This window comes from Copadichromis virginalis, linkage group LG3 (genome assembly GCF_057382275.1).
Source record: "Copadichromis virginalis isolate Kocher_CV1m ecotype Utaka linkage group LG3, C_Virginalis_male_GT1.1, whole genome shotgun sequence".
Lineage (NCBI taxonomy): Eukaryota > Metazoa > Chordata > Actinopteri > Cichliformes > Cichlidae > Copadichromis > Copadichromis virginalis.
In genome coordinates this window covers 36,301,966-36,425,509 of record NC_140620.1, presented here as the reverse complement: position 1 = coordinate 36,425,509, position 123,544 = coordinate 36,301,966, and the positions used below count along the sequence as shown (strand labels likewise).

At 38.8% G+C, this 123,544-nt stretch overlaps 11 protein-coding genes, 1 long non-coding RNA gene and 1 pseudogene across 14 annotated transcripts in view; 11 read left to right on the top strand and 2 right to left on the bottom strand.

Moving 5' to 3' along the window:
• The window catches only part of LOC146714420 (GTPase IMAP family member 7-like), a 3,498-nt gene extending 446 nt beyond the window's left edge, over positions 1-3,052 (top strand). Inside the window, exon 2 of the mRNA XM_085450899.1 lies at positions 1,455-3,052. Coding sequence (XP_085307025.1) covers positions 1,455-2,428 — 974 coding nt within the window. The 3' untranslated portion in view covers positions 2,429-3,052. The remainder of the gene's footprint in view (positions 1-1,454) is intronic.
• A 2,909-nt stretch (positions 3,053-5,961) lies between these two features.
• On the top strand, positions 5,962-8,655 carry LOC146714419 (uncharacterized). Its single transcript, XM_085439904.1, has 2 exons — positions 5,962-5,968; positions 7,064-8,655. The coding sequence occupies exons 1-2, from the start codon at positions 5,962-5,964 to the stop codon at positions 8,653-8,655; spliced, it is 1,599 nt and encodes a 532-aa protein (XP_085296030.1).
• Positions 8,656-12,325: 3,670 nt separating this feature from the next.
• Positions 12,326-17,649, top strand: LOC146714418 (tripartite motif-containing protein 16-like). Its single transcript, XM_085450898.1, has 7 exons — positions 12,326-12,606; positions 14,129-14,503; positions 14,582-14,677; positions 15,391-15,624; positions 16,481-16,643; positions 16,716-16,775; positions 16,859-17,649. Exons 1-7 carry the CDS (start codon positions 12,367-12,369, stop codon positions 17,383-17,385), a joined length of 1,695 nt encoding a protein of 564 aa, XP_085307024.1. The 5' UTR covers positions 12,326-12,366; the 3' UTR covers positions 17,386-17,649.
• An 8,584-nt stretch (positions 17,650-26,233) lies between these two features.
• LOC146714417 (protein mono-ADP-ribosyltransferase PARP14-like) lies at positions 26,234-34,204 on the top strand. Its single transcript, XM_085450897.1, has 7 exons — positions 26,234-26,372; positions 27,076-27,209; positions 27,377-28,516; positions 28,605-28,841; positions 28,940-29,161; positions 29,526-29,589; positions 32,983-34,204. The coding sequence occupies exons 3-7, from the start codon at positions 27,500-27,502 to the stop codon at positions 34,035-34,037; spliced, it is 2,595 nt and encodes an 864-aa protein (XP_085307023.1). The 5' UTR covers positions 26,234-26,372; positions 27,076-27,209; positions 27,377-27,499; the 3' UTR covers positions 34,038-34,204.
• Positions 34,205-40,274: 6,070 nt separating this feature from the next.
• On the top strand, positions 40,275-45,280 carry LOC146714416 (tripartite motif-containing protein 16-like). The gene is made up of 8 exons (XM_085450896.1): positions 40,275-40,353; positions 40,652-40,929; positions 42,071-42,445; positions 42,543-42,638; positions 42,916-43,149; positions 43,700-43,862; positions 43,961-44,020; positions 44,118-45,280. The coding sequence occupies exons 2-8, from the start codon at positions 40,690-40,692 to the stop codon at positions 44,642-44,644; spliced, it is 1,695 nt and encodes a 564-aa protein (XP_085307022.1). The 5' UTR covers positions 40,275-40,353; positions 40,652-40,689; the 3' UTR covers positions 44,645-45,280.
• Positions 45,281-46,220: 940 nt separating this feature from the next.
• On the top strand, positions 46,221-53,834 carry LOC146714415 (uncharacterized). Its single transcript, XM_085450895.1, has 8 exons — positions 46,221-46,472; positions 47,277-47,410; positions 47,561-47,607; positions 48,004-48,157; positions 48,246-48,482; positions 48,580-48,804; positions 49,164-49,227; positions 52,152-53,834. The coding sequence occupies exons 1-8, from the start codon at positions 46,295-46,297 to the stop codon at positions 53,222-53,224; spliced, it is 2,112 nt and encodes a 703-aa protein (XP_085307021.1). The 5' UTR covers positions 46,221-46,294; the 3' UTR covers positions 53,225-53,834.
• A 4,255-nt stretch (positions 53,835-58,089) lies between these two features.
• On the top strand, positions 58,090-67,517 carry LOC146714414 (uncharacterized). Its single transcript, XM_085450889.1, has 8 exons — positions 58,090-58,241; positions 58,853-59,034; positions 59,448-59,581; positions 62,105-63,244; positions 63,333-63,569; positions 63,668-63,892; positions 64,173-64,236; positions 64,826-67,517. Exons 2-8 carry the CDS (start codon positions 58,857-58,859, stop codon positions 65,896-65,898), a joined length of 3,051 nt encoding a protein of 1,016 aa, XP_085307015.1. The 5' UTR covers positions 58,090-58,241; positions 58,853-58,856; the 3' UTR covers positions 65,899-67,517.
• A 1,838-nt stretch (positions 67,518-69,355) lies between these two features.
• On the top strand, positions 69,356-74,942 carry LOC146714413 (uncharacterized). The gene is made up of 7 exons (XM_085450890.1): positions 69,356-69,620; positions 70,278-70,408; positions 70,556-71,701; positions 71,774-72,010; positions 72,108-72,332; positions 72,470-72,521; positions 72,791-74,942. Exons 1-7 carry the CDS (start codon positions 69,443-69,445, stop codon positions 73,861-73,863), a joined length of 3,042 nt encoding a protein of 1,013 aa, XP_085307016.1. The 5' UTR covers positions 69,356-69,442; the 3' UTR covers positions 73,864-74,942.
• LOC146714412 (uncharacterized) lies at positions 74,216-80,400 on the bottom strand (annotated as a pseudogene).
• Positions 80,401-85,751: 5,351 nt separating this feature from the next.
• Positions 85,752-92,212, top strand: LOC146714411 (uncharacterized). Of its 2 annotated transcripts, XM_085450891.1 has the most exons (7): positions 85,752-85,997; positions 87,890-88,005; positions 88,210-89,349; positions 89,438-89,674; positions 89,773-89,997; positions 90,252-90,315; positions 90,707-92,212. In XM_085450891.1, the coding sequence occupies exons 1-7, from the start codon at positions 85,862-85,864 to the stop codon at positions 91,777-91,779; spliced, it is 2,991 nt and encodes a 996-aa protein (XP_085307017.1). In that variant the 5' UTR covers positions 85,752-85,861; the 3' UTR covers positions 91,780-92,212. The 2 variants fall into 2 exon arrangements, with proteins under 2 accessions (XP_085307017.1, XP_085307019.1); XM_085450893.1 differs by lacking the exon at positions 87,890-88,005 and having other exon boundaries at positions 85,947-86,036.
• A 64-nt stretch (positions 92,213-92,276) lies between these two features.
• Positions 92,277-100,913, top strand: LOC146714410 (E3 ubiquitin/ISG15 ligase TRIM25-like). The gene is made up of 7 exons (XM_085450894.1): positions 92,277-93,501; positions 93,776-94,135; positions 94,291-94,386; positions 94,854-95,087; positions 95,294-95,441; positions 95,546-95,605; positions 95,703-100,913. Exons 1-7 carry the CDS (start codon positions 93,250-93,252, stop codon positions 96,230-96,232), a joined length of 1,680 nt encoding a protein of 559 aa, XP_085307020.1. The 5' UTR covers positions 92,277-93,249; the 3' UTR covers positions 96,233-100,913.
• Positions 100,914-100,986: 73 nt separating this feature from the next.
• Positions 100,987-115,744, top strand: LOC146714408 (solute carrier family 12 member 3-like). Of its 2 annotated transcripts, none has more exons than XM_085450888.1 (28): positions 100,987-102,145; positions 102,360-102,454; positions 102,770-102,920; positions 103,065-103,181; positions 103,302-103,377; positions 103,859-103,954; positions 105,551-105,690; positions 105,829-105,939; positions 106,077-106,188; positions 106,885-107,015; positions 107,110-107,194; positions 107,376-107,533; positions 108,398-108,505; positions 109,195-109,318; positions 109,411-109,512; positions 109,841-109,999; positions 110,139-110,238; positions 110,497-110,608; positions 110,784-110,918; positions 111,529-111,635; positions 112,126-112,208; positions 112,299-112,367; positions 112,466-112,570; positions 112,969-113,080; positions 113,475-113,561; positions 113,844-113,979; positions 114,075-114,142; positions 115,179-115,744. In XM_085450888.1, the coding sequence occupies exons 2-28, from the start codon at positions 102,378-102,380 to the stop codon at positions 115,315-115,317; spliced, it is 3,000 nt and encodes a 999-aa protein (XP_085307014.1). In that variant the 5' UTR covers positions 100,987-102,145; positions 102,360-102,377; the 3' UTR covers positions 115,318-115,744. The 2 variants fall into 2 exon arrangements, with proteins under 2 accessions (XP_085307014.1, XP_085307013.1); XM_085450887.1 differs by having other exon boundaries at positions 102,360-102,517.
• On the bottom strand, positions 103,262-103,864 carry LOC146714409 (uncharacterized). Its single transcript, XR_014918815.1, has 2 exons — positions 103,540-103,864; positions 103,262-103,444 (listed from the first exon to the last, which is right to left on the bottom strand). It is a non-coding gene; the product is annotated as an uncharacterized LOC146714409 (long non-coding RNA).
• Positions 115,745-123,544: the final 7,800 nt, after the last annotated feature.

Sequence of the window (123,544 nt, the reverse complement as noted above, 5' to 3'; positions counted from 1 at the left end):
ATGGTAACACACATTATGCTTATAATTGTGCTAATTGTGCAGTTATGGTTACAGGTTCTCTCCTCGTTTCTACACTTTATTGTAATTATATATAATCTGATGGTAATAAAATTGTTGTGAATTCTTTTGGTCACACTTAAGCCTGAATCTGACATTGTGGCAGGCCGAAACAGCAGGTATAATTCATCTTCAGAATCAGCAAACTGGTGATTTGGAGTAGCTAATCTGACAATGCTGTGATAGAAAATTTACCAAACCGTCAAGTTTGTTTAATGGACTGAGACATGACCTGGAACCCCTGACCTTAAAGTACTCAAAATAGAAGAGGCAACAAAATTTCTTCCATCTCTTCAGTTTTTGATCTTGGGGTCTTTTCAGCATAGTGTGGCTTCTGTAACAGCAGTTTCACAGCCCGTAAAGTGGAGTTTGAAGCTAATATGGCTGAAGAACGGAGAAAACAAAGGGTGACTTGTGACCCTGATCTGTGTGTTTACATTAAAAAGCTTTAGAAAAATAAATGTCTTGTTATTACACTCAGATTAAATTGTTATCATTTCAGGAACACAGCAAACACAGTTTTCACCGTAACTTATTACTGCTTGTTACTATGGCAATAACTCATTACTGTTTAGTGATGGACGTACACAAATTCAGCTGCATGCACTTTGACCATATGTGACACAGACACTCTGCAAATCAACTGTTAACACCATCAATCGCAAAATACAGACATAATGTTTTGTCAGTCAAGCATTTCCAGTTCAATCCTCGAACTGATGTACTTGTCTGTACTTGAATGTTACTGGATGTGATGTCATACATCTGAGGTTCTCAGTTGTTGAAGCCTGTTGCTATTGTAACAATTTTGTAACACTGTGTACTACATTTAACTTACACACGCATGATCTATGTTCATTAGTTTGTTCTTATTGCACCCTCCTGCTTCAGTATGTTTTACAGTTGCAGTTGACCCCACTCCTCATCAGTAATATTCAGTATTGATCTTGGTCTCTAATTTCAAATCCCATCTTAAAACACATCTCTTTAAACTACCAAACTCTGATCATTATCTGTCTGTCACACAAATTTCCCATTGTCTTATTTTAGATGATGCAAAGTGATTTGAAAAGTGCCTGAAATAAAATGCATTACTATTACTATTGGTTTTTATTATTATTATTATTAGTGGCAGCAGTAGAAGCATTAGTATTACTATTAGTAGTAATTTGATTTACACATACAAAATTAATACATTTCCCATCATCTCATCACTCACTTCAGATGAGCACACATCCTCTAAATATCCATTTAACAGGCAATTTCATAGAAAATACATTTACTTAAGCAAAAACATAAAATAAAACATAACCAGCAAATTCAGCAGCAAACCAACAAGACATTTTGAAATTGACTTCTACATCTCTTCATTTACACAAGTGTTTCTTTTCTTCTAGCACTGACTTCAAAGAGGATTGTTCTACTCGGAAAAACTGGGGCTGGGAAAAGCAGCCTGGCCAACACCATACTGGGAGAGAATGTCTTCAACGTATGCCATTCACCCGTTTCTGAAATTAGTCTGCCCCGTTTAGTAATTAGGTCTGTAAATGGAAATAACATCAGTTTTATTGACACTCGTAGTATTTTTGACACAGGCATGTCTGAGCAATTACTCAGGGATGAGATAGTGAGGTGCATGACAGAGTGCGCTCCCGGACCTCATGCTTTTCTCATCGTCCTCAAAGTGGAGAAATTTACACAGCAGGAGCAAGATGTAATCAAAAGAATATGTCAAGATTTCTCTGAAGATGCTATGAAATACGCTGCCGTTGTCTTCACTCATGGCGACCAGCTCCCAGAGGGAACGAGAATCGAGGAATTCATCAGTCATAACAAAGAGCTCAGCAATCTGGTGGAGAAGTGTGGAGGCAGATGCCATGTTGTTGATAATAAATACTGGAAAGACAACAAAGAAGATGACTACAGGAGCAATCGGTTCCAAGTAGCAGAGATACTCAGGACAATAGACAAAATAATTGAGGCAAACAATGGAAGCTGCTACACCAATGAGATGCTACAGACGATAGAAAGTGAACTACAGAAAGAGGAAGAGCTTATTAAAAAGTCATCAGCAAACATGTCGGTTGAACAGATTGCAATTGAAGCTAAAAAGGGTGTGATGAACAAGCTGCTGATTATATTTGCAGGTACAGCAACAGGCGTATTGGTTGGAGCCTTTCTTGGTGTGGCAAAGATGGTCACATCAACTTTTTTGAATCTGCAGGTGCAGACAGATGCAACAGTATCACTGGCTGCACAGAAAGGGTTAGAGGGAGGTCGGTTAGGATATGCTGCAGCTGAACAATCAGAAAGTGCATCGGAAGCCATTCAGAAAGCTGCTAAAGCTGTCCTGGAACACACTGTTAAATAATTGTTAGGATCATGACAACGACAGAGAGTGGACAGCAAAGAGAGCAGAGAAAGGAGTGTTGTTTTCTTATGACTTGTGTAATTACGTTATCAGTAGAGATAGTGGCAGTAGAGGAACTATTTAGGTATTTAGTCAAGGAAAAGTAGCATTTGCTAAACACTTACACTACTTTGTTCCAGTTAAATATTAGCAAGTACAGGTACTTTTCAAGAATAATTTTCTTTATACAATTGGTTATAGATGCTGATGCATTTTTTTTTACAATCTATCAAAGTACATCAATAAACACAGATGTAAAACAATATATTTGTAAAACATTATATTTGTTGGTATTCACTTCTTAATCATTTCTGTCAGCTGTAAGCAGAATAATAAATTACTATGGATTTGAAAAAATATTTTAAGCAACTTATAAATAAACACACATTTTAAGACCTTCAGGAGTGAACTTGTGTAAATGCTTTGATTTAAACTTGATTATGTCATACTACAATTCAATGAAACAGGTACATATTAAACGGAAATGTATATATCTGAATTTATTTCTTTTCTTTTCTTCCAGCAATAAAAAAAAACTATTGATGAATCTTTGTAGTTTCTTAGGGTGAACAATATTATATCGACCTGGGAGCTGGTTATAATATACCGTGATTTGGTATTTATAGTATTTGCTATGCTTTAGCCTTCAAAATGTATTACATTGTCTCTCCTAAAGATTGGTATGTTTTTTAAATAACTCCTTTTACAAGCTTTTAAGATGTCTCCACTCTGTTTGTTTATGAAAGACAGACGGTCCAACTTTCCATTATTATTATGAGAAACCCCAGTATACTAGAAAGACATGCATATGGTAAGGACACAATTAATACCGGTTTTTCATTATAAAGCCTGTAAACACAAATTTCCTTCTTTCTTTCATTTCTTTCAAATCACAGTCACAGTATCATCTATTAAAAGACGCAGACACCACCCCTTTAATCCTTTCTTCTATCCCAAACCTGTGTGCCCATTATGTAAACACAACCACATTCAGCATGTCAGCACATAAGCCACAGACAAAAAGACAAGTCTTTGACAAAGTAAGTCAGATAAATCAAGTCAAGTCACTTTTATTTAAATAGTAAATATAGTTCTGGGAGGAGTTGTTTTAACAATGTAACCATGTCACTTAATCTTCTCTTTTTTTTCTGAGTACAAGTAGATACACGCACCAGAAATAAGCAGGGTGTGTGGGCTTTGTCTCTGAAATATGGTGAGAAGCGGAGATGTTATTTCTCCATGCTGAAAATAAAACAGTTAACGTGGTGCAAGCATCTAAGAAGGAGACACCCGCGGTTGTTTCGTCCTGGACCCACAGCATACTGATCAGAATATATCTTTCAGCTGGCTCTGTTTCATGGAAGAGCTAGAGGAGGTGGCTGGGGAGAAGCTTGGACTGCTGCCCCCACCACCCAAACCTAGATAAGATGCAGAGTATGTATGTATGGACAGACTGACTGTTTATATTTATACTACAGGGGCAGATCTTGTGTCTAAGTCAGTGACCTCTGTTCCTTATGTGTACTACATAAGTCCACTCCTATGCTGTACTATTTCACTATCATCTCTCTATCACACAAATAACTAATACATACAGCCTGAAATTTCAATTCAACAATATCAGAGAATTATAGATTCTTTTGTTCTTCAAAGTATCTATCATATCTACCAGATATGGTGTCCAACATTAGAGGTATATCATTCCTTTGGCCTCTGTATGATCCTGTTACACAAGATGTCATTTGTAATAGATCCAACGTGATATCGTAGTTTACTTAAGTAGATAAGAGACCAGGCCCCACCTCACATTGACCTTTGTCATATTATCATCACATTTCACTTTTGGCTTATGTGTCCAACGTTCATAAAATCTTAAAGGAATAAAAGAATTTTACATTGAAGACTATACATTCTCGTGATTGTCATACTGTGATCAGACATAGCCTTCTTCTTCAACCCCAATGATTGGGAAAATCATGTAGGAATAAAAAGAAATGTCAGTGTAAATCATGATATGGTCCAGAGTGTCGATTCTGACACACAGAGGCCTACTAGTGGGTCCAAGGACAATTGTAGTACTCTGTCATTACCTTTCCACATGAGCCTCGTGCATCAGGAGTAGTCTTTCAGCCTCTGTTTGCAATGTTGTTTTACCTTATCTGTTCTGTACTCCAGAACTTTATTGTTAGAACAACCAACAATGTCCACACATCTCATTATTACAGTTTTTCTTTCTGTGTAAAGGGCTGTAAGACAAACCTTTAGTTTTATTTTCAGTCTTAGTCAGGCATGCTGTGTAATTAAAGATATGGATTACGGGAATTATTTTAATCAGTGTATCTTTGTTATCATAGTTTATGGGTTTGAATGCTCTGATGTACTTTAGAGGTATGAGTTGGGCACGTAACTTTGATCTCTAAATATGATAAAAGTTGCACCTATAGGGTAGTTTCTGGGCATTTCACTTCTGCTTCACAGAGAATTTGTCTTTTCTGAACCAAATAGTTGCTCATCACCACTTAACTGGCCACGAGTGTGTTTGCAAGTGTACTAGTATCTGTGTTGTATGCTGTCGCCAGGTTGCAGTGAAACAAGATATATAATATAGAATACAAACTTAATAATGGCATTACCAACACCAGGAGATCCTGATGGTGCAGTATAAGAAGATGCAACTAATAAGTTAAAGGTGAAATTAATCTAAATAGATATATACACTACCAGCCAAAGGTTGGACACACTTTCTCATTTAATGGGTTTTTTTCCGCTCCACTTTTTAACCGCACCTCCGAGTAGAGCCCATATTAATGCCACACAGAATTCCAGTACCAGACACATCTCTACATGAACTGTTCTGGGGAGACAGCGCAAATCAGGCCTTTATGGTCAAATAGCAGCTAAGAAACCACAACTAAAGAAAAGTAGCAAGCAGAAGAGATTTGTTTGGGCTAAGAAACACAAGGAATGGACATTAGACCAGTGGAAATCTGTAATCAAAGTAATCAAAGCAGTGGGTGGCTATTCTGAGGAATCTAAAATATAAAACATCTTTTGAGTTTTTGTCTGTTGACACTTTTTTGTTTACTACATAATTACATATTTCATTCATACTTTAGATGCGTTCAGTGAGATCACAATATAAATAATCATGAAAATAAAGAAAAAAACATTAAATGAGAAGGTGTGTCTAAACTGACTGATAGTAGCCATTGGAGCCGGATAGCAGTGGCTGGGATGTGCCAGGTATTTCAGTGAAACTGAGTTTCAATAGTGGGACCATAAGATATCTGTAGGCTAATCTGATTAAACTTTGTCTCTCGTCTCACATTCACAGGTTAATGCAGTTCAGCATCTGTCAGCCAATAAGGAAGTCAATCAGTATAAGTTTGTAAGTAAAGGTAGAGGCAACCAAATGCAAGCACAGATAAGTAAGGGGCATCAAACACTTAAACTTGAGGATCTATCCACCTGTTGCACTTCTATTTCTTGCCAACATGAATGGTAAGTTAAGTTTGTTTCTATTATCATCCATGTACATTTGCAGCTACTTTATTCATCACACAATATCTTTTTTCCAGATACTGCAATACAAATTTTATTTGCATCGTTGTGACTAAAGTTGTGTTAATAATTCAAGAAAATAAAAGCAATTCTATCAACTGTGCTAATTTATTCTATGTTAACGATGTATTCTTTTTTTTGTTGCTTCCAGTTGGCTCACATTATGCAACATTATGCTGTGTCCTAGTCTCAGGTTATTTAATAAATATCCATAATGATGATTCACTCTGGATGGTAAAGTGCAGTATAAGGAAAGCTGGAACTATATTAAATCACTTTTTTATTGTCACATCACATGTGCAGGCACACTGGCACAGCACATGCGAGTGAAATTCTTGTGTGCGAGCCCCACAAGCAACAGAGATGTGCAAACACAACAACACAAACGAGCAAAATACAAGAATGGCCAACCTGAAACTAATAAATATATGTACAATATATAATAGTGTATGCATTTCTGGATGTGTATACTAAATATTTTCCTACGTGTGTGTGTGTGTGTGTGTGTGTGTGTGTGTGTGTGTGTGTGTGTGTGTGTGTGTGTATACACATTTTTACAAATTAAATAGTAAAAAAATAAAATAATAATAATAATAATAATAATAATAATAATAATAAAATATATAAAATATACAGAGTTGAATATGTGCAAAACAAGTGGCATTTATATACAGTGTGGAGTGCATAATGTTGAAGTTATGCATTGTGAAGAGGCTGTGGCAATGTAATCCCAAGATATTATATATGTAGGTAATGTGTAAGACATAATGTCCTACATTTCTAGTTCTAATTTCTATGAACTTTAAATTTTCTCTATAAACTTGACAGAGACATAGATAATATACTTTTACAGCAAGTGAGCAGAGTGTAATATGATTACTGACTGAGACTGTCATGCTTGCATGAAGCATTTTTGTCTCTGAGGAATAGAGTTGAAAAATAACTTGCCGATAACAGTTGCAACATTAGAAATGATGCAATAAACAAAATGGTAAAAACTAAAAAAATACTCTGAAACCTTTTTTTTTTTTGTAGTGCCACCAACACGGAGGATTGTCCTCCTCGGGAAAACGGGAGCTGGAAAAAGCAGTGTTGCAAACACTTTATTTGGAGAATCCACGTTCAAAATGGGCCATTCCCCTGACTCAGAGACTAGCTTTTGCATTTCCAAGTCCAAACTCATTAACAGAAGATCCATAACTTTGGTTGACACGCCCGGCTTCTTTGACACAAGCGGATCAGAAGAGGACATGAAGCCCAACATACTGCAATGTATTGTTGAGTGCGCTCCTGGTCCTCATGCCTTTATCGTTGTTCTTAAAGTGGAGAAATTCACAGATCATGAAAAGTCTGTCATCGAAAACATGTTCCAGTATTTCTCTGAGGAGGTTTTACGATATGCTGTAATTCTTTTCACTCACGGTGACCAACTGCTGGAGGAAATGAAAATTGAAGAGTTCGTCAGTCAGAGCAAATGCCTGGCTGATCTCGTTCAGAAGTGTGGAGGCCGTTGCCACGTTATAGATAATAAATACTGGAATAATGAGGCAAAGAATGAATACAGGAGCAACAAGTTCCAAGTGGAACAGCTTCTCAAAACCATTGATGATGTAGTGATGGAAAACAAAGGTGGATATTATACTAATGACCTACTACAAGCAGTAGAGACAGAAATACAGAAAGAGGCAGAGCGTATTAAACAAACATCACAGACTATGTCTTCAGAAGAAGCCAGGGAAAGAGCTAAAAGTGGAGTCTATAAACAGCACGTGGCTAAATTTGCACGCATCGCAGGTAAAGGTCTACTAATTGCAGCTTTGCTTGGTGGATTGGAGTTTGCTCCACTTGTACCTCTAGCTATAAAAGGAGTCAGTACAATCAAACAAGCAGCAAGGAAGAAGAGAATAGAAACAGTGTCAAAGGAAGAAACAAGTACAGGAGTAACTGCGGTAAAGGCAGGAGGAAAAGCACAAACACAGTCAGTATCTACACCGAATAAAGGAACTCCAACAAAAGAAACAGCAGTGGAAAGGAGCGTTGCTGGAGCAAAAACGGGAGCTGATATTCTCTCAAAACTACTTAAAATTTTTAGGAAGACAAATGAAGAGGAAGTGAGCGCATCAATAACAGACGAAGCAGCGACACTGGAAGAAGAAGCCGAAGATGCAGAAGCAGAAGATGGAACAGAGGAACTAGTCGAAGAAGAAACTGGGACTGCAGAAGTTTTACCAACTATAGAAACAGATGTGCCAGTAGAAGAAGAAGAAACTGAGCAAGTAAAAGTGGAAATGACACAAGAGATGACAACATCAATGACAGGAGAAACACCAGAAGTGGCAGCAGTACTGGCAGAAGGAGAAGGAGCAGCTGCGTTGACAACAGGAGTCGAAGAAGAAACAGTTGGGGCGGTGCTGTCAGCAGCAGAGGAGGCGGCTGAGGAGGTAGCGTTGTCTGCAGTGGGGGAAGCTCTTTCAGTAACAGTAGAGGGCATGGCTGAAGCTTCAATTGAAGGAGTGGAAATGGAAGTAGTAGAAGGAGCTGCTGGAGTAGTTGCGGAGGCAATAGATGGAGTAGTACAAGTGATGGATGTAGCTGTTAAGGTAGCTGAAAGCTGTTGCGTACAGTGAATCAACCTGTACCAACAGAATTTCTGCTTTCAGCGATTCAACTCGACTATTTCTATTAAAATTATTGTAACACTGGCAACAATGGTGTAATCACTTACATCCCTGTAATGGGTGGTATGAGTTATAATATAGATCTAGTTGAGGCTGGCTCTTAATAAAAAAAAAAAAGCAGTTAAGACATTGTTGCTAACATTTTTGGCTTTACTTTTGTGTTTTTAAAATGGATAGTGTTTCAAATACAGAGATTTAATTTCTTCTTTTTTGTTAAATATAAAACTATTGATTGTATTAATTTCATCTATTAAGAAAACATGATCTGGTTAGGCTGGGAAACATTATAGCAGAGTTTTCCTTTAAACCATCTCAAGGATTTTATCTAGTAATGACAGAAATAATTATATTCTTAAAATGAAATTTTAAGATTACATTTTTGATGAAAAAATATAGTTAAAACAAGCAAACGGTTATAAAAGATCTGACTTGAGGGCGGATCAACCCTGGAGTCTTTTCTTGTCTGGGCAACTAATATCACAGGTGCATTAAACTGTGTCTGTCCTGTTTCTCCACACTTTTACCTTCAGTTTTCATCTCCTACAATTTGTCAGATTACAGCTGAATAATTAGATTTAAAAACTTCAAAAATGCATTTAAGCTGGGTAAATGATGACCACAAAAAGTATAAAAATAAATGATATATTTTGAACTTCTATTTCATTAATAATGATGATATAGTTTGTCATTTTTTTATTTCTTTCCTTCCTGTTTTGTTAAGGTAAACATGTTGCTCAGCACTGACACATGTTCATTTTCTTCGCTTAGGTGGATTAAAATTAAAACTCTGTTCTTTATTTCCATGTTGCCATAGTGAATCATGGTTTATTATTGATTTTATTTAGAGGTCAGACATTTGTAGGTCTGTTGATGTAACAAAGATTACTCAGAGAAGGGAAGTTATTAACAAGAAAAGAAGCACAAATAGAGGGGGAAGCTCAAGCAATATAAAGTTGAACCTGGGAGGACTCATTAACTACAAGTTGTAAAAAGATGACTTGGCAACTGTTGTTTCACTAATTTGTGCCTTCTTGTCTCCTCGTCCTGCTGCCTATGAGGGAAAATTTATCTTCAGCGTGTCTTGCTATAGTTTATCACAAGTTGTGAAACTGATATGGAGGACAGAGGAAAGAGGAAGCATGCTAGAGGAGCTATAGTTGTGTATGCTCAGGTGTGTGTTTTATTGAAGTGTTTTGGGGTTGTTTTAACTATAACAGAGCTGTGGCACAAAGCTGGAATGTACCAGTCATGGTGGGAGGACTCAGCAGCCAGACCTTTTTACCTAGAAGTCATTTCATTATTTAAGATCAAACTTTGTACCCTTCACTGTTCCTATAAAACTTTCTTGTCTCTTTGTGCTTTGTTGTGAATTTAACTGAAAATTAAGCTAAATAGTTGTTTAAAAATACATATATTTTAAATGTTGATCAACAACCTGTCATTTCTTATCTAGTGAATTTTTATTTTTATTCATCGCCTTTTGGGAGAAATTATTAGAAGCATCCTGTTTTACTTTAACTTTAGCGTGTGGGCTAAAAGTAATCGGTATGTTACTGCTGCTTAGAGGCTGCAGAACAGATAACCTGTAACTCTGATAAAGGAGCTGTTCTGATAAAGTGACCCAATTAGGGAATATTTTTAAAGTCTCCTATTCCACATCCTCCAACGAAACTCATCACTTTAAGTAACTGAAAATGTTCTCTGATGTGAAGCTCACAGTGAGGCATTTAATGTTGCAGTGTCATTTCCAATAAAACAAGCCCAAAAAAGGAGTGTCTGGTGAATGTTCTGATATCCAAAAAGAAAAATCTTCCACTTGAATGAAAATTTGTTGATGTTTTCAGGCATGGCCCTCAACTTACTAAACCACCCCCCTGCAACTGTGTCTCTGTTCTTAAAGTGGTAAGCACCTATTTTATCTCCTAATCACAAACAGTGCAATATGATTGTCTTGGCCCTGAGTAAACATAACTGAAATGTGCACATTACTACTCCTGAAATTATCAACAACAAATCTCTATGAAATATGAATTAAACATGAGCTAAATATTAAACTCAAAATATACAGTAGGGATTTTGCGCCTACAGCAGCTGGTGACGTGTAGGCGCAAAATCGTGTTGCTCAAACAGAGCCCCGCTAAGATCCATAGAGACGCAAAAGGAGTCTCAATGATTAGAGTCGTAATTACAGTGAGTCACCACTAGATGTCAGCAGATCGCAGGATTTCTTTTCCCCAGACATAATTCTGTTAAACTTTCTGTGCCATGATGACATCCAGTTCAGCAAAAAAGTAACTTTTATACTATTAAAGTTATTTTTCATCTCTTTTATTAAGGCTTTTCTATTCTAAAGTTTATATTAAAACTAGCAGTAGCACTCACTGGCCTATTTATTAGGGACACTGTGACATAGAGATCAAAAAAACTTTAGACATCAAAAATTCAGACGGTTTGATTAAATTACATCTCTGCCTTGTATTACTTGAAGTGCCAGGTAGCTTTGTGGTCACTTTAAAAATCATTCTATCTCTTAAAGTCTGGCCATTAGTGAAAGGCTACTGTGCAAATATTTACATTCATTTTACCTCAATGCCAGTCACATTGTGTCTTTTCTTCATACTGTAGGTATGTGTAGCAGGTGTAGGTATGAGTCTGAAGGTGCAACCACAAATAAAAATTCCTTTGATTTTGATCAATTAATTCTAGGTTTATGCGAACACATCAGTTTGCTGGAAGATGTAAATTACATACTAATCAATGTATATTCATAATTACAATACTGTACTTAAAAAAACTACTGACATCTATCTTTTATCTTTAAATACTAAAAGAATGATGTATTTATTTCTTTATGTGTACATTTATGTATATTCAAATGTACAAGATAAAATCATTTTGGCCAGAGGCTATTAGGTCTTTTTCTTAGGTAGCCACACCCATGTGTGCACACATATCAAAGGTCATAACTTACAGCACTAGAAAACAATCATCATTTGCTTCATGTAATGCTAATGTCTGCAGTATATTGCCTCACTGGGAAATGAGGAAATAACACAAGAATCATATCAGCAATCATATCTGTCCCGCATTTAGCAGGTTAAACTAAAATAAACAATAAAAGACGAATCAAATAGACCAATACGGCAAGGCTGGGTTGGTCGATTTGGTAAAGTAAATCCGTTGGGCATCTTTCTTTGCCTTTAGATAGTAATTCTGATGGCAAAAGAGCCAAACGGGACAGGCAAAAAGAAAACAAAAAACGATCATACCAACAAGAGAAGAAACACCTTAATTACCAGCTTCTCAGCTGTCCCCATCCTGTTCCCATGCATTCGTGTATGTTTTTTTTTTTTTTAACATTTGCATTAACTTTGTAACTTTTTTAAGTTTGATTATGGTTTAAAAAATTAATAAAAAAATTAATAAATAAAATACATAACATTTGCAGGGAACAGTGGTTATTGTTCGCTTTTTATTTTTATATTTGTCATTATTTTAATGTATTAATTTTTTTTAAGTGGCGTTAGCAAGCTTTTATAACAAAACTGTCACATACTAATTGGTTTAAGACTTGCAGAAGTTGAAGCCCCACCCCACATTTCCTTGCGTTTCCCTTCAATTAGTTAAAAACTCCGTTGTGCACCTGTGGATTTCATCCAAATGGCAGAGAAATGGCCGCAGCAGTGTGCCGTCGAGTTGGACCTGTATCAGCTTTACTGCTCGGTATGTATGGACCTACTCAAAGATCCCGTCACCATCCAGTGTGGACACACTTACTGCAGAATCTGCATCGAGGGGTTCTGGGAGCAGGAAAAGGAGAAGGGAACGTACAGCTGTCCTCAGTGTAGGGAGACCTTCAGTCCAAGGCCTGTCCTCGGGAGGAACAACATGCTGGCTGAGGTGATGTATCCACCGTGCTGCTTGGAAAAAAATAATAATAAAAAAAAAAATCCGAGTTAATTAATGTACCTTTTTTTTTTTTTTTTTTTGCTTGTTTTGTTAATTAAATACACATTTACGCCTACCGGTCACGTGGTTAGTGCCGTGTTTGACCCACTCCTTTCTTCAGACCTGCTTTAATTCTTCGTGGCACAGACTCAGCAAGGTGCTGGAAACATTCCTCGGTGTTTTTTGGTTCAACATTTCGTGACAGTATCACACAGTTGCTGCAGATTTGTCGTTTATGTCAGGTTTCAGCTTTGTGCCATGATCTGCAGCTATCTCTCAGATAAGCTCATCTCTTACTAAAGGACACGTGGTGTGTCAAGAAAATATCCCCAACACCATTAAATTATTAATTATTAACAGCAGTCTGTATCACTATCCAACTTGGTTTTAAGTTGGATAGTGATTTTTAAATTGGACAACCAAATCAGAGCAGTGGGGAAGTGCAGTTTTTATCATTTAAGGCGACTGGCAAGAGTAAAATCTTTTCTTTCGAGGCAGCACCTTGAAACCGTGATCCATGCTTTTATTTCTTCCCGCCTGGACTACTGTAACACACTTTATGTGGGGGTCAGTCAGTCATTGCTCTCACGTCTGCAGCTGGTTCAAAATGCTGCTGCACGACTCCTAACAGGAACTTGTAAAAGAGAGCATATAACCCCTGTCCTAGCCTCACTGCACTGGCTGCCTGTGTCTAATTTTAAAATTCTGTTTGTTTTTAAATGCCTTCACAATCTTGCCCTGCCTTACTTCTCTGAGCTTTATCTCCACACACCATGTCGGTCTCTCAGGTCACCTGACCAGCTGTTCCTGTAGGTACCGAGATCCAGGAGGAAGCTCAGAGGGGACGGGGCCTTTTCTATCGTGGGTCCAAAATTATGGAGTACTTTGCCCTGGCACGTTAGAGTATCCTTCACTATCCACTTTTAAATCGCGTCTTAAAACCCACTTTTAATCTTTGGCTTTTAACCTCAGTGAGACTTAGTTTTCCATGGAAATTAAATTAGTTATTTAATTCATTTTTTTTTCTTTTATTTGGCTTTTATTTATATCTTATGTATTTTTATTTTTTGGTTCCTGTGTGTGTGTGTGTCAGTCCCAGAAGATTAGCAATTTCTGAAAGACTGACACCAGCATGTCTGCCACATTGAAATTAGTCTTTTTTTCCATTCTGGTTCTGTCTAATAACGTCCCAGGAGTATAATTTCTTATTTATTTTGGCATGGCATTAGATTTTTTGTAGGCGATTACCACACCCACTGTTGTTACTCCTAAAATATTTTAATACACAACATTATTTTCATAACCAGCTATTCTGTACACAACAACATATTATATTTTTTTTATTATTGCATTTTCTACAGTTTTAAAGAAAATACACAATTGGGATGCTTTTGCTGACTTCATCCTCTTTCCGTTCTAGTTTGATTCTGTTTGTCGTGCAAAACCTTTGACCGCTTTTATTTGATCACTGTAGGTTGTAGAGAAGCTGAAGAGGACAGTAACCCAACAGGCCCGTCCAGCTTCTCCTCTTGCTCCTGCAGGACCAACAGACATTGCCTGTGATTTCTGTTGTGGGACCAAAAGAAACAAAGCCAGCATGTCTTGCCTGACCTGCTTGGCATCGTACTGTCCTGCTCATCTTGAGCCTCACCACAGTTTTCCTGTGCTGAAGCTTCACCAGCTGGTGTCTGCTACAGTGCCACTTAAGGAAAAAATGTGCACAAAGCACAACAAGCTGATGGAGGTTTACTGTAAGACTGATCAAAGATGTATCTGCTATTTGTGCACCATGGACGATCACTGGCGCCACTCAACAGTGTCAGCTGCAGCAGAAAGAGCTGCTGAGCAGGTAAAGATCAATAAAAAAAAAACAAAATGAATCTGGAGTGTTTTAATTTTTCTCTGATCCTGCGGTTTCTTCTTGCAGGGACGGCTTTTTCTGAGTCACTGTGCAGTTAAGCGGAAATCCCAGGAGAGACAAAAAGAGCTGAATGAGCTGGTCCAAGCTGTGAAGGACTTCAAGGTGTGGAAATAAGACTAGAAACCAAATATCTCTACTGACCACAGTGCTGTCTAGTACATGTTGTGCTTTGTGGTAGTGTAAACTCATAAATTACTTGGTTAAATTCCAACTACTGCGTTCAGATTAATACAGCTTTCATAAGAATAACTGCCTCCTTAATGTGCTTTATACCATAACATGAAGACCCTACAATCATACAGAGATGATACATATGAGTTATACAGTTTTGTTTTGTTTTTTTCTATTAAGAGCATTAACAGGCTTTAATCCTGTATCTTCAATGTACCTAATACAAGAGATTCAGTCAGCAAATGGAATTGGCTGACTGTGGCCCATTTCATCTGTGTGCAACAGGCACATAGTTGCATGTACACTTTGAGATATTGTTTACATGGAAACTTTTCACAGTGAGTCAAGATGCAAAGTAAACTGCAGATGAACCACGACAAACACATTTTTAACAATAAACCTAATTGGTCACTTAAAGGAGCCAATGTGGACAACATAAGTAAAAATAAAGCTCTCCAGAAAACACTTGGAGTAAAAATCAGAAATTAAAATCCATCAATGAGACACTAACTATTACATATTTACTAAATGCAGTGGCTACATTTTATTTTCTTTATATTGGTTTATGAATTTTGCCGCAGTTTTCTAAATTCGCCTCCAAAAAGTATTTTTTTCCTAATCTAAACCTTCCTTGTATAAAACAGATTTATTTTCAGACTGCAATGAAGTCCAAAGACAAGCTCTTTGATGAGCTGATCTCCTCCATACAAAAGCAACGTACTTTAATAAAGCAGCTGATTGAGACTCAAGAGAAACTTGCAGTTGTTCGGGCAGAAGCTCTGCAGCTGCAGCTGGAGGAGGAAATCGCCAGGCTGAAGAAAAGAGACGCTGACCTGGAACAGCTTTCTCATACAGAAGATCACATTCATTTCATTCAGGTAGGAAATGTGTCTTTTGTGTTGTAGGCCAACTCATGTTTCTTTCTAAAATTCTGTCACCATTTAGACTCTATATTTAATTCAGTGTTTTATAACCAAAAGGTCACATCTGGAGCTATAAAAGCTCTAATGGTTGTAGAGGAAAACCTGTTTAAACATTACCTCATGAAGACATAAACACTGCACTATCACTATTTTGTTAATTGCTATGTTTTGTAGCGCTCATTTCATGTAAGGCCATCAAAGCTTCCCACCCGAGCAAAGAAAAATCCAGGTGAAAGAAACCTAATGTGAAACATGCAGTTTGAGCACACATTGTAACTTCTTGCTGGGGAGTTTATGAGGATGCATAAATTTGATTTAAAATGTGTTGCTGTGCAGCAAATGTTCATCAATGAATATGAGCATTTACATTGAAAAAATGAGAGGGAGGATATACATTTTGTATATGGTGCACCATCTCTCGCTCTCTGTATGTATGTATATATAAAAACACTGCAGAGAGTAAAATTACTGACAGTCCACCATTGTACAAATGTAGAAATTAATTTCACTGAAACAATGTGGTGCCAAGCATAGAAAAATCTGCACTTTGAAAAATACCCGTGTACATGTGGACGTAGCCTGAGAGCCGATACTGATGGAGCCATATTAGAACAAGTCTTGAAAAACTAGATCTATTGTAGAAATACTTTTTTGAGAAAAGCAGGGAGCTGAAACTTTGCACACATCCTATTGGGATTTTTTTTTCTTCTTTTTCCTTTATAGTTACACATAAAATGTTTTTATTTAAATATGTTATATGTTAAAAAATTAAATTTCAACATCTTTTTTTTTTTTTTCTTTTTTTTCCCAGCTCTTCCAGTCTCTCTCCATCTCATGTGAATCTCCAGACTTGCCAACAGGCGCTGTTGTTCGTCCTAAACATTCAGTGGAAACCGTGACCGAATGTCTGACTCAGCTGAGAGATGACATGAAGAAGCTTCTGGAGACCACATGGCCCAAGATCTCTGCAACAGGTACCTGAGAGAAATATCCATCCACTTGATTCCACTTAATCCAGTATTATTCATTTATTTTGTTCCTATCAGTTTTTGGTATAAAAGTTGTGCTGCCACCTGTGCCAAAGACCAGAGAAGAGTTTTTGTGCTGTAAGTATATCAGTATATCAAAGCAGTAATCACTTACTAAATACTTGAAGGCTGATGATATTCCTGGTTTGCTTGTCCATCAGATCACTGTCCTCTAACAGTGGATCCCAACTCGGTCAACAAATACTTGGACCTTTCACAAGATTCTCAACGAGTGACGAGTGGCTACTATGAGCATTTTCATTTATCTCACTCGGACAGGTTTGGAGGTGTGAAGCAGGTGCTGTGCAAAGAGGGTTTAACAGGGCGGTGCTATTGGGAGGTCAGTTGGAGTGGTGGCGCCTGGTCAGTGGCAGCGTCTTACAAAAACATCAGCCGGACATCATTTGACTCGGAATTTGGGAAGAATGACAAGTCCTGGTGTTTGGAGTGCTCTGCAAAAGGATATACTTTCAGACATAATTTAGTAGCAAAGGCGGTGTCAGGTCCTCGTACCTCTCAGATTGGCGTGTACCTGGATTACAGGTCAGGTACTCTGTCGTTTTACAGCATCTCTGACATCATGACTCTGCTTCACAAAGTGTGCACAGTATTCACTCAGCCTCTCTATCCTGGCCTTGGGCTGAAGGAAGGAAGCGCTGGCTGTTATGCAGAAGTGAAGAAGTTGTGATGCCAACTTTTTCACCTCTACCATGTTGATTAATGTCTTTCAAGACCTAAAATAAGCAGTGAAGAAACCTGTGAGTGACTCGAATGACTCACACTGTTTGGATGTTGAAAGGCGTGACTCTAGGTGCTCTATCCTCACCAGGCAGGTGTAGAGTTGTGGTTCTAGATTAGAACATTGGAGAAATAAAATCACTGCTAAGTAAATGTAAGAGTTTGTTGCTTTAAGTAATATCATTACCCCGGGTTTGTTTTTGTTTTGCTTTTTTTTTTTTTTTTTTTTTTTTTCTTAAAAGTGACTTTGAACGGTCACTTTATAAGCTACATGCACCTAATTGTCTTTGTTCTGTTTTGTCTTTAATGCCTCGGGGAAAAAGTGTTACATTTGTGTTGGTGTATGGTATAAAATATAACTGCTAAAGAAAACATTTGTCTGAGACTTTTTAATGTCAGAATTAAAATATTCACAATAAAGAGCAGTAATTCAGTGTCTCAGATTTTGGCGAAACACACAACCATGTCGGAGCAAGCGGCGGCGCTACCGGCAGCAGCAGCGACACCTGGCCCGGTTATGGCAGTGCCACCAGCGGCTACTTTCACCATCAAGCCACCGGAACTGTTCGACTTCGCAAAGCCCAAGGGATGGGAGAAGTGGATCAGACGTTTCGAGCAAGTAATCTGAACAGTTCCACAGATGCTAACCAAGTGAACACATTAGTTTACTGCATGGGAGACGAGGCTGACGACGTGCTAAGGGGACTTGACCTAACAGACGGGCAGTGCCAGTAGTACGATGCGGTCAGAAACGCATTTGATAGACATTTTGTCCCCAGAAAGAAAGTGATCTATGAAAGAGCAAGGTTTAATAAGCGAGTACAACAGCCAGCAGAAACAGTTGACTCCTTCATAACAGCTCTATATGCTCTCGCTGAAAACTGTGAATATGGTGAACTTCACGATGAACTTTTGAGGGATAGGCTCGTTGTGGGTCTTAAAGATTCATCACTGTCGGAGAGAATGGAGCTCAACAAAGATTTGACCCTAACCAAAGCTATCACAATGACGAGACAATCTGAGGAAATAAAAAGACAGCAAACTGTCCTAATAGGTGAAAGCAGCACGGACAAAACAGCCGTGCATGTCAGAAAATCACAGCCAAATAAATTCAGAAGCAGAGACCAAAAGCAGTTCAAGCCACAAATAACAAAACAAGAGAATAAAACATGTTCTAAATGTGGAAAAGCACAGATGCGCCCAGCCAAAAATGCAGAATGCCACAACTGTGGAAAACGTGGACCCTACGGGAGAGTTTGTAGATCTACAACTGTGCATGAGGTGGCAGGAGAAGACCCGTGGCTTGCTAACATCTGCATGAGAGGCAAAAGCATGACATTTAAATTAAACTCGGGGGCAGATGTCACAGCTATCTCAGAGGAGACATTCAAAGACATTAAGCAGCCAAATGAACATTTGCAAAAAGCTGAAAAGCCACTGTATGGACCAGGAGGTGCAGCACTGATGGTACTTGGGTCTACAAAGGAGGACATTTCCTACAGTGACTGGAGCACTACAGAGACAATCTATGTAGTCAGAAATCTGCGTGTAGCTCTCTTAAGCAGGACAGCTTCTGTGAGACTGAAACTAATTGCCCGAATGGACAATGTTGACCTTGAGACAGTGAAGAAAGCGTACCCGAAACTATGTGATGGGCTCGGGCTTGTTCAAAAACCATACACGATTAAGCTGAAGCCCAACGCTAAACCTTATTCACTGAAAGTGCCAAGGTGTGTTCCACTGCCACTACTGGGCAAAGTCAAAACAGAGCTGGAAAGGATGGAACAGTTGGGAGTAATCAGTCGTGTGGAAGAGCCCACAGACTGGTGTTGCGGCATGGTCGTAGCCCCCAAAAAGGACAAAGAGAAAGTCCATATCTGTGTGGACATGACACCATTAAATGAGTCGGTGTGTCGTGAAAGATATATCCTCCCCTCTGTAGACCAAACACTAGGCATGCTCACAGGTGCGCAGTATTTCTCCAAGCTTGATGCTAACATGGGTTTTTGGCAAATACCGCTGTCCAAAGAATCTGCTCTCCTCACCACACTTATTACGCCATTTGGTAGATACCATTTCAATCGTTTGGCATTTGGTATTTCCAGTGCATCAGAGCATTTCCAAAACATGATGATGACGGAAGTGACAGCCGGCCTCGCGGGAGTCATGTGTAACCCAGAGTAATTTCCTGCACTTATTTCCTGCCATTGAACGCATCACAAATGCATGACTCCAACCACATGACTTTGCTCAGCCAATCGGATGGCATGTAGGTCATAGTAAGCCTGTCCCGGCTTCCTCCCGTCAGATGCGTGGAGGCAAGCCAGGTGACAGAGCTGTTGCAGGTGTGTATTGGCAAACATTTGCTTTTCCCGTTTTAATGCATTTTTTTAACACCAACTAACTTATGCAACTTAGATGCTGATTACTGTGAGCAGGAGCCATAATGTTGTTGTGCACTGAACAGAACGGAATTGGTGAGTTTGAACTTTTAATTGATTGTTTGTATTGCTACCAGCTGACCCTAATCGGCTGCTGCCGGTCCAAACAATTTGATTTTGATTTGACTGATAGTTGTTGAATAACAAATGTTGTGGAGCTACATAGTATGTATGTATGTAGCAGTTGAAATGTTTTCAGTTAAATCCTTATTGGTTAGAAATATTATATTTAACCAATATATTGTTTGTTTATTTATTTATAAATTGTGTACACAGGAACAAGAATAACTTAATGTATTTAGCTTAATTGGCTGACATTTTTGTATTATTCTTGTGATTTCTTATTGGCCTTGTTTATTTAATGCAGGCCAGGTGAACCTTTTTGGGGTATGGAAAAGGATGGCGAGCCAATGAACGGCTAGGAGCAGGACACATTCTGCAATTGACGCTTCCACCGGTTGGGTAGGAAGCTATCAAAGACAACGCTCTGTCCCCATTTTCCAAATACACTGATTTCCGCAATCATACACACCATTCCTTTCATTTATGGACAATATCGCTTGGACATCTCTCATGGACATTCAGATTAAACTCATGGACTTCAGTGTGGATCAGTGGATTTGATATTAACATGTGGTGTTTATGGGGGAACTTTTTTTTGAGAACCTGTGTTGCTTGGTATAAGCCATATAAATCTGTTTAGTTGTCTTTGTGTACCCTCACTGGGTTTTTGATTAATTGGATAGCTGCAGCAGGAGTGATTATTTAAGTTTTTCTTTTCTTATTCTTTTTTGGGGTTTGGTTAAATACATGGTACCTGCAAAACCATTTTTTGTGTTGTGTGTATTTATTAATTACTGCCCATCAGCTCCAGTGGCGTCCCTAAATCTTCTGATTAATAATAACCATAAAATCACACTCAATCCCTAGCCTGTATTACTTCATTAGCGCTACATCAGTGTTACACATGTGCCACATGGACGACATCCTGGTCTGGGGATCCACGAGAGAGGAGCACGACATGAGACTCCACGCTGTCCTCGACCATGCAGAGAAGGTGGGCGTCACCCTGAACATGTCAAAATGTCAGTTTGGCAAAAGAGCAGTGAAATTCTTAGGATTCATTGTGTCATCTGAAGGCATGAGTCCTGACCCTGACAAAACTAGTGCGGTGCAGAATATGACAGAGCCAAGCACCGTGAGTGAGCTTAGGAGCTTCTTAGGAATGGTGAATCAGCTGGGGAAATTCATCCCAAACCTCTCCAAAAAAGACAAACCACTGAGAGACTTGCTTTCAACTAAAAATGTGGTATTGGGGGCACGAGCAACAAAACGCGTTTAGCAGTTTAAAAGAAGAACTGTCATCCGCTCCAGTACTGCAGCTTTACGACCCAAACAAACCCCAAAAGATCTCAGCAGATGCCTCTTCATACGGGTTGGGGGCAGTTTTGCTACAGAAAGACAATGACGTGTGGTCACCAGTTGCGAATGCCTCGCGATCATTGACAGCCACAGAGCAGCGCTATGCTCAGCTGGAAAAAGAAGCGCTGGCGCTCACCTGTGCCTGTGAAAGATTCAGTGACTTTATTCTAGGGCTACACTTTGAGCTTGAGACCGACCATAAGCCACTTGTGAGCCTACTTGGAGGACAAGCCTTGGATTTGCTTCCACCGCGGATACAGAGATTCCGCATGTGCCTAATGAGGTATTCTTACACTATAACGCACATTCCAGGCAAAAGCCTCACCACAGCCAACACGCTGTCACGGTTACCGCTGGCAGACAGCGTGATTCCCAGAGACAATAATCTTATGGAGGACACCGATATTTACGTTGACGCAGTGCTGGAGGGCCTTCCTACTAGCAGCAAATACCTTGCAGATCTCCGTGAGCAGCTACAGTCTGACAGCGTCTGTTCCCAAGTCATGAAGTTCTGTGCAGAGGGCTGGCCTGACAGGAACCAGCTGCAGGGAGTGGTAAAACACTACTGGTCAGAAAGAGCAGTTTTGAGTGTACACGATGGACTACTACTGCAAGGCACAAGGTTGGTCATACCTGCAAACATGCGAAATGCAGTTTTGGACAAAATACACGAGGGTCACCAAGGGGTAGTTAAGTGTCGAGAACGTGCCCGACAAGCAGTGTGGTGGCCAGGCTTAAGTAATCAGATCAGTGAACTTGTCCTTAAGTGCAGGCTGTGCATACAGGAGAGATACAGGAGAGAGTTAATGTGAGGGAACCTCTTATGCCCATACGTTTACCTGAGAGGCCATGGTAGAATTTAGGAGTTGATTTGTTCACACTAAAAGACAAAAACTATCTGTTGGTAGTAATTATTTCTCGAGATTGCTCAACTCAGCCCAACTCGTTCAGCCAATGTGATTGTGCATTTAAAGTCAATATTTGCATGCCATGGAATACCTGAAGCATTGATTACAGATAATGGCCCACAATTTGCCTGTCAAGAAATGAAAGACTTTGCAAAGGACTACTGTTTTGAGCATGTCACCAGTAGTCCCAGGTAGGGCTGGGCCATATTATACCGTTCACGGTAATACCGGTATAATGTTAGGCAACGATAGGAAAATGAAATATCGCGATAGAATATGAGTAAAACGCACATGCGCAGTGCCTTTGTTTTCATACGCACATGGCCGATTGTTGAGTGAAACAGATGAACCAGAATTGGTTTGTAAAAATGGTACAACTTCAGTGATGTGGAACTGGTTTGGTGTTTGTCCGTCAGATACACGACAAAGCACATTTTTTTGCAGAACATGCAAGCGGCCGTCGTTATTGTCGTATTTGTCGGACTAATATGCTCCTAAATCTGGGAGTAATCTGGGTCCTAAACTCCGTATCTTCAGGTCAAACAACACTGCAGCATCACTGAGAGTTAAAAACTCTCTAAATTCTTTCATCTTTAATAAAACGATCAGCGTTGCTGCTTTACCAGGTGTAACTATGAAGTTTAACTTCCAGGCATCCATGAAAACAAAATTTATTACATTTAACAGAGTTAGAAGTTAGCAGGAAGCTAGCGGAAGTTAGCTCGCTAGTTTCGCTAGTTACCTAAGCATGATATAGCACGTTCTGACTGAGAGATTTCTGGAAAAAAATCAAACGTACAGCTCTGCTATCACTTCCAACATAAATGAAGACAGGAAACTAAACAGCAGTGACGTTTGTAGGGTTACTGAAGTTGGGCTAGCTGGTATATAATGATGTGATTGCTAGCGACACAGCTATGTTAGCATAGCATAAACAGTGAAGCTGGAGGACGAATACTAACACTTTTCCACTTATAAAAATTAATGTTAAGGTTCCTGATAGTTAGAGACAAATGCAATCGCATGGCAGGATGTTGTAAACGGACCAAACCTCAGTCAGGAGAACAACTGAGATAATCCATCCACAATACGAGGTTAGTCATTAATATACTGCAACAACATGGGAATAGAGCAGCTGCCAGAGAATTCAACATTAATTGATCAATGGTACAGAAGTGGAGGAAGCAAGAAGAATGAGTTTAATAAAGTTTAATTTATCTGACTGCTTTGTTTCGCTTAATGTGCCTTATAATCCTGTGCACTTTATGGTCCAAAAAATACGTACTGCACACTGCAGTTTAATGTTGCAAAGCTACGGAGCCCCCCAGGGGACATGGGAGAAAAAAAAATTACGGAGGAAAAAAAAAAAATCGAGATCTCGCAAAAAGTATTGCGAGATCTCGCAAAACTCCAACAATGGCGGCAGCTACTTAGTTGTAATATTACTCTTTCTGGGTCACAAAATACACTTTTAAGATATTTTGAGGCGTGAATGTAGTTGTGTAAACGTCAGATACCTGCTCGGTTTACAAGACATCACATATTTGCAAAAGAGCTCTGACGTTTTTGGAGATCTGACACCCACTAGCTCGAAGCTAACGGGAGGTCGAGACCTACTACAGCCGGGAGGAACACCGCTTTCCCGGCACATCGTGCCTCGACCTCCCGGTTGGCTTCGAGCTGGCGGCCACTAGCTCGAAGCTAATGGGCGGTCGAGACCTACTACAGCCGGGAGGAACACCGCTTTCCCGGCACATCGTGCCTCGACCTCCCGGTCGGCTTCGAGCTGGCGGCCTCCGAAGAATGCGGCTAAAACTTTTGCGAGCGCTTGCAATACTTATTGCGAGATCTTGCAATACTTTTGCGAGCGCTCGCAATACTTTTGCGAGATCTCACAAAAGTCCGTCTTAATTTTTTTTTTTTCCTCCCTAATTTTTTTTTTTTTTCCTCCCTAATTTTTTTTTCTCCCATGTCCCCTGGGGGGCTCCGTACAAAGCACCTCTTTTTAACTTCAGTGGATATTATACATGGTTATGCTCAGGATATGTCAGCCCATTTCTACTGGAAATGCCTTTTGGTTAAACTTTCAGCAAGGAATTTGCATTTGCACTGTTAAATTTTTATAAAGCTTTAATGTACATAAAAACCAGCTTCTTGTTTAAGTGAAAATAAATGGAAGGTTGTCTTTTTGCGCTAGTAATGGTGTGGAGTTGTATTTTGTCTCGCATCAATTATATTGTCAGTTATATCGTTATCGCAAATTTTCAAATATATATCGTGATAAACGTTTTTGGCCATATCGCCCTGCTCTAGTCCCAGGTACCCGCAGAGCAACGGCGAGGCGGAGAGGGGTGTCCAGACCATCAAAAATCTCCTCAAGAAAGCCAGCGATCCATACAAGCCATTGCTGGCATACAGAACAACAGCACTGGCGAATGGCTACAGCCCGGCTCAACTTCTCATGGGGCGCAGGCTTCGTACTACTTTACCAATGCTTCCTGAAACCTTAGAGCCATGTTTGCCTGATTTTCAGCAGATTTGTCGTTCTGAGAGAGAGAAAAGGCTGAGACAAACTGAATGTTTTAACAAAAGACATAGAACAAGAGTATTGGATAAATTGTTGCCAGGGCAACCAGTCTGGATCACGGATGCAAAAGCACAAGGCACAGTGACATCAGTCCACCCAACTCCACGATCGTACATCATCAGTGGACCCCAAGGGACAATGGTAAATGGTAAATGGCCTGCATTTGTATAGCGCTTTTCTAGTCCATAGGACCCCAAAGCGCTTTACACTACATTCAGTCATTCACCCATTCACACACACATTCACACACTGGTGATAGCAAGCTACATTGTAGCCACAGCTGCCCTGGGGCGCACTGACAGAGGCAAGGCTGCCGGACACAGGCGCCACCGGGCCCTCAGAAGGAACCGCAGTCATCTTGTGCCGATCCCACAGAGACTCAAACCGAAGCAAAACAGATCCTGTCCACCCCTATAGAGACCGTTTCTGAGCCAAGCGCACCCCATACACCAGGTGTGGTTAGAACCCGGTCTGGTAGGGAAGTGATTAAACCAAAAAGACTTGATCTGTGAAGCTAATTGTTTGGAAAGGGAAAAGTTGTATTTCGAAATGCTAAGTTTTGTTTTTGAGAATAGCATGTTTAAAAGGACAAGAAGGTTTAACTTGTGTTAAGAGTGTAAGAGTTTATGTTTCCTGAAATGCTGGGGTATGTCTGTATTGAAAAAAAATATTACGCAGTTATGTTTTGTTTGAAGAGCAAAAGAATGTACCAGCCTAACTTCAGTAAGGGGGATGTGGTGTAATCTATATTGATGTACATCATACGCCACTAGGTGGCAGTACTTACCCACTCAACGGGAAGTGTGTGGCATGTAAAACAGCACAAGAGTAAGCTGTATTAAAGAAAGATTGTTGTTGCTCCACGTTATCGCTTGAGCGGGAGTTTTATTCAAGAGCTCAACACAACATCTCTCTCTCTCTCTCTCTCTCATACATATATACGTATATACATATTTGTGTGTGTGTGTGTGTAATGTCCATTGTGTTGATTCAAATGTGCTCTGGGACAATCATAGGCATTGGTTGCTACTGAAAACAGGAAATAAAGCTGGTCCACACTATGGGCTGAACCATTTGTTAGTGGTGGAGGGGGGTATTCAATTCAATTCAATTTTATTTATATAGAACCAAATCACAACAAAAGTCGCCTCAAGGCGCTTCAGGGTAACACTATGCAATATATTCAGTTTTGGAATTTATTTTCAGTGCTAACTGTAGCTAGGCTCAAAGTGTTAATGCAATCTCATTTTGATAAACAATGTTATATTACAAACTAGGGTGGCACTAGGGGTGGCAAGAGATCACTTCAGGGTGGCACATGCCACCCTATGCCACCTCTCTAGATCCGCCCCTGCTGAGCTCTTACAAATTGCTGCTTGTGTATAGTTGAGTTATAGCGGGATGATGGGTGATCTTTACCAGCACTCGGTTTTCTTAGAGTGTCACTGTCTTAAAGAAGAACATCTAACAAGATTACAAAAATATTTCAGCATTCGACGCAGATCAGGTGGAGGAGAGTGCGGACCAGTGACGAGAGTGGACAAAAATGTCTACAGTGTGGCTTTCAAAAATAAAAAGGGTAGGTTTATCATACATAGGTGTCAGCTGTTGGGGAAATATATATATATATATATATGTATATATATATGTGTATATATATGTATGTGTATATATATACATATATATGTGTATATATGTGTACATATATATGTATATATATATGTATATATATATATGTATGTATTACATATACATATAGAGGAATTGTGAATTGACAGTTTGTCTCGAAAGTGAAAATTGCTAATGCTACAAAACATTTGGTGGTCAGTTGTTGTCATAATGTCAAGTTCAAGCTATACATTACATTACAGAAGCAGCGTACAATGTACCACCACCACTTTTGAACTTTTGTCTGTGAATAGGCCATTGCATAGATGGGATGACCAGATTACTGCAGTGTAAACAAATACAAATACAGTTTTAATTTCATTTGCTGTTTGAATGTTTAGTAGAAGAGGAAGTAAAGTCAGCTGCACAGACCTTAAAGACCTTAAAGCAGAAGTGGACTTTCCAATCAGCTCAGCAAGCGACTATAATTTATGTAGAGTCAGGAAAATATTGTCTTTCCTGCATTTGGTATGTACTTTTACAATTAAATTTTAGTTTGTTATAGGCATTTATTGGATATCAGGAGAAAGAATAAAAAGAAGGCAAAAATAAACTTAAAAGGAAAATGGGTCACATAAAAAATTCAGTCTGTAACTCGAGATATCTGTTTACAGATCAACAGCGAGTCCTTCAGAGATCAGAGCATGTTTTGGAGCTTGGAGATCATCGTTTGGTGATCACAGTCCGAGAAAGTCTGGAAAGTGACGACACCTCTCATTTCATCACCCCTACTTCCACTCCAGCAGAGGTAAATTTCACAAATAAGTTTAATCAAAGTTTTATGGCTTCATATGGAATTAACATTGTCCATATGATAAAAACATTGACGTAACCTCTTACTTCAGTATTATTATGATGTATCAGCTTTGCTACAGATTGATACCTCCTCTCATTTGCATTTCTTCCCAATCACAGACTCCTGAGAACATTCCCGCCTCGTCTCTTCCACCAAGCGATGAAGAGTATGAACTACACGTTGATAATTATCTCCTTCGTTACCTGAAAGAATGTCCACATGCTCAGCAAGAACTTGAGAACATGCTTGCCTGTTTAGCCTGCTCTGCTGATCTTTACTGTGAGGAGGGGAGAGTTTTAGTCAGGAGGCTCGCTCAACCTGGTGCTGCAGATGAAGTTAGTGATTGGAAAGCTGAGGTAGACGCTCTCTTTGGTGGCTACTTTTGCCATTATGAGGTCAACCCTGACAAAGTTGAAGCTTTGGTTCAGTCCAGCAGCTCTTGTCAGACTGCAGGTGAGGTGAAGGTGTACACAGATGAGTCTGGGATGGCTGTTGTTGTTGGAGAACTGTCTCTGGTTCATGCCAGGTTGTTAGACATTGAGCAACCTTCAAGTTTACGTGACGATATGGCATCTCTGAGTTTAAGAGAGGAAAGCACAACCATTGCTAGCTACAGCCTTTGTGATGGGCTCCAGGTGTTTGTGTGTCAGGGTGACATCACCAAGCAACACGCTGATGCTCTGGTAAATGCAGCCAATCAGGACTTGGAGCACTCTGCAGGTGTTGCTGCTGCACTGAGTCGAGCTGGTGGTCCTGAAATACAGAGAGAGAGTGATGAATTAGTGAAGTGTTTGGGGAAAATTCCCATAGGAGAAACAGTAGTGACCACAGGGGGTAACTTAAAGTGCAAGAAACTGCTTCATGCAGTTGGGCCTGTAGGTGGAAAAGCAAGTGACAGAGATAAGATGTTACTGGAGAAAACTGTGCATTGTGCTTTAAAGTTTTCAGAAATAATGGAGTTTCAGTCCATAGCCATTCCTTGTATCAGCTCAGGTGTGTCTGGGGTTACTCTCACTGTGTGCACTGAGGCAACTGTTGCTGCTGTGAAGGACTTTGGCAGTGTGGGAGGTCGAAGTTTGAGGAAAATCATCCTGATTGATAACAGAGAGGAGGCGGTGAGGGCCATGCAGGAAGCATGTGACAGGCTTCTCCAAGGGATAGATACACCTGATGAAGATACAGCAAGAGGAGCCACTGCCAGAGCTCCTGGAGGCAGAGTCCACATGGAGGTTATTCAGGGATCGATTGAGAGCCAACAGGTGAGAAATGTTGCTGTAATTAAAATAAACAACACCTTGCAATAAAACACATTTTCTAAGCCCACCAAATCTCCTGCTCTTCTCCTAGGTGGATGCTTTGGTGTCTCCTATGGTTGGCCATGATCCTCTCTCTACCCGTGTTGGAAATGCTTTGTTTGAAGTAGCTGGACCACAGCTGACCACAAGGTTTAGAAAGGAAGAGGAAGATGAAACAATGCCTGGTGACTCAGTACTGCTGGAGGGCTTACCTGGACTTCAGTCTAATGCAGTCTTCTTCCTCAATCTTGTTCCCTGGGATGGTGACCCAGACGGAGTTGCAGTCCAGGTGAGATAGTAAAGGAGGGATTTTATTATTCTGTCTGTTTGTGAGGACATTTTTTAATGAAGCCATTTGTCTTAATCCAGTATTCTTATGTGTTATAGGTTCTTCGAATGGGCATCAACACAATCCTATCTTCTTGTGAGAAGAAAGGATTCAGATCTGTCGCTCTTCCCGTCCTCGGTGCTGGGATGGCACTGCAGTTTCCTGTCAGTGAGGTGGTGAGGGCTTTAAAGAAGGAAGTTCATGTATTTGAAGAGGAACGAGTGGGCATCACACCACTCCTGATCCACATTGTCATTCACCACGATGACGAGTCAGATCAGGTAATGACAAAGCACTTTTTTCTTTAAAAATTACCACCAACACTAAAGTCTGATATTGATTTTGTTGTGCTTAGAAAAAATGAAATTGTAAAACACCACAACAGAAATTCATGTGGTACAATGGGATATATATGTGACAGTATTAAAAGTCATCTTGTTTGCCAATATCATTCTTTTCTGACACCAAATTTTGGTGTAGCATTTATTTTTTTCGAACGGCAACTGGGCTTTACAAAACTTAATTTATGCTCCTACTTGCGAACATAATGTGTATCAATAATTCACCAATCACGTTTTGTTTCCTCTGCATCTAATGAATATATAAAGGAACTCTTACTAATGTAATAATTTGTTGCCTTTGCAGACATTTGGCTCAGTCCAAAAAAACAAATTCACTGAAGGTGTTCACCATAAAGACCAAGATCAAGGTTGGTGTAGAAAATATCCACAGATAATAATCCCGACAGTGCTTATATATATATATATATATGTATATATATATATATATATATATATATTAGGGGTGCAACGATAAACAAAATTCACGGTTCGGTTCGGTTCGATACTTTGGTGTCATGGTTCGATATTTTTTCAATACAAAAAAAATGTTCATGCCTTTTTAATTTGTCATTTATTAAAATTATAAATATATATTTTAACTCAAAAGTACAGTTTTTAAATTTAACCCTAACCCTTGTGCGTGTTTTTTATTTTGACAGCGAATGCGCACCTGCAGACCACTTATGTGCAGCCCTGGTTATTTAGCTCGTCATATTGCAGCCACAGAAATTCTTTTGTCCATGAAACCATAAAGCTGCACTTTCTTTTTGCCTTATAGTCTGATTTGTTATAACTTCTCCGTTTTGTGGTAAGCTTTTCTTTGGCTGTCACTTCTTCACCCTGACCTGTCTTATTTGGCTCAGCAGAACTAAAATATATATCCTGCTGCTTTTACACACGCACTCACATAAGCTCAGCGATTCTCTGCGTGATCAACCTCTCACATGTTTAAGCTGCGGGAGATTTCACTTGTCATGTTTGCATAGTAAGCTAACGATTAATAAGACGATGTCAGAGGAATTGGTGCACAAATTATCATCACTCACAGATCAGTGCTGTCGCTCTCTATACACCGTTCGCACGATTGCAAAGTGAAAGCAAAAAAACAAGCGCAAATTCAAACGCGATTTCAATATGTCACATATTGACAGTGGCTCACCGATGCCAATGACATAATTACCCAGCTACATTTCTGAAAGAATGTAAAAGCATTGACATATATTTTTCCTTCCTACAATAGCCCGACGGGCAGGGAAGAGATAGATTTTGGTAGCCCCAGGACGTCGGGCTAGCGATATTGCAAGCCCTGTATCTGATTGAGGAATCACTCATCTTTGGAAAAGGCAAGGCAAGACAAGTTTATTTGTATAGCACAATTCAACAACAAGGTGATTCAAAGTGCTTTACAGAGACATTAGAAACAAGAACAAATAAAAAGCATGATTTAAAATTGATTAAAACAAGCAAATAAACTAACTAACTAATTAACAAACAAACAAACAAACAAACAACAGTATATAAAATCAAAACAGATAAAATCAGAACAGTAGATAAAATCAGTAGTTAAATGTAAGTTTTGAAATTTAAGCTTAAAGTGTGGATTTGGTGCTTTATTCAAATGCAGCTGAGAACAGGTGAGTCTTCAACCTGGATTTAAATAAACTGAGTGTTTCAGCTGATCTGAGGCTTTCTGGGAGTTTGTTCCAGATATAAGGAGCATAAAAGCTGAATGCAGCTTCTCCGTGTCTGGTTCTGACTCTGGGAACTGATAAAAGACCGGATCCAGATGACCTGAGGGATCTGGATGGTTCATACTGGGTCAGGAGGTCATTGATGTATTTTGGTCCTAAACCATTCAGAGCTTTATAGGCCAGCATCAGAACTTTAAAGTCTATCCTCTGACGGACAGGCAGCCAGTGTAAAGACCTCAGAGCTGGACTGATGTGGTCCACTTTTTTGGTCTTAGTGAGGACTCGAGCAGCAGAGTTCTGAATGAGCTGTAGTTGTCTGACTGATTTTTTAGGTAGACCTGTAAAGATGCTGTTACAGTAATCAAGCCTACTAAAGATGAATGCATGGACTAGTTTTTCCAGGTCCTGTTGAGACATCAGATCTTTTATCCTTGATATATTCTTGAGGTGATAGTAAGCTGACTTTGTTATTGTCTTAATGTGTTTTTCTAAGTTTAGGTCTGCATCCATCACTACACCCAAATTTCTCGCCTGGTTTGTGGTTTTTAGATGTATAGATTGAAGTTCTCTGGTGACCTGTAATCGTTTTTCTTTGGCGCCAAAGACTATTACCTCAGTTTTGTTTTTGTTTAGCTGGAGAAAATTGTGGCACAACCAGTCATTGATTTCCTCAATGCATTTACCAAGAGCCTGTACAGGGCCTCGGTCTCCTGGTGACATTGTGATATATATTTGTGTGTCATCTGCATAGCTGTGGTAGTTTATTTTGTTGTTGTTTATAATCTGTGCCAGTGGGAGCATGTAGATGTTAAATAGAAGGGGTCCCAAGATGGAACTTTGGGGAACTCCACATGTGATACTTGTCTGCTCAGATGTGAAGTTACCTATTGATACAAAGTATTTCCTGTTTTCTAAAAGAGAGTTTATTACAGAGAAATGTCTCTTTCCAAAATAAAAGCTATACTATCCGCTTCTTCTGGGCTATATTCTCAGCAGCATAATTAAGGAGAATCATGTGCTAACAGCTGTCTAAATGACTCGGCTAAAGTTAGTAGCATGCTTGTTGTTTTTGTCTTTGCACTAGGATGATGTCGGTGTAAATGTGCAGTCATATTCGTTGTGTTCCCACTAGTGCTTTCAGGTTAATCTCGTTGAAATGACCTTAACGCCACAACACGGCAAATCTCCGTTAACGAGCTACCACCGATCGCCCCGTGCATGGGGCTGGACGGCCAACACGTTAACGAGCTAACTGCGCTAACACACTAGTTCCCACCCATGTAATTGAGCATTGCATGGCACATCCAACATACTGTTTTACTTTAGTCCATGACTCGCTTACCTTCAGGGTCATACGTCACATGAAAACCAAAATAATTCCAAACGCCAGATCTGAATGAGGGTGGGGGAGGTCCATGTTGCAAGGAGAGCTTAACTTCTGTCTTGCTAGCTTGCCCTGCGCTCTTCCTTCTGACTATGCTGTCTGTGTTGAGCGCTCAGTGGATCTGCGCTCGACAGTGCAGCCTAGGCGGAGTAGTCGAACGCAGATTCACTGAGCGCTCAACACAGACAGCATTGTCAGAAGGAAAGTTGATGAAATAAATTACAAATGTTGTATTGTTCGATACATATGCGTACCGAACCGAAAGCACTGTATCGAACGGTTCAATATCGATACGAATATCGTTGCACCCCTAATATATATATATATATATATATATATATATATATATATATATATATATATATTTTTTTTTTTTAAAGGGACTACATTAAAACATGAATAGTAAATTGTGACATCTAATAGAGCATTTGGAAAAAAACATCATCAAAGAGCCAATTTGTAAATGATTGCATTAACCTTACCAATCACTGGCTTGACCTAGCAAATTTCCTTAGTGGACCAGTGTTCTCATCTTATCATTTAATATTGATTCTGTATCTGACTAAAACGGTTCAGTATCTATTGCATCCTGTTTCAAACTTCAAACCATAAGCAAAACACCTTTTTAAGAAGGGAGAAAAAAGTAAGAAACAAATGTACTTAACAGAGTCATTGTTCTCCTCTAGATTCAACAACGATGAGGTTGGTCCTGCTGGGAAAAACTGGATCTGGGAAAAGTCACCTGGGTAACAACATTCTTGGAGAGGAGCTCTTTGCCACTTATGACTCTCCAAACTCTGGAACAATGAAATGCCAAACAGAAACCAAAACAGTCAGTGGAAGAAGCATCACTCTGATTGACACCCCTGGTTTCTTTGACACAGGAAGGTCTGAGGAAGATCTGAAGCCTGAGATAATGAGCTGTATGACAGAGTGTGCTCCTGGGCCTCATGCTTTTCTCCTTGTGCTTCAAGTGGGCAAATTCACAGAGCACGAGCAGGCTGTCGTCACTAAGATACATCAGTCTTTCTCAGATGAAGCTCTAAAATATGCTGTAGTTGTTTTCACTCACGGTGACCAGCTCGACAAAAATATGAAAATTGAAGATTTTGTCAGTCAGAACAAAAATCTGAGTGCTCTGGTGTCAAAGTGTGATGGTCGGTGTCACGTCTTTGATAACGAACACTGGAACAACAACCAGCCAAACAACTACAGGAGCAACCAGTTCCAGCTGGAGGAGTTGCTGAAAACAATAGAAAAAATGGTGGTGGAAAAAAACGGAGGTTACTACACAAATAAAATGCTGCAACATGTGGAGACGGCAATACAGAAACGGGTAGAGCATATTAGACACTCAATGCCAGATAAAACCCCAGAAGAGATCAGAAACCAGGCTAAAACTAGTGTGTTTAAGAGGTTTCTGATCCAAACGACAGGGATTGCAACAGGAGCTTTGCTCGGTGCTTTATTTGGTGTAGTAACATTGTGTGAATTTGCTGTGAAATCTGTGAAGATGAGTGTCACAGAAATGTTAGCATGTGTGTCTGCTGCTGCAACAGTAGGAAAAACAGCACTAGTAGCTGGTGGGACAGTAGGTTTGGCAGCAGCAGTAGCAGGAGGTGTAATGGGAGGCATCACTGGAAATGAAGCCGCTAAGGATGCAGAGTCACCTTTAGAAGCTGTACAGAGAACATATAAGGCTGTCCAAAAAAAAAGAAAAGCTTTTACTGAATTTTTGTAAGATTTTCTTAATAAGCAGATATTTATGTGAACATTTGATTATTTAATTACCTCTTGATAATGTTACATTACATATAATGTTCACATATTTAGGAGGCAGTACATAAATTTGTTTTTATTTGGAGGTTTTTGGGACTATTAAAGGTTTATTCAGCGGTTTCCGTCATTTAGGCGGGTTCATCTGGAGGAAAGATATTTGGAGGGGCTCACAAACAGCAATAGTGCCATCAGTGGAGGACAACGGCTATCTTTCCCTGGCAAAAAGCAATTGTGTTTCAGTTACTGGAAGGATGTAACTTTGCCAGTGCCGGACTGGAACTCTTGTCTTTTTTCACGTTACTCTGACACCCCATCCTTTTTTTAAAGCAACTCATTTGCTACTTTAGGGCCAGAATCTGTTGGTGTTTATTAACTATAACTGGGGTTTTACTTGAGCACTCATGTTGCAGCATAATGCAACCTTCCACAGCTTTAAGGTGAATAAAATGTTTAAATGAAGTGTGGTTTGCCTTTTTTTGTTTACAATCAAGTTTAATTTCTATCACAAATTCGCATGATAGTGCTTTGCAAACTGTGTAAGTTCGAGGAAGTACACACCAGACAGGCTATTTGTTATTTCATGTAAATATAGGTGAGGCCAAGCACACACCTATATTAGTCATAACTTAAGTGTAATAACATCCCACTAGGTGTGGCATGGAAAAAGGTTAGAGCTTTACCCTTAGTATTATTGCTGTGGCTCAAGCAATGGAAGCTTTATAACGTTCACTGTCACAAATGAGATATTCAGAGTTCCATTTTACTAGAAAAGTGTCCCCAGTACTGTTCTGAATTTATCATTAACAGCATGTGCAGTTGTTTGGTCATATGGCCCATATTTCAATTCAATTTTTAGTTTCATTTATATAGTACCAAATCACAGTAACCGTGTCCTCAAAATCCTTTGAAAAGTAAAGATCAGACAATAGCACAGAGAAAACCCCAACTATCAAATGAACCTCTATAACAGTGGTGGGGGAACTAAACCCAGGGTGATATCCTTCAGTATGAGAGAGCTGTGACTGAGCGTTCATGGGGCTCATCTGGATTTCTATCTGCATCTCAAGTTATCTCATGTTACATACAAAACAAAGTCCCGTCTGATAACCCATTTCTACATAAATGTGTAATTGCTGTTTCCAAAGAGAGGAACAGCTGCAAAAATCATCCCAAAACCTTCCATACACTTTCTTACTTAGACTACAAAGTCACATTGTCAAGTTTAAGATGGCCTGAATAATGGCCTCTCTCTCTCTCTCTCTCTCTCTCTCCCTCCCTTAGAGTAATGATAAAACTTATGTTTAATCGTGGCTCTAAGATATGCTTACAATACCTAATTCAAAGCTAATAATTATATCTAATGATGGCCCACTTAAAGCTGACGCTCCAGCACGTGTGTCAAAAACCACACTGCTTCAGAAGCACTGTGTCAAGGTTTGATTTGTTTGGCCAGAGTCATGTGATCAGTGACATTTAGAACGTAGCTGATTCGATGGTTTATAAGGAAGTGGATCATTCGCGGGATTTGTGGAGTGCTTTGATAGTGAGTGACAACAAACTACTGATCATTCTATTGAGCGATACTGAGCCAGCAAGGAAGAGGGGAGGTTCTGTGTGGGAGTATTTTGAGTTGATTTTCCTCAATCGGGTGTGTTTGCCAGCTTTTTATTCTTGTTGTTTGTCTTTGTTTTGATTGTGTTTATTTTATTTTTAATAATATTATTTACAAACATACCTGTCCAGCTGTCCAGTGATTAATTGTATAAGTACCATAATGTGTTGTACATTATTATATGTATATTAATGTGTTTTTCATTTATTGTATTTACCAACATCAAAAAGTCACAAGCAAAGAAAGACCACACCATGGCACATGTTTAAATAAGGGAAGCTTATTGATCAAATTTATCTATTAAGCAAATAGACATAATTATTTCACCCAAAAAACATACATATTCAAAGCAACAAACGTGTAGGCCCAATATCAGACAGAACAGTGAACTCTGTAGAATGGGCAGTCATAATGAAGCACTACACTTTAATTTGTAGATTCAAGCTGTTCTTCATAATTTTGGCCACCAGATGTCACCAGAGAGGAATGTGTTGAAAAGCTAGTATGAAGCGTTTTTAACACAAGCTTCAATGCTTCAGAAAGCTTCATTTGAGCATCTAATAGACTCCAGTTTGTTCATGTAAATCAGGGGTGGGAGACTCCAGGCCCAAAGGGCTGATGTCATGCAGGTTTTAGATGTCACCTTGGGTCAACACACCTGAAACAAATGATCAGTTTTTTACCAGGCATCCAGAGAAATCAAAAACATGTTGAGGAGGTAATTTATCCATTTAAATCAGCTGTGTTGGATCAAGGACACATCTAAAACCTGCAGGACACCGGCCCTTGATGCCTGGAGTTCCCCTACCCCTGATTGAATGAGTCCATTGCCTATCCAAAACCTAGAAACCTTCCCAATAAAGCAACGGGGACAGAGACAACTATAAGTGTTGATATGTGAGTGCTAGGTGAACTTAAGTCTGCTACTGCAAATGAAAACATCATAGTTTACACATACTACAATTGACTAGACAAGCTAACCAATGCAGTCTAGTGAAATGTCCGAACAAGAACACACTCCTGTTTATAAAAAAGATATATATTTTTTTAAGTAATCATTATTACTTAGCAGTGATTGTTCCAGAATAAAACAAATATGGATTTGAATGTATTTCTCTGCCTATGGTAGTGCAGTGCTCCATAGTTGTATATGAACATTTAGAATATTGCTTTGTTGTTCTAAAACTGTCATGTTGTTCTAAAACACAGCCCAGAAGATCACTGGCTGCTCTCTGCCCAGCCTGGAGGTCACTGCAAACTCTCGGTACCTCAGCAGAGCTGGCAATATCATCAAGGACCACTCTCACCCCAGCAACCAACTGTTTGAACTATTACCGTCAGGCCGACGGTACAGGTCACATAAAACCAGGACAAACAGATTCAGGGATAGCTTCTTTCCCAGAGCTATCACCGTAGTAAATAAGCACAAAAACAATTGAACCTATTCCATACCGTCACTGTCATTATATTATGCTGCTATTCATACTGTCATTATATTAATGCTGCTATCCTGTATATATTGTACATACTATTGTTTGAGTACTTACGATTGTTTTTTTTGTACTTTTTATATTTTACATTTATATTTATTATTGAAACTTGCACCAAGGGAGTGGCACTCCAATTTCGTTGTACTCTGTACAATGACAATAAAGGCTATTCTATTCTATTCTATTCTATATGCGAGTTTGCATATTTACTGTGCCACCCTACAATACTGTGATTTCCTACACATACTGTCAGTGCACTGTGTGCATGTGTAGTCATGTCATTACACTGACTCCATTAGTTACAGAAAACCTTGGAAGAACTTCTGCTTCCTAACAAAAGAATGATCAAAATACCTCTGAAATAAGTTTGAGTAGGGAGACCGGGGATAGTTGTAACACTTCCAATTTCTCCAATCAGGGCTAAGTTTCAAATGATGTGACTCATCCTGTGCATGCCCAATTCAGTTCTGCTATCACATGTGAAAAATCAGCACATTTCGTCAAACACAGACAATTTAACATGAAAAAAAGTAATTTGTATGCCAAAAAGTAAGTTTTTCTACTTTATTTCAATTTCTAATAGCATTATCTGCTTTGCAGTTAAACTCATCAAACTTGAATTATGTTATTTGTATGTCTATGGGGATATATTCTGTGTAGGTCTTTAGTGCTAATGTTTTAGCCGTTGGCTGTAATGTTAGCTAGTTCATGGCTATAGGAGTCTGGGTCAGTTGTAACAATAATGCAGATGTTACAACTTACCATACTATTACTTTAACTTATATTAAACAAGTTGGGGCAACGACATCAGCAGAGAGAGGTTCACTGGTCGCTTTTGTATATGCGGTTAATGCCATTGGCAACACAATTCCTCCACTGTTTGTGTTCCCACACATACATTATGCAGACCACTGTGTCAGAGATGGACCAGTAGGAAGTACTGGTAGTGGAAATAAATCAGGATGGGTGCACGAAACAGATTTCCTCATCTTTCTGAAGCACTTTGCAAACCACACCAAGGTAAGCCATGATAAAAAGTAATGGAATTGCGATGCTGGTGAACAACTACATTTTTTCAGCTTCATTGTTATGTTCAAAATTGGTGCAAGAGTTGTAGGTTATAATGCCCACTGAGCCAATGAGGCCAAACTCAAGGAAAACCAACCAAAATGAATGAAATATTCAGTTGCAGAAAATTCCATAATTTGTCTTTTTTGGGGGGTTGGAATATGTTCAAAAGTTAGATTTCTGCATTCTGTCACACACACACACGTAGCTACATAAATGGATGTAAGTGCATTCATGTGTTGAATAAACAAAGATTACATGTTAATGTTTTGTCAGTACCCTTATTTCATTGTGTTACATTTCACCCCAGGATATGTTACAACTAACCCAGACTATGGGGTTAATTATAACATTTCACTCTTCGTGTTTGAGACCATACTATGCAATGGGTAATTGTGCTGCAGAGAAAATAGCTGCACTATTTAATAGCAGAGACATGTAAATACTTTGCATTACATTTTGAATCCACTACCTTAAAAGAGCTCCAATTTACAGACAGAAATGTCAAAAATGTTACAACTATCCCCGGTCTCCCCTACACACCTGCTAGACCTCATATCACTGGAAAGAAATCTATAAACAATAATCAACAAAACTTTGTGAGGAAGCAATTTCACTCTCCTTCTGTCCAGCTGTAGCTTCTCAGCACTCCCCACTTTTTTTGATTGCTTATTCACAATTACATTGGTCATTTCCTTTAAGGTAAAACTCAAGAAATTCCATTTGCGTATGAATTGTGTCCTATAAACACACTTTCTTTGTCTTCCCTATCAGTTATTGAATAGTTGCATCCACCTCTAAAGTAATTACATTTTAATCTGTTTTGCAGAGCAAGCAAACAGCATGTAAGTTGGTAGATTACAGAACTACCTGACATTCAGCCACAATGTAGACAAAGCAGGATAACTTCTAAAAGTCTACAAATTAGATCTTCAGTTAAAGTGACTGCAAGCTACAAAAATGATCCAGAAGATACGAGCCAGCTGCTAAACAAACAGATGAGATCAAGAAAGTTCACCATTGATGCTACATGAGAAACAACATTTCTACTTAAGAAAACTCTTCAACTCTTGATTGAATTTACTGAGATGGCTCATCTCAACAGGCAGCAAAGGACGTGTGATCTACTTGTTGTTCGTCTGAACAGATTTTGTGTCAAGTCATTTTTATTAAATGTTTTGATGTTATGTTAGCTGTTTGACATATACGTGTTATTCCGCAGTTTTATTTTATTTTTTGTAAAAAATGTAGACACTAATCATTAAATGTTACAATTAAACTAAATAACCTTGTTTTTTGTTTGTTTTTGTAAATATAGTAGAAGTTTGAAAGATTTCTGTGAAACAGAGACAATCCCTGCACAATACTTATGATCAGCACGTTTTGGAGAAATCCCTGCACAAACAAGAGAGAAGGTATTGAGACCGTTGCAGACAGCAGGATGTGACTGTGGTGATCAATGTGCTTCAGCAACATTCGTGTTGCTCACAATAAATCAATTTATAAAGTAAAACATACAGAGAAAAGTCTGCGTGTTTGATGACATAACCACACAGATTTCCAGCTGTTTTTAAGGCTCTTTACAATCCACAGCAAAAATAATAATGAGAGAGATGGTGTTTTCTTTCGAGCATGTGTAATAAATAGAAGCGGTAGTATCAAATAAATAATTAAACAATTGCGGAGACCACCCCAAATGTCTCTGGCATGCGTCGAAGCAGCAGGTACCCATTACCTCGTTTAGTCGTAGTCACGTGACCTGGGTATTTAGCCCCGCACTTCGGAGGAGTGTTTTAATAAGATGGCAGTAATGCAACAGTTTTGGATACAAGCTGCCGTTAAACTCGACTGAAGAAGAAGAAGAGCGTTTTAATACGTCTGTATCGACTTTTGTTTTGGTTAGTACGCCCAGCTTTGCGGACCAACTTCTTTGTGGTCCGATGCTGCTGCGCCACCTCCACCCTTGTTACGCATGACACGTAGCACCAATCAGTGTTGAGACCCCGGATTGTTTGCCGCGCTTGGCTCACAGGTGAATTGATTACAGTGTTTCTTAGATAAGGTGCGACTATTTGCGGTTCCTGTCAATGGACTGCGCTTTTGATTTGGTGGGTCTCATATTACAGATAGTGTATTAGTAGAGCATGTACTGAAGAGGCTTAGGGCCACCAGGGGAAAAAAAAATATGTGACTGGTTCTGCAACCCAATTTGTCTCCTTGTTAAATGTTGAGTGTCCGTCCAGTTCACGTGGTCTGTTGCCGAGCCTGGTATTTTTATTTTCTGTACAAGTTTTCGTAATCTGCAGTTTATCGGTGGCATCTGCTAGTTCGTAACTCCCACAGTATATAAATTGTACAGTAATGATGAATCGGAAACGCTAAGATTTTAAACCTCCGCTTTTTCAGAGAAAACGAGAAGTGTTCTTCACGTGGGTTTCATCCAAATGGCAGAGAAGTGGCAGCCGCAGTGTGGCGTCGAGTTAGAGCCGAATCAGTTTTACTGCTCGGTATGTCTGGACCTGCTCAAAGATCCCGTCACCATCCAGTGTGGACACACTTACTGCAGAAGCTGTATCGAGGGATGCTGGGACCAGGAAAAGGAGAAGGGAACGTACAGCTGTCCTCAGTGTAGGGAGGCCTTCAGTCCAAGGCCTGTCCTCGGGAGGAACAACATGCTGGCTGAGGTGATGCATCCACGGTGCTGCTTTTGAAAATAAATAAAAATAAATAAAATGACAATAAAACGTAGCAAGTTAACTAAAGTTCAGATACTCGGAGCTCAGAGAAATACTTAATGAGAAATATTTTTCTTTTTCTAAATTATTCTTTCTGATATTATCGTTATCCAATTTCTAGTTTGTTTTCATTTACAACATTTATAAACAGATTTTCATTAATGGTGTGGTGGTTTGCTTGGTTTGATTCTAGTCTGAGACACATCCCTTTGGGTTGAGTCAGGAAGGGCAGCTGGTATAAGTATAAGTGAGTACAGTGAACTCATTGTTATGTTTAAGAAACCGTTTGAGATGATTTGAGCTTTGAGATGGTGTGTTAGCCTGCTGGAAATAGCCATCAGTAGATGACATGCTGCGGTCATAAAAGGATGGACATGGTAGGCAACAATACTTTGGTAGACTGTGGTGTTTGGACTGGGGGAGGCAAAGTGTGCTAGAGGATATCGCCTCTACAGCATTCTAACACAAACCGGAACTGATGCAAAGCAGGATGGATCCATGCTCTTATATTGTTCATGCCAAAGTTGCAGGAGAAATGTGTTCTTCAGAACCAGCGACAATCTTCTTCAGTAGTCTAATTTTAGTGAGCGTGTGTGAATTCTGTCCTGAGTTGTGTGTTCCTTGCTGTGGAAGTGGCTGTTGCAGATCATCTGCTCAGTTTGAAGTTCAGCAGGTGATCTTGACCATGTCTACATGCCTAAACGCAGCGAGTTGCTGCCATGTGTTTAGTTAATTAGATATTTGTGTTGAAACGAGCAGATGAACAGATGCACCTCATAAAGTGTCCAGTAATCATAATTTTATATTTTCTTTGGCATGTCATTAGATTTTCTTGTGGGTGTTTGCATTGTCTGCTCTTGTTACCCCTAAAATATTTAAATGAATTATATTATCATCATAGCACATGCTTTCTAAATGATAGTCCATCTTCATCCGCTTTGTCCGGGGCCGGGTCGCGGGGGCAGCAGCCTAAGCAAAGACAGCACTATCTAAATGATAGTGCTGTCTTAAAATAAATAACACATTTTTCTATAGTTTCGATTCTGTTTGTCGTGCAAAACCTTTGACCGCTTTTATTTGATCACTGTAGGTTGTAGAGAAGCTGAAGAGGACAGTAACCCAACAGGCCCGTCCAGCTTCTCCTCTTGCTCCTGCAGGACCAACAGACATTGCCTGTGATTTCTGTTGTGGGACCAAAAGAAACAAAGCCAGCATGTCTTGCCTGACCTGCTTGGCATCGTACTGTCCTGCTCATCTTGAGCCTCACCACAGTTTTCCTGTGCTGAAGCTTCACCAGCTGGTGTCTGCTACAGTGCCACTTAAGGAAAAAATATGTGCAAAGCACAACAAGCTGATGGAGGTTTACTGTAAGACTGATCGAAGGTGTATCTGCTATTTGTGCACCTTGGACGATCACAGGCGCCACTCAACAGTGTCAGCTGCAGCAGAAAGAGCTGATAAACAGGTAGAGACAAAAAGCCAATGTAAATCTGGCGAGTGGTTGAATTTGACTCCTGTGACTGAAATATTCACAATGACACATTCGTGGTTGCTTCTTACAGGTAAAACTTGGTGAGATCCAGAGTGCAGTCAAGCGGAGATTCCAGGAGAGACAAGAGGAGCTGAATGAGCTGGTCCAAGCTGTGAAGGACTTTGAGGTGTGGAAATAAGACTGGAAAACATGTTTCTGCTCTGACCACAGCAGTGTCTTTTGTACAGGTTCTGACATCTGGCAGTGAGAGCTGATAAGCATGACGGTCTGTAATTGCAACACGTATTCCTGCATTTTGGTGTATTTAATACACTGGTTACGTTTGTTTGAATTTATTTTATGTTCATATGTTTTTGCCAGGAGCAAAGTGAATCTAGAAAACTTTCTGCTATGTTGTGCATCTATTGTAAATTGAACCTTCTTTATACATTATATATAAACAGATTTGGTGTCAGACTGCTGTGAAGTCCAATGACAGGCTCTTTGACGAGCTGATCTCCTCCATCCAAAAACGACGTGCTTTAATGAAGGAGTTGATTGAAGCTCGGAGGAAAACTGCAATAGCTGAGGCAGAAGATCTGCAGATGCAGCTGAAGGAGGAGATAGCCACGCTGAGGAGAAGAGATGCTGATGTGGAGCAGGTTTCTCACACAGCTGACCATATTCATTTCATTCAGGTAAAAGTTGTGTTCTAGACCAACCAGTCTTTCTTTTTATAATTTTCACCTCGTACACATTTTATTATTTCAATTCAGAATCAATCAAGCATCTATAGCTGCAAGACACAAGTATTAGTAAAATGTGCTAGAGAATATTACACCCATGTTTCCATATTTTGGCTATATTATCTGTGAAACCAGCTGCCTGATTTGGACTTTGGGAATATTGTGTGCCTTTATATACGGAAAGATAAACATGTCAGGTTCCTATCTGCAACATGGCAGTTTCTGCAGGCCTCCAAATCTGTTAATTTGCAGAGCCATAGTGCAGGAGACGCCCCCACCCCAGATTTGAAGCACCTAGATCAAGTAGTTTTCAGTTAAAACTCCCAGAGAACAATGCTAGAAAGACTTCTAAAAACACTCTCACCTTGGCAGCAGGGACATGACACTTCCCATTAGGAAGTGTCATGTCCCTGGAATTGTTTTAATGAATGGAAACAGAATGTTCCATGTAACATGCAGTTAATATGCTTTTTCTGTTCTGACTTGTCATTTTTTCCTCTAGATCTTCAAGTCTCTCTCAATCTCATGTGAATCGCCAGACCTGCCAAGAGGCGCTGTTATTCGTCCTAAACATTCGATGAAAACGGTGACTGACTATGTGTCTGACCTGACAGATGACATGAAAAACCTTCAGCAGACCACATGGCCTGAGATCTCTGCTACAGGTGCGCATATATATGTAAAGGTGCCTGAAGGAAATATTAAATAGTTGAATACAGTTCCTCTGTTTTCTATTTTTATATATATTTCTTTTCCCTGTTAGTGTCTGTTACAGATGTTGTGCTGCCACCTGTGCCAAAGACCAGGGGAGAGTTATTGCGCTGTAAGTAAAACCGTTAAGGCAGATCATTATATAAATGAAGTAATCACTTAATAAATACTAGAAGGCTGATGATATTCCTGGTTTGCTTGTCCATCAGATCACTGTCCTCTAACACTGGATCCCAACTCGGCCAACAAATACTTTGTCATTTCACGGCAATCAAAACGAGTGACGAGTGGCTGCTATGAGCATTTTCATTTATCTCACTTGGACAGGTTTGGAGGTGTGAAGCAGGTGCTGTGCAAAGAGGGTTTAACAGGGCGGTGCTATTGGGAGGTCAGTTGGAGTGGTGGCGCCTGGTCAGTGGCAGCGTCTTACAAAAACATCAGCCGGACATCATTCGACTCAGAATTTGGGAAGAATGACAAGTCCTGGTGTTTGGAGTGCTCTGCAAACGGATATACTTTCAGACATGACTCAGTAGCCAAGGCGGTGTCAGGTCCTCGTACCTCTCAGATTGGAGTGTACCTGGATTACAGGTCAGGTACTCTGTCGTTTTACAGCATCTCTGACACCATGACTCTGCTTCACAAAGTGCGCACAGTATTTACTCAGCCTCTCTATCCTGGCCTTGAGCTGAAGGAAGGAAGCTCTGGCTGTTATGCAGAAGTGAAGAAGTTGTGATGCCAACTTTTTCACCTCTACCATGTTGACTAATGTCTTTCAAGACCTAAAATAAGCAGTGAAGAAACCTGTGAGCACATTGAACTTGACACTTATTTGCTGAATGACTCGCACTGTTTGGCTGTTGAAAGGTGACCCAGGTGCTCCACTGTGACAAAGGACATTGAAATTATAAGGTTTTTTTTCCGCTCTAATTAATCTATGCTTAACAGTTGTTTGTTTTTTTTTTTTTTTTTTTTTTTTAAATTGAGTTTAAATGGACTTTTTCACTTGCATGTACTTCATTGTTTTCTTTCCATTTTACTTCTTTAATTTCTGGGGGGGGGGAATAAAGTTGACAACATACTGCGCACAGGGCTTATTGTACTAATGATGAATGGGTTCAGATGAAGTCAGTTTTGCAGTCAGCTATAGCTACATTGATGCTGTATTGAACTATGACCAAAGTCTAGAAGATGGGAAAGCAGGATAAAGGTTAGTGTGGCTTTTGTGACACTTTTCCAAAGGTACTGCACTCATTTCTCAAAGGTTTGTCAAATTAATGGTCCTGTATTTTTAATTTAACTGTTTTTAGACTGCTTTCATAGGATTCCTTTCCTGTTTATCTGAGGTTGTGCTAAAAATCAATAAATAAAGATTGCCAATATTTAAACTGTTGTGAATGACTTGTTTGTCCATGATCTGTCAAATGTGTCTCTCATTAATGATATCCAGTCTTTTTGAGCGAAAGTATGTTCCTATCACAAGTTAGAAGCTGCAGTTTTGACAAAGTGACTTCATATACTCCCAAGTAAAGTGTCATGTTATATTAAAAATGTCTTCTTCAAAAGAGATCTGGTCTCGAGGCTGTCAGTAAGTGTAAAAAGCAGTTAGATATTTTAAGAGTCCAAAAAGAACTGTATTGGTTACCATGTAGGTGCAAACAGTCATTGCAAGATACTTTCAAAGCAGGTCACTTCTTTTATGCAACGCCTGTTGTTAATCCTCTTGACTAGTCGGTCAAAATAAGCAAAGATATAAGTCATAAAAAAATCACACGTCACTTTTCAGCAATGTATAATCTTCTACTGACAAAGGCAGGAGTACGCCTAGTACATGAGTACAAAGACATGTCCCAAGGCTAGATTTGAATTGAACTCAAAGTCACATGTATTGAAAATAGTTTTTTATAAAGCGAGACCATTATTGTTTTTCAAACATGTTGACATCTGCAGTGTAATCTATTTTGACATGTGCCATGTTATTATGTAAAACCTGCCACGTTTACCTCTGTCCGTGTCTTTTTAGTAGCCTGCTGTTAGTCTAATATTGGTAATGGCTCTTGTGAACAATGAGTATTCCAAAGTGTTCATAAGCAAAATCACTAATTACAGAGGCGGAGGCATTTATTAAAAAAAAAAAAAACAAGACTTGGAAGAGGAAAACTCGTTTTAAGATGTTTACTGTGAGCTTTCTAACGTCTTGTAGACTGAGTTACTAAAAAGGAGTTATCACTGTTGTAAATTCATCATTGGGCGTGCGCTGTTGTTTGGTCATGTGACGCACAAACACGATTGTCGGAGGAAGCCATGCAGGATCAGTCCTTTACTCCGATCCGAGCGTGCTGAGCTCTTACAAATCGCTGCTTATGTTTGGTTCAGTTACAGCGGGATGATGGCTGATCTTTACCAGCACCCGGTTTTCTTTGAGTGCGAGAGTCTTAAAAAAGAACATCTGACGAGATTACAAAATTATTTCCGTAATCGTCGCAAATCAGGCGGAGGAGATTGCGGACAACTGACGAGAGTGGACGCAAACGTCTACAGCGTGGTTTTCCAAAATAAAAAAGGTAAGTTTATCATGCCTTTTAAGATATCTAAATATTCTATATTTATTATTAAAATATATATTTTATATATATAATAAATAGATTTATTTATGCACGAAATATCTTATTTATTATTATTATTATCATTTCTCGGCTAAAATAGCCGTAACAGAAAGGTTTCAGCTGTTTAAGAAATATTACATTTTCACCGTTGAAGTACAGCTGTGGGTGGGAGTAGTGAGAAAGGAAACGTAAACCAAACGTTAGTCTGGAAACCGAAACTTGTTACGCAACGTTACGTTTCGTTTTCGGTGATCAGCAGCTGCCTCAATGCTGAGTTCAGGGAATTTGGGAAACTCTGATTTCCCACCGTCACATTTGAACTCTTTCCTCTGTGAGTGGGCTGTTTAGAGGGAGAGAGCTACTATGAGATGACGATATTATTGCAAATACAGTTTTTTTTTTTATTGTATTTTCTGTTTGAATGTGTTTTAGTAGATAAAGTGAAATGAGTTGCAAAGGCTTTAAAGCAGAAGTCAGCAATATTGTGTTGGACATACTTCATATGTTCTATGTACTGATTTGGTAGCTTGTGAAGCTTGCACACAAGAATTTCACTCACATGTGCTGTACCAGTGCACCAGTAATGTGGTGTGACAACAAATTTGATTTGATTTTGATTTGACCACTGAATTATAGTTTCTACCAAACTGGCAGTGGGTGAAAAGAGGAGGAAAAAAGAACAAAAAAGGGCAAAGAAAACAAAAAGAAAGAGTTAAAGTTATATAATAAATTCAGTCTGTAATTTGAGATATCTGTCAACAGATCAGCAGCGAGTTCTTCAGAGATCAAAGCATGTTTTGGAGATTGAAGATTGTCGTTTGGTGTTCACTGTCCGAGAAAGTCTGCAAAATTCTACCTCCTCTCACTTCATGACCCCCACTTCCAATCCAGCAGAGGTAAATTTCATGTTTTTGTTTATCTAGGTTTTTAATAGTTTTATGCATCCATATGAAATGAACATTGTCCATTTTATTATAATATTAATGTAAGCAGGGGTTTGCTACAAATTGATAGCTGTTCTCATTTGCATGTCTTCCCAATCACAGACTCCTGAGCACATTCCTGCCTCGTCTCTTCTACCAAGCAATGACGGGTATGAACTACATGTTAATAATTATCTTAGTTACCTATATGTCCACATGCTCAGCAAGAACTTGAGAACATGCTTGCCTGTTTAGCCTGCTCTGCTGATCTTTACTGTGAGGAGGGGAGAGTTTTAGTCAGGAGGCGAGCTCAACCTGGTGCTGCAGATGAAGTTAGTGATTGGAAAGTTGAGGTAGGCGCTCTCTTTAGTGGCTACTTTTGCCATTATGAGTTAAACCCTTACAAGGTTGAAGCTTTGGTTCAGTCCAGCAGCTCTCCTCAGACTGTGAGGTGAAAGTGTACACAGATGAGTCTGGGAAGAGTCTGAAGTAACTCTTGCTGCTGTGAAGGACTTTGGTAGTGTTAGAGGTTAAAGTCTGAGCCAAGTCATCCTGTTTGATAACAGAGTGGAGGCGGTGAGGGCCATACAGGAACCATGTGACAGGCTTCTTCAAGGGATAGATGCACCTGATGAAGATACAGCAAGAGGAGCCACTGCCAGAGCTCCTGGAGGCAGAGTCCTCATGGAGGTTATTCAGGGACTAATCGAGAGCCAACAGGTGAAAAATGTTGCTGTAATTAAGATAAATCACAACTCACAATAAAACACATTTTCTAAACCCACCAAATCTCCTGCTCTTCTCCTAGGTGGATGCTTTGGTGTCTCCTATGGTTGGCCATAATCCTCACTCTACCCGTGTTGGAAATGCTTTATTTGCAGTAGCTGGACCACAGCTGACCACAAGGTTTAGAAAGGAAGCAGAAGATGAAACAGACCCTGGTGACTCAGTACTGCTGGAGGGCTTACCTGGACTTCAATGTAATGCAGTCTTCTTCCTCAATCTTGTTCGTTGGGACGGTGACCCAGACGGCGTGCCAGTCCAGGTGAGATAGTAAAGGAGGGATTTTATTATACTGCCTGTTTGTGAGGACACTTTTAATGGAGTCATTTGCCATAATCCAGTATTTTTACCCTCTATAGGTTCTTCGAATGGGCATCAGAAAGATCCTATCTTCCTGTGAGACAAAAGGATTCACATCTGTCTCTCTTCCCGTCATTGGTGCTGGGATTGCTCTGAAATTTCCTGACAGTGAAGTGAAGAGGGTGTTAACAGAGGAAATGCACATATTTGAACAGGAGCGAACAGGCATCACACCATTCCTGATCCGCATCGTCATTCACTTTGATGACGCGGAGACACTCAAGGTAATGGAAATATTTTTTTCCCTAAAAATCAACTACTGACAAATGCTGAGAGTTAAAGAATGCCACCATTCCTTATCTTAAACTCAGAATATAATAATCAAATATCTCACAATTGGAAAAGCTCATTTTCCTATATCAGTCAGCAGGAACAGTCTCATCTGACCCCAATATTTGGTTTATCCTTCATATTTTATTTTTCAAAGCAGCAAGGCTTCAGGAGGCTTCACAAACCTGATTTGACTTTAACTTGGAAACATACTGTATACACAATCATTAACCAATCAGCTATTGTTTCCTCTGCAATATATACAGTATATACAGGAATCATTACTAATGCTGGAAATTTGTTGTCTTTGCAGACATTTGGCTCTGTCCAAAATAAACAATTCACTGAAGATGTTCAAAATAAAGACCAAGATCAAGGTAGGTGTAGAAAATATCCACAGATAAGAATCCAGACAGTGCTTTTTAGACATAAATAATAATTTGATTCTTTTTGTTAAAAAAAATCTTTTAAAAAAGAGACCATAATAAAACATCAACAGGAAATTACAACATCTGATGTAGAATATAAAAAACATTCAGTCCATCAAATGATACTAAATAGACAGCCTTTGGACAACAGCTCAAACACCCAGTATTTTGGAGGATTCAGACAGTCTTGCATTAACCCTCCAAAAACTGACCAAAAGCTTCACCTAACAGCAAACAATGTTCTCCTCTTATCATTTAGTATTCAGGTCTCATATTATCCTTTCTGATACCGACACATCTGTTCACACACCAACGTTGGCTGCTTTTGACCACTTCTGACCACTTTGAATGAAGTAGTCAACAACCTGAAACCCACAAGTTGTACTCTGGATATTGCTCCATCTCGCTGACTGAAATATGTTTTTGACACTGTGGGTATGAGTTTGGTTTCTATTATCAATAGCAGTCTTCAGTTTGGGTATGTCCCTGTTGACTTTAAATATGCTGTGGTGGAACCTATTGTTAAAAAGCAAAACCTGGATTCACCAGTTTTATCCAACTACAGACCAATTTCTAAATTGCCTTTTCTTTTTAAACTCCTGGAGAAAGTTGTCATTCTTCAGCTCCAGACCTTTCTAGATAAAAAGGGCATTAGTGAAGTATTTCAGTATGGTTTTAAAGCGCACCACAGCACTGAAACTGCTCTTTAAAAGTTTGTAATGACTTTTTAACTTTTACACACTTGGGAGATTCTGCCATTTTATTACTATTAAACCTCAGTGCTGCCTTTGATGCTGTAGCTCATAGGATTCTTATCTCTCGGTTTGAACGTTGTGTCGGAATCAAAGAGACTGCATTGGAAAAGTTTAAATCTTACCTGTCCAACTGAAGCTTTTCTGTCAGATCAGGGGATACATCACCCTCATAAACCTCACTTTCTTGTGGGGTCCCCCAGGGGTCCATTCTTGGTCCAGCCCTTTTTTTGAATTTACATGCTCCCTATGGGCTCAACCTAAAAACAAACAAACAAACAAAAAAAAAAACATGGCATCACATTTGACTGTTATGTAGACAAAAAAAATTTACCTGCCACTGAAACATAAATCTGTGAGTCCTCCAAAGGTTCTACTAGATTGTTTGGAGGATGTTAACGCATGGATGGCTTTAAACTTTCTTAATTAAAAGGAACAGAAAAGAGAGGTTATTGTGTTTGCTCCCTGTCACCACTACGACTTTGGCTCTTGATTAAAAAAACCCTTTGCGAGGAACTTAGGAGTGATTTTTGACTATCTATCTGTTTATCAATCTAACGCTTGATAAAACAGATCAATGCTGTAATCAAAACTATTTTTTTTCATCTCCGGCTACTTAAAAAAGTGAAGCCATTTTTCCATTTCAGAGACTTTTGTAATAGTCTTTATTCAGGATTCAGTCTGTAATTAGTTAGCCGAGTGCAGCTGGTCCAAAACGCTACAACTGGCACGCACTGTTTACCTAAAAATGCAGCCAAGGCATTTTTTTAAATAAACATTTCAAACTATTTACAGAACAATCAGCTGTTCTGCATCAAATTTGATGCCACACAAATTATTTGTGCCGCTCCAAAAAATAATTTCTGTCCACTATGAGATAAAGGAGAACAACAGCCTGATACCTGCAGGCCTGACAACAGGAGCTGTATCACTCCTGTAACACCTGTAACATTCAGCAGTCACCTCATTGTTCTGACACACACAACAAAACTATTGACTACACTACACACTAACTACACAAGATTTGCGCTAAACATCGCAAATTTCTCACATCTCAAAACACCGCCGTCACTCCTAAAACTCCCCCCCTCCCTAAACAACTAATTGCCATGTTGCCATATCATTTTTGATTGGTCGACATGGTACATTTTTTCCACCAATAGGAAAGGCTGGAGGGGCGGGAGGTTTGTTTTTGCTCACAGGCGGAGAGCGCTTTCGAGCGTTTTCCTTATAAAACACCATTTTACCGTTTCTTCCCACAGTAAATATAAACAACGACAGTATTCAGGAAGAAAACCAAACACTGCATATATTTTTTATCATAACTCTGGTTTTACGTGGCCTATCAACACAATTTAAAAACTGGTATAAAGTCTTTTTCCGTCAGTTGTTCCGTCTGTCCTGCTCATATCTCCAATGGTTGTACACGTTGTCATTAACGTGGCTTCACTCATCATCAGCCACGCCGCTTTGCTCGCTAAAACACTGGTGTCGGCACATAAGGACGCTGTCATAGCCTGTCAATGACGTTGATTAGCTGCGTATATACGAATGTGAATCGCATCATTGGCTGGACTATGGGATAAGGTGCCATCGTTCTAATCCCATACGGGAGCAGCCAGTCACTTACTAACAGTGCAAAACAGAATTGTTAAAGTATTAATTTTAATTTCAATTCAGGTTAGATTTTTTTTTCTGTGCGCAAAGACCGTGCCAGCAGTGCGCAATTGCGCACGTGCGCAGTTTAGAGGGAACATTGATCATGACCTCTCAGACATCAGACACTTTCAAAACCTTTTTTAAAAAAAAAACAGTTTTATACTTGGCTTTTAAATCAGAATGAGTTTGTACTACTTTTATTTGCCTTATTTCTTCCTGAAGTCTTCTAAATTAAGGTTTTTTTTTTCTTAAATTGCATCACATCTTCCTACTTTTATATCTTTTGATTGTTTTAAATTTGCAGCACTTCGGTCTCAGTTGTTGTTTTTACATGTGCTATATGAAGAAGTTTGACTTTGACTGTTGATTCTGTTTTAAACCTGAAACCCTGACCAAAAAGTATTTCGAAGGCAGCAAAAGTAAGAAACAAATGTACTTAACAGAGTGACTGTTCTCCTCTAGAGTCAACAACAATGAGGTTGGTCCTGCTGGGAAAAACTGGATCTGGGAAAAGTGATTTGGGTAACACCATTCTTGGAGAGGAGCTCTTTGCCACCTACCCCTCTCCAAACTCTGGAACAATGAAATGCCAAACAGAAACCAAAACAGTCAGTGGAAGAAGCATCACTCTGATCGACACCCCTGGTTTCTTTGACACGGGAAGGTCTGAGGAAGATCTGAAGCCTGAGATAATGAGCTGTATGACAGAGTGTGCTCCTGGGCCTCATGCTTTTCTCATTGTGCTTCGAGTGGATAAATTCACAGAGCACGAGCAGGCTGTCATCACTAAGATAGTTCAGTATTTCTCAGATGAAGCTCTAAAATATGCTGTAGTTGTTTTCACTCACGGTGACCAGCTCAAGAAAAAGATGAAAATTGAAGATTTTGTCAGTCAGAACAAAAATCTGAGTGATCTGGTGTCAAAGTGTGATGGTCGGTGTCACGTCTTTGATAACAAACACTGGAACAAGAACCAGCCAAATAACTACAGGAGCAACCAGTTCCAGCTGGAGGAGTTGCTGAAAACAATAGAAAAAATGGTGGTGGAAAAAAACGGAGGTTACTACACCAATAAAATGCTGCAACATGTGGAGACGGCAATACAAGAACAGGTAGAGCACATTAGACACTCAATGCCAGATAAAACCCCAGAAGAGATCAGAAACCAGGCTAAATCTAATGTGTTTAACAGGTTTCTGATCCAAATGGCAGGGATTGCAACAGGAGCTTTGCTCGGTGCTTTTTTTGGTGTTGTAGCATTGGCTGAATTTGCTATCAAAGCTGTGAAGAACCCACAACTGATGAATGTCACAAAAAAGCTTTCCACATTAGCACGAGTACCAGCTGCACACGAACCAAAAGCACTAGTAGTTGCTGGAGCAGTAGGCTTGACAGCAGCTGTAGGAGTAGGAGGAGTAATGGGAGGTGTCATTGGAAATGAAGCCGCTAAGGATGCAGAGTCACTTTCAGAAGCTGTACAGAAAACATATAAGGCTGTAGAAGAAAAAGGAAAATCTCTCACTCACTTAATGTAAGGGTTTCATAATAATCAGATATTTATGTGAACATTTGATTATTTTATTACCTCTTGATGTTGTTACATTATATATGTTTAAATATTTAGAAGGCGGTAGAGAAAATTTGGAGTCCAGTCCGTTAGACAGGAGGGTTTTGTTGTTTAGCCACTTTAGCACTTAACACTTTTTTTGCCTGACTGCCATTTGGTGGTGGGAACATATTCTTTGGTGTGTTTATGAGAGATTTATGTTCAATAGGTTTGTGGTCCTTAAAAAGTAAAACGATGAGCTTAAAGATTCTCACAAAGTCTGTCAGTATGCTTGTTTTGCTTGTGAGGTTGTTGCTTGATCTCCCTGGTGCCTCATTATTTTGTCTTGTCCATATAAAGGACAAGACTGTTTATGACCATGAAACACAGACTTAAAAAACTCCAACAACCACTGAAGAAATTAGGTTTTGTTTCTGTTTTTTTCTGATATTGTCAAATCTCTAGTTTTACTTAATTGTAAACGATCTGATATTGATAGAACTACTTGAAATGTGTATGATATATTGGTGATGTGATTGACAGATCAAAGATGATGTATTAAGCAATAAAAGCACTAATTTCTGACAAGATTTCCCATTGCCCATTTGTTTTGTTTTGAGATTTTTTCCCTCCACATCATAGTTTTGTTCTTGTTGTACTGCACTTGCATGTTGTGATTAACATGAGACACTGAGGAAGAAAAGGCGTGAAGAAAGGACATTTAGAGGGGCTACAAAACTGCCAGAGTGTTGCCAACAAAGTGCAACAACTATGTTTCCCCGCCTGAAATTTTGCCTGTGCAAAAACATGAACTTTTGTCATTGTGAATCTTTGAGTTGAGTGTATCATTACCAGCATGCACAGTAATTGGTCATATGGCCCTTTTTTCAATTTTCAGTTCAATCTTTAGTGTTATTTACATAGTCCCAAATCACAACAGTCTTCTCAAAGTTCTTTCTATTGTAAGGTAAAGACACTACAATGATACAGGGAAAAAACTCAGTTGACCTCTTAGAGAAGTGTATAAACAGTACGTGAAAAAGGTGAGTGAAGAATAAACGCTCAGTGCATCATGGGAATCCCCAAGGAGCATATGTCTAGTGCAGCAAAACTAATTAGGTTTCATCTGATTCAGCCCTAACCATATGCTTTATCTGAAAGAAAGGTTTTAAGCTTAATCTAAAAAGTAGAGATAGTGTCTGTCTCCTGAAGAGGGGCCTCTGATTCTACTTTTGAATACTCTAGGAACCACAAGAAGGTCTGCAGTGCAAGAGCAAAGTGTGGTGAGGCCTTAAAGATAAGATGGGACCTGATTATTCAAGTATGTGTATGCATAATGTAAACAGAACTGGTCCTATCGCAGAACCATGTGGAAATCCATAATGTAAAGTAGATTCCCCATTTACATGAACAAATTGGAGACTATTAGATAGATAGATTCAAACCACTGCAGCGTCGTACCTTCAATACCTACAACATGCTATAATCACTGTAATAAATTAACAGAGATGAGTCCACTGTCAGAGGCCATAAGAAGATCATTTATAACTTTGACTAAAGCTGTTTGTGTACTGTGATGGGCTCTGATACCCGACTGCAACTCTTCAAATAAACAATTTCTCTGCAGATGATCTGTTAGCTGTTTTACATCTACTCTTTCAACAACTTCTGAGATGAAAGGAAGGTTGAAAATTGTCCTATAATCATAATTAGTTTTGCATGTAGACATACAACTCATCTCCCAGGATCAAACCTTCAGTCTCATGAGAGAGTGCAGAGCTCTTACTAATTGCTTTGTATTTTATGAAAATATTTCCATATTCACCACAGTTTAGGAGACCACTATGAGAATGAGAGACAAAATCTACTTTACTGCTTTCAGAAATCAAAAAGATATGTTCATCATGCATTGTAATTCAATCCAACTTTATTTATATAGCACTTTAAAAAACAACAGTTGACCAAAGTGCTTTCCAATAATTAAACAGAGATAGCAGTTAAAAACCATACATAAAGCAGACAAAAAAATAAATATAAATAACAATGAAATAAATACATAAATGAAAAAGAAGATAAAAATAAATCAGTATATATATATATGAAATATTAAAACATTAGTAAAATAGGCAATAAGATCTACAATGAACAAAATTAACAAAATAAAAAGATTAAGAGACCAACAGCTGACTAAAACTGACTACAAGCTGACTCTGATAATACTCCTAAAAAGCCTTTGAGAAAAAGTGTGTTTTTAAAAGTGATTTAAACATTTCAAGTGTTGGGGCCAGCCTAATATGGAGGGGCAGTTTGTTTATGGAGGGGGCCACAACAATGAAAGCTCGGTCTCCCCGGTGTTTCAGTCTCGACATGGGGACAGCAAGGAGTGACTGGTCAGCTGATCTATGAGACCTTTGTGGAGTGTATCGGTGTAGAAGGTCTGCAAACAATAAAATTTTAAAATGAATTCTAAAATGGACAGGCAACCAGCGTAAAGAGACAAGAACAGGGGTAATGTGCTCATGTTTGCATGTCACTGTCAACAGGCGAGCAGCAGCATTCTGGACCATTTGAAAGCATGATAGTGAAGCTTTATTATACAGGGAGTGCAGAATTATTAGGCAAGTTGTATTTTTGAGGAATAATGTTATTATTGAACAACAACCATGTTCTCAATGAACCCAAAAAACTCATTAATATCAAAGCTGAATGTTTTTGGAAGTAGTTTTTAGTTTGTTTTTAGTTTTAGCTATTTTAGGGGGATATCTGTGTGTGCAGGTGACTATTACTGTGCATAATTATTAGGCAACTTAACAAAAAACAAATATATACCCATTTCAATTATTTATTTTTACCAGTGAAACCAATATAACATCTCCACATTCACAAATATACATTTCTGACCTTCAAAAACAAAACAAAAACAAATCAGCGACCAATATAGCCACCTTTCTTTGCAAGGACACTCAAAAGCCTGCCATCCATGGATTCTGTCAGTTTTTTGATCTGTTCACCATCAACATTGCGTGCAGCAGCAACCACAGCCTCCCAGACACTGTTCAGAGAGGTGTACTGTTTTCCCTCCTTGTAAATCTCACATTTGATGATGGACCACAGGTTCTCAATGGGGTTCAGATCAGGTGAACAAGGTGGCCATGTCATTAGTTTTTCTTCTTTTATACCCTTTCTTGCCAGCCACGCTGTGGAGTACTTGGACGCGTGATGGAGCATTGTCCTGCATGAAAATCATGTTTTTCTTGAAGGATGCAGACTTCTTCCTGTACCACTGCTTGAAGAAGGTGTCTTCCAGAAACTGGCAGTAGGACTGGGAGTTGAGCTTGACTCCATCCTCAACCCGAAAAGGCCCCACAAGCTCATCTTTGATGATACCAGCCCAAACCAGTACTCCACCTCCACCTTGCTGGCGTCTGAGTCGGACTGGAGCTCTCTGCCCTTTACCAATCCAGCCACGGGCCCATCCATCTGGCCCATCAAGACTCACTCTCATTTCATCAGTCCATAAAACCTTAGAAAAACCAGTCTTGAGATATTTCTTGGCCCAGTCTTGACGTTTCAGCTTGTGTGTCTTGTTCAGTGGTGGTCGTCTTTCAGCCTTTCTTACCTTGGCCATGTCTCTGAGTATTGCACACCTTGTGCTTTTGGGCACTCCAGTGATGTTGCAGCTCTGAAATATGGCCAAACTGGTGGCAAGTGGCATCTTGGCAGCTGCACGCTTGACTTTTCTCAGTTCATGGGCAGTTATTTTGCGCCTTGGTTTTTCCACACGCTTCTTGCGACCCTGTTGACTATTTTGAATGAAACGCTTGATTGTTCGATGATCACGCTTCAGAAGCTTTGCAATTTTGAGACTGCTGCATCCCTCTGCAAGATATCTCACTATTTTTGACTTTTCTGAGCCTGTCAAGTCCTTCTTTTGACCCATTTTGCCAAAGGAAAGGACGTTGCCTAATAATTATGCACACCTGATATAGGGTGTTGATGTCATTAGACCACACCCCTTCTCATTACAGAGATGCACATCACCTAATATGCTTAATTGGTAGTAGGCTTTCGAGCCTATACAGCTTGGAGTAAGACAACATGCATGAAGAGGATGATGTGGACAAAATACTCATTTGCCTAATAATTCTGCACTCCCTGTATGTGGACTGGTATCTTCACCTAAACATCCTACAGTGGTAGAAGTATGCAAATGACAATCATGAAATTATTATTATTATTATTATTACCATCTCAGTTAAAGACATGCCATGAAATATCCAAAAGAGAAGGTTTAAGCTGGAGTAACAGGAGCTATATGCAAATACAAAGGTAAATAAAAATGTGTCCATCCTGTAAGACAGGGCAGCCATACAAGTTTGCAGTTAATGACACATCACCTGCTATTTGCTGTTAGTTCCTGAGTGATCCTGTCTTTATTAATTCACAAAGTCATTTCGGTTTTCTTGTGCATAAATGCATGATGTTCCCTGGATTAGGAAAAGCTATGGAAAACTGCTATATGTAAAATGCTAAAAACAAACAAACAAACAAACAAAAAAATCTAGAAGCAACAAATTAACCCTCAGATCATGTTAATATTTATAACATGGAGTATAATCATTTCTGGTGAGTCCTGTTGATTCAATCAGTTACAAACTTTACAAACACAGACCCATGAGAATGACTCAAAACCCAGCGGACCCCCCCCCACACACACACACACACACAACCCATATCTGGATGACATACCACTTACCATGCCAGAAGTCAGCCAGCAATGCCGGCTTGACACCAGATCCAGGCAAAACCTGTTTGCTATGTGGGCATAGGGATCAAGGTCCAGCGAGCCCCAGACCCAGGCCTACTCACACACACAGAAACTGCACAGACACACTCATCTATCCACATCCACCCCACGGACGAATGCCTCTCGACCATAGCCAGCAGCCCCCTTGTTCGAGATGCAGTTAACCCGTCCCCTGATCATCACTCCACCACAGCGTCAGGTAGGACGTAGGAAATAGGGATGTAAGGACCGGCTTGTCCATGTTAAAATGGTCTGTTGGGTGCATGTGTTGGTGTGCGTGAGTGAGTGAGATGTAAAAAGTGAATATGACGTGTGAAGAGCGCTGTTAAAATTCAGCGGAGAACTGTGGCACGATAATGAATGGCTTTTCTAAAGAGAGAGCATTGTTCTTACCAAAACATGTTGATATCTTTGGCAAACTCTATTTAGAAGCAGCATGTGTTTACCTCTGCGGATGTCTGATTTTTTTGTAGTATCCTGCTGTTCTGGCTCTTGTGAACAACTAGTTTTAAAAGTGTTAAAAAACAAAATTAGTAATTACAGAGGCATTTAATAAACGTACTTGGATGAAGAAACTGGTTTTAGATGGTTTCGGTATGGGGAGCTTTGGAAGACTGGTTTACCACAAAGGTGTAGTTATTACTGTTCTAAATTTAACATCACCTGCAGGCGCGTTTGTTTAGTCATGTGACCTTTATGACGCACAAAGGTGTTTGTGCACATTGAGGAAGCTTGCAGGATCAGTCCTTTACTCCGATCAGAGAGTGCTGCGCTCTTACAAATCGCTGCTTATGTTTGGTTCATTTACAGCGGGATGATGGCGGATCAGACCCAGCACCCGGTTTTCTTTGAGTGTGAGAGTATTAAAGAAGAACATCTGACGAGAGTACAAAAATACTTCGGTATTCGCCGCAAATCGGGCGGAGGAGAGTGCGGACCGGTGACCGCAGTGGACGAAAACCTCTACAGTGTTGCTTTCCGAAATAAAAAAGGTAGGTTTGTTATGAATTTTAATAGGTAAATATATTTACCTATGTTTATAATGTACGGACTTTCTTATGCACGAAATATCATACAGTAGTCGAAGTCTCTAAATGACCATTTATTATTTTCATCAATAATTATATTTTGCCTCAGTAACCGTATCAGAAAGTTTTGGTTGTTTAGGAACTATTATACTTTCACAAGTGAGTTACTGGTGGCAATGGGACACGTAAGAAAGGAAAACAAAAGTCTGTCCGGAAAGCGAAACTTAATATTACACAACATTTGATGATCAGCAGCCGACAGTGGGTGAAAAGATAAGATTAAAGAAGAAGGAAAAAAGAAACATAAAAACGAAAATAAGTCATATAAAAATAAATTCTACATGAAACTCAGTTTCTAACTTGAGATCTATTTATAGATCAGCAGCGAGTTCTTCAGAGATCAGAGCATGTTTTGGATCTTGAAGATTGTCGTTTGGTGTTCACTGTCCGAGAAAGTCTGCAAAATTCTACCTCCTCTCACTTCACCACCCCCACTTCTGCTCCAGCAGAGGTAAATTTCATGTTTTGATTTAATCAAGATCTTTGACAGTTTTATGGATCCATATAGAATCAGCATTGTCCATCTATCTATCTATCTATCTATCTATCTATCTATCTATCTATCTATCTATCTATCTATCTATCTATCTATCTATCTATCTATCTATCTATCTATCTATCTATCTATCTATCTATCTATCTATCTACCTATCTATCTATCTATCTATCTATCTATCTATCTCAGAATCAGAATCAGAATCGTGTTTATTGGCCAAGTATATGTGCAGACACATACAGGGAATTTGTTTCCGGTAGATGGTGGCTCTCAAGCACAGCAATGTAAATCTCACACACACAAGTGTCTATATATACACATTACACATACATACACAAAGCTATGTAAACCAACTATAAATAATGAATCTAAACTTATATACATAAAATACAGAAATGAATGAGGTGGAATGAATACTACAAAATGTACATAAGGTGCAGCTGCAGTCTGGCAGTGGGAGCAGTGTGACAGGTCAACTGTTAAGAAGGGAGATGGCGAGGGGAAAGAAACTGTTCCTGTTTCGGGTGGTCCTGGTCTCCAGGCTTCTGTACCGTCTGCCAGAGGGCAGCAGGTCAAAAAGTCTGTGTCCAGGGTGTGAGGGGTCTGTGATGATTTTCCCTGCCCGTTTCCTGGTTCTTGAGAGGTGCAGGTCCTGGATGGAGGGCAGGGGGGCGCTGATGATCCTTTCTGCTGCCCGTACAGTCCGCTGCAGTCTGCTCCTGTCCTGTTTAGTGGCTGCTCCATACCAGACTGTGATGGAGGAGCACAGGACAGACTCAATGACCGCAGTGTAGAACTGGATCAGCAGCTCCTGTGGAAGACTGTACTTCCCCAGTTGTCTCAGGAAGTACATCCTCTGCTGGGTCTTTTTGAGGATGGAGTTGATGTTGGTCTCCCACTTCAGGTCCTGGGAGATGGTTGTACCCAGGAACTTGAAGGTCTTCACAGTTGACACAGGGCTGTCTGATATGGTGAGGGGGAGCAGAGTTGAGGGATGTCTCCTGAAGTCCACTGTCATCTCTACAGTCTTAAGAGTGTTCAGCTCCAGATTGTGCTGACTGCACCAGAGTACCAGCCGCTCAACTTCCTGCCAGTATGCAGACTCATCACCATCTTGAATGAGGCCAATGACAGTGGTGTCATCTGCAAACTTTAGGAGTTTGACAGCAGAGTTATTGGAGGTGCAGTCGTTAGTGTAGAGGGAGAACAGTAGTGGTGAGAGGACACATCCTTGAGGGGCACCAATACTGAGGGACCGGGTTTCAGAGGTGATCTCCCCCAGCCTCACTTGTTGCTTTCTGTCTGTCAGGAAGCTGGTGATCCACTGACAGGTAGCTGGTGACACGCTGAGCTGGGAGAGTTTGGAGGAAAGAAGTTCAGGCACAATGGTGTTAAAAGCCGAACTAAAGTCCACAAACAGGACCCTGGCATAAGTTCCCGGGCGGTCAAGGTGTTGCAGGATGTAATGCAGCCCCATGTTCACTGCACTGCATCTATCTATCTATCTAATTATTTTACTGTATATTTTACAGTTTTGTACTGTTCTTCTAAAATATCACTAAATCTACATAAATAGGCTGTGATTTTACATTTCAAATGTAAATTAAAGTAAAATCACTGTAAATGCAATAAAACATAATTTTCTTGTTTTTTAAATGTATTTGTCTGTAAATATGCATATTTAGATTGTTAAAATACATTCACAAATCTATCATAATTTCACAAATATTTGTCCGTTATTTGAAAGAAACTGTTAAATTCAAATGTAATGCTATGGAAAAATATATAAAATTATTCTTATGAACTTTTTTTTTTTACATCAAATAATAATTATTATTATTGTTATTTAGGGCGATCGTGGCTCAAGCATTGGCAGATTGCCTTGTAATCAGAAGGTTGCCGGTTCGAGCCCCGGCTCGGACACTCTCGGTTGTTGTGTCTTTGGGCAAGACACTTCACCTACCACCTACTGGTGATGGCCAGAAGGGAATTGTAAAGCACTTTGAGGGTCTCAAAAAGCACTATATGAATGCAGTCCATTATTATTTAAACCAACTGGTAACTGTATATTTCTGTACATTTAAGTATTATTATTCATATTGCCGCATTCATTGACCTTGTTTATAGGTAATTTTATTGTTTGATCATGTTAAAATGGACCTAATTTAATGTTTAAAAGCACTTGAAAAAGGCAAAATCCCATGTATAATTAGGGCAACAAACTGTTTTGTCATTACTGAAAATAACCGTATTTTTATGAGAAAGTTATTTTCTGTTATTATTTTGGCGCCCCAGCTGCCGGAATATTACAGTTTGTTTAGTTTTGGTTTTTTTTACGGTGTGTGTGTGTATATATATATATATATATATATATATATATATATATATATATATATATATATATATATATATATAAGGTAAGGTGGTCTTTGTTGCCGATTGATACCTCCTCTCATTTGCATTTCTTCCCAATCACAGACTCCTGAGAACATTGCTGCCTCGTCTCTTTCACCAAGCGATGAAGAGTATGAACTACACGTTGATAATTATCTCCTTCGTTACCTGAAAGAATGTCCACATGCTCAGCAAGAACTTGAGAACATGCTTGCCTGTTTAGCCTGCTCTGCTGATCTTTACTGTGAGGAGGGGAGAGTTTTAGTCAGGAGGCTCGCTCAACCTGGTGCTGCAGATGAAGTTAGCGATTGGAAAGCTGAGGTAGACGCTCTCTTTGGTGGCTACTTTTGCCATCATGAGGTAAACCCTGACAAAGTTGAAGCTTTGGTTCAGTCCAGCAGCTCTTGTCAGACTGCAGGTGAGGTGAAGGTGTACACAGATGAGTCTGGGATGGCTGTTGTTGTTGGAGAACAGTCTCTGGTTCATGCCAGGTTGTTAGACATTGAGCAACCTTCAAGTTTACGTGACAATATGGCATCTCTGAGTTTAAGAGAGGAAAGCACAACCATTGCTAGCTACAGCCTTTGTGATGGGCTCCAGATGTTTGTGTGTCAGGGTGACATCACCAAGCAACACGCTGATGCTCTGGTAAATGCAGCCAATCAGGACTTGGAGCACTCTGCAGGTGTTGCTGCTGCACTGAGTCGAGCTGGTGGTCCTGAAATACAGAGAGAGAGTGATGAATTAGTGAAGTGTTTGGGGAAAATTCCCATAGGAGACACAGTAGTGACCACAGGGGGTAACTTAAAGTGCAAGAAACTGCTTCATGCAGTTGGGCCTGTAGGTGGAAAAGCAAGTAACAGAGATAAGATGTTACTGGAGAAAACTGTGCATTGTGCTTTAAAGTTTTCAGAAATAATGGAGTTTCAGTCCATAGCCATTCCTTGTATCAGCTCAGGTGTGTCTGGGGTTCCTCTCACTGTGTGCACTGAAGCAACTGTTGCTGCTGTGAAGGACTTTGGCAGTGTGGGAGGTCGAAGTTTGAGGAAAATCATCCTGATTGATAACAGAGAGGAGGCGGTGAGGGCCATGCAGGAAGCATGTGACAGGCTTCTCCAAGGGATAGATACACCTGATGAAGATACAGCAAGAGGAGCCACTGCCAGAGCTCCTGGAGGCAGAGTCCACATGGAGGTTATTCAGGGATCGATCGAGAGCCAACAGGTGAGAAATGTTGCTGTAATTAAAATAAACAACACCTTGCAATAAAACACATTTTCTAAGCCCACTAAATCTCCTGCTCTTGTCCTAGGTGGATGCTGTGGTGTCTCCTATGGTTGGCCATGATCCTCTCTCTACCCGTGTTGGAAATGCTTTGTTTGAAGTAGCTGGACCACAGCTGACCACAAGGTTTAGAAAGGAAGCAGAAGATGAAACAATGCCTGGTGACTCAGTACTGCTGGAGGGCTTACCTGGACTTCAGTCTAATGCAGTCTTCTTCCTCAATCTTGTTCCCTGGGATGGTGACCCAGAGGGTGTTGCAGTCCAGGTGAGATAGTAAAGGAGGGATTTTATTAGTCTGCCTGTTTGTGAGGACATTTTTTAATGAAGCCATTTGTCTTAATCCAATATTGTTATGTTCTATAGGTTCTTCGAATGAGCATCAACACAATACTGTCTTTTTGTGAGAAGAAAGGATTCAGATCTGTCGCTCTTCCCGTCCTCGGTGCTGGGATGGCCCTGCAGTTTCCTGTCAGTGAAGTGGAGAGAGTGTTAATGGAGGAAGTTTATGTATTTGAAGAGGAGCGAGCAGGCATCACACCATTTCTGATCCGCATCGTCATTCACCCCGATGATGAGGAGACACACGAGGTTATGACATAGCACTTTTCCCTAAAAATCAACTATTGACAATTACGACGCTGAGAGTTGAAGAATGCCACCAACACCAAACTCTTATATTGATTTGTGCTTAAAAAAAGAAACTCTGAATATAGTAATCAAATATGTTCCAATAGTAGGCTCATTTACCATCTCATTTGCCAATATCAGTCAGCAGGGACAGTCTCATCTGACCCCAGTGTAATTCTTATGTGTAATAATATACTGTACAGAAATTGTTACTAATGCTGTTAATTTGTTGTCTTTACAGACATTTGGCTCTGTCCAAAATGGCAAATTCACTGAAGATTTTCACCACAAAGACCCAGACCAAGGTGAGTGTAGGAAAATCTATACAACTAAGAATCAAAACAGTGGTTTTTTTTTTTTATCTGTTTTTTCTTTTCTTTTCGGGCACCTAAAAATCTCGAGTTAAAAAAGAGACAACATCTAAAACATCAACAGGGAATTACTACATCAGTTAGAGAATATAAAAGACATTCAGTCCATCACAGTGTACAAAATACACAGCATTTGGACAACAGCTCAAATACCTGAAAGTTTGGAGGATTCAGACAACCCTCCAAAGACTGAACAAAAGCTTGACCTAATTATCATTTAATGTTCAGGTCTCATATTATCCCTCCTGCTACAGACCCATCTGTTCTCATACCAACAGTGACAGTGGTCAACAACCTGAAACCCACAAGTTGTACTCTGGATATTTATAATAACCGACCAAAAGCTTGGCCTAATAGCAAACTGCATTCTCCTCTTATTCTTTAGTATTGACTCTGTGTCTGACTAAGCCTATACTGTAAAATCTGCTTCCTATTTTAAACCTCAAACCATGACCAAAAAATATTTCAAAGGCAGCAAAAGTAAGAAACAAATGTACTTAACAGAGTCAACTTTCTCCTCTAGATTCAACAACGATGAGGTTGGTCCTGCTGGGAAAAACTGGATCTGGGAAAAGTCACCTGGGTAACACCATTTTTGGAGAGGAGCTCTTTGCCACTTATGCCTCTCCAAACTCTGGAACAATGAAATGCCAAACAGAAACCAAAACAGTCAATGGAAGAAGCATCACTCTGATCGACACCCCTGGTTTCTTTGACACAGGAAGGTCTGAGGAAGATCTGAAGCCTGAGATAATGAGCTGTATGACAGAGTGTGCTCCTGGGCCTCATGCTTTTCTCATTGTGCTTCAAGTGGGCAAATTCACAGAGCACGAGCAGGCTGTCATCGCTAAGATATGTCAGTGTTTCTCAGATGAAGCTCTAAAATATGCTGTCGTTGTTTTCACTCACGGTGAACAGCTTGACAAAAAATTTAAAATTGAAGATTTTGTCAGTGAGAACAAAAATCTGAGTGATCTGGTGTCAAAGTGTGGTGGTCGGTGTCACGTCTTTGATAACAAACACTGGAACAACAACCAGCCAAACAACTACAGGAGCAACCAGTTTCAGCTGGAGGAGTTGCTGAAATCAATAGAAAAAATGGTGGCAGAAAGAAACGGAGGTTACTACACAAATAAAATGCTGCAACATTTGGAGACAGTAATACGAGAACAGGTAGAGCACATTAGGCAGTCAATGCCAGATAAAACCCCAGAAGAGATCAGAAAGCAGGCTAAAACTAATGTGAGGAGTAGGTTTCTGATCCAAATGGCAGGGACTGGAACAGGAGCCTTGCTCGGTGCTTTTTTCGGTGTAGTAACATTGGCTGAATTTGCTATCAAAGCTGTGAAGAACCCACAATTGATGAATGTCACAACAAAGCTTTCCAGATTTGTGCCAGCTGCACAACAACAGAATGCATTAGTAGCTGCTGGAGCAGTAGGCTTGGTTGGAGCAGCAACTGCAGGAGGAATAATGGGAGGTGTAATTGGAAATGAAGCAGCTAAAGATTCAGAGTCACTTTCAGAAGCTGTACAGAAAGCATATAAGGCTGTACAGGAGGAAAGAAAATCTCTTACTCATGTAAGATTTTCATAATAACCAGGTACAGTAGTCCCTCGTTTATCGCGGGAGTTACGTTAAAAAAATAATAATAGCCAACTTAAATTTTTTACAGTTATTATAGATGTTTTAAGGCTGTAAAACCCATCACTACATACTTTATACACTTTTCTTGTTGTGTTTGACATTTTTGTGTCTGTTGGGAGAAAACTTACAAACACACAGGACAGCTCTTCAGAGTCACGCTGCTAGTGATCGAAGATTTATGTAGATTTGACTACCTGAACTCATTCTGTACTGTACAGGAGACACGGCACGAGATTGATTGGCAGTGGTCTACAGGACGCAGAACACAATGCATTGTTAAAATTTAAAAAAAGAAAAAAAAGAAAGCCATAAAAGGCGTTGCACAAAATTAGTGTTTATTTGGAATCTGGTTTTTGGCAAACTATCATATATTTAGTCAGCAGTTTCCCTCCTTCATGAAGGAGATTTTGTTCTTCAGCCACTTTAGCATTTTCTCTACTAACAATTTGTTTTTTCTTACTTCCCTTTGGTGGTGGGAACATATTGTTTGGTGTATTTATGTTCAATAGGTTTGTGATCCATAAACAACTAAAACGTTGAGCTTAAAGATTCTCACAAGATCTATGAGTGGGATAGCTGTGTTTATGGGGTTGTTGCTTGAACTACCTAGTGCCTTGATTCACTGTGATCATAATTTTTCATACAGATGTGACTAAAGTGGACGAATGTTTGAGACCATGAAACACATCAAACTTTAAAAACAATAACAAAACACAACAACACACTTAAGATTGAAGAAATTAGGTTTTGTTTGATTTTTCCCTGATATTGTCAAATCTCTATTTTTACTTAATTGTAAAGTATCTAATAATAATAGAACTACCTGATATGTGTATGCTATATTGCTGATATGATTGACAGATCAAAGATGTCTTATTAAGCAAATAAAAGCTATAATCTCTGACAAGGTTTCCCATTTCCCATGCCACGGTTTTGCTGTTGTAGTACTACACTTACATGTTGTGATCAACAAGAGACACTCTAAGAAAATGCTTTGATTCATGTGATGCCATTACCAGCATTAACATCAATTTTATTCATATAGTCCCAAATCACAACAGCAATCTCCTCATTGTGCTTTGTAAGGTAAAGACCCCACAATAATGCAGAGAAACCCCAACAATCAATGTGAGCAAACACATGGCAACGGTGGTTAGGAAAAGTTCACTTTTAACAGGAAAAAAGCTCCACAAAAACCCGGCTCAGGGAGAGGGCATCCATCTCCTGTGACCATTTAAGGGTTAGGAGAGGTAGACACCTATTAATAAGAGCCAGAGACTATTAATAGCTAATGATTAAATGCAGAAAGATGTATAAATTAGGGATGGCACAATACCACTTTTAATGTCTGATACCGATATCATAAATTTGAATATCTGCCGACACTGATATGAATCTGATGTAGTCTGTTTATGATCAATAAAAAAAATTAAATTTATTTTGCTGAATGTTGTAAAAGTTCATACTAAACAAAACACTAAACACTATTATACTTGTATTAAAAAATAAACTGCACCCAAAATATTTTACAGTTCAACATTATTAATCTTTTTATTTGAACTTTTAGCAGAACTTTAAATGTAAATATTTAAAGTAATATTCAAAAGTAATTTAAAATGTGATTTTATGCAGATTTCAAAAACTCTTTGGTTCTGAAAAAAAGTGCAATATTAGCAAAAAATAATGTTTATATTCAACAACTTAGAAAAAAAAACAAGTTGTAGAATGGATTCTTTTATACTTACAGCTTAACATAAATAGACATCCAGAGTGGAAAGCAGTGCAAATAAATGCAAACATGGCTTATTGTGACACTCATCTTTTATCAAGATGGATGTCAGTGTAAGCTCTTTCTATCAAATTTAACCTGAGATTGAATTTTTTTGTAATTTTGATACAAAACTTAATACAAGTATGAAAAAAGTCTTTTGTTTTGTTTTTTATTGTTGTTTTTTGGAATCATGAAACTATTTAGCCTGCAACATTGCATTTTGCAATGTAAAACTTGAGTCTATCTATTGTAAGGTCAGACTTAGCAACCACAACGCAGAGACGTCCAAAATGTTGAGTAAAGAAGAAACACTGAGTGCGGGGCTGTGCAGAGATTTTTGAAGGGGCATGTGCTACAAGTTTAAAAGGAACAAACAGAACTGGGGTGACCCACATGTCCCAATGTGTGAAATGACTCTCAAGTCATAGTAACCTTAGGTTTGTCTGTCTGTGACCCATTGTTCTGCTTGGGAAGTAGACAGAGAGAGGGAAAAGGAAGGCATAGAGGTCAGAACATCTCTTCCCCTACAACGTCCCTAAATGGGTCAATGCAATCATTGAGGAAATGGAAATACTTTTAGGTTCTATTTCTCTTAATCGATGTTTATGGATGTTTGTCTATGTTTGCTAAATTCTTACTCAAATAAACTTTTTTAAAATGTTCATATCAATACACTAGGATGGACAGCAGCTCCAGATAGACTAGAGAAGGCAGCCAAAGGTTTGGAGAGATGAGAGGGGGCTGCACCTGTGACATCTAGTTTTGTGAATCAGTTTTCCTGAACACTTTTTAATCTTGCTAAACATTACTAGCTTGCTCAATCTAATAAAGCAGTGTTTTCGACACAAGTCACTGTTAGAATAATGTTCGAATGCCCGGTATGCCCGAAGACCAGTCCAGCCCTGACTCAAGCTGCATCATAGTGTAACGCGTGGGTTCACTAGATGGTTTGGAATCTCTCTGAATAATTAAGAACAGCAAGATGAAGACGGATAACTTTTTAGCAGCCTCTTTACTCTCGGCACACAGCAACAACCACCCACACTTCCTGTGTGCCGCCCTCATGAATATTTCACTGGCCTCTCAGAAGCCAGGAAATCTTATACTCAGATCAAAACAGGGAAAACAACCAGGTAGATATAACACATACTTATTACTGGTTTGAACATGCATGTCTAAACATTCAAACGTGTAAACATGTAAATATCAAAACACTAACCACCAAATAGCTACATAACTAGCTTTATGACCTTTGTAAACACCTCTTTGTATATCAAATTATATTTAAATTTACTTCTACACTTTACAATAGCAAAAGCTTCACAAGATTAATGTGTCACTGCAATTGTTAACTTAGTTAGTTTCTGCTTTCAATTAGATGAAATTGACTTTTTCATAGAAGGAAATGGAAAGTTGCACGGGTACAATGTGATGATAATAATAATAAATATCAGTAATTACAGTAATTACAGAAGTCCAGACTTGGATAAAAAAAAAAACTGGTTTTAAAATGTTTTCGTACAGGGACCTTTATAAAGTCTTTAATGTGCAGACTAGTTTACCACAAAGGCGTTGTTATTACTGTTCTAAATGTATCATTAGCTACATGCACGGATGCTTAGTCATGCACCCCCATGTGACGCATAGACGAGAGAAACCTGTGGTAGACATACAATGATCAGTGAGTGCTGAGCTGCTTATATTTGGTTCAGTTACAGCGGGATGATGGGTGATCAGACCCAGCACCCTGTTTTCTTTGAGTGTGAGAGTCTTAAAGAAGGACATCTGACGAGATTACAAAAATACTTCGGTATTCACCGCAAATCAGGCGGAGGAGAGTGCGGTCCGGTGACGAGAGTGGACGAAAACGTCTACAGTGTGGTTTTCCGAAATAAAAAAGGTAATTTTATCATGCCTTTGAACGAACTTTGTTATGCATGAAATATCCTACAGTTGTCGAAGACTTACAAATGACCATTAGTTAATTTACTATTCTCTTTCGGTTAAAATAGCCGTAACAGAAAGGTCTCAGCTGTTTAAAAGATCTTATATTTCCACTGTGATGTACTGTTGGAAGTGGGTGTAGTGAAAAAGGAAACGTAATCGAAAGTTTGTCTGGAAAGCGAAACTTAATGTTATACAAAGCATTTGGTGGTCAGCAGCTACGAGTTCAGGAAATTACCGAACCTCTCATTTTTGAAGTCTTTCCCCTGTAAATGGGCTGTTTAGACAGAGGCAGAGAGCTACCCAGATATCTCTGCATATGCAGTTTTTATTGTATTTGCTGTTTGTACGAGTTAGTAGAGGAAGTAAAATAAGCTGTACAAGCCCTTAAGCAGAGGTAGACTTTGAAATCATCTGCATGCTTTTATTACTGGTGTAGTCAGGGAAACATTGTGCGTGTGACACATTTGATATTAAATTAGACGTTTTATATTTTTGTCACTCAGTGAAAAGAGAAGAAAAAACACGATGAAGAATGGCAAAGGAAGAAAAATAAAAAAATACTTAGGTTATATAAGGAATTCAGTCTGTAATTTGCAATATCTGTCTACAGATCAGCAGCGAGTACTTCAGAGATCAGAGCATGTTTTGGAGCTTGAAGATCGTTGCTCGGTGATCTTTGTCCGAGAAAGTTTGGAAAATGACACCTCTCACCTCACCAGCCCCACTTCTGCTCTAGCAGAGGTAAAGTTCATACATTAATTTAATCATGTTTTTTTTAATAGTTTTATGTATCCACATTAAATGAATGTTGTAAATTCGATTATATTATTAATGTAAGGACAATTTGCTATATGTTAATAGCCGTTTGTATTTGCATGTCTTTCTCAGGCACAGACTCCTGAGAACATTCCCGCCTCGTCTCTTCCACCAAGTGATGAAGAGTATGAACTACACGTTGATAATTATCTCCTTCGTTACCTGAAAGAATGTCCACATGCTCAGCAAGAACTTGAGAACATGCTTGCCTGTTTAGCCTGCTCTGCTGATCTTTACTGTGAGGAGGGGAGAGTTTTAGTCAGGAGGCTCGCTCAACCTGGTGCTGCAGATGAAGTTAGTGATTGGAAAGCTGAGGTAGACGCTCTCTTTGGTGGCTACTTTTGCTATCATGAGGTAAACCCTGACAAAGTTGAAGCTTTGGTTCAGTCCAGCAACTCTTGTCAGACTGCAGGTGAGGTGAAGGTGTACACAGATGAGTCTGGGATGGCTGTTGTTGTTGGAGAACTGTCTCTGGTTCATGCCAGGTTGTTAGACACTGAGCAACCTTCAAGTTTACGTGACGATATGGCATCTCTGAGTTTAAGAGAGGAAAGCACAACCATTGCTAGCTACAGCCTTTGTGATGGGCTCCAGGTGTTTGTGTGTCAGGGTGACATCACCAAGCAACACGCTGATGCTCTGGTAAATGCAGCCAATCAGGACTTGGAGCACTCTGCAGGTGTTGCTGCTGCACTGAGTCGAGCTGGTGGTCCTGAAATACAGAGAGAGAGTGATGAATTAGTGAAGTGTTTTGGGAAAATTCCCATAGGAGAAACAGTAGTGACCACAGGGGGTAACTTAAAGTGCAAGAAACTGCTTCATGCAGTTGGGCCTGTAGGTGGAAAAGCAAGTGACAGAGATAAGATGTTACTGGAGAAAACTGTGCATTGTGCTTTAAAGTTTTCAGAAATAATGGAGTTTCAGTCCATAGCCATTCCTTGTATCAGCTCAGGTGTGTCTGGGGTTCCTCTCACTGTGTGCACTGAGGCAACTGTTGCTGCTGTGAAGGACTTTGGCAGTGTGGGAGGTCGAAGTGTGAGCAAAATCATCCTGATTGATAACAGAGAGGAGGCAGTGAGGGCCATACAGGAAGCATGTGACAGGCTTCTCCAAGGGATAGATACACCTGATGAAGATACAGCAAGAGGAGCCACTGCCAGAGCTCCTGGAGGCAGAGTCCACATGGAGGTTATTCAGGGATCGATCGAGAGCCAACAGGTGAGAAATGTTGCTGTAATGACGACACTTCACAATAAGACACATTTTCTAAATCTCCTGCTCTTGTCCTAGGTGGATGCTTTGGTGTCTCCTATGGTTGGCCATGATCCTCTTTCTACCCGTGTTGGAAATGCTTTGTTTGAAGTAGCTGGACCACAGCTGACCACAAGGTTTAGAAAGGAAGCAGAAGATGAAACAATGCCTGGTGACTCAGTACTCCTGGAGGGCTTACCTGGACTTCAGTCTAATGCAGTCTTCTTCCTCAATCTTGTTCCCTTTGATGGTGACCCAGAGGGAGTTGCAGTCCAGGTGAGATAGTAAAGGAGGGATTTTATTATTCTGTCTGTTTGTGAGGACAACTTTAACTTAGCTATTTGTAATAATGCAGTATTTTTACCCATTATAGGTTCTTCGAATGGGCATCAACACAATCCTATCTTCTTGTGAGAAGAAAGGATTCAGATCTGTTGCTCTTCCCGTCCTCGGTGCTGGGATGGCCCTGCAATTTCCTGTCAGTGTAGTGGAGAGAGTGTTAATGGAGGAAGTTTATGTATTTGAAGAGGAGCGGGTGGGAATCACACCATTCCTGATCCACATCGTCATTCAATCTAATGATGAGGAGAGACACGAGGTAATGTCAAAGAATTTTACCCTAAATATTGGCTCCTGAGTGTTGCGTGTCGAGAAACACTTTGGCAAAGAAAAGATACGTCCATATCAGTATTTTTTTTAAACTTTTCATTGAATGTTCGATTATTTTCTTCGCAGGCATCTGATGTTGTCCAAACTGACAAATTCACTCAAAAAGTCCGAGATCCAGGTGAGTATAGAATACTGAGAAAGAATGAAAAATAATAATACCCAAAGTGCTGGAGTAATGCATCTAAATTTACTAAATTAACAGCCTGAGGGCAATAGCTCAAACTCAAATTATTCAGACAGTCCAATATTTCATTATCCTTCCTAATGATTGCTTTTAGTTAAACCCCTTTGGCTCTAACTCTGTTTTTCATTTAGGAGTGGGGTTTTTTATTGCTATAACTATGAACCATGTACTGCTTACTGTTCAGAGTCAACTTTCTCCTCTAGATTCAACAACAATGAGGTTGGTCCTGCTGGGAAAAACTGGAGCTGGGAAAAGTCACCTGGGTAACACCATTCTTGGAGAGGAGCTCTTTGCCACCTACCCCTCTCCAAACTCTGGAACAATGAAATGCCAAACAGAAACCAAAACAGTCAGTGGAAGAAGCATCACTCTGATCGACACCCCTGGTTTCTTTGACACAGGAAGGTCTGAGGAAGATCTGAAGCCTGAGATAATGAGCTGTATGACAGAGTGTGCTCCTGGGCCTCATGCTTTTCTCATTGTGCTTCGAGTGGATAAATTCACAGAGCACGAGCAGGCTGTCGTCACTAAGATAGTTCAGTATTTCTCAGAAGAAGCTCTAAAATATGCTGTCGTTGTTTTCACTCACGGTGACCAGCTCGACAAAAAGATGAAAATTGAAGATTTTGTCAGTCAGAACAAAAATCTGAGTGATCTGGTGTCAAAGTGTGGTGGTCGGTGTCACGTCTTTGATAACAAACACTGGAACAACAACCAGCCAAACAACTACAGGAGCAACCAGTTCCAGGTGGAGGAGTTGCTGAAAACAATAGAAAAAATGGTGGTGGAAAAAAACGGAGGTTACTACACCAATAAAATGCTGCAACATGTGGAGACGGCAATACAGAAACGGGTCGAGCACATTTCGTACTCAATGCCAGATAAAACTGCAGAAGAGATCAGAAACCAGGCTAAATCTGATGTGTGCAACAGGTTTCTGACCAAACTGACAGGGATTGCAACAGGAGCTTTGCTCGGTGCTTTTTTTGGTGTAGCAGCAATGGTTGGATTAGCTGTCACAGCCATGAATAACGTAATGTTAATGAACGCTGTAAAAAAGGCTCCAGCATTAATGGGAGTGTCGTCAGCAGCAGCAGGACAAACAGCATTAGTAGTCGCTGGAGCCACAGGTCTGGGGGCAGCAGCAGCAGGAGGAGTATATGGTGGCTTGCTTGGATATGAAGCAGCTAATGATGCTAAGTCACCATCAGAAGCTGCACAGAGAACATATGAGGCTATAGTGGAGAAAGGAAAGTCTCTTCTCAGGTTTAAGTGAGATTTTTTTAATAATTATTATCCAGGTAGTGAAAAGGAAAAAAGCATCTTATTATTTCTTGATGTCCTTACACTACACATATTAGTACTACATACATCGAAGAAAACATTTTAATTATCTGGAGTCAGGTTTGTTGGCAAATAGCTGAAAAGATGAGAAACCAGGCTAAAACTTATGTGATGTGAATGATCTAAATGACAGGGACTGAAACCAGGCCTTTGCTAGGGTTTTTTTCGGTGCAGTAATGCTGGCTGAATTTGCTATCAAAGCTGTGAAGAACCCAGAACCGGTGAATGTTGCAACAAAGCGTTTCACATCAGCACATGTGCCAGCTGCAGAAGATCAAACAACACTAGTAGTTGCTGGAGCAGTAGGCTTGGTGGGAGCAGCAGCAGCAGCAGCAGGAGGAGGTGTAATGGGAGGTGTTTGGAAATGAAGCCGCTAAGGATGCAGAGTCACTTTCAGAAGCTGTACAGAGAACATACAAGGCTGTAGAAGGAAAAAGAAAATCTCTCACTCAGTTAAAGTAAAATTTGTTTTTACAATAATCAGATATTCCTGTAAACATTTGATTATTTCATTTTCTTTTGATGTTGTTACATTACAATTAATGTTTACATTTTAAAAGGTGGTACACATTACATAACACTTTATTCAATAACAAATGTTTGCCTGATAGCGGTGGTGGGAACATATCGTTTGGTGTGTTTATGAGAAATTTTTGTTTAATATGTTTGCGAGCCATAAAAAAATTAAAACGACGAGTTTAAAGAGGCTCACAGGGTCTATAAGTATAGTTATGTTTGTGAGGTTGTTCCTCAGTCCACTGTGATCATAATTTTTCATTCAATTGTGACTAAAGGAGAAGACTGTTTGGGACCATAAAACACATCAGGCTACTGAAGACTGAAGAAATTAGGTTGTGTTTGATTTTTCTGAAATTGTCAAATCTCTATTTTTACTTAATTGTAAATGATCTGATAATGATAGAACTACTTGATATATGTATGATATATTGGTGATGTGATTGAAGGATGAAAGATGGCTTATTAAACAATAAAAACACTAATTTTCCAAAAGTTTTCAAAGTTTTTCCATTTATCTATTTTCTTTTGTTTTCAGACAGGTTTTCCCAGGTCATAGTGTGTGTGAATTTGCATGAGCATACACTCTTTTTCCATTTTACATATCTATTTTTACACATATTCACATTTTTTTTAAAAGCTCTTTAGAGAGCTGTCGACAATCTTTAGGGCCACTTGGTGCCAGTACATGATTTTGAAGGTTTATAAAAATGCTGCCATGAAGTGCAATTTTTGCCTCTATTTGTTCCTGTTTACGGTCAAGTTCAATTTCTGTCACACTGTTGCATGACAGTGTTATGCAAACTGTGCAAGATTGAGGAACTAGATACCACTCAGGCTATTAGTTCTTTCCCGTAAATATAGGTGAGGCCAAGCACACACTTATTTATTATTCATGCTTTCCATGTTCTTAGTATTGACAGCATGCAGCTGTCCTTTCTGTCCTTTTGGTAATCTACTGTAACCTTCGTACTGGTAATGAGGTTTTTATGTACTAAAACTAGAAGAAACTGAAGAAACTTAAAAGCTGTGTTTATGATGGCTTAAAAAGTGGAAGCTTTATATCTTCCAAGTGCGGTGGAAAATTCTTTCTGGAGTTCCCCTGATAAGTGTGGTGAATGCAGCATGAACACTGACTCTTCAACAGCTTGGTTATAAGCGACACCTGTTCACTTAGTCTCTCTATACTTGCCTTCAGCTGAAGGAAGGTGATTCTGGGTGTTATGCCAGAGTGAAGAAATTATATCATCTTTGTCATATTTACCACATTGAATAACAGCTTTGAAGTGTTAATATATGCAGGTAGTTTAGTGATAGTGCAACAGTTCAATCTGTGAGTGCCACTGTTAAAGTTGATTTGGTGAGCTTGTTTCTATTCTTGTATTTACATCTAATTTTCAGCTGTGCCTCAGGCTTCAGTGTTTCAGTTCACTTTGTGTTTTTTTAACTGCTGATTGATGTATTTATTTTAGCTGTTACATGCACCACTGTGGTCGCCAGGCTGTTGATCCTCGAGTGTTAAATTTGTGGAACGTGTGCTTAAAGTGGCTGTTCTGAGGCTGTTCATCAGTTGCTATGAGCCACATATTCTTAGCACAGTTCAACAGTTTGCCTGATAAAATAAGTTAATAAATATACCTCTTTTTTTTTTCTTTGGGCATCAAACTTATGGTAGAACATTTAAAGACCATATTGTGATTAATATTTCATAATATATGGATTTGATGGAGATTGCAAAAATTAATTGGGTGAAATAAATCTTATCAGATATCCATACTATAGTACACACTGGAACACACACAACTTACTTTCCTAATTCTGAATGGCTACAGATGAATCCAGTCACTTTACCATATCCAAAAATAGGGGACAGCCAGCAGACTGTAGCCAACAGATCTGCTGTGTTGGTGTGGCTGCCAAAGACTAGCAGGGTGAATGCTTGCCAGTATGAGAACATGAACTCCTGTCCTTTCCCAGATTAGTCTGATCCTTGTTTTTCATATAGAGTCATTTGTCACTTTACATGTGTGCTTTCATAAATGTTGTTGGTTCAGGGAGCTGCTGATAAGCTTCATGGCTGGTTTGTGTTGGTGTTTACTTAGTATAACTGTGGTTTTACTCATGCATTCATGCTGCATCTCAATACAAGCGTCCAAAGTTTGTAGATGAATAAAAAGTTTACTTAAGTCTTGCCTTGATTTTTTTCCTGCTTCCAGTCAAGTTGATTAACTCTGCCAAGGAGGTTATATTATTGGCAGCATTTGCCTGTGTGTGTGTGTGTGTGTGTGTGTGTGTGTGTGTGTGTGTGTGTGTGTGTGTGTGTTTCATTCCTTCTGTCTGTAAATGCCATGCCTTGAAAAGGTTTAAATAAATTCTGATAAATCCGTGTAGGAGTGTAGTATGGGGGGTCATGGTAACCATTAAAATTAGACTTCCGGCCCACTCTCCAAAGCCATCTTAAGGATTTATTGTTGGAAACTTAACCAAAATTGTTACAAATTAAAAACTATGTAACTAAATGTGGTGTGTATTGTTAACATATCAAAAGCACTATACAAAGATCTAAAATATGTCACATGTGATGTTAGACCTCTTCTTCAGAGTCAATAGACTGATCTGGTCAAAGTGAGTTTATTACTGCCATTGTTTAACAACACATGGCCATACAGGTAATGGGGGTTGTAAATATCACATTACTTTGGATCTCGGACCTCTTCTTCAAAGTCAAATAAGGTCCACCTTCCACAAAACATTAGGGAAATGATAACGATATATGAGGATTTTAAATATCAAATTATAATTTGGAGGTCACATTTGACCTCTGACATCAGTTTTACATTTCTCACATGCCTTTCTTTCAAGTTGACCCCAAAATGTGTTGCAGCTGTAAAAATAAAGAGAATGAGGCAGTTAAAAACATGCTATAACATTATATAACAAGCTCGAGTTATTCATGTCCACTTATTTACAAATAACTCATTTTATTTCAAGAAGGAGAGATTATTAGAAAGAAATGAACATGATTTATTGATGTACAGAATTTAGATAGCGGTATTTGGCGGTTAGAATTCAATGGCCCGTCTCGAAGGAAAGGAATCCCAGCGGTGATAGAGATTACAGCAGGGCACCCTGGAGTCTAGACGCTGGTGGTGGAGATAAAGATGGAGATGTAAATGGAGCCTGAGTGATAAAAGGTGGTGATGGGAGGAGGTGGGATGCATGAAGGCGTTTGCAAAGGAGAATGACAGAGCTATGCTGCGTGAATGCTGACTGACCTGAAGAAGGCCAGGAAAAGGATGATTGGACTAGACCAGTGTTATTGCAAACAGCTTGACAGTGTGGGGAAGAGGTAGTGATGTGAAGCTTAGATTTAGCAGGCTACACCTGAGAGCAGACAGATGTTAGAGGTTTCATCTTCCTTACTGAACTTACCCATAAGCTTCGTTACTAAACATTTAAGGAAAACATTTTACTGATATAAAGGAATGCCCCACATGAACTATATTCACAAATAAAAATTCATAGAAATAACAAAATTATACTCAAAATGATGGCAGGTATATTAAAATGCGTTCCAGGAGAAATAACAAAAGCATGCACTTTTGCTCTTGTTTTTACTGCATTACAAAGTTTTTAAAGTATCTTTTAAAATCACAAAGAAACGAAAATGAATGTGTGCAAAACCACAATACCATTTCTTTAAAAGTAAATACTGCGCAGAGATTGAGCTGGTTGGTGAAGGTTTGCGCAGCTGTACAAGGCAGAGAAACAACACAGTGTAGGGCACCTGACCTTCAAACAGTTGTTTCTCTTAAGGAAAAAAAGTGAATAGGCTTGAAGAAGGGAAATCAAAGTGAAGTTTAAGAAGGCTTAAAGGGTTTATTATAACTTCCACGGCTTGCCAAAGGCTACGCATTCAGTCCAGTGTTGTGCCCTTCCACAGTCATTTCTCTCGGCAAGACTTCCCATCCTGTCCAAAACTTGATGAGGGCTTTTCGTTGTGCACAAGATGCTGCAATGGGACATTGTGTTGAGCTATAATGACATCCTACATTCATTATTTTCAATCTTTTATGGAGAAATACCATAAAAGATGAACACTTTTTTTAATGTATTGCATGGAGGCAGTATGGAGCAAATAACAAAACAAATATATACTATAGTTATTCTTTGTTAATGACCCGAGATCACTGGACTGTGTGTAATTTACCAAAGTATAATCAGAGAAAACCAATAGCAAAATACCTATCGCAACAGACTTACCATTTTCAATGAAGGACCGAAGGTAACCTGCCACTCTGCATTTATCCTCAAGAGAGCATTCCTCTTCTTCCTCATCTTCATCTTCTGTGGCAGGCCACACTATCCTTTCTAGAATAGCCTGCATAAAACAGTTCACCTTGAATAAATGTTTCTCTTAAATGCTACTAGATAAAATGAGCTGAATTTGTCATTTCATAACTTTACTTATCTTGTAGTCTTAAGAGTGTCAGCAACATTAGGTGTATTTTTATTAAATGTAACCCAGCTGTTCAACTAGCCCAAGCATACCAAATAGTATATTGGTGTTTTGTGTCAACAATTAATGTGCATCCTTCATAAATTAACAAAATACCTTTACTATTCAGATGTTAAAAGATGTGACCTGACTTTACCTCACAACAGGGAGCAGTCTCTGATTACCTTGGTAAGAAAAGAGGAATGATGTCTGATCTTTCTGTCAGAAGCAGCCATACCATCTCCTTAAGCCCTTTCCTCAGCTGCTTGACTTGATGACTTGTTCGTGTTATGACCTACAACGGTGAGACCAAACCAAAACTGAAGTGTGAGTCCGTAAAGTGAAACACACTTTAAATGTTAAATACTTAAAAAACATCCACTGTACTAATAAAATAATTTCAGATGGCCTTCAAAGAGATTTTTTTTAATGTATATGAAAAATGTACTTATTCACATCCAAAGGTTTGATGTGCTTTTCTATTTAAAATTTAAATGCATTGCTGAGAGTAAGTCAGTACTCACAGCGTGGAATAGCAGACATTCATACAGCAACTTTATATTGGTTTGTGTGACACCTGGCAGGTCCCAAGCCAGGGCTAGCTCGAGAACATTTCTTCATTCCAGTTCTGTTAATTCAGCAGTGCCATCAAGCTAGGACAAAGAAAAAAAATTTAGTAGTCAGTAGTAGGTACTGGTGGCTATTCAATCATGTCTCTAAATTCAATATTTAGTGAAATAGTAATTCTTCAAAATAATGGTACAAAAATGCAAACCAGCTGAATAGTGCTGCAGATATCAATATCAGGGCAATCCTCAATCTGAACTGTAGCTGTTTCAGGTGAGCCACCAAAAAGGACATGGATGATTGCAGGACTTATACCAGACACACACGGTCCACCATGAATGAATGAATGTCCCATTATTCTTGCTAAGACCAAACATAATAAATTCACTTAGCCTAACATTGCACGGTGGTAAAAATAAACAGTTTTGTAACTGCATTCAATCTATTTTTCATCTTTAGGGTTACAGTTAGGATAATGTAACACTAGTAATGCTGTTACCTTTAGTGCTGCACGTATATTATTTTAAATTCCTCTTCCTCTTATTTCTGTACATAACTTTCTTACCTGCCACCAAAAACATGTCACTCTCAAGCAAGGTCTGAGAAGTGGATGGAGTCAAGTGTTGTGGCTCACCGTCAAACAGTCTTGTAAGATCTGTGTTCCCTGAAAAGAGTACAGCTAGGTTATGTTGCGTATGAGAAATCCAGGCAGTACTCTACCTTTGGGGCTTTGTAGAGGGAGATAAGTGATCTCTGTTGATCCATAATACTTTCCCGCAAGTCCATTTGCAGGACTACTGCCTTTCTGGTCTCATGCTTTGGAAGTAACTCTGAGCCAGGCTGCTCTGGTTGCATCTTGTTCACATTTCCACTCTGAAAGGTACCCATTTGTATGGATCACATAAATCAAAAGAAATAAAATATATGTAATTTTTTGCCATTTGTCTGGTATGTTCCTAACTTAATTCCTGTCACTACCTGGTTTTTCCCCTGGAAGTGACTTCTCCACATCTTGATGAGGTGCATCTTCTTGCACTACCATATCACCTGACGATTGCTCTGCTCTTGCTGAGGTTATGGTGGATTCCAAGATGATACCATCTGGTTCCTCTACCCCGCAGGACAGATTCAAGGCATCACTGTTGCTACAGGATGGGACTTCTGACCTTGCTGTGTTCAATGTGCTGCCCAACACAATGGGCAGCACATTGAACACATTTTATGAGTGGTCAGAAACTTGTAAATAACTCATTAAAGAATAAAGTTACGTTGAATCCAAGCACACCATTGTTTTTCTTGTGACATTACCAATAAGTTTGATGTGTCACATGGTCCTCTTCCTATTGAAAAAACAAAAGGTTGTATCCAAGATGGCCGACTTCTAAATGGCCACCATGGTCACCACCCATCTTGAGGAGTTTGCCCCCTCACATATACTAATGTGCCACAAACAGGACTTTAATATCACCAACCTTTCCCATGTTATTACGGTGTATCCACATAAATGGCCCACCCTGTAGATCTCCATCCACACAGGAGCCGATCGCTGATGGTTGGTCTCTAGCACTTAACATGTCAAACACCAAGTTCTAATTAAAAAGGACAGTGACTAAACATATCACAGCTCTATAACATGTCATAAATTGTGACGGGAGTCATAAATCCCTTCTAATACCCCTCCTTGTCTACGCGGTTTTGGGGTTATTGTTTTCTTATTTTGATGCAGCAGTATCGTTTTACTGGAAAAGTTGGACACTTCTGGTAAAGGGCGGGGTGAGTTCATATGAACAGGAATGTTACTGGCAACAGGCCAAAATACCAAAGGAATTTTCTTTATGTGAAAGAAGACAATGCCATTGCTTAAAGGTATTTAAATTTTTCCTTCATTCTCATAATGAAACCCGCCACTGCATTTCTTCAGGCCTGTCTGTCTGGTTTTATCATTAAAAATCTGTGGGACTGACAAATGTCTTTGAAGGAGAAATCCAAGCAACACAGTGTTGGTTAGCAAATATATTTTAATATATAATGGTATATCTATTTTAGGTTATTGACAAAATAGCTTAATTCAGTTCAGTCTCATTTAAATCATGACAAAAAGCCACACCTTTATGTGTTTGAATACCTCATGATGTTTGCTGCAGTCATTGCAAAATAAATCATGAATCCTGAAGTACTCCCCATGAGAGGAAATCCTTAGCAAAAGTGTCTAACAGCATTGAGCCCATAGGATTCAACAGGGTTACTTATGTGAGCTGAAATATTTAATGGTTGTAATGATGCTCCTCACTGCACTCTTAAGGTCAGTGTGACACTACATCACTTTAATGTCTCAAATATCAGGAGTAACACATAATCTTATCAACAGCTGTTGACAAACATAATAAAAAAGACTATGAACCAACCACACACCTGCCACTTGTAACATAAAGTAAGAACTATCCACTTTAGAAAAATTAGACACTAGCGGAATATGTCTGCAGTGTCAGACAATGGAGATGCACCTACAAATAAAGATTTGTCACTTCAAACGTCATCAGAAGTTGCTCAGTGTTAAACATACAATGAGTCTTTCAAGACTTTAATCACTTTCATTCACTCCAGCAGTTTGCAGCTGAATGGAGTTGGGGCTTTTATCTGCGATGGAAATATTTTTTTGCATGAAAATATTTGTCTCAATGAAAAGTCAAAAAACATTTTTGTTGTGCAAATGGAAACAAATAAAGTTAAGAAACAAACAAATATCATTGTTGCACTTCTATATTCAGAATTCCTAACATAACAACAGCCTCATCGTCACGAGTGGCATCTCAACACGGTACACCACCAAGTAGGAAGTTAGTCACGACAGATGAGTGAACCCTACAGGACAGATGAACAATGTGCAGTTAACCCAGCCGGTGGCACTGCTGCGATGGCTGAACTCTCAGACAGACTCTTGGGCATCCTGGGCATCCAGGTTAGCAGATAGCAGCAGAATCACCGGCCAGGACAAAGTGGGCACCTACAAATGAGAAAAGTGAGCATCACATCTCTCAGTTATTCTGTGAGAACTCCACCTTTCTGTTTGCCTGATAACTTCATAATTTAAACACTTTATTTGATACAATGCAGTATGTTTGTTTGTGATCTGTAATGAATACTCTATCTGCAACCAGAACAGTGACATCTAGTTTTGGTACTGAAAAAAAAAAAACACCAAAAAAACGTGACATTGAAAGATAAAAATTTAAACTGAAAAAGAAAGGATTTTTTTTTAAATTTAGCTTTTTTTTTTTTTCTTTTAGCTGTAATACCCTCTTTTTTTTCACACACGGTGTCACACTCTGTTGAATAGATCTGTGCTTACTTCTTGGTTCACCTTTCGACAGTGCTCTACCACTTCACCCCCAGTTTTACCAGAGGCTCATGCACCTTTTAAACCAGTGGTTCTCAAACTTTTCACAATGAGTACCACCTCATAAAATATATGGCTCTTGAAGTACCTCCCTTATGACCGACATTAAAGTACAGTTGCCTCAAGGTGCTTTATATTGTAAGATTTAAGGCGCTACAATAATACAAAAAAATGAGAAAACCCCAACAATCAGATAACCCCTTATGAGCAAGTGCTTTGGCATCAGTGGGGAGGAAGGACTCCCTTATAAAAAGAAGAAACTTCTAGCAGAAACAGTCTCAGGGAGGGGCAGCTGCCCTCCCCATCTGCCCCTCCCTGCTGCTGCTGTAAAATCACCATTTTGTCATATTCATCCATCCATCTTCTTCCGGTTATCCGGGGCCACGTCGTGGGGGCAGCAACCTAAGCAGCACCTCATTTTGGTGAAGGGGTTTGAGAAAACCATGGAGGGAACACTTCACTCTGCAATTCCTGTTTTTATTTTTGCATGTTTGTCACACTTGAATATTTCAGATCAATCAAGTTTAAATATTGGACAAACATAACACAAGTAAACACAAAGTGTTGTTTCTAAGTGAAGGTGATTATTATTAAAGAAAAGAAAAATCTGTGCTGCTCCCTCTTGTAAGATAAATTAACTGTGGTGTATCACATCTTTGGAAAGCAGAGTTCAGTTTCTCTAACCACACCCACACCTGACCACTGACACACCTGATCAGCAGATCATTTAAATAGAGCCTGCCTGACAAAGTGGAGTTGACCAAAGTGGGTCTGGGATAGGGTTACCGGGGCCCCGCCCTGGGGCAAGGCCCAGGGAGGGTGCCCAAGGGCGAGCGTCTGGTGGTCAGGCCTTAATCCATGGAGCCTGCACAGGCACAGCCCTAAAAGGGGACATGGGCCCATCCTCCTGCAGGCCCACCAACCACAGGAGGCACCGTAGGGGTCGGGTGCTATGTGTGCCGGGTGGCAGCCAGGAGCAGAGGCCCTGGCGGACTGATCCCCAGCTACCAAGACTGGCAAGCATTTTGTCAAATTTGAAATATAAATCTAATATATTATGTTTCCTAATGTAATTTTCTGTAAAATACACTGTGTTTTTAATATTGTAAATATAATAATCCATAATTATGTGGATATAAATATTAGATCGTGTAAATAATAAGCTAATACTACTTTGTACTATAAACTATAGTGTACGCTGTACACCCTACTTACTGGTTTTTGTTGCATCAGTCTGCATCTCTCGATTAATTCTTGTGTTTCTCCAACAGCTTCGCTCCAACAAGGCGGCAAAAAATGCCCATGCTCTTTGTGAGCTCATTCCCAGGTCTTCAGTAATAATGAAGCTCATGTATAAGTTAAGTAAGGAAGTAATCACTCATCTGCCTGCTTTCCTGTGTGTTCAGCTGCTAGTCTATTCTTTACATCACTTCCACTTTCCCATGCTTACAAAATCAGTGCTGGCATCATTACTCTCATCCAATAATTTTCTTGCCTGCCTTCTGTTCTGTGTTTAAAATCTCAGTGCTTTTCTGTCTTTGTGCAACCCACCTCCTTCTCATCTTCATCTTCATCACCACCAGCATCAAATATAACAGATTGTAAAGGTATACCAAGGCTATGAATACTTTAAAACTAATGCAAAACTATGAGTGTACACTTAAAACAAATAATTGTTTCACCCTAACTAACACCCAGTAAATTTATGTAAACTGTTCTGAGACAATGATTGCCATGTATTGTAACTTTAATATTGATTCAGACCTCAAATGTACAGATTCAGTACTGCAAAAAACAACAACAACAAAAACAAATCAGTATTCATCTAAATTTAAGAAAGTTAAAACTACAGCCATAATTAAGAACTGATTAAAAAAGTGAAAATAAAGCATTGTAACAAAATGAAAACTTAAAACCCCTTCTATATTAAATATAGAATAAATCTAAAACAAAACAATTTTCAAAATCAATCAAATCAAATCTTTCATAAATGTCACAAACCCATAAACAATATATGAAGTAGATACTATGAAAACAAGTTTTGGGAACTAAATTTCCTCTAAGAGTCAGAAAGTCTGTTATTTAATCAGAGGTGTTGGCAGAGATAGTACATCTTCTAGTTGTAGTGTTTATGTAGAGTAAACATGTTCAAATTAAATGCAGAATATTTCTCTAAAACTAAAGTTATGATAACACATACGTCTTGCGCACTGGTTTTCAAAGTTAGAGCACATATTTCCTTTTGTTTTTTCTATGTGAACACATAAATGCTAAAAAAGTCTTGGATTCTCCTTCCCATGGGGATGTTGAGCAGGATTAACAAACTTTATGTCCCTTATTGTCTTTGGTCTCTTTCACATCATTGGTCAGAGTGGTCCCACAGTGATCCACGCTACTCTAATCTGTGAAAATAAGTAAACATAAGATGAATTAAAAACACAACAATGGATGTTCAGTGTAAAAAAAAAAGGTTGTTCAACAATAGTATGCAAAGGTGTATACAGGCTAGATATAATGTGTTAGTAAACAGATTTACATTGCATATATACATATAGAGGACTTGCTGCGACTTGATGTCCAATGTTTAATTTTTCTGCTTATATATAAAAAAGTTGTCTATTTGGTATTTGTTTCCTTCCAATCATATTCTTTTCCCATTAAGATCAGGATAAAAGTAATATCTATGGGACAGGGCTTTTATTTTTAACCTGTGTACCAACATTCATTAGGAGAGCAATTTCCTGGACTTGCTGGTTGTTTTGTGCCCTAGAGCTGTTTACTTGCTGCTGTTCTAAATTTATCACGAATTTCATGCAGTTGTTGGGTCACGTGGCCCCCGTGACGTACCAGCACTCATTTTGCGCCCGTGTCATAACGGCACAACTCATCTCTCAGGATCAGCTGTAGATCTGATACCTGCTACACGCTCTACATAGCTTTAGTTACAGCGGGATGATGGGTGATATGTACCATTACCCGATTTTCTTTGAGTGCTACGGTCTCCGCGAAGAGCATATAAAAGGAATAGAAACATATTTCCGTCGCGCCATCTGGGGCGGAGGAGACTGCGGCCCACTGATAAGACTGGGTGAGGACGTCTATGGTATTGCTTTCAGATATGAAAGGGGTAGGTAAATCATTAATTTTAATATGGGTACATATATTTAAATATATTTCGTATGCTTTTTCACGAGACGTCATATAGTTGTCGAAGTATGCAAACGGCCAGTCATAATTATTTGTTTATTATTTTCCTTTTGCTAAAATTTGCTAAAAACAGTAAGAACAACGAGGTTTAAAATTTTGAGGAAAAACTTAATGATGAGCTGCATGAAAGAAAACCTGAACAGGAAGAGTCTATAAGGGTCTATCGAAAGTGAAAGTTAACCATTCAGTTAAGGCTGTGCGACAGAACTGAAACGACCAGTTATTATGTAACTGGTGGTATCTTCTTCTCTATGGATGAGTTGTTAAGGAGAAGACTGGAATATTGCAGTACACTCAAATACAAATGCAGTTTTTGTTGCATCAGTGGAACAAATGTGGGTTGACAGAGGTAGTAAAATCAGCAAGTAGGGGAGACCGGGGATAGTTGTAACATTTTTGACATTTCTGTCTGTAAATTGGAGCTCTTTTAAGGTGGTGGATTCAAAATGTAATGCAAAGTATTTACATGTCTCTGCTATTAAATAGTGCAGCTATTTTCTCTGCAGCACAATTACCCATTGCATGGTATGAAATAAGGATACTGACAAAACATTAACATGTAATCTTTTTTATTCAACGCATGAATGCACTTACATCCATTTATGTAGCTATGTGTGTGTGTGTGTGTGTGTGTGTGTGTGTGTGTGTGTGTGTGTGTGTGTGTGTGTGTGTCAGAATGCAGAAATCTAGCTTTTGAACATATTCCAACCCCCCAAAAAAAGACAAATTATGGAATTTTCTGCAACTGAATATTTCATTAATTTTGGTTGGTCTAATTGGAGTTTGGCCTCATTGGCTCAGTGGGCATTATAACCTACAACTCTTGCACCAATTTTGAACATAACAATGAAGCTGAAAAAATGTAGTTGTTCACCAGCATCGCAATTCCATTACTTTTTATCATGGCTTACCTTGGTGTGGTTTGCAGAGTGCTTCAGAAAGATGAGGAAATCTGTTTCTTGCCCCCATCCTGATTTATTTCCACTACCAGTACTTCCTACTGGTACATCTCTGACACAGTGGTCTGCATAATGTATGTGTGGGAACACAAACAGTGGAGGAATTGTGTTGCCAATGGCATTAACCGCATATACAAAAGCGACCAGTGAACCTCTCTCTGCTGATGTCGTTGCCCCAACTTGTTTAATATAAGTTAAAGTAATAGTGTGGCAAGTTGTAACGTACATTATTGTTACAACTAACCCAAACTGTTGCTGTTACAACTGACCCAGACTCCTATAGCCATGAACTAGCTAACATTACAGCCAACGGCTAAAACATTAGCACTAAAGACCTACACAGAATATATCCCCATAGACATACAAATAACATAATTTAAGTTTGATGAGTTTAACTGCAAAGCAGATAATGCTATTAGAAATTGAAATAAAGTAGAAAACTTACTTTTTGGCATACAAATTACTTTTTTTCATGTTAAATTGTCTGTGTTTGACGAAATGTGCTGATTTTTCACATGTGATAGCAGAACTGAATTGGGCATGCACAGGATGAGTCACATCATTTGAAACTTAGCCCTGATTGGAGAAATTGGAAGTGTTACAACTGACCCACTTTACAACTATCCCCGGTCAAGTAAAATCGGCTATAAATCCAAGGGCAAGTTGTTGAAAGGCATTTGTAACATATGACAGGCATGAGATGTAAAGAATAAAAGGAAGGAGGCTTTAAAGAAAATAATTTACTATATATATATAACTTTTTTAAGTAAATGTAAAACAAATCCACTGTGTAACTCCAGATGTCTGTCTACAGATCAGCAGCGAGTCCTTAAAAGATCAGAGCATGTTTTGGAGCTTGGAGATCGTCATTTGGTGATCACAGTCCGAGAAAGTCTGGAAAGTTACACCATCTCCACTGCTACAGTAGCGGTACATTTTGTATATTAATTTAATCAAGGTTTTTAAATGTGGAATAGCTAATAAATTTATAGCTATAAGAACACACACAACACACACACACATCATCAGATCATCAATTTATATATACACATATATATATATATATAAGGTGGTAAGGTGGTCTTTGTTGCTGATTGATACCTCCTCTTATTTGCATTTTCTTCCCAATCACAGACTCCTGAGAACATTCCTGCCTCGTCTCTTCCACCAAGTGATGAAGAGTATGAACTACACGTTGATAATTATCTCCTTCGTTACCTGAAAGAATGTCCACATGCTCAGCAAGAACTTGAGAACATGCTTGCCTGTTTAGCCTGCTCTGCTGATCTTTACTGTGAGGAGGGGAGAGTTTTAGTCAGGAGGCGAGCTCAACCTGGTGCTGCAGATGAAGTTAGTGATTGGAAAGCTGAGGTAGACGCTCTCTTTGGTGGCTACTTTTGCCATTATGAGGTCAACCCTGACAAAGTTGAAGCTTTGGTTCAGTCCAGCAGCTCTTGTCAGACTGCAGGTGAGGTGAAGGTGTACACAGATGAGTCTGGGATGGCTGTTGTTGTTGGAGAACTGTCTCTGGTTCATGCCAGGTTGTTAGACATCAAGCAGTCTTCAAGTTTACGTGACAATATGGCATCTCTGAGTTTAAGAGAGGAAAGCACAACCATTGCTAGCTACAGCCTTTGTGATGGGCTCCAGGTGTTTGTGTGTCAGGGTGACATCACCAAGCAACACGCTGATGCTCTGGTTAATGCAGCCAATCAGGACTTGGAGCACTCTGCAGGTGTTGCTGCTGCACTGAGTCGAGCTGGTGGTCCTGAAATACAGAGAGAGAGTGATGAATTAGTGAAGTGTTTTGGGAAAATTCCCATAGGAGAAACAGTAGTGACCACAGGGGGTAACTTAAAGTGCAAGAAACTGCTTCATGCAGTTGGGCCTGTAGGTGGAAAAGCAAGTGACAGAGATAAGATGTTACTGGAGAAAACTGTGCATTGTGCTTTAAATTTATCAGAAATAATGGAGTTTCAGTCCATAGCCATTCCTTGTATCAGCTCAGGTGTCTCTGGGGTTCCTCTCACTGTGTGCACTGAGGCAACTGTTGCTGCTGTGAAGGACTTTGGCAGTGTGGGAGGTCGAAGTTTGAGGAAAATCATCCTGATTGATAACAGAGTGGAGGCGGTGAGGGCCATACAGGAAGCATGTGACAGGCTTCTCCAAGGGATAGATGCACCTGATGAAGATACAGCAAGAGGAGCCACTGCCAGAGCTCCTGGAGGCAGAGTCCACATGGAGGTTATTCAGGGATTGATTGAGAGCCAACAGGTGAGAAATGTTGCTGTAATTAAAATAAACAACACCTTGCAATAAAACACATTTTCTAAGCCCACCAAATCTCCTGCTCTTCTCCTAGGTGGATGCTGTGGTGTCTCCTATGGTTGGCCATGATCCTCTCTCTACCTGTGTTGGAAATGCTTTATTTGAAGTAGCTGGACCACAGCTGACCACAAGGTTTAGAAAGGAAGCAGAAGATGAAACAATGCCTGGTGACTCAGTACTGCTGGAGGGCTTACCTGGACTTCAGTCTAATGCAGTCTTCTTCCTCAATCTTGTTCCCTGGGATGGTGACCCAGACGGAGTTGCAGTCCAGGTGAGATAGTAAAGGAGGGATTTTATTATTCTGTCTGTTTGTGAGGACATTTTTTAATGAAGCCATTTGTCATAATGCAGCATTGTTATGTGTTATAGGTTCTTCGAATGGGCATCAACACAATCCTATCTTCTTGTGCGAAGAAAAGATTCAGATCTGTTGCTCTTCCCATCCTCGGTGCTGGGATGGCCCTGCAGTTTCCTGTCAGTGAGGTGGTGAGGGCTTTAAAGGAGGAAGTTCATGTATTTGAAGAGGAGCAGGTGGGCATCACACCACTCCTGATCCGCATCGTCATTCACCCCGATGACGAGGACTCACACAAGGTAATGACAAAGCACTTTTCCTTAAATATTGGCTCCTAACCATTAGTGTGCTGAGTGTTGAAAAACACTTTGGAAAAGTAAAGTTACGTTCCATATCAATATTTGTTTCATTTTACTTTGTAATGAATCGTTTTTTCTTCACTCTATTACATGAACTACACAAGATAATAATAATTACTTTTTTCATCTGCATTTCCATCTGATGAGTTTTTACAAGGATTGCTATTGATGTTGATACTTTGTTGTCTTTGCAGGCATTTGATGTTTTCCAAAATGACAATTTCACTCAACATGTTCACCAAAAGGTCCACGATCTAGGTGAGTATAGAATACTGAGAAAGAATGAAAAATAATAATACCCAAAGTGCTGGAGTAATGCATGTAAATTTACCAAATTAACAGCCTGAGGGCAATAGCTCAAACTCTTAATGGAGTGGATTATTCAGACAGTCCAATATTTCATTATCCTTCCTAATGATTTCCTTTTATTAATTACCAGATACTTCTTCCAGTAAACCCCTTTGGCTCTAACACTAGTTTTTCATTTAGAAGTGTGTTTTTTGTAAGTAAAACTATAAACTATCTACTGCTTTCTGTTCAAAACCTCAAACCACAAAGAAACGTCTCTCTTTGCAGCAGCAAAAAAAAAAAAGAGAAAAAAAACAAGAGAGAGACAAATGTACTTAACAGAGTCAACTTTCTCCTGTAGAGTCAACAACGATGAGGTTGGTCCTGCTGGGAAAAACTGGATCTGGGAAAAGTCACCTGGGTAACACCATTCTTGGAGAGGAGCACTTTACCTTTTATGACTCTCCAAACTCTGGAACAGTGAAATGCCAAACAGAAACCAAAACAGTCAGTGGAAGAAGCATCACTCTGATCGACACCCCTGGTTTCTTTGACACAGGAAGGTCTGAGGAAGATCTGAAGCCTGAGATAATGAGCTGTATGACAGAGTGTGCTCCTGGGCCTCATGCTTTTCTCATTGTGCTTCAAGTGGGTAAATTCACAGAGCACGAGCAGGCTGTCATCACTAAGATAGTTCAGTATTTCTCAGATGAAGCTCTAAAATATGCTGTCGTTGTTTTCACTCACGGTGACCAGCTCGACAAAAAGATGAAAATTGAAGATTTTGTCAGTCAGAACAAAAATCTGAGTGATCTGGTGTCAAAGTGTGGTGGTCGGTGTCACGTCTTTGATAACAAACACTGGAACAACAACCAGCCAAACAACTACAGGAGCAACCAGTTCCAGCTGGAGGAGTTGCTGAAAACAATAGAAAATATGGTGGTGGAAAAAAACGGAGGTTACTACACAAATAAAATGCTGCAACATGTGGAGACGGCAATACAGAAACGGGTCGAGCACATTTCGTACTCAATGCCAGATAAAACTGCAGAAGAGATCAGAAACCAGGCTAAATCTGATGTGTGCAACAGGTTTCTGACCAAACTGACAGGGATTGCAACAGGAGCTTTGCTCGGTGCTTTTTTTGGTGTAGCAGCACTGGTTGGATTAGCTGTCACAGCCATGAATAACGTAATGTTAATGAACGCTGTAAAAAAGGCTCCAGCATTAATGGGAGTGTCGTCAGCAGCAGCAGGAGAAGCAGCTGTAGGAGTTGCTGGAGCAGCTTGTGTGGCAGTAGCAGCAGCAGGAGGAGTATTTGGTGGCTTCATTGGAAATGAAGCAGCTAATGATGCTAAGTCCCCATCAGATGCTGCACAGAGAGCGTGTGAGGCTATAGTGGAGAAAGGAAAGTCTCTTATCAGGTTTAAGTGAGATTTTTATAATTATCATCCAGGTAGTGGAAGGGAAAAAAGCATCTTATTATTTCTTGATGTTCTTACACTTCACATAATAACTGCATAATAATACTACATACATCGAAGAGAACATGTTAAATTATTTGGAATCAGGTTTGTTGGCAAATTGTTGAATACTTATCTAGCAGTTACCTTTTTTGTGGACTTTTTGCATAATCTTCTGAGGGCCTTAATGCATTGTAGTCATATTTTTTTTCCTGTGGACGAATGTCTCAGACCGAGAAGCATCACAGACAAACAAGTCAACAAGTAAGTCAAAAAACTGTGGTGGGAGTTGGTTTTGTTAACTTGTCATGGAATATTTAGTCATGTTACATATTTCTAAGATATTGTTGACCCTGTTTTGTCCCTGTTGCTTTTAAGCAATAAAAAAAACTAATTTCTGGGGAGTTTTCCATTTTTTCCAGTTCTTCTTTCGTTTTGAGAATACTGCTTTTAGGCAGGATTGTCATACTGCACTTACATGCTCTGATCAATGGGGGGAACTCTAGCAAAGAAATGTATGTGTGTCATGAGATGCCACTACCAGCAATAAGAAGGTCTATTAAGTATGTTTGCATATGTGAAACACCCACAAGGCGGTGAGAGGTCAAGTTCTGGATCTTAAGAGTAAAGAAAGGCAAGAGCAGTGTGTTAGTACTACATGAAATGTTGGATGTTTGTGGTTTGTACTCGTAGTCCATATATTTACTGTGCAAGACTTGGATAGTTACCTTATTTTATTAATGAGCAAATCTGTCCTGGATGTACAGTTTGGGTCATCCCGCATTTACATTGTTTTATTGTATTTTTAGCTTAATCTACCAGCATTTAATCTCATTGCAGATTTAGTTTTTCTCCAAATCTGTTTTGCTAGCTTTTTTCACCCTTACAGACTTGGCAACCGTCAGTCTTTAGAACGACTCCTTTGTGAACTTGAGAAAAAAAAAGAGTGAGTTTGCATTTTTTGCATTTTCTTGTTACACATGTTTTAAAAACATGCAGTTGATTCTTGGTTATTTTAAGGTTACTTTGTGGTTAATAGTAATGTGTAGGAGATGACACAACAATGAATGGACAATACAAACAAGGCAACAAACAGTACTACAGTGTAAAACTACAATGTAAGCCTTGTTATTCTTCCCCAAGAGCATTCCTCAGACTCTGAAAGATGCAAATGCAGCAGTGAATTATAGACTCTGTATGCTCGCTAGTCTCTATGACTGATAAACTGATTTGTTCTATCTTCCCCTTTAAAATGAATCATTAACGCAAATGTGACGACAATTAAAGTGGGTGGACATTGACTGCACTTCAACACTTGACCTGTTTCCACTTCTCCACTTCTGCTGAAAGCAGACAGTTGCTGCTTTCTTTGCCAAGATCTTCAGAGATATGTCAACTCAGGGACAGTCCAGTTCTGTTTCTTAATAATACCGCAACTAAAATGGCTAGCAAGCAGCAAAGTCAGCAAGATGAGCCACATGGAGTTGACCTGGACTGCATTCAGTTTTCCTGTTCAGTGTGTTTGGATCTTCTGAAAGAACCCGTCACCATTTATTGTGGACACAGTTATTGTAAAAGCTGCATTGAGCATTGCTGGGATGGAGAGGAGGAGAAGGGTGAATACAGCTGTCCTCAGTGCAGGGAGACATTCAGCCATCGGCCTGTTCTCAGGAGGAACAACATGCTGGCCGAGGTGAGGGGACAGAAATGAACTTAGCACAGACTCTGTAGTTCACAGATAACGTATTAGTCGTATTGTTACATAAGAAATCATCCCCCCTTTTTCCTGTAATTGTGTAAATAATTAAACAAGTGGAACTGGTTTTGTACCAGTTTGTACCAACATATTTATTTGAACTCCAGAGTTTAACCATTTTTATGTGAACACACTTCCTTATGAAGCCAGCCTCAAAAACATTCTATTTCTCTTTACAGCACATCCTAACAGTTTCTGTCTTTCTGTCTAGGTTGTGAATAAGCTAAAGAGCACAAAGTCAACATGTCCTTCTCTGGTCTATGCCAGCCCAACAGATGTTGCCTGTGACTTTTGCTGTGGGATCAGAATCAAAGCCACCATGTCATGTTTGACCTGCTTGGCATCTTACTGTCCCACTCACCTCGAGCCTCACTACAGTGTTGCTGTGTTGAAGAAGCACGAGCTGGTGGCAGCTACAGTGTCAATACAGGAGAAAATGTGCACGAAGCACAGCAAGTTAAAGGAGCTCTACTGTGAGCAAGATGAGCAGCTTGTTTGCTCTTTGTGCACAGTGGATGAGCACAAGGGCCACGGATGTGTTTCCGCTTCAGCACTCAAGGATAAGGCAAAGGTGTGGGCAAGGAGTCGAGCACATAATGCTACCTTTCAAAGTCCAAATGTTTCTGTGCTCCCAAACGACACGTGGCCATCAGACGTACTCATTAATTACATTACTGATTACTAATATTTAAATGACTCACTGGATGCAACCGTGCCTTCTTGCAGAATCAGCTGGCTTTAAATCAAAGGAAAATCCAGGACAAAGTCGAAAAGAAAGAGAAGAAGCTGAAAGAACTGAGCCAAGCTGAGGAGAGTCTCAAGGTGTGGAAAAGCAATGTTTTCAGATCTGATATGTGCATTCAACTGCTGGGTGAATGAGATAGCTGCTGAAATGAGCTTTAGTGTGTTAACATAGTCTCAGTATTTAGCTCTGATCAAACTTGCAATAAGATTTTTACCCACTTGAGGGCACAAACAAGCACTGCTCTCAGCATTTGTTTTTGATTTGCTCTTTTTACCTTTACTTTGAGAGACGTGCTGTTGATCTGCAAATTCATTAGCATCATCAACAAACATGAATCCTCTCATCTGATGACTTTTAGTTTAGCATTCTGTCTTTAGGTGTGATTTGTGCACCACAGGTGGTTGTTAACTTAGCGTCTTTTAATGCTTAACATATCCTCTACAATTGTCTCGGTCTGTGGGGTTCAAAGATCAAGTCGGGTTGTTGTTTTAACTGAATAAAGACAAACTTTTAAACTAAAAACAGATCTGCGATGTGCCAACAGAGTTCTGCTCTGATTTCCCTGAACGACTGTGACAAGATCTTCGATGAGCTCATCTCTTCCATGCAAAGAAAACAGAGTGAGGTGAAGCAGCTGATTAAAGCCCAAGAAAAAACTGCCACCGCTCAGGTGGAGGACCACCAGTCTCAGTTGAAGGAGGAGATTACAAAGCTGAAGAGAACATACGCTGAACTGGAAAAAGCTTCGGATGCAGATGACCTCATATATCTGATGCAGGTATAGCTGCTTACAACATAGCAAAGGTTTTCCTGTAAAATACCTGATTTCAAAGGCCTAAAAAAAGAGAGAACTGAACACAATTCAATCCAAATGGCCAAAATGAACATTACACCAGATATTCTAGACCTGCATGAGATCGTTTAGATTTATGATGGGTTGCTTAAAAAAAATGACCATTTTTGTCTTCTCCTTATATTTCACAGCATCTCTCCACTTCCTGGGATTCTCCAGATGGCTCACCTGGAGCTCCTCCTCAACGCTCCTTTAAAGACATAACCGAGTGTTTGTCTGAGCTCAAAGATAAACTGGAAATGTCACTGAAAGAAACATGGCCCATGATCTCAGCCACAGGTAACAGTTGGAAATGTAAAAAGAAAAAAGAAAGCATTGTGGATGAGTTGCTTCATAGATACCCAGTGATTTTTTTTTAATAACTCCAGTTTGTTTCTTCACAGTTTCATATGTTGACTTCTCACTACCTCCGGCCCCCAGCAGCAGAGAAGAGCTTTTACGTTGTATGAAATTCACTTGAAACATTATAAAATCATATAGTAGTCCGTTACAGTTGAAAATAGTGGTAATATTGATCGTACTTGCTATATTTTTTGCCAGATGTTTATCCCCTCACACTGGATGGGACCTCAAACTATCGTTATCTCCACCTGATATGCGAGAATCGCAGGATGAGGCCTTCACCCGGCCAGGCTTCAGTGCATCTGGACAGGTTCACTAAATTTCCCCAGGTGCTGTGCAGAGAGGGTTTGTCCGACCGGTGTTACTGGGAGGTAGAGGGACATGCTCGCATTTTGTCTGTAGCAGTGGCTTATAAAAACATCAGCCGGACATCAGATGAGTCACAGTTTGGCAAAAATGACAAGTCCTGGAGTTTAGATTGCACTGCAGATGGCTTTTTATTCTGTCACAATAATGTAGAAACCAAGGTGCCCAGCTCTGGTCTCTGCAAGATTGGAGTCTTCCTGGATTATAAAGCAGGTACTCTGTGTTTTTATCGTGTCTCTGACCCAATGATTCTAATCCATCAAGTCCAGACTGCATTCATCCAACCTCTTTATCCTGGGGTTGGGATAAATTATGAATGGTATGATACTGGAGTATTTGCACAGCTGGTTAAGTTATGGTAAATCTTTTCGAAGTGATAGAGATGTTAAATATTTTAAGATCCCATCTCTAAAGGATTTTGTCATCCATCGCAAAAGCGTAGCACATGAAGTTGGGAAGTATAAAAATACAAATTCTTCGTTACTATACTTAAGTAGAATATTCAGGTATCTGTACTTGAGTAGTAGAGATACCTGTACTTGAGCTTCAACCTTTTTTAAACAAATATTTCTAGTGTAATTTCTAGTCTTATACTCAGGGATTAAAGCCGGAACGAGTGCAGGTCCTCGTAAATTGTGGCTGTGGTACCTCAGCATATATTTAGTGCTACTGAAAAGCAGCAAATATAATGAAAGTATTTTTTTAAGTGGTAGGTAATTTCAAATGCAACATTTCTATTAGCTCAACAAACGTCGGCAAAACACACACAAACTGTTTTAGCGCAGTGTGTTAACCCTAAAGGTTCAGCTGCTGTATCTCACAGTGTGACAAAGTGGGTTAACAGTTGGAATACTCATTACTTGTCTCATAAGTATTAACTTTTTACACATTAAGCACATTATTCTCCACATGTTAGTGATGGCCATATGGCACAGATTCAAGGGGCTCTGCATATTTTTGGCTGCCAGATGGCACCAGATAGGACTGTGTTGAAAAGCTTCTAGTGTTGAATCATGTTTTGATAAAAGCTTCAGTTTTTTTTTTTTTTTTTTGAAAAAATAAATAAACAAATAAATGCCTGTCTAGAGTTTCTGGACTTCAAAGGGGTGATGAGGTCATGTCTGATGTACCCAGGCTAAACCAACACGTGCAGCATTAGGAATGTTTTCTTTTGTTTGTTTTCAGGTAACGAAGTGATTTTTCAAGACTATCTTTAACTTTAACAGAGCCATTTAGCTGTATTTATTCAATTCAATTCAATTTCATTTAAATAGCACCAAATCACAACAAAAGTCGCCTCAAGGTGCTTTATATTGTACAGTAGCTCCTACAATAATAGATACAGAGAAAAACCCAACAATCAAATGGCCCCTATATGAGCAAGCACTTTTGTGACAGTGGGAAGGAAAAACTCCCTTATAAACAACTGAATCAGGTGCTGAGCCTGTGATATACTGAATGAAGGTTCAGACGTCACTCATCATGTGGCTCTCGCCAAACGAACCAAGCCTCGACACAGTGCTTCTGAAGGAGTGTGTTATTTTTTTGGACACATGCGCTTCAACTTCAAATGGACCATCACTGCTGTAAACCCAAAATGTCTGCTGATTCTTCTTATTTACACCCTTCTTTGACACTTGAGCCAGACTACTTCCCACACAAGGAGAGAAAAGAGTGTGAGAGAACTTTACTCAGAGATAGAGAAAGATGTAACAAAAGAAAGGACAGGAAAGGAAGCCGAGAGCTTGGATTTAAACGTAAGGAGTGCTCATTCATGCTTGATAAACTGCAGACTTAAAGATTACATGTCATGTTGTCATTTGTAATCATATACTGGATCTGTATGTGACATGTGTTTAACCCTAAAAGATCGTTGGGTTTCCCCACCTGTGAATCGCACTTTAACCCTGGACTATACTAGTTTTGTGATTAGATGTGGAGGTTTAAATCAGACAACAGAATCTTTTTGTTTCTTTTACTGCTTGGTTCCTACATAACGCTTCACTCTGACCACTTTCATTAGAAGTACAATCCAGATTTAAATAACATTTGTATTCTTGTATACTAAAATTGTTTTGTTTTTATATTAATATAGCACAAGTTTCACATACATGTGCTTAAAAACAAATGGTAAAAATACTTTTAAGGAGCTACTTTTTTTTTACTTGGAGTACATTTCAGAGGCTGTTTTTTTCACTTTCACTTTTACTTAAGTTGACACATGTATCTCTATCTCTAAAGTTTTAACTTTTTAAAGTTAAAGAAAAAATCTGCACATAAGCGGCTTCTGTGGGGACCCCTTTCCCTTCTTGAGACATATCTCTCTCTTTTGATTTTCTTTTTTCTCTTTTGAATTTGATTTAAAACAGGAACTATATTTTCCTCATAATGGTGGCCAGTAATGAACTGTTCATGTTCCACCTTCAATAAAAATCAAATGAGCTCACCTTAGGCAAATCTAGGCAACATTGGGGAGGGAGCTGCTGCTGCTTCGCTCTCTCTGACTGTATCTGAAATTAATAGCCATACATCTATTTGGATAGACATAGTGTCACAGCTATCACTGGCTTGCTGTCTTTAACAGCTGCCGATAGCTAAACTGTTCTTAATCTGTTAATTGTATTCTGTTCACTTTTCTTTTGAAAAAAAAATATTATACCTGACTGCTCCCAGTTTGCTTTTTTGTTGGTCATTTTCATATCTATAATTTGCCTGAGAACTTGCCTTGATTGGCAGCTGTAGCCAATCAAAATTACTCTAAGAGTGCATTGATGATTTATCTACAAGGTCACAAAAGAATCTAGAACAACATCTAAAGAATAGCAGGTGTCACATTTCTTACTGAAGGTCAGGGTTAATGATTAAACAACAACAAGGAGATCAAATAACCATCCTCTGTCCTTTTGAACCATACTTTTTAAAAACACTAACTGGAAATGCTCTTGGCTTTTACATAGAAAGTTCCTTCTGATCAAAGCAGTACTGGAGGTGACATTTTTGTTATTATTATTATCTTTTTTATTATTATTAATAATAACTGTTATCCTGTGTATATATATATATATATATATATATTCTTGAACCAAAAATACAAACTGGAATTGGATGATTTTTGCACTGTGTGCATTACATAATGAAACAGTGATTCATCTTTTGAGGAACTGCACCCACAAAAAAATCTCCTTGACTGATAGGATGACCTTTGTTCATGAAAATGTATTGCCATGTCAGTGCAATGCAGTGTGCATTTTCCCCCGTTATGGAAAATGTGTCATTCATACGATGGCGTTTTCACAACAAGGACTAACGTTTAGCGTATTTTTAGTCTTTATACAAATAGCATGAAAGTTAGATGTAATCTCAAAGGAAAGGTATCTCTGGCATTGCTTGTGCTCTTGGTTTATGTTAAATTGGGTAAACTGTCTACATGAATTAAGAGATTCTAAATTCCTGTTTCAATTGATTCTCACTTCCTGATTTTTTTTTAACGTAATTTAAATTTTTGACTTTCTTTGCAGTTTCTCTGTAGGGAACACCTACATTTTTAAATATTATAAAGGTCTGTCTCTCTTCAATTGTTAATTGTACAAATTTGTCCTTTAAAAAGATGCTGATGAACCTGAAAAAAAATAATTCTAACAGTCCAGGACATTCTTGTTTGGGTGCAATTCCTGAAAGATGAATCACTGTTTCATAATGAATTTTATAAAGCGAATCTAAGATAAGATAAGATAAAAAAAAATCTGAGGGTGATCCGAGCAAGCAGGAGGACAGGCAGGTTGCAGACGCGAATGCTGGATCGTAACCACTGAGGGGTGATTGACGGACAGGCGTGGAGCATCCGTCAGCGCAGGGTTAAACGGTCCTCCAGGTAATTGTCCAGAATGGAAAGCAGGTGTGCAGGTGATGGCCCAGCCCGGGGGTGTGGCCACCAGGGCATCACACACACTCCTCAGACACAGGGCCACAGACCATGACAGTTCAATTACATTTTTTTAGCTGAGTCTACATAAAATGCCACAGATGGGATACAGTTTGAGATGCATCAAATAATATGACTCAGCTGGGTCTTAGCTGAAGACTTGGCATATCTTATGGTGTGCAGTTCGTCCTTAAATATTAAAATATGACACAACGCCATTATTTAACACGTGCTGTTTGCTGAAGCTTCACAAGAAATGGTTTAATGGAAGTATGGCAGTCAAGAAGATAAACATAAGGTAAACAGGGAGAAAAAAAAGTTATTCCGAATTACCAACAGTATCCAATACCATCTAGAAATTAAGATTGGCAACAACTTAATTTTTCAACATGTTGTTGATCCCAAACTGAGCACATTAAAAAAATGCATTCCACTACTAAAGCAAAAGCAAATCAATGACTCCCTAAATCGGTTGCTCACAAATTACATGGAAGAACTGGTCACAGCTGTTTCCTGATCCACAGCTTGAAGGGAAAAAAGGTATACAACAAAATTCTAGTGTTTGTCACAGAAGATGGTACTTGTCTCATGAAGCGAACAATAATTATATGTTAATAAAGAAAGATTAATATACATGAAGATAACAACAAATAAAAGTGAAAATAGTTGCAGTGCAATAGAAACACTTTATGTTACTAAAGTGATTTAATAATAAAGAATAACTTTAAAATTAATCCTAGAAACAATAATGTGATTCTTTGTCGGAGTTGTGTCTCTGTGTTCAGTCTGTGGATTTCCTGTTTTATTTTGAAGGTTCATGTCTTATGTCAGTGTTTCCAGTTTCGCTTCCTGTCTCATTAGGTCTAATTTCTCCCGGCTGTGTTCCCACCTCTTCCTCATTCCCTCATGATCTTGCCTGTGTCTTTATAGTGTGTGTCCTCCATGTTCAGCGTTGCGTCTTACCCTTAATGAGCTGTGTGTTTTGCTTCCGTGGTCCCTCGTTTTCAGGTTTTTCTAATGTTTTATTAGCCTCATGTTTTCAGTTTAGGTTTGTTCTTGTGAGTTTATGTTTGGAGTTTCTGCCACAGCACAATAAAGCTGCCTCTCTTCGTTCACTGTGAGTCCAGTGTTTGGGTTCTCTTCTCCTGTCTGCGCACAGCACACCATGACAGCAGCACTATCAGTCACCGATTTACCTCTTCAGTGCTTGTATCTGAAAGTTGTTTAAGCAGCGCAGGATCATCTTGAGAAATCCCTGTGAAAAATAAGGCTAGACTAGTATTTAAAAGCACCTGCCTTGAAGGTTTTTAGATTTTTCGGACGTTCGTGATGAAACTATTGACATTAGTGTCAAACAATGTTTATTAATTCCAACAAAAGATATATGAACCCCCGATTTTTCCTCTCAAATAAAAGATGGTCAGGATGCAAGGGCAATGGGACATGTTTTTTCTGCTATGTGGAAAATAAAGTGTTAGTAATGTAATGTCAAATGTGCAAATTAAAGTCCTCAAAAAACAATTCAACCTAGGGAAATATTAGACACACGAGCAGCACATAATTCATATTTTGGACTAAGAGGAATCTTTGGTAAGGATTTGTTCAATTCATTTCAATTTTATTTATATGTCACCAAATTACAGCAACAGTCGCTTTATATTGATATCTCATTTTAGATTAGGTCCAGATATACATCTACCTACCTTATTCTTGCTTGTGGTTGTAACAAATAATTTTTGACAAGGGCACAATGACCTTATGAGAATGCTGATTGCACAAGAAATCAAAGCAGGGTCAACTATAGCATTGCACTGCCACAGTGAAGGCCATGCTGCCAAAATTTTGTTTCAATTTTAAAACACTCAGGCAGCTCTTAATCACAAAGTCAGTAGTGTATGCAAGAAAATGTTGTATATTTATGAATTACAGGCAAGGAAAGAATACCAAACTGTTAATAGCTTCAATTTTGATTGAAGCTGGAAACACTGCTAGCTCATGAGGTCCCAACAATTCTGAAAAACTGTAGGGTGATTCAGGTTGGTCAGGTATTACTCATGTTAAACTTAAATAAAATAAAAATAATCATTCATTTATGTTTATATTTCAAATGTTGGTGAGAAACATGACTACATATTTTTGTTTTCTCTTTTATTTCCTACCAATATTATAAATAGATCTTTTGTTTTTGTTAGATGTCACACTTCCTGTAAAGCAAATTGCGTAGATTTCTTTTTCAGAACAGAGGGAGGGGATGTCACATATCCCACCTATTTCATGCAGAGTATAAAAGCTGAGCTATGAGATGAACAAAGGGACATTTTTGACCTGTTGATTCTTTTATCAGGGGAAAACTGTAAGTATTGTTTTTTTGCTTGTTCTTTTGGGGTTTTTTTTTTTTTTTTAGATATCTTCATTAGACATTATTACATTATACTTACATGATTTAAACAAAAGTCTTTCTCCAAGATTTCAATTTCATTAAAATATTTTTGTCTGTGCAAAATAAATAAATAAATAAAAATGAATCAGTCTTTCTCATTCATCTTTTCTTCCATAATCTCCAACAGGCATAAGTGAGACTATCAATGGGGCAGCTCAAGTCTAAGATTACAGGGTCAGGCCCAGGTATTCACCAGGCAAATCCTGAAGAAGGACCTCCCAGGTACTCCTCACACCATTTTGATAGCAGTATAAATCCAAACTCCACCATCTCAGGCATGTCAAGGTTTGTTAAACGCTAGATTTTTTTCTTTATTTATTCTCTCACTTGTAAGTCTTACATGATACTATTATATCACACTGATCCTACTTCAACTAGCTAATCTATAATCTGTTAAATATGTAAACATAAACAAAGTAAATTAATAAATAAAAAAAGAAAGAAAATCTAGCAATCACTGAAGGAAATGCAGTTTCAAACAGTTATGGTTTCATTATTTATTAACTTTTTCTTTCTTTTTTTCACTGGAACAAAAAGCGAATCAGGACAGAAGGACATGGAGCTGCGAAAAACTTCTATCTATAACACCATAGACATGGCACCACAGTTAGATTATTATGCAAATACACTGCCCCACCAAGAGATCAAAATCAGACCTTCCCTTGATGTTCTGCGCAAAACATTTGAGGTGAGATTTCCACCTGTGGAAAAAAGATCTCACTGTTGTGTTTTTTTAACTTTGCAACTAGTTTAATCAAAAACTGACATTTTATTATATTTCTATTCAGAAAACTAGCAGATCCATTTTCTAAATTATTTATTATTATTTTAGGAAGTGGAAGCAGAAAAGGCTGCCGCAGATGATGCCGCCGCAGAGGATGAAAATGAAGAACCCCAAGGTCCTCCAGGGAAACCGCCTACTAGATTTGGCTGGTTTATTGCAGTCTGGGTGAACAAAGCTTTTGTGTATTTAAGTCTACAACATACAAATGGATAGAAGACTAACTAAAAAAAGGAACAATTAAAACAAAACAAAAAAGACATTTATTTTCTTTTCTTTTTATCACAGATGCGCTGCATGCTGAATATCTGGGGTGTCATCCTCTTTCTCCGGCTAACATGGATTACCTCTCAAGCAGGCATTGGTGAGACAACATTCATTCATTGTTCAGCATATTGGGTCCTTTTCATTCCTGCTTTCTGCTGCCAACTCTGGTATATATAACATTGATTTAGGCTGTTAATTCTTGATAGTAGATATACAGTCAAACAGAGAATGATAATTTGGGGTTGAATAAAATACTCACCTTGATTAAAATGTGTTCCTTTTCATCCTGCAGAAGGTACTTCATACTATTGGCATGAGAAATGTAAAAAATCAATAAATAAAACAAATTTATATACGTTGAGAGTACTTACCTAGCCCATTTTTGTGGATATATGACAAAATAAATACAAAATGTATCATAATAACAGAATTGTATAAGATCTGTAGACAAGAAAATTGATACACTACATGTAAAACATTCTTATTCAAGCCCTTTAAACAGGACTTTGATATAATAATTAAAGACCTCCATGATCATAATATTATAATACTGAGTCCTAACTTGTTTCTTTTTTTAGTGTTGGGCTTGGTTATCATAGCGCTGGCTGTGTCAGTGACCACAACAACTGCCCTCTCAATCTCTGCCATCGCAACCAATGGGAGAGTGAAATCAGGTGAGCCCATGTGCAATTTAAGAATTCCAAACAAACCGTCTGAAGTAATCTGAAAGTATGAATACTCTGGATTCCTGTTGAAAAATCGCCATTAAGTCTGTAAAAATGGAAATTTTCAGTTGGGTTAAATTTTTAATTTATTTATTTGAATATTGCATCTTAATAACTTTATTATTAACTGTGTATTATGTATATACACTTAGCATTCAAACTAAAAACTCCTAAAATCACAAATTGAATAAATGATTTTAAAATGGAATGACACAAGTATACGTGTGAGAGGACGCCGCTCAATCTTGCCTTTTAAAATCATCCCTTGAATTTCCAGCTTCAAACCCACAATCCTGTCTGACACTCTCTTTATCTCTATAACACTTTTAAGAAATGTTTCCTTTAGGAGTATTCTCACTACATTTATCTTCACATCAACATTATCATAGAACAGCTCCAATGCTCCTGGCGTTGCTTCCCTTCTTCCTGGTCCCCATTCAAACACAATATTTTTAGTATCCCCCATTCCATCATATCAGTGAGCTCTCTTTTTTGGTGAGATTTGCCCTTAACATTCTATTCTAGAATACTTATCCCATTTGAACTACAAATTTAAATGGAAAAGGTTTTATGCCAGATGCCCTTCCTTATACAACCCTCCACATTATCTGGGCTTGGGACTAAAACTAAGCAGATTGATTTGTCGCTTGTTTCCAATTAAGGCAATTCAGTGGACGGTGAATGGTTTTCTTCAAATGCTCTCGTCCAAAGTAGCTCAAGTAAAATAAAATTGGAAACCAGCCAATTCTGGTCTCTAACTAGGAAGTTTTTGCATCTTTGAGAAATAATATATCTGTTGGTCAAGATATTAATCCATTTCAAAAAGTTCAAATTATTGTTCTGCATCAAATAAAGAAAAAGGAAAATCCATTTGTTATTTGGGTGTAATATTTCTTAAATAATGATAAACTTAGATAATTCAAATGTTTGGTTAAATATAATCATTTTAAAATATCACAGTTATGTTGGATATTGAAAATAAGTGCTTTTCCACAGTCAGAATGTGAAAAACAGAAAACTCAAGAAAGAAAGCCTCATCAATGATATATATATTTTTTTAAAAACCTGAAGAGTAAATATGCGTTTGCTAGAAAGCATAATTTGATGTGATGTAAATTTAGATTTAGTGTTTTCAAGAGTGATGGGCACATCACTAAAAGAGAGGTAAAGTAAAAAAAATAAAAGAGTAAAAAGACAAAACAGAGTCACGGTACATGCCTGTATCATTAGCCAGAGTTTTCTTAGATTAATTTTTCATACTGATGCTCAAAAAATGAAGTCAGCTGATTGATAAATCTAACCCCATTGAGAATATTTGGAAAATACCGAATACTTTATGTAGCTGTTTGATTCTCCCATAATCATAAGAAGATGGTAACAAATAAAAAAATATTTGTGGACATAAAAATGATATTCCATAAGCTTATCAAAGTTATGTTAGAATGAAAGGTGTATCAAAGCTAAAGGCTGTCCAATGACATATTAGAGAGCGTGATTTTTTTTTCACTTTAACAGCCTTGTTTCTGCTTATTTTTAAATATTTAGGTGGGACATATTTCATGATCTCTCGCACACTCGGTCCTGAACTAGGAGCATCAATTGGGTTGATCTTTTCCCTTGCCAATGCTTTGGCTGTTGCGCTCCATACTGTTGGCTTTTCAGAGGTTGTACGCGATCTGATGAGGGTAAACAAATAATAATATAACTAATAATAATAATAATAATAATAATAATAATAAATAGGTAACCACATCTTGTAAAATAATGCATTCTAAATCTTTATACTTTCATATTCCTGTTAATAACTTGTTGATTTTTTTTAGAGCTATGGTACCATAATGGTGGATTCGCTCAATGATGTCCGTATTATTGGTGTGGTCACGGTGACAATTCTTTTGTTCATTACGTTCGGTGGAATGGACTGGGAAGCCAAGGTAAGCAGACCCAAACACATTTCACTTTGTTTGCTGGACATGGGTTACAAATATTGTTGTTTCTTATTAATGTTTACTCTTCATTACACCTGTTTCAATTATCCCTCTATATTCTTTTTTCACTTTCACTCTCGTAGGCTCAGATTTTTTTCTTCATAGTTCTCATGGCTTCCTTCGTTGATTACCTTGTGGGAACACTGATACCTCCCACCCTACTGAAGAAGTCACAGGGCTTCTTTGGATATGACAGTAGGTTTATTCTTCTCACAACAATCTATTTTCCAAAATGTATCTTTGAAAAAATCATTTTGATTAAATTACTTTAGTTATCAGTACTTCTAATAAGTTCTGCCTACCAGTTCTAATGCACTAATCTTCATTCTCTGATGTCAGTTATTCTGGACTGTCACTGACAATATTGAACACGTTATAGGATTGACATGAATTAATTATTGGAAGTAATAGCTGAAAGAGCAAACTTTCAGCTACTTTACAAAATCCTGACGCAACTGAGTGTGCCTTTCATATGCTGGAGAAGAAATCTAAAAGGGCAAACAACTGAAACAAGTACAAGTTGAAGGTGGCTGCAGTTTTCACCAGAGAAGATTCTCAGCAACTGCTATTTTACATAAATTGTAGACTTCGAATACTCCTTGTTTGCAAGGGATCTGCAAAGAAGTACCAAACATGACTGTTTTAACATACGTAATATTACATTTTGTCAAACACTATGGTGTTCTGTTACTTTGAATCAAAGTGTGGAATGTGCAACTGCACTTTAGATCAATTTTCGATTTTACACTGAGGAACATTTGTTGCTCATGTGGGGTTACTCAAAGAAAAATATTTATTTGTCCCAAACATCATATGTGTTTACAATAGGGACATGTTTTTAATAATTTAAAGTTTAATACTATTTAAGCTAATATCTCGTATCTTCTACAGGGGATATATTCATAGAAAACCTCACACCAAGCTGGAGAGGTCCTGATGGCAACTTTTTCCGTCAGTTTGCAATTTTCTTTCCTGCATGCACTGGCATCCTGTCTGGAGCCAACATCTCTGGAGACCTCAAAGTATGACAAGCATCAAGAAAGCAAGATGGTTCTTCCACTGAACCCACTAAGGTTTATATGTGAGTGATGACTCTAAAAATATTTTCTTTTGTAGGACCCTTCTACTGCTATCCCCAAAGGCACCCTAATGGCCATATTTTGCACCACTCTCAGCTACGTTGTGATTGTTATCACTTCTGGTAATTACTCAGTTTCCTTTTTTTCTTTGCATTAGACATGGCTGGAATCTAAACTTTAAAGCTTCATTCAGATTCTGTGGTATACAGGCATTTTTTTTCTTGTTGAAACCACCCGTGAGAAAAAGGTCAGACACTATGAAACTGTTTTTTAACTCTGTTCTGAAACTAAAATTGACTGCAGGCGCAAGTACAGTGAGGGATGCCTCTGGAAATATGACTGACCTCATGACTGGAAACAGCACAAGTGGCTGTTTGGGACCAGCATGTAAACTGGGCTGGAACTTCACAACCTGCGTCCAGTCACAGGCTTGTTCACAGGGTTTGGCAAACTACTCGCAGGTACTGGTCAGCTAAGAGATAAATAGCATTTATGTTCATTGAAATTTTAACCAGTTTTTTTATTTATTTAGGTAAAATAAACATTGTTATTGGTTGTGAAAGGTTGGATCAGGTCTTAAGTTATTTTTTATATTTACACGTAAAATAATCCCATGGATGGTTTTCGATTCTCATCTCACCTTTGGATCTAAAGATCTGAGTTTGAAACATATTGAGATTACCATGCTTTCATGTCTTCTATTATTGTAATGATCTTTTAACAGGTTAACCCAAAAGCATTGAATTGACTATAAATTAAATAAAATGATGTATCGAGGTTCATTAGAAGAATCAATTAAAATGAACATGTTACATTGTTTTTAAGGAATTTGTACTGACTGTCCACTACTTTCAAGATTTAAAATTGATTTACTAAAATTGATTACTTGTTACTTTTTAAATTGTCATTTCCTAGCGCCAGAATATATAGTTCGCCTTCTTTGCCCTTATCAAACAGTGTGCAGCTTTCACATACTTAGAAACTGTATTTTGGCTTCTTTGGTTCTAGAATGAGCTGCATAATGAAATCTAGCTTGCCTTATTAGTATCTACTTTTAAGTTATTCTTATTCTCACTATAAAATTGCCCTTGACTCTTTCATGGTCTTTTTTTGTAATCTTTTTTAATTTCCTTATATGTTGTCTTTTGTTCGTTTAGTGTTTCTTTTCTGGAACTGTCTCTTGTAATGCCGGTTCTATTTAAAAAGTGCTTATTTATTGCTTATTTAAACTGTACTGTTTATTTTTGTGAGCATTTATATTAAATGTGTTGTTTTGAATACATTATTCCAGTTTTTAACAATTTCATTTTGAAACTTTTCTACAGGTAATGGGCCTGATATCTGGTTCATATTACCTCATTGTTGCTGGTGTCTTTGCAGCCACCTTGTCTTCTGCTCTTGGATTTCTTGTTTCTGCCCCTAAAATTTTTCAGGTGAGAACCACCTGGAAAAAAAAGATACATCACAATGACTGAACCATATGTTTTATTTTTTAGACAATAAAATATGGATTGTCTTAACCAAATTTTCAGCTTGTGCAGCATAAAGTATTAATTTTGCAGAGTCGAACAGTGATAGACAAACATCTGACACTAGCTTTCACAGTTCTACTATTTCTGCCATAGTATTTATAAAGATGATCATAGCATTTGAGATGGAACTCAGTTCTTAGCCACATTCATCTTAGCTTTTATTTTGTTTTAATTCAACCTGAATTAATTTAACAGAAAAACTACGGGACACTGCTACCTCATGGGCTCGTGACTTGTCAGTCACATGGGGAAGCACATTGTTTGTTATCACCTTCCTGGAACAGATGGTGACCTTAATGACAAAGAAGCCACATACTTTTTTCCACATACCTTTACACAACTGGTTGCCTTTTTGACACAGATGTCAGAGAACCGATGATTATTAGAAATAAATCAGATTTCCGTCTCTCCAGCATTGCTTCAGCAAGGTTCTGCAAAAAAGAAAAAAAACTTAATTTTTTTGGTGCAAATTCCTATATCCCAACTAGAATAAGCAGCAAAACAATGAAACATGTAATATAGTCATCTGTAAATGTAGTAAAGTTATTATTGTTAAAGAAATGATGTTTGTATTTTATTTCATCCCTCAGTGTCTGTGCAAAGACAATGTATACCCGTATATTTCATTCTTTGGAAAGGGTTATGGCAAAAATAATGAACCACTTCGGGGCTATATACTCACCTACCTCATTGCTGTGGCCATCATTCTAGTTGGTGAGTGTAATTCAGAACTGTCCTCCTACTGTTATTTGAAATATTGTTTCATATATGTGCTGATCGTTTTTTCCCCTTTTGTATTATTACAGCTCAACTAAATATCATTGCACCCATTATCTCCAACTTCTTCCTGTGTTCCTATTGTCTCATAAACCTAAGCTGCTTTCATGCATCAATTGTCAACTCCCCTGGTAAGTTATGTACTCAACTATCGCACTGCACTAAGACTTGATAAAAGCTCATGCCTATTCACTAAACAAGAAATTAACTATTTCACCAGGTCAAAAGTGATGTCTAAGATAGGTGATACTTAACAAGCTGATAAGAAATAATGTGAAGATATATTCCTTTGAGCATCACTTCAATATTTTTTGTGCTTATGCTTAGGGAGGGCAAAAAGAGGGGTTTATATTTCAGGTTTTTTTTGCATGCTGTACTGGACACAGTTCTAGAGATCTAAAATCAGAACGTTTGCATTATGCTCAGATCTAACTGTCCTTCTCTTGTCATCTCTTAAAGGATGGAGGCCAGCATTTAAATACTATAACAAATGGACAGCTTTGTATGGAGCAATGGCATCTTTTGCTCTGATGTTTGCGTTTACCTGGTGGGCTGCTCTAGTCACCTGGTTCGTCATCTCCCTCCTGTTTATATACATTACATACTTAAAGAAACCAAGTGAGTCAAAATCAAGCATAGGTTGGAAGTCAATGTTGCTTTAACAAGAAACATGTCTCAGATGGACAAGTGAAATGCACTGTATTACCTTTCATTTATACTGCATCCGTTTGCATAATGTTTTTTATTACATCAACAGATGTAAATTGGGGCTCTTCAATACAGGCAAGTTCATACAACATGGCTTTGTCATTCTCTGTGTCTCTTACTGATGTGAAGGACCATGTCAAGAATTTTAGGTGAGGGATCTTAAACGTTAAAATGCATTTGTCTGTTTTTTATTTCATGTGTTCTGTTTTCAAAGAGTATTTGTGTGATCATTGTTTTATTTAAAAAAAAAAAAAAACTGTCAAAATAAATCCTGCTAACATATGCAGAATGGTGAAAGAAGGACATATCAACAAGTGCTGATCACATATCTCAATTAAACATTAGGATAATTCAAATAGACAGTAACTCCCGGACATTATCTTTGTTCTCTGATGTCCTTTTATTAGACCACAGTGCCTTGTCATGACTGGACCTCCAAAACAGCGCCCTGCACTGGTGGATTTTGTTGGCTGCTTCACTAAGCAAGTAAGCCTTATGATCTGTGGAAACATTATAATGGTGAGTTTCTTTGTTTCATGTTTATTTATAAGTTATAAATGACAACTGATTGACATTTTTGTATCCACTTATTAAAAGTCCTCACAATGGCTTTTTGTTAGAATTTTTTTTTTTTTTAATTGCACATGCTCAGTTCCTTCTGCTTTTCATGGAAGGTTGAAATTGCCTTTTCCAGGAGCCAGACAAGCAGACCCAGTTTCAGGATTCCACAGATCAGTATGTTAAATGGCTAAACAAGAGGAAAGTTCGCTCGTTTTACACTCAGTTTACAGCTAACACCCTCAGAGATGGAGTTCGATATCTGATGCAGGTAGGTCCTCTATTTGACAAGCAATTGTTGCTCACTACCCAAAAGAAACTAGAAAATGAATAATGGCTTCTTACAAGTTATACTGTATGAGTCTCATAATGTTAGATAATGTTAAACCGTTTTTATCAGCATGTGAGTGGCTCTATTGAGCCTGAAAAATTAAAGGTTTCTCGTTGAGTTGCAGAAGACACAAATACCTATGTGGATGTGTCAAGAATGGCATTCTACTTACAAATCAGCTTTTGGTTTGTAATCATGGCATATCATTCCTTTTTTAAACTATAAAATGTTATCAAACATTTCAGTACTATAATACAATTGAAGCAAAGGGTTGTGTTTAAATGGTCTGTTTAAAAAGAAATGCTATAATTTATATTCTTGTTTAGGGGTGGATTTATGTGTTTTTCCTGCATCTTATTTATGATGTCATTTTAAAATTCCACTATCTTGAAAATATTGTAAAGTTTTTTGACATTTTCAATATAGATATCCAAGAGTTTAACTCAGTTTAACTTAAAATGTAAAATGCCTGAAATCCCTAAAACTTTTGGATGTTTCTGACAGCTTATTATTATTATTATTACTATTATTATTATTTTTTTAATTCAAGGCTTCTGGTCTCGGCAAGCTAAAGCCTAACACGCTGGTCATTGGCTTCAAGTCAAACTGGATGGAAAGTTCTCCTACAAGCATTGATGATTATATCCACACTATATAGTAAGCTTATCATTTTTTTCATATTCTGTATGTGTGAGCATCATTCTATTGTAAACATCAAAGATTACATCTTTGAATCAATTCTGAAAAAAACGTTATGGTGTTGTTATGGTTTTCATTTTGGGAGATGAAGAAAACATGAAGGAAAGCCGTGATGCGTAGGTTTATTCTATTTTAACCTCTGTTTTGGTATTTGAATTGACAATATCTGTATTTTTGAAAACTGTTATTCATAGATAGGTAGGGTGGGGTCACGTTACCATCCACGAAAATTTGGCTTACATACACCGTGGTCTTAAGGGTCAACTTAATGATTTGGTCTAAAATTCATAAAAAGCCTTTTAACGATTCTTTTAAAAGTGTGGTGTGCATTTTTAGCATATCGAAAGTACCATACAATATTATAACACCTTCTACTTAACACTGAAATGAGTAAAGAGTCCTTAAAAGTATTTCTGTTGCTCACACACTCTCTTTTACTGTTCTTCAGTGATACATTTGATGCCAACTACTGTTTGTGTATCTTGAGGATGATGGATGGGCTGGACATCAATGACCATGCTGATTTTAAAGGTTGGATACATGGCCTAGAATTCTTTTAGGCATCAATTACCAAACGTATATATGTATAATTTATATATATAATTTATTTTTTAACGTTAGAAAACCAAGGCTTTGAGCCTGATGAAGCCATTGAAAGCAATGACCATCAGCTTCCTGAGAAAAACTCTGGTAAGCACTTCTAATACAAATATACATTATAATTACTGCTTCTTAAGTACGAATATGGAGTAATCTTTATGATAACACATATCTATTGCTTTTTGCAGCTAATGACATTTCTGAAAACAGCAAAAGCGATCAGGTCAAGACTGTGTTTAAGAATGCTGGGGGAACAAAGACTATCGATGTCTATTGGATAGCTGATGATGGAGGTGAAACATGGCACACGGGTTACATGACAATTTATTAATATGTGTGTAACACTTAGTTGAAACACTGAGTTGATATAAAAGTGTGTGGATTGGGTATCTGGTCAGAATTCCGGGCCACCAGTTTGGGATTCTGACCACTTACTTTGGTCATCTAACTATGATGTCTCTTGGACACATTGTGAATGTGAATCAAAGGATGAGTTGGTCTGTGAGCTAATCTGGAAACACCTAGATCAGTCAGTAGCCAAAGACAAGGAGGTCTCAACATTTCAACTTAGACTGGTGGATGGATAGTTGATAGATATAATTTTAGTGCCAATATTGGCTTTAGTCAAAACTGAATCTTCACCTATCATGTTGAATATAAAATAAACCACCGCTATCTTGCTCTTCTCTAGGACTAATTCTACTGGTGCCTTACCTGCTCACCAGGAGAAAATGCTGGCGAAGCTGTAAGATTAGGGTATTCATTTTGGGAGATGAAGAAAACATTATGGAAAGCCGTGATGCGTAGGTTTATTCTATGTTATCCTCTGTTTTGGTATTTGAATTGACAATATTTGTATTTTTGAAAACCCTTATTCATAGATAAATTGAAATTGAAAGGCGTGGAGGTAAACATTCTTCCAGTAAGTTTTTATTTGTGATCTATTTCTTTATTGTTAAATAATGTATTGATTAAATTGATATAATTTTTTCCTTTAGAAAAGTTTAAAACTGTATATTTTAGATGTACAACACACAGTCGGCGATCAAATTTGAAATAGCACCAGGACTGAAAGAGCGTTTCCCTGCATGCTGTTCAGATTGGGGTGAAAATGTTTAGGAATGTTTCAGGTTATATGACATGGTGTTTGATTTTCAGAAACTGAAGTGCTTTAAGGTTGTTTTTGATTTCTTTCAGAATGATGGCCCTGCTGAAGAGATTCCGTATCAATGTTACTGATGTTGTCGTCATGACAGACACTGAGAGGAGTCCCCAACCCAAAAAGTATGAAAATCTTACCATCTTTTTCAAATAAGACAAAATATACACTTTTACAAAACTCTGTGACGCTTTTAACCCCATAAACAAACGACAGGCATGGAATTTCACCTTAACGTTTCAATTATGAGTCCCATTTTTATTTAGTGAAAAAGATATTTTTAAACATGATGTTGAATTAACTGTAATAGAACACTGGAAGTAAAATTATTTAGAGCATGTTTAATTCTAGCAGGGTGTTTCTTTCCTTGCCAGCAAACTCATTTGTGTCTTTTTGATGCCTTGCAGTATGAATAGGTTTTTGGAGACTGTTGCGCCCTACAGGCTATATGACGAACAGCAGGAAGATGTCTCGGTTCAGGAACTAAAAAAGAAGGAACCATGGAAAATATCTGACAAACAGTTTGAAGCTTTTAGACTTAAGGTCTGTCTCTCTGTACCTCATTTCTGACTAAAGGAGGAGATGACATGCATATGATTGTCCACCAAATTAATTAAAAATTTTTTTTTTATTTACAGTCTGAGAGAAAAGTAAGGCTGAATGAAATCATCCGGAGGAATTCACAAAATACCACCCTCGTGCTTGTGTAAGTCGACTGTTTTTATTACCGGTGAAATTCAGAGCCTTTTTTGGTGCAAATTTGTTAAAACTGTCTATTATCTATAACATCGTATATGCTGCCATTGTTTTGGTGTATATTTAGTCCCAGAATTTAGGCAGTTTTATTATACATGCATACACCATTTAACATTCCCTAGATGGTTTGTATTATACTATAATGTGGTGTATAATATATAATATGAAAATGCAGATCAAAAATAAAAGGGGATAATTGTAATGGATTCAGCAATGCAACCTTCAGGAACTAAATGACTTTACATCTGTTTACCATTATAGTATATGTTTAAAAATTTTAAAACATAAATTGCATATTTTAGCTATAACAAACATGATAATAATAAGATATAATATTTAATAAATATTTTTAAATACACAAGGGACAGTAAAAGGCATTATTAGGATCTCAACCCACTCTGCCTAATAGATATTGGAAATTATATATATACATGTGTGTGTGTGTGTGTGTGTGTGTGTGTATATATATATATACACACACACACACACACACACACACACACACACACACACACACACACACACACACTATTGGTCAAAAGTTGTTTCGTTTTTAACTGTAGTTGCTGATTTGTTTCTATGCTTTCATTTCAGAGTACAATTAAACTGCATAATAAAAAAACTGTGGTGTTCTAAAACGTTTGACTCGTAGTGTACAGTTACAATTAAAACAAAAAAGAAAAGAAAAAAAAGATAATTTTATGCCAAACCACTTTGTTCTTTAGAATGTAAGATTTCAAATACAAAACAAGAACAGTCTATTTTTTTTATGGTACTTCATTTATTTTAATGCTAAACCACAGAATACAGTGTGTTTATAAAAAGAATAAATAAATAAAAATAAAAATAGAAGAAGTGTATTTCTGTAGTTGCTGCAAAAAAAGTCCCCAAGCAAGGTTATTTTTAATTTATTTTGCCATTTTTTTATGTTGATTGTAATTCAATAATCTTTTTCTTTTTTTTTTGTTATAATTGAATTCTTTTAGGAGTCTTCCTGTGCCGCACGGCGACTGCCCCAGTGCTCTGTACATAGCCTGGCTGGATACTCTGACCTGTGGCCTCCACTGCCCTGCAGTGCTTGTACGAGGAAACCAAGAGAATGTCCTCACTTTTTACTGCCAGTAAATCCTATGTTAGTGCAATGAAATCTACAGAAACAATATTTTTGATACTCTAAAACGATGTCCTGACAATAAAGGAGAAAAAAAATCACACAAGACAAATAAGTAAATTAGAAAAAGCATAAATGCGTGTAAATGATGTGCAGTTGTTACAATGATTAACAAATCTGATGAATAATAAAGAATGATCAAAAATGGAAGATAACACCATTGTGGTTATTCACTTTGTGCTGAATAATTTCAAACTGTGTATTCCACAAATAATCACATACAGAGCTTACCCAGTGTATTACACTAATTCAGTGCCACATCACAACAATATATATATATTAGGGGTGCAACGATACACAAAATTCACGGTTCGGTTCGGTTCGATACTTTGGTGTCACGGTTCGATATTTTTTCGATACAAAATAAAATGTTCATGCCTTTTTAATTTGTCATTTATTAAAATTATAAATATATATTTTAACTCAAAAGTACAGTTTTTAAATTTAACCCTAACCCTTGTGCGTGTTTTTTTATTTTGACAGCGAATGCGCACCTGCGGACCACTTATGTGCAGCCCTGGTTATTTAGCTCGTCATATTGCAGCCACAGAAATTCTTTTGTCCATGAAACCATAAAGCTGCACTTTCTTTTTGCCTTATAGTCTGATTTGTCATAACTTCTCCGTTTTGTGGTAAGCTTTTCTTTGGCTGTCACTTCTTCACCCTGACCTGTCTTATTTGGCTCAGCAGAACTGAAATATATATCCTGCTGCTTTTACACACGCACTCACATAAGCTCAGCGATTCTCTGCGCGATCAACCTCTCACATGTTTAAGCTGCGGGAGATTTCACTTGTCATGATTGCATAGTAAGCTAACGATTAATAAAACGATGTCAGAGGAATTGGTGCACAAATTATCATCACTCACAGATCAGTGCTGTCGCTCTCTATACACAGTTCGCAGGATTGCAAAGTGAAAGCAAAAAAACAAGCGCAAATTCAAACGCGATTTCAATATGTCACATATTGACAGTGGCTCACCGATTCCAATGACATAATTACCCAGCTACATTTCTGAAAGAATGCAAAAGCATTGACATATATTTTTCCTTCCTACAATAGCCCGACGGGCAGGGAAGAGATTGATTTTGGTAGCCCGACTGAAAAAAATCGCTAGCCCCGGGACTTCGGGCTAGCGATATTGCAAGCCCTGTATCTGATTGAGGAATCACTCATCTTTGGAAAAGAGAGTTTATTACAGAGAAATGTCTCTTTCCAACATAAAAGCTATACTATCCGCTTCTTCTGGGCTATATTCTCAGCAGCATAAGGAGAATCATGTGCTAACAGCTGTCTAAATGACTCGGCTAAAGTTAGTAGCATGCTTGTTGTTTTTGTCTTTGCACTAGGATGATGTCGGCGTAAATGTGCAGTCATATTCGTTGTGTTCCCACTAGTGCTTTCAGGTTAATCTCGTTGAAATGACCTTAACGCCACAACACGGCAAATCTCCGTTAACGAGCTACCACCGATCACCCCGTGCATGGGGCTAGACGGCCAACACGTTAACGAGCTAACTGCGCAAACACACTAGCTCCCACCCATGTAATTGAGCATTGCGTGGCACATCCAACATACTGTTTTACTTTAGTCCATGACTCGCTTACCTTCAGGGTCATACGTCACATGAAAACCAAAATAATTCCAAACGCCAGATCTGAATGAGAGTGGGGGAGGTCCATGTTGCAAGGAGAGCTTAACTTCTGTCTTGCTAGCTTGCCCTGCGCTCTTCCTTCTGACGATGCTGTCTGTGTTGAGCGCTCAGTGGATCTGCGCTCGACAGTGCAGCCTAGGCGGAGTAGTCGAACGCAGATTCACTGAGCGCTCAACACAGACAGCATCGTCAGAAGGAAAGTTGATAAAATAAATTACAAATGTTGTATTGTTCGATACATATGCGTACCGAACCGAAAGCACTGTATCGAACGGTTCAATATTGATACGAATATCGTTGCACCCCTAATATATATATATATATCTGTCCCATCTGTAACAACTGAAAATAAAATAAAATAAATAAATAATAATAACAAAGGTAAATCAATTGGACCAATACGGCAAGGTTGTGATGATCCACTTGGTAAAGTAAATCCGTTGGGCATCTTCTTTGGCCTTCGGACAGTAATTCTGACAGCTAAAGAACCAAACGGGACAGGCCAAAGGAAAGAAAGAAAAAAAAAAGCAGCAAATGAATTTTTCATGCTAAGTAATAATCTTATAAATTTGTGACACGCCATTTCATCTCTGCTTTAAGGTGCACATTTGAGAGTTATACAGGAGAGTCAAATACTTCTAATTTGAATAATTGTTTTTAACAGGAGCTACAGTCTCCAGAGACGTATGTAGTGAAGCAGTAAAATTATTAACAAGATAATCGACCTCTGTTGGGGTAGCGTTCAGATAGCTTCTCTGCTCTATGTTAGTACAGGGCATTGAAGATGATAACAGTGGATGGATTACATTCATAAACTTAGTTACAGCACTTTCAGAAAGACATCTATTGTGATAAAGTCTACTCTCCACTGCTGTGTAATCAATTATCATAAATGTAAATGTTATCAGGAAATGATCAGACAGGAGAGGGTTTTCAGGAAACACTGTTAAATGTTCAGTTTCTATGCCATATGTTAAAACAAGATCTAGAGTGTGATTAAAGTGGTGGGTGGGTTCTTTTACATTTTGAGAGACGCCAATTAAGTCTAATAAAAGATTAAATGCCACGTTGAAGCTGCCATTTTTAGCATCTACATGGATGTTAAAATCACCCACAATAATTATTTTATCTGAGCTCAGAACTAAATTAGATATAAAGTCTGAGAAATCAGACAGAAACTCTGTGTAAGGCCCAGGTGGACGATAGATGATAACAAATAAGACTGGTTTTTGAATTTTTCAGTGGCGGAAAACGTGGACAGGGCTAAGCATCAGACTTTCAAACTAATTAAAAGTCTGTCTTGGTCTTTGGTTGATTAATAAGCTTGTGTGGAAAATTGCCGCCCCCTCAGCCTGTGCTTCAAGGATTCTGATTGTTAGTATGACTTGGTGGTGTTGATTCAGTTAAGCTAACATAATCATCCTGCTGTAATTGCAGTGCAATTATTTGCAGTGTATTCAAAATAGCTAGATTTTTCATTTCACAGTACAATACACATTTTCTCACATGCCCTCTTAATGTCCATTTATACAGTGGCTACAAAGTGTACACACTCAGGGCGACCGTGGCTCAGGGGGTTGGGAAGCGCATCTGTAACCGGAAGGTCGCCGGTTTGATCCCTGGGCTCTCTGTCCTGGTCGTTGTGTCCATGGGCAAGACACTTCACCTACCGCCTACTGGTGTTGGCCAGAGGGGCCGATGGCGCAATATGGCAGCCTCGCTTCTGTCAGTCTGCCCCTACAACTGTAGCTTGCCTCCACCAGTGTGTGAATGTGAGAGTGAATGAATAGTGGAATTGTAGAGCATTTTGGGTTCCTTGAAAAGCGCTATATAAATACAATCCATTATAATTATTACTCCTATTTATTTAGGGATGGGTATCGTTTAGGTTTTATCCGATACCGGTGCCAAACCAGTACTTTTGAAACGGTGTCGGCGCTTAAACAGTGCTCGAACCGGTGCTTAAAGAATGGAGAACACAAAATTGGTCCAAAAACCTCTCATGTTCAGCTGTTTTTTTTGTAAAAAGATAACAATGTTAGCCTTTTTTGCAGCTATAGGGCATATATGGTATCACTCTTGGCTGGAAGCAGTGCTTAAACAATGGAAAAAACACAAACTTTGTCCAAAAACCTCTCATGTTTAACTGTTTTCCACTTTTTCTTTGGTCATTTTAGCCTTTTTGGCCAGGGTGAAGGGAGTATCTGCCATCAAACAAGAAGACAGCCGCATGTAACTACGACGGTGTTTGCTAGTTCACCTTACATGCATTAATTTAATAACGTGGTTAGCCTATTCAATGTAAATTATACACGAACAACATTAAGCTACTCACGCAGAGAAGAACGGCTGCTGCTGCATCATCATCCGTCATCATTTCTGCTACACTGGCAGGGCTAGGGGCCAGGACTCTCCTCTTCGGGTTTTGGGAGATGTTGCTAACTCTGTGTTCGATAACAGGCACCACACCCGCAGTAGATCAGTGTGAGGTCTTGCAGCAAGCTATCAAATACAGTTCATTTCTCGGCTTTTAAAAAAAACGCTATGCGTCGCCAGTGGCGGTCCTAGCCTGTTTGCCGCCCTGGGAGAACACTCCATCCATCTTCGATTGGTTTTAATTTTGCACTCCAGTATGAACACAAATCCCCCAACTTGAGGATCAGCACAACATAACCTAATAGACCTACACCTTAGTTCACAGATTCACTTTGTCTAAAGCAGGGGTCGGCAACCTGCGGCTCCTAGTGCGACTCAGCGTAGTTTGGGAAAATAAATTAGAATATTTAGCTGAAGTGTATTTTATTTATGTTAGTTCTTTTTTAACTTGTAGTTCTAGAAATATAAAAATAAAATTATATTCTATTATTTTTTCATCGCTCAAAATAAGAGTCACACTTGCGGAAGCCGGTATACCCGCCGAAACGCCGTGCATTTATCGAGACTTTCAACCCCAGGTAGGCCAATTATGGATCTTTGGATCCACATTATGTCAGCAGCTGTTCTCCACTGTGAACTATGTTAAAAACAAACACCGCTCACGCCTCACAGATGACAGCTTACAGTCCTGCCTAAAGATGAAGTGACTTCTTACAGATTTGCAGACGCTGTGCGCAGACTGCGGGTGTCGCTCAGCTCCCCTACAGCGGCGCTGCAGACCACGCCCCACCACACACATTAACCAGGTAAAATACATATTTAGGCAGAATTTTACAAATATCTATTTTTCATTTTTTAGCAGCAATAATTCTTTTTTTTCCAATTATTTTTTAAAAGTCAGGTCAAGGCTCCAAAAGCCCAAAGGCGATATAACAGTTTTTGTTTGCTACATGGATCATTTTAGTTCAGCTGGGTGTCTTTCCTTTTGTTATATTTTTTTAAGAGTTCAAAATGTGTTAATTACATAAATAAAATGTCATTTTCTCTGTAGCACTTCATGGATTTCATAAGAAACACACCTTGTTTGTTCACACAAAGCATAAAGGTAAAAAACAATATATACAGTGTTATCTTCATTTTAGATGTGAAAAAGTATTTGCGGCTCCCAGTGTTTTCTTTTGCGTGGAAACCGGGTCCAAATGGCTCTTTGGGTGTTATAGGTTGCTGACCCCTGGTCTAAGGCGTATTTCTGGGATTTCACACAACCCAGGATTCAAATCATGAATACATAATGGGCTTGGATTTACATCATTATGAATGAAATGCGCTCTATTTGGAAGCAGCCGCCCCCCCTCCCCTTTCGACGGCTTGTGTGTGAGACTTTAAATCATCAAACTGTAAATTTTAAATTGTTATTGATCCCTTTACCCCGAGTCCTAAAGTGTATATTTATTTTCTTTCTCTTCTTATATTTATTGTTTGTTTACTTGCACTGCTGTAACTGGAACCTCGTCGTCTTGTCTCTCTATATACTGGACTGTATGTAGCGGAGATGACAATAAAGTTTACTTTGACTTCAGCAGTGAGCAGGCGCACCGAGGGCTCTCGAGAATTTCGAAAAAACATCGGTGCAAATTATAAGTCTGTATCATAATGTCCGCTGTTTTAGTGTTTGTTGTTTTGTTTTTATTTTGTTTTATTTTGTGATTTGGTATTAGATGCCGCTCCAGCCAGCCAGAGAATCCCCCGCCGCAAACGGAGGGCGCCCTTACTCCCAGCAAATGGGCGATAGAAAACCGATCAGTGCCTATGCCATTCCCAATATGCGCTGGCTGATGTCGGGGCAGCATGAGTACGAGCAATTTTTTTTTTTTTTTTGCCGATGCCCGTGATGCCGCCCCCCACCACGATGCCACCCCGGGAAACCGCCCGTGTCGCCCATATCAAAAACCGCTATGGTGCGTCGCAAGGTGTTTCATCAGATTCGAGGTGTTACCTCCTTAAATCACCTTAAAGCACCTGTTGCAGGCTGCTGAGTTTGCATCCTTTGCTGTGAAGCCAGACTTTTGACCACTTTGCGTTGGGCATTTTTAATCTGTAGCTCTGCTCTAAAAGAACGTAGGTACCTGGGCCCGCCTACTATCCTCGGAAAGGTAAAATGATTGGCTAGAATCCAAAGTGTTTGACATCTCAGGAAAGAAAAGCACCGAAATGTGCGCTGCTTTTCGTTCTGGTTACTACCGTTTATGTCAGAACCTACCCATCCCTATATTTAATTGCCATTTTTATAGTAAAAATTAAGAATGCAAAAAAAAATCCATTGAAAAACATAAAAACATGTACAGTATAAGTAACACCCTTAAACGAATACATTGTTAAAGCACATTTTTAGTTAATCATAAAATTTAGTTTTTTGGGTATACAAACCCCATCATTTAGAGACTGATTTTTCTGACATTTACTCTCTTAACTTCTAAAATAAAAGCCATGGTTTTGCATATAGGTTTCAAAGCATCAAAGAGATATCAATATTACATTAAGATCTCTTAATATTGAATCAATATTAAATTAATAAATAAAGAACAATTTGTTTGGTGCAAAATGAACACTACACCTCACCAAAAGAACGTACCTACAACGCCCAGACTGAAGCACGGCAGTGGCAGAATAACGTTTGGAGGTTGCTTTTCGTCAGCCTCAACTTTTAAGGTGGAGGAAATTTAAGTTTCCAAATAAAAGTCACTTTTGATCCAAAACCAGGCATCTACTAGAGAGATGAAAATGAAGAGCAATTTCACCTTTCAATGTAGCAATGATCCAAACCTTCACCAGAAGAACTTGAAGGTTTTGAAATGGCACGGCCATTGATTGGTTCAGACCTAAATCCAACAGAAAATCTGTGGGGTAACCTGAAGAGGCTGTCCACAAGAGATGCTACACTCTGCATTAGTGATGTGCAATACCCCTGATTTCTTTTCCGATCCGATACCAAATACATACATATTCTGAGCCCGTTCTCACTCACGAGGCGTAACATCCCGACGTTTTGTCACGTCCCGCGGCGTACCTGAGGAACGCGAAAGGTGACCTTCCGCGTTCTTATGGTACGCGCCGGGTTCCAGCCCTGTATTCCATAACCTTATTTCTAACCTTAACCAGCACTTTAATGACATGAAATAGTGTTTTCCCAAGCGATTTTAAGGGAAAGAGCAAAGATGTGTGGATTGAGTCCAAACGGTTCTCACGTGTCCTCAGTTTTCCGATGTCGTCATGTAGGAACGCATTGGGTGCCTGAAAACGTAATATGTTGGTGATTTGTCACCTAGCGTAAAATCTTACGCTTTGGGAGTGAGAACTGTTAGGATGCCTGGGTCGTTGACCCAGGGTTTTTGAATTTATTCAGAATCAGAATCAGAATACTTTATTCATCCCGAGGGAAATTAGGGTTACAGCAGGCAGCACGCTAATGGCGCATGCGCACTTACAAAGGAACCTTCTGACCAACTTTACACAAACATCACATTGGGCAGACATGTCAGAAAGGTAGGCTGATAGGAAAAAACAACGAAAATACACTACATGAGGTAAGAGGAGGAGAAAAAAAACTCCACTCAGACTGAGCTCCTGGTGGGAGAACAGTTTGATAACAGAAAAAACACCTCAGCACAAAAGCACATGACTATCAATACACCATAGAAACACAAGACAAGCAACAGGGGCGGGTAAAGGGTAAGAGAGAGCCGGTGTAGACAGCGCATCCGGTCCTGCAGCATCTGTGCTGGTCCAGTTGACTGCTATTTTCCCCGGTAGGGCACAAGCATCGAAGGCGTTGGAAAGGGAGGGGGGATGAGTGAGTGCTTATCAGTGTAAGTGTGTGTGTGTGTGCGTGTCCATAGTTTAGCTGAGACAGTGTCCTTCGGCCTATCAGGCTAAGTAAACAGTCCTCCAGCCAATCCAGGTGTCCTTGCATGGGATGGGAAGAATAGCCGTAACACAGTGATTATCAGGGAGTGATTGTTCGGCTCCAGCCTTGGGCCTGCAGCTGGCGCCGTGATGGGGATCCGCAATGTTTATGTTGGTTTTGTTAATTTCCATGCGAGCAGCCCAGGAGAATTTTTCAGGCTGCTCTTTAACACACTGGCCTCTCGA

Excerpts from the sequence above, each read along its gene's own strand:
- LOC146714418 (XM_085450898.1), top strand. The coding sequence starts at position 12,367 with ATGGCAGAGAAATGGCCGCAGCAGTGTGCCGTCGAGTTGGACCTGTAT. Across the intron at positions 14,504-14,581 it reads CAGAAAGAGCTGCTGAGCAG|GGACGGCTTTTTCTGAGTCA; the intron begins GTAAAGATCAAT and ends TTCTTCTTGCAG. Across the intron at positions 16,776-16,858 it reads CAGAGAAGAGTTTTTGTGCT|ATCACTGTCCTCTAACAGTG; the intron begins GTAAGTATATCA and ends CTTGTCCATCAG.
- LOC146714417 (XM_085450897.1), top strand. The coding sequence starts at position 27,500 with ATGCTTGCCTGTTTAGCCTGCTCTGCTGATCTTTACTGTGAGGAGGGG. Across the intron at positions 28,842-28,939 it reads CAGACGGAGTTGCAGTCCAG|GTTCTTCGAATGGGCATCAA; the intron begins GTGAGATAGTAA and ends TATGTGTTATAG. Across the intron at positions 29,590-32,982 it reads CCATAAAGACCAAGATCAAG|ATTCAACAACGATGAGGTTG; the intron begins GTTGGTGTAGAA and ends GTTCTCCTCTAG.
- LOC146714416 (XM_085450896.1), top strand. The coding sequence starts at position 40,690 with ATGGCAGAGAAGTGGCAGCCGCAGTGTGGCGTCGAGTTAGAGCCGAAT. Across the intron at positions 40,930-42,070 it reads GGAACAACATGCTGGCTGAG|GTTGTAGAGAAGCTGAAGAG; the intron begins GTGATGCATCCA and ends TGATCACTGTAG. Across the intron at positions 44,021-44,117 it reads CAGGGGAGAGTTATTGCGCT|ATCACTGTCCTCTAACACTG; the intron begins GTAAGTAAAACC and ends CTTGTCCATCAG.
- LOC146714415 (XM_085450895.1), top strand. The coding sequence starts at position 46,295 with ATGATGGCTGATCTTTACCAGCACCCGGTTTTCTTTGAGTGCGAGAGT. Across the intron at positions 47,411-47,560 it reads CCACTTCCAATCCAGCAGAG|ACTCCTGAGCACATTCCTGC; the intron begins GTAAATTTCATG and ends TCCCAATCACAG. Across the intron at positions 47,608-48,003 it reads CTTCTACCAAGCAATGACGG|AGTGGAGGCGGTGAGGGCCA; the intron begins GTATGAACTACA and ends GTTTGATAACAG.
- LOC146714414 (XM_085450889.1), top strand. The coding sequence starts at position 58,857 with ATGATGGCGGATCAGACCCAGCACCCGGTTTTCTTTGAGTGTGAGAGT. Across the intron at positions 59,035-59,447 it reads TGCTTTCCGAAATAAAAAAG|ATCAGCAGCGAGTTCTTCAG; the intron begins GTAGGTTTGTTA and ends ATCTATTTATAG. Across the intron at positions 63,245-63,332 it reads GATCGATCGAGAGCCAACAG|GTGGATGCTGTGGTGTCTCC; the intron begins GTGAGAAATGTT and ends CTCTTGTCCTAG.
- LOC146714413 (XM_085450890.1), top strand. The coding sequence starts at position 69,443 with ATGATGGGTGATCAGACCCAGCACCCTGTTTTCTTTGAGTGTGAGAGT. Across the intron at positions 69,621-70,277 it reads GGTTTTCCGAAATAAAAAAG|ATCAGCAGCGAGTACTTCAG; the intron begins GTAATTTTATCA and ends ATCTGTCTACAG. Across the intron at positions 72,011-72,107 it reads CAGAGGGAGTTGCAGTCCAG|GTTCTTCGAATGGGCATCAA; the intron begins GTGAGATAGTAA and ends TACCCATTATAG.
- LOC146714411 (XM_085450891.1), top strand. The coding sequence starts at position 85,862 with ATGATGGGTGATATGTACCATTACCCGATTTTCTTTGAGTGCTACGGT. Across the intron at positions 89,998-90,251 it reads ATGACGAGGACTCACACAAG|GCATTTGATGTTTTCCAAAA; the intron begins GTAATGACAAAG and ends TTGTCTTTGCAG. Across the intron at positions 90,316-90,706 it reads CCAAAAGGTCCACGATCTAG|AGTCAACAACGATGAGGTTG; the intron begins GTGAGTATAGAA and ends TTTCTCCTGTAG.
- LOC146714410 (XM_085450894.1), top strand. The coding sequence starts at position 93,250 with ATGGCTAGCAAGCAGCAAAGTCAGCAAGATGAGCCACATGGAGTTGAC. Across the intron at positions 95,088-95,293 it reads ACCTCATATATCTGATGCAG|CATCTCTCCACTTCCTGGGA; the intron begins GTATAGCTGCTT and ends TATATTTCACAG. Across the intron at positions 95,606-95,702 it reads CAGAGAAGAGCTTTTACGTT|ATGTTTATCCCCTCACACTG; the intron begins GTATGAAATTCA and ends ATTTTTTGCCAG.
- LOC146714408 (XM_085450887.1), top strand. The coding sequence starts at position 102,378 with ATGGGGCAGCTCAAGTCTAAGATTACAGGGTCAGGCCCAGGTATTCAC. Across the intron at positions 102,518-102,769 it reads ACCATCTCAGGCATGTCAAG|CGAATCAGGACAGAAGGACA; the intron begins GTTTGTTAAACG and ends TGGAACAAAAAG. Across the intron at positions 113,980-114,074 it reads TTGAAGCTTTTAGACTTAAG|TCTGAGAGAAAAGTAAGGCT; the intron begins GTCTGTCTCTCT and ends TTTTATTTACAG.